Here is a 144,179-nt window from a genome sequence, read left to right as displayed (position 1 = left end):
GCAATCAGTCTCTCTCGGTGAACAAATCTGCAGCCGGGGAGCCCAACAGGGTGAGGTGCAAGCTTGAGAAGTCTTTCTAACCCTTGAAGAGTTTGCAATTCGGCTGGGAAAAGGAGACTCAGTTGTCTTTCAATATCTGTTTCCCCTTCTCCTATAATAATAGAACCTTCCTTTTGTCATTGATCACACAGCTCCCAGCCACCCTGACAGCTAGGACTAGCCATTCCCTGAGACCAGCCAACAGGATGCAAGCAGAAGTGATTGGGCAATTTCCAGGACGCATCTTCCGAAGGAAAGGATGTGCTCCACGCTTGCCCCCCGCCCGTTCCCCCTGTTTGGATGTGGGTATGGTGGGGGTGAGCCATGTGAGGCCACATGGGCAAGAGCAATGCTCTAGGGTCGGCAGCATGGCAAGGGGGAAGGAGGCTGGGTTGCCGACACTGTGGAGCAGCCATCGGGGCCCTGGGCTGCTCACACCTGGCCTATTAGGTGACTCTTGTTCAAGCCACTGCTTGAGATCCAAGTTTTCAATATAATAGAGAGAGGGAGAAAGAGAGAGAATATGTAGAGAGAAAAATTTAGCAAAATGAAATAATGTAATGAATCTGGAAAAGACAAAATAGTAGATTGCCACTTTACCTCTCTTCGTCCAGGTGCAGTCAGTCAATCAATACAGATCACAGTGGGGGTAGTTATTAGGGTGATGCGAATGTAATTCCTGTTTTTGCCATTGAAAATAATGGCGAAACCACAATTACATTTGCACCAACCTACTATTGACCCACTTATGCCCAGTGTTCCATTATTGGAATGCTAAGCATGTGGGAGTTATCTATATCCTACTGCTCAAGGTCATTACCAAGGTCTGATTGCAAAAATTCAAAAAATTGCAACCTCAGGCATAAATGGGTTAAGCTCTCACTCTAGCAGACTCCATGTTCCGTGCTTTAGAAGCACAATCTCATTTAATCTTTACTGTGTCAACATTTTACAGAGAAAAACTGTGGCTCCATGAGGTTAAATGACTTGCCCAATTCCCTTGGCTCATGAGAGGTGGTGCTGGGATTGGAACTCAGTCTCCCTGACCCCAGAGCCCATGATCTTGGCCACTGAGCCACACTGCCTCCCAAAGAACCCAGGTTTCAGGTTCTCGGGATGTGACATGTCCCAAGCTTACAGCTGGACACTTGGCCTCCTTACTTTGATGGCCTCCCGTGTCCCGGGGGCAGTGACTGCATATTTTTTATGAGGGGCTGTGGCTGTGCCCTAAGATGTAGGACACTCAGCAGGACAGCAGAGACAGGAAAACAAACTAGGTGATGAAGGTCAACATGCCACATCATCCGGCCTCTAGGGCTTTGGAAGAGTCGGGGACAGACTGGAGGGAAGACCCAAGAGGGCTCAGGGCTAATACAGCAGAAACCTCAAGTGCCTCTGCAACAGCCTAGGAAGAAGCAGCCTGATCCATCTCCCTGTAGTCCTCTGGGGCCGCCGGCTCTCTCACATTTCTGCTCCTTTGCAAGGGCAGGTCCCCCTCTTGGAATGTCCTCTTCTCCTTATCAACTTAGCCACTCCTACCGGTTCTTCAAGACTCAGCATTGGTATCAGCTCCTCAAGGAAGCCCTTCTCCACCCCGAGGCGTTCCTTGGCAGCTCACCAGGACTCCTTCCATGGCACTTGTCCTACTGGTGCAGAGCCACCCAGGGTTGGGTGCAGAGGAAGCCAGGGTCTCTCTGGGCCCAGCCTCCTCCTTGGGAAGAGATCCAGGAGCCCCATGGGAAACACAAATAAACACACAGGAATTTGGCTTTAGAGGCATGTGGGGCAGAGTCTTGAAGCTGAAATCCGGCAAGCATCAGGCTCCTGCCTCGCTGCTGTTCTGTTCGTGGTCAGCTATTAGTCCCATGGGTTCAGAGCACGTGTACACATAAGGATGGTCCAGGAGCCCCAAAGCCTAGGGAGCCTGCCACCAAAGCCGCCACTCCCTCGAAGGTCCCAGCATCTCACTTCTCTACCCCAGACCCCAGGTTGCGTGGGGTCTGTCATCCACTCCAAAGTGAGGTTTCTGTCATTCACTGGATTTTAAATTCCAATTTTTATTTAATTGGTATAGGGGAATTAAAAGCAGACAATTCAGTTTTGCAAAACAAATTCATAGAAATTGCTGGAGGGATTTTCCTTTGTTTTGGCAAAATCAAGCCAGGTCGCGCTACCCATGGTGATGGCAGCTTCCTGGGGTGCATTGGAGGCTCACTGCTGTGAAGTTGGGCTGGGCTATTTTTCTTGGCACCAAAATCCCCGTTGATTTTAGGGTTCTTCTGAGGAAGCCTCCAGCTCACAATGACTATTCCAGATTCAGGAGATGGCTTGAAGGTGTCAGAGGCAGTGGAAGGCGGTGGACACTCAGCGTGGGCAGCACAGGCCCCTCAAGCTCCCACACAGTGGAGCTCAGTGTTCCTGTGGGTATTAGCCAGCATTGTAATGAATCAGCTTTCTGGAAAGAGCTTTCAATGAGGAGCCAATACAAAAGTCCAGAAATGCTGTGGACCCTCTGGGTTTTGTGCACCTACCGTATTGGGAACACAGAACTTTGCTCGTGGGCTTTGAGTCTGTGACACAAACTCATTAGAAACAGTGTTTGGTGTTGATGGTCTGGCCACAGCTTTATGTAGAAGCCCATGGTGGGGGAAAAAGAAACATGATAATCACTTAACCCTTGCCCCCAAAATTTGTGACACCAGGAATACTTGGGAAAGTTCAGTGAGCGAGTGGCACAGAATCCAGTTCATGGGCAGGAAATGGCAGAATCCAAGCCTGGCAGGGAGCTCATGGCATAGAAGATTCATCGATCCTCTCATTAACCCTTTCCTGAGATTTATACTGTTACAAACAATCCACACTCCTGAGCGTGGAGTGCTGGTGCAGTGGCTCATGCCTGTAATCCCAGCACTTTGGGAGGCCGAGGCGGGCAGATCACGAGGTCAGGAGTTCGAGACCAGCCTGGCCAACATGGTGAAACCCCGTCTCTACTAAAAATACAAAAAATAGCTGGGCGTGGTGGCATGTGCCTGTAATCCCAGCTACTTGGGAGGCTGAGGCAGGAGAATCATTTGAACCTGAGAGGCAGAGGTTGCAGTGAGCCGAGATTGTGCCATTTCACTCCAGCCTGGGTGACAGGGCGAGACTCTGTCTCAAAAAAAAAAAGAGTATGCCTATTAAACAATATAAAGATGGGAATATAAAATTAACAAAACCTGCAAGGTGAATTTGAATGCTCTTATTTTGCATTGTAGCCAATGTATGTAAAATATTCTACTCAACCAAATATAGTCAAATATGGTAAATTGTGATCCTCAAGTATAAATCTTAACTATTTGTAGGGAAACTGGATATCTACATGCAAAAGAATGAAGTTGCACCCTTACTTAGTTCATTTGGACTCCCATGAATTGGGTGACTTAGAGACAAGAGAAATTTATTTCTTACAGCTCCGGAGGCTAGGAACGGCAGAGACAGGAAAACAAAAGACCTTCATCACCTAGCTTGTTTTCGTTTTTCTGCTGTCCCAGCCTCTGGAGATATAAGAAAAGAAGGTAAAAGTACTGGAAGATTTTGTTTCTAGTGAGGGCCAACTTTCTGGCTCATGGATGGCAACTTCTCACTGCGGTTTCACAGGCTGGAAGGACTAGCCAGCTGCCTGTGGTCTCCTTTATAAGGGCACTAATCTAATCACCTTCTAAGGGCTCGACCTCCTATCAACAATACCATCACTTTGAGGGTTAAGATTTCAACATATGAACTTTGGGGGGGACACAAACATTCAAACCACAGCACTTACCTTGCACCATATACAAAAATTATCTCAAAATGCATTAAAGACCTAAAACCATAAAACTCTTAGAAGAAAACACAGAGGGAAAGCTTCATGATATTATATTTAGTAATAATTTCCTGGCTAAAAATGACACCAAAAGCACAGGCAAAAAAAGTTAAAAATAGATAAATAGAACTTTATCCAAATTAAAAACTTTTGTGTGTCAAAGGACACAATCAACATAGTGAAAAGGTAAGTGATGGAATAGGAGAAAATATTCATAATTCACATATCTGATAAAGGGTTAATATTCAAAATATCTAAAGAACTCCTCCAACTCAAAAACAATAACAAAATAGCCTAATTAGAAAATAGGTAAAGGACTTGAATAGATATTTCTCCAAAGAAGATATGCAATTGCCAGCAAGCATATGAAAAGATGTTCAATATCACTAATCATTAGGGAAATGCAAATCTAAACCACAATCAGATATCACCTTATACCCATTAGTATACTGTCCAAAAAATAAAAACAGAAAATAGCAAGTGTTGATGAGGGTATCAAGAAGTCGGAACCCTTGTGCATTGTTGGTGGGGCTATAAAATGCTGCAGCCACTAAGGAAAACAATTTTTTTTCAAGACAGTGTTTCACTTTGTCACCCAGGCTGGAGTGCAGTGGCATGATCTCGGCTAACTGCAGTCTCAACTCCTGGGCTCAAGTGATCCTCCTGCCTTAGCCCCTTCCAAGTAGCTGGGACTGCAGGCACATGCTACCATGCCCGGCAAATTTTTATATATTTTTTTTTTTGTAGAGGGGGTTTCACCATGTTGCCCAGGCTAGTCTCAAACTCCTGAGCTTAAGCGATCTGCCCATCTTGGCCTCCCAAAGTCCTCAAAAAAATTAATGATAGAATTACCATATGATCCAGTAATTCCACTTGTGGATATATACCCAAAAGAACTGAAAGCAGGGACTCAAACTCAAACAGATATTTGTATACCCATGTGCATAACATTATTCATGATAACCAAAAAGTGGAAGCAACCCAAGTGTCCATTAATGGATGAAAGGATAAGCAAAACGTGGTCCATACCTACAATGGAATATTATTCAGCCTTGAAAAGAAATGAAATTCTGATACATGCTACAATATGGGTGACTCTTAACGATGTTCTGCTCAGTGAAATAAACCAGTCACAAAAGGAAAAATACTGTATGATTCCAATTATATTTTACATATATAAAGTCTGTTACATATTTTCTCCTATTCCATAGGTGGGTGTCTTTTCACTCTGTTGATTGTGTCCTTGGAGGCAAAAGTTTTTAATTTTGATAGAGTCCTAGTCATCTGTTTTTAACTTTTGTTGCCTGAGGTATCTAGAGGAGTCAAACTCATAGAAAGCAGAATGGTAGTCACCGGAAGTAGGGGGAGTGGGAAGTTGTTTAATGGGTATGAAAAACTTCTGGAGATTGTACAACAATGCAAATGTACTTAATACCACTAAACTGCACACTTAAACATTGTTAAAACGGTAAATTTTATATTATGTATATTTTACCGTAATTGAAACAAAAAGGTACTATATGCAGAGAGACAGTGGTTTCTTCTCCTCCTGCTTTCAGATCTATACCCAGTACTTACAGGCACTGGAACCACCTAACTCTCCACACAAAGGGTTTGCTTGCATGATATGTTAGAAATCTGCCTTTGAAGACACACACTAATTCCAGAATATGCCTTATTCCTAAATTTTAGTAAAATGCATTTATGCCACGCTTCACCTTACTTAATTAAAAATGAAAAGCCCATGTTCAATGTGTGTTATGTTGTATTGAGACCATCTTTCCTGGCCGGCTGCATCCTTTAAATAAACCCAAGCTGCTTCTTCAATCCAAGTTTTTGACTGAAAAAGAAAAAAGCTCTTTGCAAATCCTTTTTGACCAAGGGAAAGTGAACCCCTTTCAAAGTGTTTAATGGAGATGTTGGCTATAGTGCAAGGGAGGTTGTGCAGGCACAATTATCCTCATTCTATAGTTGAGAAAACGAGACCCGGAGAGGTAAAGCCACTTGCCACCAAGTATGTTCCATGGAGGAGGCGGAGCTGGGCTCCCTATGAGGGCTCCCTTCCTGCCCTCTGGCCCCTCTGCTGATCTGGATGCTGTGGGTGAAGGTGGAGGAAACCGCCCACAGGGCAGGGTGGTGGGATTCCTCCCCCTCTCCCAAGTCCCTGCTCCTCAGGCAGCCTGAGGGTCTCCTCTTTAGCTCAGTAGACAAAAGGAGGTATGAGCTCATTGCTGGGCTAAAGGGCACCAGTTTCCTGTGGCCTGACTTCCCCAATCCAAGGTAAAAGCCAAGCATTCCTGTGAGAATTCTCAGGCATCCCCTCCCCAGGCCTACCCCAGGCATTAGTCACGGCTCCAGTCATTATTGGATTTGGCATTTATTAATAGTGAAATTGACATAGATTAGCAATTTGGCCCTCTTCCCTGAGGGCCTGGTTGGAGCAGGGTGCGGCGTTCTGTCCCGATGGTCACAGTGACAACAGCTCCATCCACATGCTGAGAGCCTCCCATGCACCAGGTCAGCCGGGGCTGAGCCTTGCGGTTCATTTCCCCACTGGGTCCCTCTCTCTGGGGAGGATGTGACAGGTAGTGGCTGTGCATCCTCGCTCTGCAGGCACGCAATCTGCATCCTTGGGCGGGTCGCTTCACCTCTCTGAGCCTTCTGTCCCGGCGCCCGTGACTGCGATGGCTGCTTCCTCTGCCTCTGCTCTGACTCCTACTTTTAGCTCCATGCTCATTATGAGTGGGAGGGGGATTGGGTGTGGATTCACCTGGGGTCCATTCAGGGCATTTTGAGTCAGAGAAAGGAGGACCCCCCTCCCTCCTCCAGCGCCGCCTCCTGCCATGGCTTCCCCAACCTTTCAAACTATCCTCCCTCTTGGGCCCCAAGAGAGGATCAGTGGGTTTAGGGATACTGCCACCTGGTGGCCACAGGCCATCGGGACTCAGCGGGCAGCCACGTTAGCTTGCTAGGGCTGGAACCAGGTGTCACTGAGTGAGCACACATTTTGAGAAGGCCAGGCAGCTGGACTCCAGAGACACCCTACCTTTGAGGCCTGAAAGCTTCATGGTTAAGCCCAAGAGTCTCAGAGACTGTGTTCAAATCCTGGCTCCGAAACTTCCCAGAAGGATGACCCTGAGCAAATCAACTACCTGCTCTGAGCCCCAGCTTCCTCATTTGTGAGATGGAGAGCCTTCCTGGACGTCAAGGATACAGGTCCCAGCAATTACTTGGAGACTTCCTTTTACTTTATTATAATCTAAAATGGAATTTATAGGAAACTCATGCACATTAGGAATTCAACTCTAAAGCCATACTTATTTTAAGCAAAAACTGGAGCTGTCTGAAAACTTAGGTTTTGTGTATGCTGTTGTTAAGTCTCCTCTGACAGCCCGTGTCCCCAGGGTGCATTTTTGCTCTACCGTCAAGGGTTCTACTAAGAGCAGTTCTCACTTATCAATTCTCACCGCGTGCTTGGTACTTTCCACATATCTCATTGAGTCCTCACAACAACAGCAATTTGTCCCCACTTTACAGAGCAGAAAACTGAGGTGCAGAAAGGCTGCATAACTTGCTTGAGTTGTTACACGTCAGAGCCAAGCCTCAGACCTGAGTCCGTCTGGCTGCAGAAGCCTCACTGGTCTAATGTTGGAGAAAGCCCTGGAGGTGGGAGTTTCAGGGGATATCTGGGGAGGCAATTGTTCTGTCCCTGAGCCCTCCCTGAGCACATGATGGGGGACATTTGCTGACTGATGTAATATGCCCCAGGATCCCAACACCAGATGCCCAACACGCAACCAGAGGCTGTCTTAGCTAAGGGGGCCAGGCTGAGTGAAACCGGCAGTTCCCCAGCTCTCACCCTTCGGGGTCTCACTCTCCCTTCGTGAGACTTCCAGCTCCTATCTGCCTCCGGAAAGCCAACAACCAGCACTGTGTATGCATACTCCTTCCCACAAACCTGGGGCATTCCTCCTGGCTTCTGAAAGATGCAGACTGGGCAGGACTTCTCCTTGCCAGGGAATTCCCTGGTTGTTTCAGTTCTCTTTCTTGTTGGAAACTGCTGTGACCCAAGTTATTAAGGACACAGGCACCGTGAACACATGTCCTCTGCCCAGTCACCCTCCCACGCCAGGGCTGTGAGCATGGACATAGCCCTCCCCTCATGACTCAACGATTGCAACAGAAGGCAGTGGGAGGAAAACAGGCCCAGGGAAGAGATAGGACTTGCCTGAGGTCACATATCTAGAGACGACAAAGCTCCCTACCAGGCTTCTGCCCACTACCTTACTCTGCTGGTGGGCAGAAATAACTGGGGATCACTGAGGTGTTGCCCAGACTGGAGCCCCAAAGATGAGGCCCTTGCCCAGGGTTTAGGGACACTCAGCAGGCCAGGTGGTCTTTGGACCAGGGAGACTGATGAGAGGAAAGGCCCTGGAGCATGGCCAGCCACCTTCGCACATAGGCTGTAGGCTCAGCCCCATCTATGTGCGTTTGCAGCCCTTGAAATGCCTTGGAGTAGCCATTTGGGTTTTTGGTCATTCATCTGTCTATCACTGCACTGAGTAGCGGTGTGGTGCTGGCAAGAGGCCTGGGATCAAGTCTAGCTGCCTAGCCTACACGTGGCTTCTCTCCCACCTTGGAGCGGCCTTTCGGGTTTTTGGTCATTCTAGCTACCTTGCCTGCACTTGGCTTCTCTCCTGCACAGAGCAAGCAGCAGGTCTGGCATGCTCTTAGAACTACTTCTTTAGGTTACTACTGCCTTCCATAGGTTTCTAGAGAAGGAGTCATAGCAAGTCCCCAAAAATGGTCAGGAGAGGATTTTCTCAGTGATCTGAGCTTTGCTCCCCACCCTTCCCCAATACCAGGAAGAGCCAGGGTACAGGAGATGGGGGAAGGATACAAGAAAAGGCAATTGGAGAGATGCAAAGACCATGATGGGGACTTCACTGAGCTTCAGTCACCTGTCTTGCTTGGTCTGCTACCAAAGATCTTGTGGTTCTGGGGGCTAGCCCTGCCCCTCACTGCCCTCCCCCAAGATCCCCCACCTCCCTGCTTGACTTGCTATTGAGGGACCAGGAGCCACACTTGTTTCCAGACCCATATGACTGGCCCCAAGTATGACCCAGAGGGAGTATGTGGCACAGCTATCAAGCTATCTGGACCATGGAGGTGTACTGTGGCTAGGCCTGGGGACTGGGAGTCAGCTCACCTAAGTCCTCACCCAGCTTTGCTACAGATTTACTGTGTAACCTTGGCTGGTCACTTCCCTTCACTGAGCTTCCAGGTCAGTTATTTGAGCATCTGGCCCTGAGGATCTCAGGGTGGTCAGAAAAGGCCCAGGAGTAACCAGTGAGGCCTCCAGAGTAGCAGCCCATCCCCTGGAGAAGAGCAGACTCAGAGACCCTTAGAGGAAACAGCCTCCAAGGCCACCATGCTGAAGGGTCCCAAGTGCCTCAGCCTAGAGGAAGGCAGGAGGTAAGCTACTGGAATGGGTCAGTATCTGTCCAGGAAGAGCCAGTGCTGGAGCCCTTCTTGTCCCCTTCAATTTTACCCAACGCAGGTGCAGGCCTGGTCTGGGGCTGTCCTCATCCTCCCTACTTGGATGTCCTCCCTATTCCACTGTGCCTTTCCAAGGCTTCTCAGCCTTCATTGTCATTGATAATGTATTACTCCACTTCCCATCTATTAGCTTGTCACTAAAACATTATTATTCTTTTACTGATTATCCTAGAGATTATATCATGCACCTTTGACTTATTAATGTCTACCTTAAATTGTAGTTTTATTGTGTCCTGGACAATGCAAGGACCTTGGAAAACTATAATTACATTTTTACCCCTCCCACTTTTGATGTTATTGTTGTCATGTACTTTAATTGTACATATATTCTAAATACATTTTAAAATGTCATCATCCTATTAGCAAACTAACACTGGAACAGAAAACCAAATACTACATGTTCTCACTTATAAGTGGGAGCTAAATGATGAGAACTCACGAACACGAAGAAGGAAACGACAGACACTGGGGTCTTCTTGAGGGTGGAGGGTGGGAGGAAGGAGAGGAGCAGAAAAGATTACTATTGGGTACTAGGCTTAATACCTGGGTGATGAAATAATCTGTAAAACAAACCCCCATGACGTAAGTTTACATATGTAACAAACCTTCACATGTACCCCTGAAACTAAAATAAGTTTCAAAAATAAAATGCCATTATTATTGTTTTTCATAAGGTTAATATTCACTTTGATTGATAAGAATATATCCATTTCCATTGCTCTTCATTTTCTTCTGCATTTCTATGCTTTCATTTGGGAATACTTTTCTTCTGCCTGAAGAACACTAGAATTTACTTTAGAGTAGGTGTACTGTTGACAAATTCTTCAGTTTTTGTGTGAAAATGACTTTATGTCATCTTTATTTTTGAAGGATTCTTTATCTGGGCATGGAATTCTAGGTTGGCAGTTACTTTAGAGCAAAATGTCTTCAACAAACTAGGAATAAATGAAAACATCCTCAATTTGAAAAAGAACATTTGCAAAAATCCTGCAGTTAACATCATACTTACTGATAAGAAACCAGAAATTTTCCCACTAAGATCAGGAGCAAGACAAGGACGTTTCCTCTCACTATTCTTTTTCAACATCGTTTAACCAAAAAGTTTTAACCAATGAAATAAGATTAAAAAGGAAAAAAAGGTATACATATTGGGAAGGAAGAAAAAAACTGTCTTTATTTGCAGATGATGTAATTGTCCATGTAGAAAATCCAAAGGAATTGACAAAAAAGCTCCTGGAACTAGTAAGTGATTAAAGGACGATTGCAGGATACAAGATTAATACACAAAATCAATTACTTTCCTATATGCCAGCAATGAACAGGTGAAATTTGACATAAAAAACACAATGCCATTTCCATTAATATTCAAAAAAGAAATATTTCTGTATAAATCTAACAAAACATGTACAAGATCTATATGAGGAAACCCATGAAACTATGATGAAAGAAATCAAGGAACTGAATAAATAGAGAGATATCCCATGTTCATGAATAGGAAGATTCAATATTATCAGGATGTCAGTTCTTCCCTCCTTTATTGATAGATTTGATGCAGTCTCATCAAAATCCCAGCGAGTTATTTTGTGGCTATTAACAAACCGATTCTAACATTTATATGGAGAGACAACTCAAAAGAGCCAAGACAAAATTGAAAGAGAAGAACAGAATTGAAGGACTGGCAGTACCCAACTTCGACTTACTACAAAGCTGCAGCAATCAATACAGTAAGGTATTGGTGAAAAAATAGACAAATAGATCAATGATACAAAGTAGAGAGCCCAGAAATAAACCCACATGAGTACAGTCAACCAATCTTTGACAAAGGAGTAAAGAGAAAACACTGAAGGAAAAAAAAAAATGGTCATTTCAGAAAATGGTGCTGAGACAACTGAACATCTATAAGCAAAAAAAAAAAAAAAACTAGACACAAACCTTACACATGTCATAAAAATTAAAATGTACGTATAGAACTATAAAACTCCTAGGAGATAATGCAGGTAACTTGAACACACTGGTGGACTATGAAATGCTGGGCTATGTGAAGGGTTAGCACCTTCACATTTAGCCACTTCCAGGGCAGCCAGAGCCCGCAGTGCTGGACAAGCGACCATCTTCACCCCTTCCAAACTACATGCAAATAGGCAGAGCTCGGGCGATGGGGAGTGGGCATGAGAGACCACCTTCTCACTGTTCTGCAGGAGAGACCATGTTCTATGAGTGGCCATTTACTGCCCTCTCCATCCTCCCCATCCCCAGGCCCTGCCCTCTCCTGAGACCCTCAGGGAAGTGCCATGTTGCCTACAGTTTCCTTGGCCAACCTCTATCCAGCCAGAACGCTCTCCTCATTCTCCCACACTCAGGGGGCTCTCCTGTCCCGTAGCCCTCTGTCCCAAAAGGCTCTTTTTTTCTAACATGGCTGGACCGCTTTGACCCCATCCTACTGGCAGGTGGAGAGGAACTTTGCAGATACCCTGGGTGCAGGTCCTAAGGTCCCTGGGGGTGGGGTAGGAGAGGCTGGCAGAACTGAAACCCAGGAAGGCACGCCATCTATCTCAGAAGGGGCCCCACGCTGGAGTTTCTCAAACTCTCAGCAGCGGAATTGCACTTCTGCAATGAAAAATTGCACTTCTATTTTCTTTCCTAAAGGGAAAAAGGAAGAATGCAACAAAACTGAAGTGTGTTCTGTCATGTTCCTGAACCGCAGCCATAAGAGCCCTCCCCAGCCCTACCCAAACCAGCCTACTCCCTCTCAAGAGCTCACAGCTGCAGGACTAGAGCCAGATGTGCCCTGGAAATAAGGTAAGTAGAAGCCAGAGGGGCTTGAACCCATGGAGAGAAGGGAGGGCCTGGTGGGGCTGGGAGGAAGGCTCCCCCGAGACACACACTCTGGAGTGTCTTCCTCCTGCCCCATCCTACAGGCTGGATTTGTAGGGCTGGGTTTCTGTTTTCCCGGAACACCTGGGATCCAAAAGACACAGGACAGCCTGTCATAGACGGGCTCCTCTTTGGTGGGAGATTTCTGTTAGCTCTGGATGGAGCAGAGAGTAAGGCCACACAGCAACAGTGAATCTTTCTTCCTGAGGGATTCTTTCAGGGTCTCTGTGCCATGATATTAGTTTCTGGGAGTGAACTCTTGAGTTTCCAGCCAGGCCTGACAGCATGGGTTGCCCAGCCCACCTGTCCTGGGCTCAGCCTATAACCCATAACTCAAGAAAAGGCTTTCTGGCTGGGCGTGGTGGCTCATGCCTATAATCCCAGCACTTTGGAAGGCCGAGGCAGGCGGATCACCTGAGGTCAGGAGTTCGAGACCAGCCTGGCCAACGTGGTGAAACCCCGTCTCTACTGAAAATACAAAAATTAGCTGGGCATGGTGGTGGGCACCTGTAATCCCAGCTGCTGGGGAGGCTGAGGCAGGAGAATCCCTTGAACCTGGAAGACGGAGGCTACCATGAGCCAAGATCACGCCACTACACTCCGGCCTGGGTGACAGTACGAGACTCCATCTCAAAAAAAAAAGAAAAAGAAAAAAAAGAAAGGTTTTCTGCAGACTATGACCAGATGGGGTGTGCGCAGAGGCATACGTGTGTCTGTGCCTTAGGGGAAAGGGGGTGCCCTGAGGCCTCTGATAGTGAAAGGGTGCCCTCACTATGAGACTGAAAGGTCCCAGGCATTAACCTCCTGCGTCTAAAAGGCAGGAGGGGCAGCAGGTTCAAGACCTGGAGGGACATTGAGTTCAAGCCACCTGCAATAGGCTCGCGGTCCCACGGCCTTTGAGACATGATCCCATTTGTGGTCTCTCTGGGTGATTTCACCGTGTGTGTGTGGGCTTCTCATTTAGCCACTTGGCAAATGTGCCCCTGGATATTTATGGTGGCCAGGCCCTATTTGTATGGGGCAGTGGGACATGGGGCAGCAAGAACCACAGCCCAGACCATACCCAGCCCTTGGGAGGCCTCAGGGGCAGGAAGAGAGGAGCTCAGGGAAGACAGGACAAGGGCCCACAGGACTTGGGCATGAAATGCAAAGATGGAATGAATGGAGAGTAAGGTTGGCCAGGTGTCCTGGGGGATTCTCCCTGTTCTGGGAGTCAGAAGGCAGCGAAAGGTCACCTTCCCCAGGGAAGGGAGCTTCACAGGAGAGGTAACACTTGAACAGGGCCTTGAACCGTGGGCAGTATTTGGACACAGAGTTTGGGATGGAAGATGCATTCTTAGGAAAGAAATAATGTGAGCAAAAGCCTGGTACCCAGAGAATGTATAATTAGTTATTCAAATCCACTCAACCCTTGGTTCCTGAAGATGATGGCAGGTCCTGGGCCACAGGGCGCTGGTGGACATAGCAGAGTTTGTGTTCCTCAAACCCATGCAGGAATAAAGCCGGCCATTGTGAGTGGCCTTCCAGCAAGTGCCCATAGTAACCACTCGGAATATGCTAGCTGTTTACTCTTCACCAGGGTTTCTAGGCAGACTTTCTGGTGGCCAGGACTAGGCTAAGCATCCCCCTTCTGTGTCCTTCCACACATCCTGGTGCTAGAAACACCTCTCTCCTCCACCAGTGGGTGCTCCCAAGAGTCAGGGCTCGGTTCGTTGTTGAATCTGCTTCTCCCCAGCAGCTGGTTCCCTGCTCGGCTCAAAGGAGGACTCAGCAAGGGTTTGTTGTGTGACTGTCAGATACAAGGAAGATGTAGCCAGTCTGTCTACCCTTTCCTTTCCAAGAAGCAGGGCCAAATTGTCTCCAAATAACCAAAAGATTACCAAATCCCCACCCTGCAAGCCAGCATGCCTTATCCCTTGCATAGACAAGGACAGATATACCTATACTACAGAAATCCAAAAGTCAGAGAGAGTGGGTGGCATGTTCTATTCAGAGTATGCGAGAGACTAAGCTCATGACCTTCCACACCAATTCCAGCCTTGGCTCCATCCTGGCTTGGGCGGAGTGATTGTACGAACAGGCACAGGGCCCCTGAGGTGGGCAAGTGTGTCTGGGCTCAGGGAGCCACAGAGGTCTCTGACTGAAGCTGAGCCTGTGTGTCCGTGTTCCATCTTCCCAGGCCTTCTTCCATGGAGAAGCCCCTCACCGTCCTGCGAGTGAGCCTGTACCATCCCACTCTGGGCCCATCTGCCTTTGCCAATGTCCCACCACGGCTGCAGCATGATACCAGCCCTCTGCTGCTCGGACGGGGGCAGGACGCCCACCTCCAGATGCAGCTCCCTCGCCTCTCCCGCCATCACCTGTCCCTGGAGCCCTACCTGGAGAAAGGCAGTGCCCTGCTGGCCTTCTGCCTCAAGGCCCTGAGCCGCAAGGGCTGCGTGTGGGTCAATGGGCTGACGCTGAGGTACCTGGAGCAGGTCCCCCTGAGCACCGTCAACAGGGTCTCCTTCTCAGGCATCCAGATGCTGGTTCGTGTAGAAGAAGGCACATCCTTGGAGGCTTTTGTCTGCTATTTCCATGTCAGCCCTTCACCCCTGATTTACAGATCTGAGGCTGAGGAAACTGACGAATGGGAAGGCATCTCCCAGGAGCAGCCTCCCCCCGGTTCAGAGCAGCAGACTCCAGGTTGCCTGGGGTTTCTCCACGGCCCTTCCCAGACTTGGGACAGCCCTCTCCAGCCAAGACCTGGAGGAGGAACAGAAATACAGCTCCAGAGGGAACCCCCAGACAGTGCACTCTGCTAGCCCTGCCACTAGAGCAAGCCTTTGCTAAATGAAACAGGATTTGAAATATTTGAGCTGAATCATGCAAGGTTGACAAGCAAAACCCGCTGGCTGCCTTGCTCATAATGAACCAATTCTGCAAACACTGAACAAACAGCCCGGAGTGGAGAAGCACCCTCTGTGGCCAGAGCTATGCAAAGTAATGGGAACATCATATACTTTTAGAGGCCCTGAGGGGTTCTGGGGAGCCTCTTTCAGCATTTCCACACATTTCTCCCTCTTGTCTGACTAGGAGTTACTTTATGTGGTTCATTTTGTGTGCTGCTTAGGAGCAGGAGTTTGAGGTTGCACCAGGAATGCGTGGACACATGTAACAATTACATTTGTGGTAGCTTGGGGTTACCTTCAGCTTTCAAATACCCACAGGTACGCGGGGCTTAGGAAAGCCTGAGTTTAATAAACTGAAAGTATTTCATTAAGCTGGCACACCCAATAGGATTCCCTGATCCCCAGATGGGCCACATGCACGCCACGCTGTCATGCAGACGTGGGGGTGGGAAATATAGACGAGGTGTAAGAGGAAATTGGAAAGGTGGGACTCACATTTCTGGAAAGGATGCAGGCAGGACTCAGGGTTTCCTGAGGATGGGAGCTGGCAGCTGGGAGCTGGGCCTGTCTGGAAATTCATTGTCCCCATTATCATCCTCATCCTCACACTCCGCATTCTCTGTCACTTCTGGATCAAGGCCTTGGCTGACTTGAGGGCAAGGTCTTCAGGGAATGAGGGGATGGGGTGGGGGTTTGTGTGAGAACTCAGCCCAGCAGTTATTTCGCTCAGGGTGAGTCACACACCAATGGGGTTGGGGGTGTTCCTTCCAAATAAGGGACTCGTTAGGAGCCAGGTGCACCAAGGGTGGGAGGATTTTCTCGGTGAACAAGGGGAGCAGCCACTTGCCACACCACGCTGAGAAGGGGAGAGTGTGATTTAGAAACAACGTTCACTAGTGTGATGCAGGGAGGGATATACATGGTCACCATGATCCCAGACCCCACTCTCCAGGGAATCTGAGGCACCGAGGGCACGGCCCTGTTCCCCTGGCTGACTCGAATCCCTGGGTCTGTAGCTGTCAACAATTTCTGTTTTCTGCCCAAAAGGATGATCATTTTGCACCCAGGGCAAGCTACAAGGAAGTTCAACTTCACTCACAGGCCCTGAGCATCTTCTCCATGAGGAAAACAGAGGTGGGCAAGACCCAGGCTTGCCCTGGTGTGGGAAGCTTCCTCTCCAATAAGGAAGAAGCAAAAACACTCAGATCACAGCCACAAGGCAGGGAGAGCAGGGCTGCTAGGAAGGGGCTGTCTGATGCTGTGAACGACCCCTTGGGACCCCCAAAACAGTTCCTCATTCATTCAGCAAACCTTCACCAAGCACCCACCTTGTGCCAGATCTGTGTAAAGCCACGGAACTGAACCAGAAGTGAATAAGGCAAACTCCCTCAGGGAGTTTATGTTGCGCTCAGGAAAGTCAAGCATTCAGGAGTGCATTACTTATTTGATCACTACTGTGATTAGTGCTATAGTTATTGTATTTTTCTCTCTCCTCCAGCTGGGCTCACATTCTCTTCTTAAGTGGCCTTGCCTGTTGAGTGCCTACCATGTGCTTAGCACTCTGCTAGGTGCTGTGTGTATTAACTGCACTTTGCAGATGAGGAAACTGAGACTTGGAAAGGTTACATATCTTGCCCAACATCACAGCATCAGTAGCTATGTGATGTGGGCAAGTGACTTAGTCTGCTCTTGCCTCTATTCCTCCCTCTGGAAAATGGGTAAGATAATAGTACTACCTGCTAGAGTTATGACGGTCTTAGAAGGTGGCACCTATAAAGCACTCAGTCAGTGCCCGGCACACACTTAATAAGGGTTAGCTGCTATCATGAGACCTGAGAGAGGATGGCTCACCATCCACACGGAGCTAAGGAAGACTCACATCCCAGTAAGCTGGCTCCAGAACCCAAGGGCTTACCTGTGCTCTGTGGTTCCCTAACAAGGGATTTAGTTGTAGCCATGGACCTGGTAGGCAACAGGGAGGGGATTTTAATCTGTTCCTTGCATCAGAAGGTCCAATAGGCAGGGTTGGTATAATGGGAGATGCCCTGGTAGGGCTGGCAAGGAGAAGAAGCCACATGTATTTTGGTCTGATGAAAAGCAGCAGTGATCTGTCACCGACCAAAATGGTTCCCCAACTATGCATCACGGAGCAGCAACCCACATACAGAACTCAAGAAGCCACGACATGGAGACTGTACCTGGACACCAAAGACTGGAGAGAGGAGCTGGTGGGGAAACCCGAGTCCCCAGGGTGCCACTCCCCAGCTCCACCAGAGAACTTTGGGAATGAGCTGCTGCCCCTGAGTGCCCCTCTCCAGGGCCTCAGTCAGGATCTCTCCCCTCCAGGGAGGAACAAACCCTTGCCAGCTGGGGTCCTGTGAGAGGGGGCAGTTCAATTCCTCCACAGGGAACTCTGCAACTCCAATCTTTGGAGTGAAGCATCTGCGAGGCCCTCAGGGACTCAGGATGAACTGCATAGCAGCTGAAGGAAGACAGGCCAGACCAGGCGGGAGGGAGCCAGGAAACATCTGGTTTGTAGTTTCAGACTCTACCCGTTCACAGTTCACACAGTCTCCCCGGGAAACTCACACCTTGCCCTGTACCAAGTTTTTAAGGCAGTTAAGCTCTGCCCATCCGAGACTTCATTTTTCTTGAGAAGAAAATCACTGAAATCATCAGATCCATGGCACCCACCCTCACTTTCTCCTAACAGCTGGAACTGTCAGGCTGGCTTCAGGGCCTGGTCTTCGCACTTGATATCACTATCCCTCACCTGCTCAGACAGCCGGAGCAGGCAGGTGAGTTCCTCCCAACAACCTCCACTGCATTCTCTCAGCTCCCACCGCAGGGCAGCCCACGTGCCTGAGTGAACATGTGTGCATGTGCACACACACAAGTATGCACAGACGTACACTAAACACGAACATACAGTGCACATGAACACTGCTCCAAGCTAGGGCCCTCTGGTCAGACTGCTGCCTGGGTTAGAATTCTTGTCCCCCCACCCCCCGCCACTTAGTTCTGTGATCCTGGACAAGTGACTGAATCTCCCTGTGCCACAGTTTCTTCTTGTAGAAAATGGGAAAGATCACAGTACTTACCTCCTTAGAGTCATTGTGAAGGTCAGTTTGAGGCATCACACATTTAAGTCACCCAGACATGAGGGTCAACAGGGTTAGCTATCACTGTCCAGTTTGGTGGGAGGAACTGAATGCATGTAGGCACATGGACCCAGTCTACACTCAGGCACAAAAGGAGCTACATTGGTTACATTCAGGCATACCCCAGAGCACTACAATTCTCTGAGACATTGTCTGGAAATCTAGAAATCATCTCCTTGCCCTTTAAGGTATTTTAACCCTCACATTCCTCTGCTTTTCCAAGAATGTGAATCTTCCCAAGCTGTCCGTGAGAGACACGGGCTCCCCTCGAGGGAGACTTGCAAATGCTCCATAAACAGCCACAGTGTGGGGCTCTGCCATGAGGAAGTCACAGCAGACACGCTAGACAGCATAGTCCTGGCTGCAGCCTGGAGGAAGGGAGGCCAGTGGTGGAGCACTCACTCCGTGCCTGTCTGCCCGGTGAGACCTCAAGTTCCTTGCAGACAAAGGCCATGGGTTGTTGGCTCTTGTGTTCCCGGTGGCCTTCGCAGAGCTGAACAGAGGACAGATGCACAGACAGTGGGGGCTCTGGTGGTCAAGGCAGCAGTCCCCTTGGATGCTAAACTCTGAGCCAGGCCCCTCAGGCCCGGCACAGGCAGGGCGAGGCCCATAGTGGTGGGAAGCCAGCTGGCCAGCTGGGGTGAGAAGGCCACAAAGCCAAGGGCAGACAGGAAGTGGAGGTGAATGTCTCTGCCTCTATAGGCCTCAGCAGGGACAGCACAGACCCTCTGGCTGGGGCAGCGCAGACCCTCTGGCTGGGGCAGCACACACCCTCTAGCTGGGGCAGCGCAGACCCTCTAGCTGGGGCAGAACAAGGCTGGTGCTTCCTTCTAGTCCTTGAGCCTCTGTAGCTCAAACTCAAGCAGAACCCTGGGGTTTTGGGATTCTGTGTGGTGACTGCTGAGGAAGGTTTATGGATTTGACAGGGTGCATGTCACAGAGAGACAGTTCTCAGTCAGCACTTCCTGTCCCCTGCAGAGGCTCACAGGGGACAGCCCCCGCCAAGGAGACCCTGGAGGGGCTCTGAGGATAGCAATCAGAGGTTGGGCTGGCTGGACTGAGCCCGAGCCTGTTGCCCACCAAGTCTCCGTAGGCTCTAGTCTGACCCCTCTCTCCACCCCTGGGCTATGCAGGCCCCCAACGGGTCCACTAGCAACACTCGCCTCACTGTGCCAAAACTCCATCCACACAGGAAAGGACTGAGAAGGCGATGCTTAACCCAAAGGAGTGAGTTTCATAGGATGGGTGGCTTTAACAGTTTCACAGCAGGACACTGAGGGAATATTTCCCTATCCCTTCGAATGGACAGTCACTACAGAAACGTGTAGAGCAAGACTTTGTCAAGGGGCTGTTTCCAGGTCTCCCGGGGTCTAAATAGCAGAGCTGGGATGGGAACTGAGAACCGATTCTTTCCACAACCGCCCACTGAGCAGCAGGGCTGCAGCCAGCAAAGAGGTGTGCGGAGGCAAGCAAGCTCTATGTGGTGGGAACAGCACATCGCCACCTCCACCACCCCTGCAGTGGGCTGCCAGCTGGACCACCTGCCTTCCACTGTATCTACTGTGTGAACTTCTCCAGCTCTGCTCTGTTTTCTCTTCCTCAGCATGCACCCCGTGACACATAGTGGTGGCTGATGTCGCCACACTACCATGAGGTTAACAGGTCCTCCCTCCAGCTTCCCTCATGGTGGCAGCCTCACCTGCATTGCAGCCATTCGCCAGACACCACACCAGACCCTCAAAGCCCATCCAAGACTGTGGGAGGAGTAAACAACCCAGCCCAGTTAAGAGGAGATGCCAAATTTAATGAACCCTATTTGAATTGCAGGGCTGTGATTCCTCTTACCTTTAACGTGAACTCACAGGCGGATTAAAGTGAAATAGAACCTACCATTTGAGTTACATTCTCAGCTGATTGGAAACATGCATTGCCTCCCCATGACCGGGCCGTGAGAAGGGAAGTTATTATCTTTCTTTAGAGTTTGTAAACTCTTTATGGCTGAGGCAGCTTTAATCCTGCTGGGGAAAAAAAAAAGGATCTGGGAATCAATTGCTCCTATTTACCTTTGTTTTCCAATCACATGCTCCAGCGGGAATAAAACATCCTAAGTGAGGGGATGTGGGGAGCCAGGTGATCCCTGACAGAAGAGTTTGATTATTTTCTTCTCTAGGCATGTGAATTGAAGGAGCTTTAGAGTTCCATTTGGCAAGGGGGCTCGTTTCACAAAAATGTGCACCCCAGCAAGGATATCAACACTCCTGGGCCATTACTGGTTCCTCTGCCTTTTCTTTCCAGAGGAAATGCCCTCCATTCCCCAATCGTACCCACTTCTTTAAGGGGTGCTTGCAGCAAAGGGCCCAGCTCCAGGCATTTGGCCAGGAAGGAGTCCAAGTACAGGCAGATTTGAATCCAAATCAAATCAGTCCAGGAATGAGGAGAAAACCTGTGGAGACTGGGGCTGTGGAGGAGGCTCTAGGCTCTCTTTCCCCCTCTCCTGTTTCTCTGACCCTCCCTGTGTGTTACCTGACAACACAGTTCACATGCAGCAGGTCCCAAGCAAGGCCGGCAGGAGGGCCCAGGCTCCGAGCCAAGCACTCTAACTGCTGGAAGGGGGCCTGGCTGGGATGTCTGCCTTGCTTTCCTTTAAAGATGTGGAGGCAGGGGGTAGAGGTGGGAGTTTTCAGAATAAGGCAGAGGCATAGGCCTTCGGAGCGAGAGCACAGCCAGGCAGCCAGACACGAGGTTTCCATAATTGCTTCTCTGAGGGATCAGGGGCTGTCATGATGTCATTTGCTCAGAGGGCTTGCTACAGATGGGCTGGGAACATGGACCCTATTAAGTCACCTTGTTTAGGGGGAGGCCTATCATTCGGGATCCAGTCAGAAATACAAAAGCCAGTCTAAGTATGCAAAAAATGTAATTCAGGGAATTGGGTATGGAATCACTGAGAAGCCAAATAGGTAATGCAATTCAGAGATTAACAGAGATTGCTCCCACCGCTGGCTCCAGGCTGGAGGGCAACTGAGAGGGGGTGTTACTGGAGTCACAGTGGGGAATGTCCAGCCCAGGGCTAGAATACCATGGAGGCCCCCTATGGTAGCTGGGACCTAGAGGGAGACGAGCCACAGAGGAGAGGCAGCTGCTGCCAGCAGCTGATGAGGTGACTCCACTTGACAGGCTGACAGAGGAAGGAATATGTTGGCTTCTCCCCTTCTTCGGCCCCCCCAAACCCCATTGGCTGAAGCCAGCCAGAGGTGATCTGACTGGCAAGCCTGAGAAATGCAGCCTACAGGGGTCAACTTTCCCGCAGTACAGAGCAGGGGATGAAAGAGAGAGCCACGGACCTGAGGACAAACAGCCAAATGGCCAGCACAGAGACCGTGGCCATGTCAATGCCCCTCAGCCTCGCCTGGGGCCCTGGGGTGGCCACCAAGTCGGGACAGCAGGAAGGAGAGGCCACACTGCAGAGGACTCCACCATGCAGGGACCCCTGAGGGGCAAACAAAGATCCCCACCATCATTGTCACCCCAACCTATGTGACCTTCAGCATCTGCAAGGAGGGAGGAAGGAGGGCAAGTACCACAGAGTGAAGCACAGAGAAGACCCAGGCACAGCCTGGCTGGGCCCACACAAAACTCACCCAGATGCCCTGCTTTGAACACCAGCTCCCGAGACAGGCAGAGGGCAGGGCAGAGACACCTGTCCTCAGGAAACCAACAGGCCCAAATCCCACTGCCTTCCACTTACAGAATCTGGAAACTTCCTTCCTCCCCCAAGCCACTTTTTCCTCACCTGTACAATGGGGATACTATGAGTACCTACCTCACCTCTGTGAAGATGAAAAACACAACATGAGTGTGCCAGGTGCAGGGCTGGGCCCATTTCACATGCCAGTTGGCTGGAACCTCCCACTGGCAGGCGGAGCCCGGCATGTGGCAGAAGCCATCTTAGACGCGTCTGTGGATGAGCAGCCACCTACACACAGTGGGTCCTCAGTCAGGGCTCTCTTGATAGGAGAGAAAGTTGAGAGGAAGAATTTGGGTGGGATGAAAGCAGACCACTAGGGTCAAAGCTCCAAGAAGAACCTCAGTCAAACCACAATACAGCTCCTGACAAAAAGGGGAAAATATATTTTACATAAATAAGTGCTCTGAGTGAGAAGAGGAAGGGTCAGTGGTCTTGCTCAGTGAATGGAACCACGGTATCCAGGGGACCCTGAGCCCAGAAGCCCATGGCAAATTCCAGCAGGGCCATGCAGGGCCCCACACCCCATCCCTCTGCTACCTGCCAACAGGGTTTCCTGTTTCCAGATGGGCCTCGTCTCCTTGGTGCGACACGACCACCCAGCCCTTCACCACTCAGAAATACACGCACAAGGTCCAGAGCTCCCAAACTTGGAGAGCTGACCCGGGAGTATTAGAAGCAGGCAGGCTGAAAGCTTGATGTTAGAGGCTTCCAGATCCAGCACTGGGCCTCATTACTGGGGAACACATGGTCGTCCCCTGTGGACACTCTCGGAGGCCAAGGCAGGAAGCTAATCCTCAGGAGTCTCTGTCTTTCAGTTTTACGTTCCTCTTCCCCTGGGCCTACAGGGTCTGTGGTTGCAGTGCCGAATTCAAGTCAAAACATCAGAAAGCCTCATGCGGTCTGACTTCTCCTTCCCCTCTCCATTCCCCAACACACACACACACATGCACGCATACACACACACACACACACCCCTGCATACACATATCCATCCATCCATACACACATGTATACACACAAACACACACATGCATACACACACACCTGCATGCACATACACACGTATACGCACATGCATACATACACGCACACACACACACACACACACACACCCTACTCTGGGCTCTGTCAAGCACCCCGGGTAAAGTGTTGGTTAGAAAACCACGTGATAATTATGAGCTGTGAGTTTTGCTCCACAGTTAAAGAAAGGGAAAATACTTCCACTTGAGATTCTCAGCCCGCTTTACACACCAGAGTGAATATTTTGGCTCAGCTCAGGGGAAAACAGAAGCAGAGAAGCGACCGCACTAGAGGAATGGTAGGGGAGCATGCTGGGAAGGTCAGAGTGTTCTGGATAAAGGGATGCATGCCATAAGAGCTGGCCACAAGTTCCTGAGAAAGCTGGAACAGCTAAGTCTGACGAAGAAAGCACTGGATTGAAAGGAAGACATTCAGCATGGCCGAGCGATTCTGAGAAAGTCACCAGGAGCTCTGCACCCTTCATTTTGCCAATCTCTACAGTCAGAATTATGCTGGCAAATGTTTAGTAGCTCTCTGAGTGGCGGAGGAGCTCTGATTGTAGTGTTAGCTGATGTCCATGATGTAAATTGTCTTACCACGGTCAGTTTCAAGGTATCAAAATGACATCACCGAATGTGGAATTGGAAAGAGACGCACAGTAAGCCCACCATCATGTGGCATTCCCACCACACAGATACAATCAGTGTAAATAGCCCCAAGGCCATAGATATAGTAAGGTATAGTAAAATAATTAGGAAGCAGTGAGTTTTTATTTATTTATTCACTTTGTATTTAATATCATTTCACCATAAGTTCATATAATTGTTAATAACTTAGTTACATTAAAAATTCAACAGTTTAGTGAGTGATTAAATATAATTTAATCATTTAACAATCAGCTTTTATGAAACAGTGTGAGACAGCTCCAGCGCACCACTGCATGGAAAAAGTTCCAGACCCTCATGCTCAAGTGCTGGCTGGAAAAACAAGTTAATGCCTTGGAAATAAACATGGTACCTAAGCAGAAGCCCTGGAAAGGCCGGAGTTACCATTCTAAGAAACATGTATAATATTTTGCTATTTAAAAGTGAATTCATTTATATTTATCATACTGGATATTTAAAATAACCTTGAGGATGTTAAACCATTCCATGGTATAGATGAGGAAACAGGATCAGAGAGGGAAAGGGAGCCCAAGCCCACTCAGCTGGCATTTGATTTACTGTAAACCCCTCTCTTGTCTCCACCCCTCCCTTCGTGGCCTTGGTGAGGGGCAGCCCACACCAGCACACAAGCTCTGACTGCACACCACTGTCAAAGCTCACCTTACAGGCGTCACCAGACACGGTTCACAACTGGAGTGCCTGTGCCAGGCCTGGACTCGGCCCTCTGGCTTTAAGGGAATATTAAGTAAGAGGTCACACTCACTTCTTTCCTAGGACTTCTGTCACAGAGCTCAGAGGCAGTGACATTCAGAGGCTGCCTTCCTTCCAAGATTGGAGGAAAACACAGCTCTCTGAGCCCCACCCCTTTCTCTGCCCTCCGGGACGCAGGATGTTGGTGTCTCTGCTAAACTGATCAGAAGGCAGCAGAGGGGCTTTAAACTCAATTCTCTGAGCTGTAGCCAAACCCCAAGGCCTCCTGGACACCGAGAGCTGGACAGTGCCTGGCTGGCCACCCAGGCTGCGTGCGGCCCCAGCAGCCCCTTGGAGAGCCCCAGACAGGCCACCACCCCGCCCCCCAACATGGAGCAGCCAGCACTGGATTCCAGGACCTCTGCTTGGGGCTCAGATCCCAGACCCCCAAACTCACATGTGGCTGGAAACCAGCCCCCACAAAGTCCTCCCGTGCAAAGTGAGCCCTTCTCCCACCTCCTACCTTCCCCCAGCTTGGCTACTTCCCCTCTAGCTTCTGGGTAGGAGACACTCCATTGCCCAGGCCACACCCCCTCAATCCTTTGTCATTTCAAATTTTCTGGCATGTAGGTTTGGTATACTTGGCTCTTTTAAACATCACGCTTTATGGCCCTTTGCAGTGTAATTTTGTTCCTGTCCTGCCATTCAATTTGAATTAAATATCAAACAGATGTGAGTCATTTTTTTTGCTCTTTTTAAAGAAAAAGTTTAATATTAGAGAGCATGCCCTCCTATAAGATCAGGAAAGCCATTTGGAGAAATAAGCCCCTTCAAATTAAAAAAGAATCACATTGATTAACGTTAAGATGCTTTCAAGTGATACATTTCGAAGTGCTAAGGGAAGGTGTTTCCAGCAAGCTATAAAGCAGCCCGTAGAAAGAAGGGGAAGATATACGGCCCAAGGCTGATGGGGAAATTGGAGCTCTGAGAAGGGGCAACCCCACCTGGGAGGAAGCTCTGAGCTTGGAGATGAGGTTCACAGATGATGTTGGGGGAGGCCATCTTCCCTGAAGGCCTTAAGCGGGCCCCTGTGCTCTGCAGCCTGTGTGGTCAGGCCGGGAAGGGAAGCAGGAAGGAGCTCCGTTTTGCTCAGAGAGCTGGCCTGGCCTGAGTGCCCATTCCTCTTCCTCACATGTGTGTGCTAGCTTGGCCTGTCTCCCTCAGCCAGCTGTCCCCAGTGATTTTGTACGTCTGGACATGCTGATTGGCTTAATCCACTCATTCCTGCTGCAGTCTCTCGGGTAGTGCAGCCTTTGGCTTTTTGTGGGTCTTGGACGCCCCAGAAAATGATAGCTATGGCTTCTCTTTGCACATAAGAACACACGCAACTTGCATCCAACCTCAGGAGCCCATGGTTTCCTGGTGTAGATGCTCCCTCTTCCCCCAGCCCAAGAGAGCCAGAGCGTAGAGCATTCCATTACCAGGACACTCAGTGCACAGGGCCAAGGCCTTCCTCTCACAGAGAACGGGAACCTATGTTTACTGAGCACCACATGCCTAGCACTGTGTAGGGGCTTTTGCATGAGCCAGAGTTGCTGGTCGGTCTCCAAACTGCTCTCCCTTCTTGGCAACATGCATACCTGGAACTCAGTGTTATTGGACCTGCTGCCGTTCATGGCTACAAACCAGGGCTGCTCCAGTGCCACCTCAGGCTAAAGTATTTCCATGTGGTCCTTTGACTCACTGCACCTAAAGGCAGCTCTCCAACGACAGCCGGCTCACTACAAATGGCATTTCCACGTGGCAGGGCAAGGAGCCAGAAGGCATCTGATTCCAGCTGGTCTTGAACATCCTGGACCCTGGGACAAGGCTCTGCATACCCAAGGTTTGCCTCTGGGATGACGTGCAAGTGCCCAGAGACCATGGGGAGCATCAGACCCCACTGACGAGAAACAGAACCAACACTTCCTAGAATTCCTCAGACAAAAGAGAAGTTGAGTGGAGGGATTTAGAGCAAAGAAAAGCCTAGACTTTGGACTCAGACAGCCAAAGTCTGGATCCCAGCTCTACCACTTACTGGCTCTGTGACCTTAGGCAAGAGCTCAACCTCTCCCAGCCTCAGTTTCTTCTTTCTGTGAAACAGGAGTATCACAGGTCTTATAGGGTGTCTGGGAGGATAAAATGGGGTGCCTGTGAAGGACTCTGCACCATGCTTGACAGACATTAAGGCCTCAATGTTTGGAAATTATCTTTTTGCCCCCTTCCCTCCAAGGTGACAAGCCTCCTATCTGATGGCACTTGCTGGGGGACTGGGGTACTGGGAAGTGAGTCAGAGCATGCTCGGTCCGTTAAGGAACCATACCGATGGCCACAAGGGGAGCTGCAAATGCAAAAGGAGTGTGCGTTACTGTCTCATAATTCCTGTTTCAGGGGAGGGAAGAGGGGGGAGGGGAGAGGGGAAGAAAGCAGCAGAAATATCTGCAAGTGGTTTTAGAAGAGGAATTGAAATTCACAAGCCACTACTGCCATTCCAACAGTTATTTTCATCCACGGCAATTTGGTCAGAATGTACCGAGATTCATCCTGAGAGCCTTGGGTGTGGGGGCTGTGGTGGGTGCAGCACAGAAATGGTGAGGCCCGGCTTCTGCCCTCCAGGGACCCAGGACCACATCCAGATTCCAGAAGGACTCTGAGCTCAACCTGACAAAGCCTGGTCTGGCCAGAAGGGGTTTCTGAGTGGGGCAGGGATGAAGTCGTACCTTGAAGGATGGGCCATCTGCTGAGAGAGAAGGACAGCCCCTGGCTATGCCTTGCTGCCCACTGGGCAGGGGCCCAGGGACAAGGTAGCCTGCTCTCTTGAGTTCTCCATTTAGCCCCCTCCACCTCCCAGCTCACATAGCCCCACACGACAGGCATTTATTTGTGTTTCACTAAGAACAAGAGGTCCTTTCTAAAGGGGCTGCTCTCTGCCCAGCCTGGGAACTCGTAACAGCAATGAAAACACATTTCTCTTACTCTGCAGCTAACAGGGTCAGCAGAGTGTCACTCAGAGTCCTGAGGATGTGGGTGAGGCTCCACTCCCAGCCCCTTCTCAGGAGCCCAGGTCTCTCTCCAGGTGACAGGGGCAGGGGGAGACATAAGGCCCTAGGCTGTTAAAAGGGGCTGACTATGATGGTGGCTTAGCCCCATAGCCTCCAAGATCCCCAGGATGCCCAGTCTGAGTCCAGAACATCGTGTGGTGGCCACACGCATTCTGATGACTCTGTTTCCATGTTCCCTACGGGGCAAAAGCTCAGCCACAGGCTTTTCTCCAGCCTTTGGGACCACATACGTTCTGTCCTGGACTGATGACATGGCGTCTCCTCCTAGTAGGAACTTGATAACTTAGACACATTCATATCTGTCTCTGCTCTTATTTAATTTTCATGTTTTAATATGCATTTAACTATGTGAATAACTGAAATATATTTAAATAAACGTTTACTTACATGTCCCTCCAATCTTCCTCAGGGTACACACTTTCTCACAGTTGTAATCAGGCTACACAGCCTCATTTTCCTCAATTATTTCTTGGAATTTCATATGGCTCCATCCTTGTCATATTGAGCTTATTGGTTACACATTATTGTGTCACAATACACCTTAGTCTATAACTAACCAATGAGCATTTTAACTGGTTAAAATGTTTTTGCAATGGTTAATGTAATACTTCAAAGTATTCATAAAATACTTTTTCTTTGGAACAATTCTCTTGAGAATGTTCCCAGGGGCTGCATGCTCTGTGGATCCTCTATGTGCCTGATGTTTTGCAAACTATCTCATTAATCCATGTGCTGATCCAGCAGAGTTTGTTCCTATGATGCCAATTTTACAGATGGGAAAACCGAGGTGGGTAGGGTGGGAGTGGACATTTGCCCAGAGCCAGCCAGCATGTCTCCATGAGCCATTTCTTGGAATGCCCCTCCCTCCAGGTACACTCTAAGTGTAACGGGAGCCCCGAGTGCCTTTACCCAGGGCAGTGAATGACAATGGTGGGATGCTTCTGTGGCAGTGAAAAGCTGGTATGGGATGAAGAAAGCTGCTCCTTCAGCCTCTGAAACCACTGCTACAGATGGCCATCTTGAGCCAAGCCCGGGGCTGCCCTCCCCGACCCCTCCAGAGACCCTTTAAGTAAAGGAGGAGGTGGTTTTTGGATCTCTAAGCCCCTCTGAAGATGTGAAAATGGGGGCAGGTCAGCCACATGAAGCGCCAGCTACAATGTGTAAACACACCTCGGGGCGATGCTAATCTCCAGGTCAGGCCCTGGTGCCACCAGCCACCCACTGCAGACACAGAGGCTGGGGTGGCTCTGGCCAAGGGCGCTGTGTGATCTCGTGTCCATGGCAGAATGTCACTGGGTTCCCAGGGCCAGGCAGCGGACCACTGGTTGGCACCTCTGTCTGCCCTGCAAAGGTGTGAGTGCCCTGTCCAGCCTTCCCTAGATGCAAAGCTGCCACAGTTGCCAAGCCAGAGAGGGGCCCGGGGGCTCATGCAGGCATCTCAGCCCCTGGTTGTGCCCCTGGGTGAGGTGCACGGGGCTAATCAGAAACACCTGTGTACATGGAATTTCCTGCCCCAGTTCAGCCTTCATTTCCTCTGCCAGTAAAAACCCAAGACGTGCAAAGGTGAAAGAAACCAGCCAGTCAATCACCCAGACGACGGCCACCAGGGCCGCAGAGACAGGACTTTCTAAATTAAATTTTAATTCCCACCCGATGGCCCGGCTGAGACAGCCATGATTCAAACCATGCAACTGGCTGCCTTGGCCAGGCAGACCTTCACCCAGGTCCTTGCAGGAATTAACCCCAACCCCTGGCCAGCGGACGGTGCTGTCTGCCTTGGCCATCGGGTTGTAGAATGAGACCCCAAGAATGAAAGGGACCCCCTTTCCCTTCAACTTCATTGTGCAGCTGCAAGGGTTGCCCAGCTGATTAGCTGCTCACTACTTCAGACTGTTTGAATTATTAGGTGCTGGAGAGATCAGAGCCTGCCAGTGACTCGGGGACATTTAGCGAGACAACATCAAAGCCAGGGGCTGCCCAGGTCCAAAGTGTAGGATAACGGTCAGAGCCCGAGGGTCTGGGCTCTGTCCTGGCCCAGCAGGTTTAGGTGAGGAGAGAGTCATAAAAATGCCTCCGTTTTTCCAGAACATTTTTCCAGAGATTCCTGCAGTCTCAGGGAGGAGGGGCTTGGAGTGAGAAGAAGAGAAGTATTGAGCTGCCGACTTTATGGTCAAACAAACTGCAGCATCTTCTGGGAGAATGACTTACCTGACCACACAGCTGGCTGGGAGCAGCTTGCCAGGCTGAGCCCATCACCGGAGACTGAGTCATGACCCCCATCTCTCAACCTCAGCCAGACATGGGAGGGGCAGGGAGGTGGCCTTTAGAGGCAAATATCCAGGGCTAAGAACTTGGGCTTGGGGGTCATGGAGTCCTGGACGCAAAGCTCAGCTTGTGTCCTTCTGCAGGCTAACTTTCCCCAGTCTCACCCTCGTGGTCCACAAAATGGAAAATAACTGTAGCCCCCCCTAGCCCTAACCCTCATAGGGTTGCTGCAGGGAGAACAAGGGCAGGGGGTGCTTTACGCTGAGGAATGTGATGAGCCAGGGGCCAGATGGGGTGACCTTTGAGAGAGAGCTTCTGCTTCTCTGCCCGTAGCCTATCAGCGACAGTCACCACGGGAGCAGGAAGAGATGGCCCTCCCTTCAGGAGGATCTGAACCCCTGCTGGACACCACTTCCTGTCAGCTTTGTGTCCGGCACCACCATGGTGAGACACATATGTCCCCCTTTCCATCCTATCTGATTGGCCTCATTGTCAAGGGGCCCAAACACATATCACTAGCGATGGTGGGCAAGCTGGCAGGGTCAGGAGGACTGGCACAAATCCTCCTTAGTTTTGGAGAAGCAACTGCACAAAAGAATGTTTGGGATCTTCAGGGCAGCAGATGGGGCTGGAGGCCATGGGCCAACTTCCCAGCAGAAGGACTGTGTAGCGCTCCCCAGGAAGCAAAAAGTGTCCCGGGGTTTCAAATCTGTCTTCTTTTAAAAATAGCTTTATGATTTTTAAATGATCCATACTCGTGCTCTACTGCAACTACATACAGTAATAACATTGCTCAACAATGTTGAGCAAAGCGAGCCAGACACAAATGAGTTCACACTGTGTGATTCCATTTATATGAAGCTTAAAAATAGGCAAACAGAATCTCTGGTGTTTAAATCAGGAAATGGGTCAGCTCTGGGGGGTGGTGACTGGAAGTTGACACTGGAGGTAAGAGCGCCTGTGATGTTGTTCCCTGATCTTGGTGCTGGCTACATGGGTATGACCACATAGTGAAATCCCCTGAGCCACACACTTATGACTTGTGCACTTTTCTGTATGTCTGTTATATCCAATAATAAATTTCCTTAAAATAAATGGTAAGGCTCATAGCAACATTGTATGTACAAATAAATAAATATGAAACATTGGGCCAGGCACAGTGGCTCATGCCTGTAATCTCAGAGCTTTGGGAGGCTGACACAGGACGCTTGCTTGAGGCCAGAAGTTCAAGATCCGCCTGGTTTTAAAAATTGCAAAAAAAAAAAAAAAAAAGCATAAAATAAATAGAAAACATTGATCCTTATTGAAAAAATGTTTTTTACAATAGAAAATTGGAAACATGTCATTTATCCTACCATCCAGCTTAATTCTTGTAATGTTTTATTATATTTCCTTCCCACCTCTTTCCATGTACTGTGTATGTATATTTGGTACTTTTAGTATTATTCTTATATGTAAAATTATAGGTCTAACTTTTTTCTTTGTGTTATATTGTGAAGATTTTTGTACACATCTTTAATGACTTCTAAAAACTATCCTGATGAGTATACTATGCCACCACATGAACACATCATGCTTCAACTTGGTGGTTCTCAACCGGAGTGGATTTTGCCTCTCCCCAGAGGACATTTCACAATGTCTGGCTTGGGGAGAGGATACTACCAGCATCCAGCAGGTAGAGGCCAGGGAAGGGCTGTGTCTTGTTCACTTCCATTTCCCAAGGGGCTGGTCCAGACCTGGCACCTGGTCGGGGTTCAGTAAAAATCAGTGGGATGAAAGTGACCCTCCCTCTTTCCTCCATTGCTTGTGAAGATGACCTGTACTTACATTTGAGTTTCTAAGCCAGGTTCTTTTCTGTCTTTTTCCCTGGATGGGACATATTAGAATAGTTTTTGAAAATGTGTCTAAGGGACTCAGGGTGAAAGTGCAAACCAATCTCAAAGAATACCTGAGTTGCCAGGCAACAAGAAGACACCGGCACACATTCTCAAAGATGAGCCCAGAAGATATTTCGTAATTGCCCAAGACAGTCTCATTATTTCAGTCTAGTAATTATTACTAGACATTATTATAGTCTAGTAATTTGCTTACTTACATGCAAGGAAAGACTTATTCAAAGTATACAATATATTGTGCCGATTACTAGGAGTAGAATACTGGAAGAGAGATCATATACCACTGATGGAAGAAGTACAAACCTGACCCTGGCACTGGGAATATTAGGGAGAGAGACCCATCTGTCTCTCATCATTAAGGCACGACCATCTTCAACAAAAAGCCAGAACCCAGAGTCACCTCCTGCCTCTGGCCTTTGCTGGACCCAGCAGAGGAGGCTGGCTGGAGAAATGCAGGGCAGAGAAGGAACCAGGACAGGGCTCTAAGGCCGCCCTAGAGATGGGTAGATGGCACCGCAGGGCCCCAGATCTCAGGGCCACAGGGTTGATTTTAGAGTCACTGCTAGTCCTTTGACCCCAAGACTGTCATAATCAGACTCAGCCTGGATAAACTAATGTGCCCATCCAGACTCTCGCACTCACTGGGGCTCAGTGAGCCCCTGGACCCTGCATGGAGTGGCACACCTTCCTCCTCGCAATGTGGAAAGTGCTCTGCTTTCAGAACAAGCTCTGAAAAGTAGCATGAACTGTTTTGTTTTCTCGTTTTGTGCAAGAAAGCCAGTTGGCATACCCTATTTGTATTTCTAAAGTGGCCATGGATTACCTACATCAGAGGCACTTCGGATGCTTGTTAACAAGGTACATACTGGGGCCCCACACTGGACTTCCTGACTCAACCAATCTGGGAGCAAGTGCCAGGAATCAGAATCTCGATAAGCTCTTCAGGCAATTCTTTTTAAAAAAAATTGTGGAGATATATACACACACACACACACAATATACACATGTACATATATACATACACACATATATACATAAACATATATATAAAACATAAAACATGTCATTTTAACCATTTTAAATATTCAAGTCAGTGTAATTACAATTCACATTGTTGCACAAACATCTTCACTGTTTTCAACATTTTGTGTGTGTGTGTGTCTGTGTGACAAAGTTTCACTCTGTTGCTCAGGCTGGAGCGGAGTGGCGCGATCTAGGCTCACTGCCACCTCTGCCTCCCAGGTTCAAGTGATTCTCCTGCCTCAGCCTCCCGAGTAGCTAGGATTACAGGTGCCCACCACCATGCCTGGCTAATTTTTGTATTTTTAGTAGAGACAGAGTTTCACCATGTTGGCCAGGCTGGTCTCGAACTCCTTACCTCAGGTGATCTGCCTGCCTCAGCCTGCCAAAGTGTTGGGATTACAAGTATGAGCCACCACGCTGGGCCGGTTTCCAGCATTATCACCCCAAACAGAAACCCTATCCCCATTAAGTAATACCTTAATGTTTTCCCCTTCCCCCAGCCCTTGTAACCTCTAATCTACCTTCTGTCTCCGTGAATTTACTTAGCCTACATATTCATCTAAGTGGAATCATATCATATGTGTCCTTTTGTCTCTGGCTTAGTTCACTCAGCATAATGTTTTCAAAGTTCATCCATGTTGTATCATGTATCAGAACTTCATTCTTTTTTATGGCTGAATAATATTTCATTGTATATATGCACGCTACATTTTGTTTATCCATTTATCCATCTATGGACACTTGGGATGTTTCCACCCTTTGGTTATTATGGATAATGCTGCTATGAGCATTAGTGTTCAAATATCTACTTGAGTCCCTGCCTTCCTTTTTGTGTTTGTGTGTATACCTAGAAGTGAAATTGCGAGGTCATATAGTAACTGTATGTTTCACTTTTTGAGGAACTGCCATACTGTTTTCTACAGTAGCTGAACCATTTTCTATTTCTACCCACAATGCATGAGGGTTCCAGTTCTTCACATCCTCACCAATGCCCATTATTTTCCTTTTTTTTTTTTCTGCCTAATGTGCATAGCTTTGGGATGTGGGAGGAAACCCGAGTGCCCAGAGAAAACCCACACAGGTATGTGGATAATGTGCCAACTGCACACAGACAGTGGCCCCAGGCTGGAATTGATTGTTTTTTTTTTCTCATCAATCTTATAACGAAGCAACATTGGATGAATGGACATTATGGGAGGACCCACTGTATAGCCATCTCAGTAGGTGCGAAGTGGAATCTCACTGTGGTTTTCTTCAGATCATTCTCACACACGCTAAAGTTGGAGAACTCTGTCGTCAATAAAACAGAACACTCAGCAGAGAGACAGGGACCCAGGGTAAAGAGAAGGGGATTTTTGCCACTTTTCAAAGAGTTCATTTTTTTAAAAAACAAACGCTGGTTGCTAATGCTGAGTTCAGTGGCCCATCAAGAGCATTCCATAGTCCTGAAGTGAATTTGAAGAGTTTGGGGGCTGCAAAGACTGGATTTAGAGTTGCAAGGCTGCAGGCAGGCTTGTGTGAGCAGGGCAGCGGGCCAGCGCGGGTGACAATGGTGCTGTGGAAGCCCATGGGCAGGGCTGCACTCTCATTAAGCTTTCGCTGGTGAAAGGGATTGAGTCTGAGCATCTCTCCAGGGTCTAATAATTTTATGAGTCGGCTTTGTGGGATAACTTTGCTTTTTTGGAAGCACTGTAATAAGATTGCGCAATAGGAAAAGTGCCAACTGGCTTTTTAATAAAGTCATCTGAGGCAGGGGTGGAAGAACAACTTTGCTGCCTTCCCACCAACACAATTTGTGCAACAGGACTCAGAGGGGAAGATACCAGGCTTCGGGCCCATCTTGACAGACACTAAATAGAGGGATTTTCTTGTATTCCAGGACCCTGGTCCAGGCTGAGTAATAAATCTCTCTGGAAGCGGGGTATGCCTCCTCATAACCCTGTATCAGCTGCCCATTAGTCATGGGGGTTCTGAGGGTCTGGGAAGCGTTGCGTGATACCCAGAGCTGACCCCTGAGCCCCTGTAGAGGCTGCTCTCTTCCAAATCCCAAATCCTGCCAGAAGAAACACTCATTGCTTTAGGTGTAATTGTGCTTATTTGGCTACACTGGGACAATTAGCAAAGCAGAGTTCTGTGGGTAAGAGCACTCTCAATGGGACTTGTAAGAGCCACAGCCAAGAGATCAAATAACCCCCTTGCTCTCTGTGCAGCAGGCCTGGACTCCATCAGAAGGACACGCCCAGCCAGCCATGATGTAACTTTGCTGCGGACAGCCAGCGGGGCAGTGAAGCAAGCAATAAAGACACCTAATCTCTTAAGGCAACATGAATTGTTGGCGAGAACACAAGGGGAAAGCAACGTTAGCTGAGGATCATTTTCTTCTTGTTGTAGATGCCTGCTGACTGCTTGGAAAAACCAAAGTGGGAAAAAATCCTGCTAACTCTGGTGGGCAGCAAGATGCAATTTACAGGACTGGTTCTGTACCCAGTTAGTCTTCTTGTAATGATTAGTGACTTCCATTGACTGAGCGCTTCTTCTGCAACAGGTATTTTACATTTAATAGCTTGCCTAATCCTCATGATCCTGAAAAATTAGCAGTATTATCACCCTGTGTCGGTCAAGTTCAGTGTAAGAAACAGAAGCCACTCTAAGTATTTCAAGCAAAAGGGGATATTCTTAGAGGGAATCAAATGTTTATAAGATTGTGGTTAGGGCTGGAAGCACGTGCAGGGGGGTGACAATGAGCAGTTGGATATGTGGACACATCACACAGCTGAGCTATCAGGAACCTGCTGTAGCTGCCACCAAAGCTACTGTCACGACTACTTCTCCCACCCTTGAAGCTGGTGACCATCTTCCTTGGCTGCCTCCAAACTCACCACAACCAAGTTTACCAGCAACCTCAGAGGGAGGAAGAAGGTGTCCCTCAGTTCTGCCTTATAGACCTCTCACAAGAACCATGACTAGTGGAATTTATTTCCAGCCAGAGCCCTAGCTGCAAGGGAGTCTGGAAAGCTTTCCAGGCTGCCCAAGGAAGGAGAGTAGAAGTGAGAATTAGAAGGCCTTGCAGCCCCATTTTTCATTTGAGTCCAGAGAGATTAAGTCATTGCTCAGGATCATCCAGGTGGTAGTGGAGCCATTACTTGAGCCCAAGTTTGTAGGACTCTGAAGCCTGATCTTCCCATTACTTTCCAGAGAATTTAGGAGAAAGAGCATTCTACATGTTCTAAGCATTCCTTTTAATTATAATTATATTGGATGGTCATTATTTGATCTGATTAAATTCCCAGTGGATTACTCTGAATTTTAGAGATAATGACTTGACTAGGGCAATTGTGACAAATGAATTGTTCCAGTCTGAGGGGAGAGGGGGTAAAGAGGCTGAGAGAAAATAAATGGGTCTAGTCTGGATTTAGCTGCAGAGCAAACCTGTTTTCCCCTAGATCCCCATTCCAGGCTCCAGGTTCTGGAGCCCCAGCCATGGGCAGCCTGGGGAGCTTTACAGCGTCATTGTTGAAGGACAAGCATGGAAGAGCAACACTCACAGTTTAGTCTTACTGGCATTTAGGTGTCATGGATTAGGGCATTTCATCCACACAACAACTATGAAGGAGGCAACTATCTCCGTTGAATTTCATATATGAGGAGATTGCGCCTCAGAGAGGTAGAATGACTTGTCCACTGTCACACAGACCATCTGTGGTAAAGCCAGAGTTGGAACCTGAGTCTGTTTCAGTCCATATTCTGAAATTCTTAGCCCTTGGCTATGTCTATACCTCCCTGACCTTACAAGTTCTGGCAGCCTCTCAGAGCACACAAAAACCTGGACTAGTCCAAAAAGGCTGACCACCAGTTGGGTGGAAACTGTTTGTGGCAGAGCCATGGGCACTGACTCCCCTGACTCCAGTCTGGAGAACTCAATGGAGTGGGCTCCAGCAGGCCCGGGAACCACCTGAGGCTAGGCCATCTCTCTCTACCAGTGATTGCTTCCAGATCCATCATGCAGTTCCCCACTGCACCTCGTCCTGTGAGACCTGGGGCAAGTCCTGAAACCACATTGCTCCAGCTTGAGAAACCTTAATGGCTTGTTAGTCCAACCTTCCCATTGCACAGATGGAGAAGCAGAGACTCTAAGAAGGTACCCTGCCAAAGATAATTCCCATGGCGGGGATCGGGAAGGGCATAACCCAGACCTCTTCATCCTCTCTTCAACTTTGGTGCTAACATTTTTAAAAAGAGGCATTATAGCCCAAAATAATGGGGCAGCAACTGAGCACCCCTTGAATTCCTCTGATCACCGAGAACTCCTCCACCTGCGCTTCCTTGCTGGCAGCTTTGGAGACAGTGGTAATGTTCCATTTCTCGACCTGGATGAGAGTTACTTGGCTATACTGACCTGGTGAAAGTTCATTGGGCTGGACACTTATTTTTTTTTTGTATTTTTCTGTATTATTTCATGCTTCAATTTAAAAAAAATCTTACTTAAAAATAATGTTGGCTGTACCTTCCCCAGGACCAGAAAAATATTCCCGTATTTTAATTGAAAGGTATCTTCCTCTAATCTCAAGAGGCTGAAAAACTGTATCCAGTGCTGCTCTCAACTCCAGAATTAAGTAGACTTGGAGATGAAAAGGCCAAGAAGGTTCAAGGGCTCTGACAGAAGCTGAGACATTCCTTTTACTTTACTTCACGAGGCAGAAATGCACCCACACAAATGATACCTGTGGCAGAGACTTGATAGTTGTTTACAAACTACATCTTCCTCCTAGACAACCAGCTAGACTACAATTCCCAGCCTCCCCTTCAGGTAGGCACAGCCATAAGGCTGAATTCTGGCCAATAGAATGCCCAAAGTGGGCAGACGTGATGGATGCAAATTCCAAGTCTGGCCCATAAACACTCCCTTGTACAACCCCTGATTGCCTTTTTCAATCTACTGAGTAAATAGAAAATTCTCTGAAGCCTTAAGGAGAGTGGAGCCATTAGCTAGGAGGAGCTTGCGTCCCTGTGACATCACATGGGGGAGAGCAACATAGGAGAGTTACCTGACCAGGAAGACCTATGATGGTTCACTGCATGAGCAAGACATAAACTTTATTATGCAAAGCATCGAAATGCATAACTTATTTGTGGCAGCAGTTGGCCTACTCTGAATAATACGAGAGCCATTCTAAAATTAGGCAAATAATCTTCTCAACCTAAAGTCAGCCCCAAAGTATTTTTCAAAATCTGAGAAGCTACAGTGGCCTCTTGCCTGTTACCTATTGACTCATAAATCAGAAACAGTTTTAGCAAGGGCAATTCACCTGTTTCCCAGGTCATTAGGGCAGCAGATCAATGGAGAAAGATTCATTCTTATAAAATGTGAGATTTGGTGTCCTTTTTTTTTTTTTTTTTCTTTTTTTTTTTTTTTTTTAATTTATGAAGTATTTATTGATCATTCTTGGGTGTTTCTCGGAGAGGGGGATATGGGAGGGTCATAGGATAATAGTGGAGAGAAGGTCAGGAGATAAACACATGAATAAAGGTCTCTGGTTTTCCTAGGCAGAGGACCCTGCGGCCTTCTGCAGTGTTTCTGCCCCTGGGTACTTGAGATTAGGGAGTGGTGATGACTCTTAAAGAGCACGCTGCCTTCAAGCATCTGTTTAACAAAGCACATCTTGCACCGCCCTTAATCCATTTAACCCTGAGTTGACACAGCATATGTTTCAGAGAGCATGGGGCTGGGGGAAAGGCCATAGATCAACAGCATCCCAAGGCAGAAGAATTTCTCCTAGTCAGAACAAAATGGAGTCTCCTATGCCCACCTCTTTCTACACAGACACAGCAACAATCTGATCTCTCCTTCCTTTCCCCACACTTCCCCCCCTTCTCTTCAACAAAACCGCCATCGTCCTCATGGCCCGCTCCCGATGGTCGCTGTCTCTTCGGAGCTGTTGGGTACACCTCCCAGACAGGGCAGCCGGGCAGAGGCGCTCCTCACCTCCCAGACAGGGCGGCCGGGCAGAGGCGCTCCTCGCTTCCCAGACGGGGCCGCCCGGGCAGAGGCGCTCCTCACTTCCCAGACGGGGCCGCCCAGGCAGAGGCGCTCCTCACTTCCGCCCATACCGGGTGGCAGCCGGGCAGAGGCGCTCCTCACCTCCCAGACGGGGCGGCCGGGCAGAGGCGCTCCTCACTTCCCAGACGGGGCGGCCGGGCAGAGGCGCTCCTCACTTCCCAGACGGGGTGGCCGGGCAGAGACGCTCCTCACTTCCTCCCAGACGGGGTGGCGGCCAGGCAGAGGCGCTCCTCACCTCCCAGACAGGGCGGCCGGGCAGAGGCGCTCCTCACTTCCCAGACTGGGCGGCCGGGCAGAGGCGCTCCTCACTTCCCAGACTGGGCGGCCGGGCAGAGGCGCTCCTCACCTCCTAGACGGGGTGGCCAGGCAGAGGCGCTCCTCACTTCCCAGACGGTGTGGCGGCTGGGCAGAGGCACTCCTCCCTTCCCAGATGGGGCCGCCAGGCAGAGGCGCTCCTCACTTCCTCCCAGACGGGGTGGCGGCCAGGCAGAGGCGCTCCTCACTTCCCAGAGGGGGCGGCCGGGCAGAGGTGCTCCTCACTTCCTCCCAGATGGGGTGGCGGCCGGGCAGAGGCACTCCTCACCTCCCAGACGGGGCGGCCGGGCAGAGGTGCTCCTCATCTCCCAGACGGGGCAGCCGGGCAGAGGTGCTCCTCACTTCCTCTCAGACGGGGTGACGGCCGGGCAGAGGCACTCCTCACCTCCCAGACGGGGCGGCCGGGCAGAGGCGCTCCTCACCTCCCAGACGGAGTGGCCAGGCAGAGGCGCTCCTCACTTCCCATATGGGGTGGCGGCCGGGCAGAGGCGCTCCTCACTTCCCAGATGGGGCAGCCGGGCAGAGGCGCTCCTCACTTCCTCCCAGACGGGGTGGCGGCCAGGCAGAGGCGCTCCTCACCTCCCAGACGGGGCGGCCGGGCAGAGGTGCTCCTCATCTCCCAGACGGGGCGGCCGGGCAGAGGTGCTCCTCATCTCCCAGACGGGGCAGCCGGGCAGAGGTGCTCCTCACTTCCTCCCAGACGGGGTGACGGCCGGGCAGAGGCGCTCCTCACCTCCCAGACGGAGTGGTCAGGCAGAGGCGCTCCTCACTTCCCATATGGGGTGGCGGCCGGGCAGAGGCGCTCCTCACTTCCCAGATGGGGCAACCGGGCAGAGGCGCTCCTCACTTCCTCCCAGACGGGGTGGCGGCCAGGCAGAGGCACTCCTCACCTCCCAGACGGGGCGGCCGGGCAGAGGTGCTCCTCATCTCCCAGATGGGGCAGCCGGGCAGAGGTGCTCCTCACTTCCTCCCAGACGGGGTGGCGGCCGGGCAGAGGCGCTCCTCACTTCCCAGACGGGGCGGCCGGGCAGAGGCGCTCCTCACTTCCCATACGGGGTGGTGGCCGGGCAGAGGCGCTCCTCACTTCCTCCCAGACGGGGTGGTGGCCAGGCAGAGGCGCTCCTCACTTGCCAGACGGGGTGGCCAGGCAGAGGCGCTCCTCACTTCCCAGACGGGGTGGCCGGGCAGAGGCACTCCTCACCTCCCAGACGGGGCGGCCGGGCAGAGGCGCTCCTCACTTCCCAGATGGGGCAGCCGGGCAGAGGCGCTCCTCACTTCCTCCCAGACGGGGTGGCGGCCGGGCAGAGGCGCTCCTCACTTCCCAGACGGGGCGGCCGGGCAGAGGTGCTCCTCACTTCCTCCCAGACGGGGTGGCGGCCGGGCAGAGGCGCTCCTCACCTCCCAGACGGGGCGGCCGGGCAGAGGTGCTCCTCACTTCCTCCCAGACGGGGTGGCGGCCGGGCAGAGGCGCTCCTCACCTCCCAGACGGGGCGGCCGGGCAGAGGTGCTCCTCATCTCCCAGACGGGGCAGCCGGGCAGAGGCGCTCCTCATTTCCTCCCAGACGGGGTGGCAGCCGGGCAGAGGCGCTCCACACATCCCAGACGATGGGCGGCCAGGCAGAGGCGCTCCTCACTTCCCAGATAGGGCGGCCGGGCAGAGGGGCTCCTCACATCCCAGACGATGGGCGGCCAGGCAGAGATGCTCCTCACTTCCTAGACGGGGTGGCGGCGGGGCAGAGGCTGTAATCTTAGCACTTTAAGAGGCCAAGGCAGGAGGCTGGTAGGTGGAGGTTGCAGCGAGCCGAGATCACACCACTGCACTCCAGCCTGAGCACCATTGAGCATTGAGTTAGCGAGACTCCGTCTGCAATCCCAGCACCTCGGGAGGCCGAGGCAGGCAGATCACTCGAGGCCAGGAGCTGGAGACCAGCCCGGTCAACACGGCGAAACCCCGTCTCCACCAAAAATACAAAAACCATTCAGGCGTGGCGGCGCACGCCTGCAATCCCAGGCACTCGGCAGGCCGAGGCAGGAGAGTCACAGGAGCCCGAGGCAGGGAGGTTGCAGCGAGCCGAGATCATGGCAGTACAGTCCAGCTTCGATAACAGCGGGAGACCGAAAAAAGAAGGAGAGGGAGACCGAAGAAAGGGGAGGGGGAGGGAGAGGGAGAGGGAGAGGGAGAGGGAGAGGGAGAAGGAGAGGGAGAGGGAGACGGAGACGGAGACGGAGACGGAGACGGAGACGGAGTCCTTTTTTAAAAACTATTGTTCTGTCTCCTCCCTTGTTGACAAAGAGCATGTAATAGCAACGTTCTGGACCCCTTTAATACAGGGGCTAACAGTTCTGTACCACCAGAGGGCGATACTATGTAATAGCTGATGCACATAATACCTGAATCCTTATGACAGTGAGAAATGGAGTCAACATTTATAGAAAGGGGCCAGAGGCAGACACTAGAATTGTGGACAGGTTCCTGGACAATAGGATGGGAGACAGCACGGAAAGCTCCTTTCACACCTACCCCCCAGCTTCCACCTCCTTTGCAATTGTCCTCACAACTAACTATGCCCATATTTTTCGAACACATAAAAATTCTCCAGCTGAAAGACCTGCTTGCATAAGGCAAGGAAAAAATGTGCTCAAGCTACCTCCTACCAAAACATCCAAACACGTAGAGCTGTTAGAAAATGAAGACACTGAGAAAAAACAGAAAGAAGAAGACAGGCACACAAGGGGATAGGCCCCATTTTGTTCTCTGTTGGGTCTGGGGCCTGTAAGAGTCTACAAGAAAACAGCAGTTTCTCCAGCATTACCCTGTGGTTTCCTGTTAAAACCAAGGTTTGAGAGTTCTGCTTCCTAGAATGGGGAGCTAGCTTTTTTCCAGGCCAAGCCTTTAGCTGAAAATAACTAGAAAAGGACAAAAATATGTCATTTAATCTGTGTGATGGCATTGAAGAGCAATGACAGACCTGCACAAGCAAGATCTAGGGGAGAAGGAAGCCCAATTTTCTTTTCTTTCTTTCTTTCCTTCTTTTTTTTTTTTTAAGACAGAGTTTCACTCTTGTTGCCCAGGCTGGAGTGCAATGGCGTAATCTCAGCTCACTGCAACCTCCACCGCCCAGGTTCAAGCGACTCTCCTGCCTCAGCCTCCTGAGTAGTTGGGATTACAGGTGCCCACCACCATGCCCTGCTAATTTTTTTATTTTTAGTAGAGATGGGGTTTCACATGTTGGCCAGGCTGGTCTCAAACTCCTGGCCTCGGCCTCCCAAAGTACTGAGATTACAGGTGTGAGCCACCACGCCCAGCCAAGGAAGTCCAATTTTCAGCAGTCTTTCTCCTTGGGATATTTGCCAATTCAAACTTTTTGGTTGAAAAGCTGTTCAGAACGGTCCAGCTGAGAAGCTGAGAAGAACTTTTGGCCATCTCTCACCAGGGTGCAGGTACAAAAATTAGAGTTCAAGATTTGCCAATCAGGAGAGGCTATGATAAGCAGCTCAGGTTTTCAGCTGGGATCTCGAATATCTACAGCACAGGAATAAGAGAATCTTGGCCCAGGTTTCCTAGAATGCAGAGCCCAAAGAAAAAGCTTGCATGCTTCCTAGGAAATACAATTGCAGGGAAGCTGGAGTGTGGAAGAAAGGTGAGTGAAGCAGAGTAGGATGAACATATATAAGGAAGTGGATCACTGAGCTTTACAACAAGCACAGCTGACTGCTCCATTTCATGGGAAATGCTATGTGTCTCTGAACTGTCCTTCCAAGGGTATGTATGTTGAGAATTTTCCTGCCAGTGCCTTTCATCTCTTGTCCCCTAGAGTAAAAGTTCACTCCATAGAGGATTAACTCCTACATTTCCATATTATACGCCAATCCCTTTAGCAGTCCCAAGACAGACATATCCCACACCCTTTATATCTGGGTGTAAACGCTGCAGGGGAAGCCAGAGACACTTCACAGCAGACTCATGTGTTAGAATAATGCTGACTTGAATGCCTTTTACAGAGTCAGTAACCCTTGTGTTGGCCAGGGCTGAACAGGTGACCAATAGCCCTAAAGACAGGTGAAACTCATAGGATCTGAGAAAGAATGTAAGAGGCATTTGATACAACGAGTGGACCAGAACTAGACCAACTGTAGCCAAATCTAGCTTCCAATATTAAATCATTTCAATCTCTGATTGGATTATGGAGATCTGCCCCTGGAAAGGCAAGACTAAGATAAAGTCCAGTGAGGGACTCCCTCTGGGTGCAAAATGCAACGGGGCTCAAAAAAAACTTAATACTTGTCATAAATAATCTATAATTGCAATGTTTTAAAAATCAAAATTCTCTCCCCCTCCCCCTCCCCCTCCCCCTCTCCCTCTTCTTCGGTCTCCCTCTCCTTCTTTTTTCGGTCTCCCTCTGTTGCTGAAGCTTGACTGTACTGCCATGATCTCGGCTCACTGCAACCTCCCTGCCTCGGGCTCCTGTGATTCTCCTGCCTCCGCCTGCCGAGTGCCTGGGATTGCAGGCGCGCGCCGCCACGCCTGACTGGTTTTTGTGTTTTTGGTGAAGACGGGGTTTCGCCGTGTTGACCGGGCTGGTCTCCAGCTCCTGGCCTGGAGTGATCTGCCCACCTCGGCCTCCCGAGGTGCTGGGATTGCAGACGGAGTCTCGCTCACTCAATGCTCAATGTTGCTCAGGCTAGAGTGCAGTGGCGTGATCTCGGCTCGCTACAACCTCCACCTCCCAGCTGCCTGCCTTGGTCTCCTAAAGTGCTAAGATTACAGCCTCTGCCCCGCCGCCACCCCGTCTAGGAAGTGAGGAACGTCTCTGCCTGGCCACCCATCGTCTGGGATGTGAGGAGCCCCTCTGCCCGGCTGCCCTGTCTGGGAAGTGAGGAGCGCCTCTGCCCAGTCGCCCCGTCTGGGAAGTGAGGAGCGCCTCTGCCCGGCCGCCCCGTCTGGGAGATGAGGAGCGCCTCTGCCTGGCCGCCACCCCGTCTGGGAGGAAATGAGGAGCGCCTCTGCCCGGCCGCCCCAACTGGGAGGTAAGGACTGTCTCTGCCCGGCCGCCCCATCTGGGAAGTGAGGAGCGCCTCTGCCCGGCTGCCCCATCTGGCAAGTGAGGAGCGCCTCTGCCTGGCCGCCACCCTGTCTGGGAGGAAGTGAGGAGCGCCTCTGCCAGGCCGCCCCAACTGGGAAGTGAGGAGCGCCTCTGCCTGGCCGCCCATGATCTGGGAGGTGAGGAGCGCCTCTGCCCGGCCGCCGAGTCTGGGAAGTAAGGAGCGCCTCTGCCTGGCCACCCCGTCTGGGAAGTGAGGAGCGCCTCTGCCAGGCAGCCCTGTCTGGGAGGTGAGGAGCGCCTCTGCCTGGCTGCCACCCCGTCTGGGAGGAAGTGAGGAGCGCCTCTGCCCGGCTGCCCCGTCTGGGAGCCATGATTGTGAGGCCTCCCCAACCATGTGGAGCTGTGAGTTCATTAAATCTCTTTCCTTTGTAAGTTACCCAGTCTTGGGTATGTCTTTAGCGGCATGAGAAGAGACTAATCCAATGACCATTTGGAAGAAGATGGTGATCAGGAGGAAGGGGCTCTTGGATCTAAATAGCAGTGTACAGATCCTGCCTGTCCCCTGTTGTCCCTCTCTTCATTTGTCTGGGCCCTTGCAGGAGACTTTCCCCAAGATTCAGCTCCTGGCTCTCTGCTGTCTGTGTACATCCTCTCCCTCAGTGAGCTAATCCCCTCTCACATTCTCAGCTATTACTGTGTGAATGACTCTTGGGACCCACCTCTGACCTTGATCCTGAACCTCAACTTCTGAACCTGAATAGTCTATATATTAAATATTAAAAGCTTAATCAGTTAGAAATACTAACAATCACTAAAATTGTTATATGTCCTTTCAGTTTTTTCCTATGCATGTTTTATGGGGCTTTTTGAGTTTAAACTAAGTCATGAAAAGCAGAGATCTAGGAGCCAAAATAAAATTTGTCAAAATCCAAAACAAAGCAGATTGTCAAGTAATTTAAAATTTGAAGGATGACTCCATAGGATTATTACTGATGTTCTTAGGTCTACCAGTTCTCCCTCCCATGAACTGCCTCATTCTTTATGACACAAGAAATATCAAGTGGTGCAGGTGGTAAAGATTTGGTGAATTTGGCTGGGCACAGTGGCTCATGCCTATAATCCCAGCACTTTGGGAGGCTGAGGTGGACAGATCACCTGAGGTCAGGAGTTGGAGACCAGCCTGGCCAACATAGGCGAAACACCGTCTCTACTAAAAATATAAAAATTAGCCAGGCGTGGTGGTGCACGCCTGTAATCCCAGCTACTTGGGAAGCTGAGGCACAAGAATTACTTGAACCCAGGAGGTGGAGATTGCAGTGAGCCGAGATTGTGCCACTGCACTCTGGCCTGGGTGACAGAGCAAGACTCCATCTCAAAAACAAAACAAAACAAAAAACAGAAACAAAGATTTGGTGAATTTGTGAATTTCAGCATGTTTGTGCTAAGTAATGGCTAAGTGAGTTCTTTCCCTCTCTCTGTGCAGGAGTGTGCATGTGTGTGAAATTTGTTTTATGTTCATTTGGAGCCACCAGGACAATGGTATTTCTATCTACTATGATATAAATTGATATTATGGGTAATTGATCCTTAAATTCAGCACTTCAGTGAATGCATGGTAATAAAACTGAAATCGTTCCCCCCCAAAAAAAAATCAAAATTAATGCAAAATATTTATGACAAAGAAATATCAAAATGTTTGGAAAATAGTGTTTTGATTGGAAACTGCAAGATTAATGACAAAAGGAACTGTGCAGAAATAAGAAACTTTACTTAGTGAAGCTGTTCCTCACTGGGATATAGGTTAACAATTCTGAACCTGCTGCACATATATGATGGGACTGAACAAATGAGTAAATGAAACAGAGAGAGGTGGTGGAAGCCAGGTTCCCCACTGTTAGAGATAGAGGTTGCAGAGAAGCCAGTGGGGAAGGCTGGAATGAAGCATGTGGTTTTAGATTAGTGCAGACAGCAGTATGAACTCATGAGTAGCTTAAAATAGATACAGATGGAGAGAGACAGAAATAATTGCAGACATGTATGTATATAAATATATATGTGGGTTATTACATATGTACATATACTTCCTAGCTCTGTCTACTGAGAGGGCCTAGGAGCAATGATGTTCTAGCAACAGTGAGGATACCCAGTGCCCTAATCTTGGTTTCTGGTAAAAGCACGCAGGGATCTTTGGAGAAATGGCTGATTCTAAGGCTGGGCCTGAAGCTCATCTTGTAGTATCAGAAAATAAGGAAGTGCTCAAAAAAAACAAAACCATAGGGACATGACTCAAGAGCCAACCCACAAGAGCTCTCAAGAGCTAAATCTGGAACAATTTCAGCAACATGAAATTATAGTATTGGATTATAGCCCCAAGTGTAAAATACATATCCATGAAGCCATACTGATACAAATTATTGAATAAATAAATCAAGGAATTCCAAATAATTTCTGTAGCTACTCCCTGCTCCAGGAGGTGGACTTCACTCTCCTCTCCACTTTCAAATGTAAGGCGTGCTCATTGAGTTGCTTCCTAAAAGTAGAGTACAAAGAGGCGGAAAACACTCACTTTATGGAGGAGAAACCTCAGCAGCACTATCTCAGCCCAGGGATAATCAGTGATGAGTCATGTTAATGGCATGTACCCTTGATATGATGTGATAAGACTAGCACTTCACCTCTGGTCTTCTTCCCCCAACCATGAGAAAAACATCAGATAAACCCAAACTGAGGGCATTCTACAAAACACCAGTACTCCTCAAAGCTCCCAATGTCTGAGAATTTGGAGAAACAAAGAAAGTCTGAGATTGTCACAGACCAAAGAAGGCTAAGGAGACACAAAGGCTGAATATGATATGGCAGAAAAAGAGCATTAGGGAAAACTACTGAAATCCAAAGAAAGTATGGAGGTTAGTTAAGAGTTATGCACCAATGCTGTTTTCTTAGTTGTTACAAATGTACCATAATAATGTAAATTTTTAACCATGGGGGAAGTTGGGTCCAATATACATGGAACTCTCTGTACTATCTTTTCAACTTTTCTGTAAGTTTAAAACTATTTAAAATAAAACTTTGATTTAAAAATAAGATAAACAGGTAAGTCCAAATAAATTTTCACTGTTGAAAACATCAATAGTAATGTCTTGGGGGGATTATAAATATATGTTTGATATTATTTATAATTAAATCATATTATAACAAATAACATATTTATTATGATTTAATATTTAAATCATATGATTTAAATATTAAATCATATGATTTTATATATTAAATCATAATAAATATGTTATTTGTTATATGATTTATATATTAAATCATAATAAATATGTTGTTATATGATTTATATATTAAATCATAATAAATATGTTATTTGTTATAATATGATTTAATTATAAATTAATTACATTATTTACATATTAAATCTTAATAAATATAAGCATATACAATTATGCATATAATTCAAATATGCAACAATAATAGCACAAAAAGGGAATAAATGGTGCTAGGATGTTCTAAAATCCTTGCATTGTCTGGAAAATTATAAAAATATTCATTTATATTAGATTTTAATAAATCAAAAATGCATACTGTAATCTCTAGGTTCATCACCAGTAGAATGTAACTAATGACTAATAAAGAAGAAAGCTATAATAATATAATATAAAAATAATACAAAAAGGAGTAAGAAAGGAAATTGAGCTTAAAAGACATGAAACAAGTAGAAAATAAAGAGTAAGTTATAATGCTGAAACCCAAATACATTATAAAATTAAGCATAAATGAAGAAAGTGCTCAAAATAAAAGTGTAATTAGATTAGATACAATAGCACTGACAACCAAAACCTGCTTTAAATATACACTTAAATGTAAGTGTACAGAATTACTTAAAAATAACTGGGTAAAAAAAATTTAATTCAAACATTAATTTTTAAAAGGTTGAGGTAGCTAAGGGGACTTTAAAACAAAGCATTACTAGAGATAAAAAGGAGTAATGTATGCTTAAAGAATCAATCTACCACAAATATACAGCAATTCCCAACTTGTATGCACTTCACAGGTTCAAAATATAAAGAGCAAAATTCACAAAACTAAAAGGAAAAGACAAATCTACAAGTAAATGGGCGAAGATTTAAATACATTTCTCTCAGTAATTGATAAAACAAGCAGAAAATAATAAGCAAGGATTTAGAAGATTTGAACAATATGATTAAGAAATTGGTCTAATCAACATATATAGAGTATGACCTCCCAGCAGTGAAAGAATAAATGTACATTCTTTTTAACTGCACGTGAAAATTTGCCAATATTGAACATACATTAAGCCACAAAGCAAATTTCAACAGATTTCAAAAAACTGAAATCACACAGAAGATATTCTCTACCCACAGTGGCATTAAGCTAGAAATAAATAACAAAGTTACTAGAAAATCCTCAAATATTTGGAAATTAAGCAATATACTTCTAAGTAAATCATGGGTCAAAGAAGAAATCACAGTGGAAAGAAGAAACTAACTGAATAACAATAAAAAAAAATACTAAAACCTGTGGGATACAGTAAACCCAGACTTAGAGAGAAATGTATACCCTAGGATTCATATAAGGGAAAAGAGGAATGAGCATCTATCCCTATGAAGTTAAAATTATAACAGCAAATTAAACTTAAAGAGTTCCACTTTTTAAATTTCGAAGCAGATAGTGGAAAGCCAACACTCCTGTTAAAATGCCCTAGAAAAATCAGACAACTTATAAAAATTACGTATTCAAAAGTATCAGAATTACAGAGATGATGGATTAGAGGAAGTAAAATTCCACTGAAAGGAGAACCTTTCAGGGTCAAGCTGAAGATATCTATCCTTGGGGTATTCGCAGATCCTGGGCACAGGCCACAGATTGAGAATCTGGGGTGGGACCTGTCACAGGGGTCTCCTAGGTGCAGAGTTTTAGAAAGTCACATGAGACTAGAATCATACAGTTGGAGACTTGAGGGGCTTCAGACACATGGTGGGTTTCCTTTCCAAGACCTTAGCTGAAATCTCAGACTTTACAGGTCAGGAGGCTAAACAATTAATCCAAAATCTTGGAAAGCTGAGAATTTTCTACAGTCTTAATATGCTTGGTAGATAAAAATCTGCCTGGGGAGTGAGCAATGAGGAGCCCTAGGAATGATAATAATTGACACTGACTATCTCCCACTCCCTTTCCTAGCAACTGGGCATACCTGGAGGCCAAGAATCCAGTCTTGGCACCTGGCAGAAGGCTGCTGCCGTAGAACTGAGAAACCAGCCTGAGGTAGTTGGAGAGCCTCAACTACATTGTTTTCCTTTTCAGAATGACTGCAAAATTCTGAAAGTGCTCAAGGTAGGAGGCTAAAAATTTAAGCCAAAAACCTCTGAAAAGCAGAGTGAAAAGTTCCCATAGTCTTTAGGGATGAGAAAAAAAAAATGACACATCCATGTCTCAATTCTGGAGAGCCACAACCTTGAACAGGGACAAACCAGAAGTAAAGTGTCCCTTGAACAGGGACAAACCAGAACTTAATTTGTGCCATAAGTATAACTGAGTGGTATAATGGGTAAATTGTAGTAAATGTTATTAGTGACCTGATCAGATTCCTTTGGGCCATATCATTGTAGTACACAGTGACCTGACTTACAGCAGTTTGATAGCTTTGTTCTGGATGCTGAAGCCCACTCTACACATGCACACAGAAGAGCCAGAGAATCAATGTCTCCTGGGAGCAGCCTTCAATCAGTGACTAATGAGAGTTAATTAGTAAATATCTCCACACCTTCATCTGTCAGATGGGAAAACTCTTAGCATGTATTCTACATGGATGCTCAGCATTCCCAAGGAAGAGAAAACTCCAGTTACTTACAGTGAGAACTTGCTTGATAATGAATCCTTAGTTGACTGTATTTGCTCTCCCGTCTCACTTCTCCATTCCATTACCAGTGTTTTCTGGGATCATATTTTACATGAACAATTTGTTCTCAAATTCAAAATCAGGGTCCACTTCTAAAGGAACCCAAAGTAAGAAAGCAGAATACAGGATCAATAAACTTGAAGACAGATTAATAGAAAATATCCAAGCTGAATCACAGACAGAAAAAGAATGGGGATGGGGGAGATGGGGGAACCAGGACCAAGTGTAAGCAACCTAAAGAATACAGCCCAAAAGCTTAACTTGTGTAACTGAAATCAACAAAAGAGGAGAGAAAGAATGAGGCAGAAGCACTAACAGAAAAAAATTATGGCTAATTATTTTACAAGCCTTAGGAAAGGCATCAAACCACAGACTCAAGAAACCTAGCAAAACTCAAACAAGATAAATGCAAAGAAAACCACACCTAAGCACATTACCATAAAACCACTGAAAATGAAGACTAAGAGAAATCATGAAAGTAGATATAGAAAATGGACACACCATCTTAAAAAATCTCAGTAAGATGGAGAGAGAAATTGTTACCAGAAATGAAAACCCAAAACCAATGAAATAATGCTTATTTGAAGTGCTAAAAGAAGCCAGGCATGTTGGCATGTACCTGTAGTTTCAGCTACTTGGGAGGCTGAGGCAGAAGTATGGCTTGAGCCCAGGAGTTCAAGGCTAGCTTGGTCAACATAGCAAGACCCCATCTCAAAAAAAAAAATGAAGTTTTAAAATAAAATAATTGTCAACCAAGAATACTGCATTCAGTGAAAATATTCTTGAAAAATAAATATGAGGAGTTCTGGCTTCTGGTCAGACTAACCCTTTTGCAGATAACAACCTTTTAAACTCAGACAGATTTTAAAACATAATTATTTGAGGGTATTGAAAATTGAATAAACCAGACAGAAATTAGATGTAATCCCACCCTTGAAAAATGAACTGTAACAGATGAATAGTAAATTTAGAAGACTCAAAGAAAAAAAGCAACAGCTGGAATCTTGAAATAAGTAAACAGAGATTCCAGTTGCTGTCCAGCATAAAAGAGAAACAGTTTGAAAAGTTAACTTAAAGGACTCAGAGTTAACTGTTTCCTAGAATAAAAATTATTCAGAGAAACATAACAGAATTCAGAATCTACAAAACACTACTCATGTTGTTCACTATTCTATCAAAAATAGACAGAACTGTGAAGAAACATACAACTATGACCTACACTGAAGAAGAATATCAGTTTATGGAAACTCAGATGTTGCAAATAATAAAGTCTTTAAATAATGATCATAAATAAATGTAAGTATTTAAAGAAGATGATGAACACATTAATGGAGAATCTCAATAGAGAAAAAAATTGTTTTAAGCCAAATGAATATTTTGGATCTGGATAGTACAACAACTAAAATGAAAAAATTCACCGGAAGAGCTTGGCAGCAGATTGGAAATGACAGAAATGAGAGTCATTGAAATTCAAGACACAGCAAGAGAGGTTATCCAATCTAAAGAAAAGAGAGATGAAAGAATGAAGAAAATGAACAGAAATTCAGAGACATTGTGGCCAAATATCAAGTGGTATGCTGATTTAACACACATATGACATGCAATTGGATTCCCAGAAGGAGAGGACACTTTTATTGCTTGTATTAAAAAAAGGAAAAAGAACTTAAAATAAGAGATCTAAGTCTTTACCTTAGAAAACTCAGAAAAAAGACAAAGCAAATAAAACCCAAAGTATGTAGAAACGAGACAATAAAGATAAGAACAAAAGATCAGTGGAATTGAAAACAATGGGTAGAGAAAATTAACAAAGCCAAAAGTGGTATCTTTGAAAAAAAAATCTACAAAATTGATAAATCTTTAGCAAGACAAATGAAGAAAAAAGAGGAGAAAGCACAATTACCAATACCAGGAATGAAAGAGGTAATATTACTATAGTTCTTACTCAAAGGGGAAAAAAAGAGAATGTTATTCTCTATTTTTTTTAAATAATAATGTTATTCTTATTCGAAGGCAAAAAAAGAATATTATGAATAACTTTATGCAAACAAATTTGATAAGTTAGATGAAATTAAGATATATTTTTAAAAACACCCTGTACTCAAACTTCCATAGAGACAAAAAATAGAACGGTAGTTGTCAAGGGCTTGGGGGGAGAAGCGAGTGGGGAGTTATTGTTTAATGGGTTCAAAGTTTCAATTTGGGAAAATTAAAAAGTTCTGGCAATAAGATGGTGGTGATGGTTGCACAACAATGTAAACGTCTTAGGCCACTAAAATTTTCACTTAAAATTATTAAAATAGTAAATTTAATGTTGTGCTTATTTTTCTACAGCTTAAAAAATGACTTAAGAAACTGACACAAGACAAAATTTAAAATCTTACTACTCTAAATCTGTCAAAGAAATTGAATTTCTTATCAAACCCCTCTATAAACACACACATCTCTCTAGAATGAGATGATTTCACTGGTGAATTCTATCAAACATTTAAGGAAGACTTAATGCAAATCCCACATAAACCCTTTCAGAAAATAGAGAAAAAAGAAACACTTTCCAACTCATAAGACCAGAATAATTTTGATAACAAAACCAAACCAAAATATTATCAAAAAATAAAATACTATTATAAATCAACATCTCTCATAATAATTGATATGGAAAAAAACCCTCAACATGATATTGGTAAATCAAATCCAGCAACATATAAAATGGGTAGTATATCATGGCAAAGTAAGATTTCTTCCAGGAATATAAGGTTGATTTCACATTTAACAATCAGTTAATAAATTCCACCATACTAACAGAATAAAGGAGTAAAATCATATGATGATAGCAATGCAGAAAAAGCATATGACAAATTTCATTGCCATTATAACAATTCTCAGAAAATTTGAAAGAGAAGGGAATTTCCTCCATTTGCTAAAGAACATCTACATAAAACCTACAGCTAACATAATACTAAACATTTTCTGTCTATTATGAAAAGGCAAAACTGGCTTCTATCACCAGTTTTATTCAATGTTATGTTAGAGGACCTAGTCTGTGAATTAAGACAAGCAAAAGAAATAAATTGTATTCACACTAGAAAGAAAGAAGTAAAACTGCTTCTATTCTCAGACAATATTTTTTAACCTAGAAAAATCTAAGAAATGAACACCAACAATAAAATCCCTAAATATGATAAATACATTTAGCAAAGTTTTAGTATAAAAGGTTAACATATAATATTCAATAGTATTTCTACATATTAGAAACAAATAATTACAAAAATGAAAATCAATTGCATTAAAATAGCACCAAAAACTTAAAATGCATAGAAATACACTTAACAAGAGCTGTGCAAAATCTTTACTCTGAAAACTGCAAAACACTGCACCAAGAAATAAAAGACCTAAATAATATGGTAGATGGATATTCCATGTTCTTAGATTGGCCAATTCAATTTTGTTAAGTTACTAAGTCTCCTTAAATTAGTCTATAGATTCAACACAATCTTAGTCATAATAGTGGGCTATTTAAAAAAATAAAAATTAATGGCTGACTTTTAAATGTATATGAAATGCAAAGGACCTAAAATAACCAAAATAATCCAGAAAAGATGAACAAAACTGAAGGACTTGTATTATTTAACTTCAAGATTTAGTAAAAAGTTATAGCAATCAAGAAAGTTTAGTGTTAGTACAAGGATAGACAAAAAGAGCAATAGAACTGAATAGAGAGCCTAGAAGTAGAATGGCATTTATATAGTTAATTTGTTTTCAATAAAGGTGTCACATCAAGCCAATGGGAAAAGAGAAGTCATTCGATCAAATGGCACTGAAGCAACTGTATATCCATCTGAAATAAAATGAAGCTTGACTTCCTAACCTCACACTTTATACACGATTTAATTTAAGATGGATCATAGACCAAAATGTAAAAGCTAAAAGTGTAAATACATATAAAAATCTATCACCTGGGGCTAGGCAAAGATTTCTTGGATAAAACCAGAGAGATATAATCAGAAAGAAATTTATTGATGAAAATCGAATTTATCAAAACTAAAATCTTATGTTTATTAAAAGATACCGGCTATATCATTCAGGACATAGAAATGGGCAAGGACTTCATGACTAAAACACCAAAAGCAATGGCAACAGAAGCCAAAATAGACAAATGGGATCTAGCAATGGCAACAGAAGCCAAAATAGACAAATGGGATCTAATTAAACTAAAGAGCTTCTGCACAGCAAAAGAAACTGCCATCAGAGTGAACAGGCAACATACAGAATGGGAGAAAATTTTTGCAATCTACCCATCTGCCAAAGGGCTAATATCCAGAATCGACAAAGAACTCAAACAAATTTACAAGAAAAAAATCAAACAATCCCATCAAAAAGTAGGCAAAGGATATGAACAGACACTTCTCAAAAGAAGACATTTATGCAGCCAACAGACACATGAAAAAATGCTCATCGTCGCTGGTCATCAGAGAGATGCAAATCAAAACCACAATGAGATATCATCTCACACCAGTTAGAATGGCGATCATTAAAAAGTCAGGAAACAACAGGTGCTGGAGAGGATGTGGAGAAATAGGAATGCTTTTACACTGTTGGTGAGAGTGTAAACTAGTTCAACCATTGTGGAAGACAGTGTGGCAATTCCTCAAGGATCTAGAACTATAAATACCATTTGACCCAGCGATCCCATTACTGGGTATATACGCAAAGGATTATAAATCATGCTACTATAAAGACACATGCACACATATGTTTATTGTGGCACTATTCACAGTAGCAAAGACTTGGAACCAACCCAAATGTCCATCAATGATAGACTGGATTAAGAAAATGTGGCACATATACACCATGGAATACTATGCAGCCATAAAAAAGGATGAGTTCATGTCCTTTGTAGGGACATGGATGAAGCTGGAAACCATCATTCTGAGCAAACTATCACCAGGACAGAAAACCAAACACCGGATGTTCTCACTCATAGGTGGGAATTGAGCAATGAGAACACTTGGACACAGGGTGCGGAACATCACACACCAGGGCCTGTTTTGGGGTGGGGGGGATGGGAGAGGGATAGCATTAGGAGAAATACCTAATGTAAATGATGAGTTACATTGTTACATATGTATACATGGCACATGTATACATATGTAACAAACCTGCATATTGTGCATGTGTACCCTAGAACTTAAAGCATAATAAAAAAAAAAAAGAAAAGAAATAGGCAAACCACAGACTGGAAGAAATTATTTGCAAGATACATAACAGAGAAAGCACTTGTATACAGAATGCATAAAAACTCCCACAACTATATAATATAAATGACAAAAAAGTCACAAAAATGAGCAAAAAACCTGACAGATACTTCACAAAAGACAGTATTCAAATAGCTGATAAGCCCATGAAAAAGTGTGCAATATTATAGAGCATCAGGAAAGTGGCAAGGATGTGGAGTGACCCAAACTCTTATGTTGTTAGTAGGAACATTAAATAGTACAACCATTTTGAGAAAACTCTTTGGCAATTTTTCTTTTTTAAATTAATTTTTAATTTTAATTTCTTAACTTAAATAACCTTAAAGGTACAAATGGTTTTTGTATAAACAAAATGGATGTATAAACAAAATATACAAATGGACGAATTGTATAGTGGTGAAGTCTGGGATTTTAGTGCACCTTTCACCTGAGTAGTGTACATTGTACCTAACAAGCAATTTTTCATCTCTCACCCCCACTCCCAACCTCCCTGCTTCTGAGTCTTCAATGTTCATTATTCCATCTGTATGCCTTTAGTAATTTCTTATTAAGTTAAATATGCATTTATACTTGACCCAGCAATTCCAATTCAGCCATTTATACAAGAGATGTAACAACATATGTCCGCAAACCAACTGGTACAAGAACGTTCATCTCATCTTTATTCACAATAATAAAAAATTTGAAAAAAAAAACCAAAAAACCCATATTCGTCAACAGGAGAATGGATAAACAAATCATGGTATATTTATACAATGTAATACTACTCAAGAATAAAAAGAAATGAATTATTAATATACACAGCAACATGGATTGACCTCCTAAACATTATGCTGGACAAAACCAACTGAGCGCAAAAGAAACATACTGTATAATTCCATATATTTGAAGTTCTAAAACAGGCAAAACCAATCTGAGGTGAAAAACATTAAAACAGTAATTGCCTCTGGGCATGGGGATTAACTGACAAGGTACTCAAGGGAACTTTTTGAGGTAACAAAAATGTTCTGTATCACGACACAGGAGGCATTAAGTGGTGCATCCATTTGTCAAAAGTATACAGCTGAAATGTCTGCACTTTCATGTATGTACATTCTACCTTAAAATAAAAGAACTGCTAAAAGTCATCATCATCAACATCATCAAGTGGAGGAGCTGTTGGAGTATAGAGATGCAAGAATTGCATAATTTGAGAATTGTTGTAGCTAGGAGATGAATACATGTGAGTTAGTTATGTTCTCCTCATTTTGTATAAGCTTAAATTTTTCCATAATAAATTTCTTGTTAACAAAAGTGAAATAAAGAAGTTTCAGACAAACAAAAACTAGGAGAATTATTTGCCTGCAAGCCTTTATTTAAGGAAACACTAATGGTAAATTTTCCAGGAAAAAGAAAAATGATTCACATAAAGGCATGCATACACAAGGGGGAATAAAGAGCACTAAAAGGTATAAATATGTGGATAAACATAAATTTATACAATTGTACAATATAGTCCTAAGTAATGTCTTATGGAATTTAAAATATATGTAGATTTAGGATTCATGAAAACAATGCAAAAGTTGGGAGAATAATGAAGTTAAAATATTTCTGAATACTTATTGTAAATATTCTGAAGTGTTGAAATTACTATTTTTTTGGTAACTGTTAAGGATGCAACTTGTAATATCTAAGGCAACTCCTATAAGAATAGTAACATATTGTAAAACAACAAATTAATCAAAAGAACTGGAATATTAAAAACATTTTATTAATCCAAAAGAAAACAAGAAATGAGAAAAAGGAATATAAAACAGGTGGGTTGGCTGGGTTTGGTGGCTCACGCCTGTAATCCCAGCACTTTGGGAGGCCGAGGCAAGCAGATCACCTAAGGTCAGGAGTTTGAGACCAGCCTGCCCAACGTGGTGAAACCCTGTCTCTACTAAAAATGCAAAATTAGCCGGGTGTGGTGGCACATGCCTGTAATCCCAGCTACTCAGGAGGCTGAGGCAGGAGAATCACTTGAACATGGAAGGTGAAAGTTGCAGTGAGCCGAGATCGTGCCATTGCACTCCAGTCTGGGCAACAAGAGCGAAACTCTGTCTCTAAATAAATAAATAATAAATAAATAAATAACAAATAAAATAAAACAGCTGGGCCAATTAAAAATCCAATGGTAAGATGGCGATATTAATCCAACTGCAAGAGACAAACTTTAAATATGAGGAAACAAAAAGTTTTAAAACAAATGATTGGAAAAATAGACCATACAAACCCTAAAAGAAAGCTGATATAACAATACCGACATCAGACCAAATCAATTTCAAGAAACATTATCAAAACTAAAAAAGGAAAATTTCATAATGATAAGAAGATCAATTCACTAGGAATATGCCACACACATATATTACATATAGCAGTATATAATTAATAATATGATTTCAGTATATATAAAACCAAAACTGACAGAACCCAGTATATAATTAATAATATGATTTCAGTATATATAAAATCAAAACTGACAGAACCCAGTGTAAAATATGGTTTCAATATATATTAAAGCAAAACTGACAGAACCCAAAGAGAAATAGACAAGCCTACAGTCATAATGGAAGACTTTAACACACTATTCTCAAAACCTGATAGAATAACTAGACAAAAAAAGTCAGTAAGGGCATTCAAAGTTTGAAAAACACAATTTAAAAAAGCTAGAGCTAACTGACATATATAAATCATTGCAGCCAACAATGATAGAATTTACATTATTTTCAAGTGCACATAAAATTTGTGACAAAATAGGTCCATGAGTTGAAGCAAAAAGAGGCTCAACAATATTCCAGTGTTTACAAGCATCCATAGTATAATCTCTGAGTACAACTGAATTAAGCTAGACGTAAATAGCAAAATCCACAGGTCTAAAAATCAAACATATACTTCAAAAATAATATAGAGTTTAAAGAAGAAATTACAGCTGAACGAGAAAATATTATGAACTTAATAATAATGAAGATGCTATGTATCAAAACTTACAGAATACAACAAAATCAGATAAAAATTTATAATTCTAACTACATATATTAGAAAGTGAAAAAGATGAATTACCTAAGCTTGTATCTTAATAAGATGTAAAAAGAATAGTGTGTTAAATCCGATGAAAGTAGAAAGAAGGAAAGAGAAGCTGAAATTTAATTAAGTAGAAAAACTTTAATAGAGAAATTAAATAAAGCCAAAAGTAGATTCTTTGAAAAACTGATAAACCCTTAGAAATATCAATTGAGACAAAAGAGAGAAATCCCAGGTTATCAGTACCAGTAACGACAAGGAAGACAGCACTACAAATGCTGTATTAAAAGGATAAGGGAGTATGTGAACAATTTTACTTCAAGCCAGAGAGCCCCCAACAGAAATGGAATAAGCCAACATCTTGATCTTGCATTTCCCAGTCTCCAGAAGTGTGAGAAATAAATTTCTGTTGTTTAAGCCACCTAGTTTATGTTTTGTTATGATGGTCCAGGCAAGCTAAGACAAGTAGAGAGTCTAGAAACAAATCCACTGTCACTTGATCGATGACACTACGGTGCAGTGGGGAAAGTATAATTATTCATTAACTGGTGCTGGAAAAATTAGAAAAAATGATATCTTGTATCATATTTTTGTATTCCAGATGGATTGCAAAGTGTGAAAGATACGTTTTTCTGCTTTCTTCTTAAAATGTTTTTTTAATTGAGCTATAACTTATATACAGTAAAGTACACAAGTCTTAAAAAATTGATGACAGTTTTCGTATACCCAAAAAGATCCTTCATGATCCCTTTCAGTTACCCCCCACAAAAATCACTATTATGACTGTCAAAATAAGTAAGTTTTGCCTGTTTTTTTCATTGAGATCTAGAGGGTCTCTGTGTCTTACCCTTGAAAGACTGTGGGAAATTCATTTCAGCTCTTTGAAAATGTTGAGTTTAATTTTGTATCCTCATGCTCCATACAACTGCAAAATCTGACAAATGTAGTGAAGTCTTTTTAGACTGGGTGGGTTTTTGAGACAGGATCTCTTCCGCTAGCAGGACTTTGTCTCTTGAGCACCAAACTACAGGAAATTGTATTTTGCCTGTTAGAAACACTCTGCCGGACTTCTCAGCCTCCTACACACAAGCCTCAGAACTTACCAAGTGTTCTATGGGAAATGCAAACATGTTTGGGGGCTCTGCAAGCCTCCAATCTGTCATAGGAATCCTGTGCAGCCACCAAAAGCGTTGCTGGGTTCTATTCCTCAATACAGTCTCTCCGCGTGAGTTAGATCCAAACTTCAGTCTGAGCCTATTATCGGAAAAGGCCCCTAGGGAAGGAAGCTGCTAGTAATCATCAGTTCACCCCCTTTGCAATTTAAATTCATATTGTACTTGTTGCTTCCAGAGCCCTTTGATGCCTTTTTTTTAAAGTACACAACTTTTTACACAGTAAAAATGTCACAGTAAAATGTTGTCACAGTAAAAATGTTGGGTTGCCATGACCTACTTATCTTACTCAAAGGTTGATGACTGATAGAGGGTAGGCAAAGATTTCTTAAACAGCACACAAAATGTGTTAATCATAAAAAAACTAATAAATTGGATGGACTACATTAAATCTAGAAATTTCTATTTATCAAAAAACAATTAACTGATAAAAGAACCAAAGAATACCTAAATAAATGGGGAGATATACTGTGTCCATGGATCAGAAGACCCAACATAGTAAAGATGTCCATTTCTCCAAAACTGATCTATAGGTTTAATGAAATTTCTATCAAAATCCCAAGGGTTTTTTGTAGATATAGACAAGCTTATTTTAAAAGTTATATAGAAACTCATAGGTTCTAAAATAGCTAAGACAATCTTGACAAAAAAAGAACAAAGCAGAAGTAACCATTCTCCTGGTATTAAGGCCTAATATATAGCTCCAGTAATGAACACATGGACTGATATTGGCAGAGGGACAGACACATGGGCCAATGGAACAGAACAGAGAACTCAGAAATAGACCCACAGCAATATGCCTAACTCATTTTTGACAAAGGTGCAAAACTGATGCAATGGAGGAAGAATAGCTTTTCGGCAAATGGTACTCAAGCAAATAGACATACACAGGAGAAAATAAAATACAAAAGAAAAAATCTTGCTCTAAGCCTCACACTTTATACAGAAAGTAATTTCAAATGGATTCTGAACTTAAATGTAAAACATATGGCCGAGTGCAGTGGCTTATGCCTGTAATCCAAGCACTTTAGGATGCCGAGGCAGGTGTATCACTTGAGGCCAGGAGTTTGAAACCCACCTGGCCAACATGGAGAAACCCCTGTCTCTACAAAAAATACAAAAAAAATTAGCTGGGTGTGGTGACACGCACCTGTAGTCCCAACTACATAGGAGGTTGAGGCACAAGAATCACTTGAACCCGGGAGGCAGAGGTTGCAGTGAGTGGAGATCATGCCACTGCACTCCAGCCTGGGCTACAGATGAAGACCCTGTCTCAAAATAAATAAATAAATAAATAAATAAATAAATAAATAAATAAAAAAGAAAAAGAAAACGGAGAAAAATCTCTGGCTAAGCAAATAATTCTTACTATGACTGAAAGAATAATCCATAAAAGGAAAAACTGATAAATTGGACCTCATCAAAAATAGAGACACTAGAACAATAAAACATTATTTAACAACAAAAAAAGAGTGAATTACTGCTACATAGAACAACATGAATGAAACTCAAAGATAACAGGTTAAGCAAAAGAAGCCAGACACACATATTGCATGACTGCATTTATGGAAAGTTCAAAACAGGCAAAACGAATGTGTGGTGTTAAACGTCAGGATAATGTCTATTTTAGGGGCTGGAAACTGAAAGAGGGTACAGAGGAGGAGATCCTAGGATGCTGATAATATTCTGTCTCTTGATCTAGGTGCTATTTACACAGGTATATTCACCTTGTGAAAAACTCATGGAGCTACACACGCTTAGAATTTGTGCACTTTTCTGCATGTGTATTATACTTCAATAAAAAGTTTAAAAAATTAACCCCTCCAAAGTAGAAAGAAATAGGTAATAAATAAAATAATAGAATTGATGAATTAAGAAACAAGCACAATAAAGATGATCAACAAAGTTGGTTCTTTGAACAGACTCACAAAGTGGATAAACCATGGCAAAACCGATCAAGAAAAAAATAGAAAAGACACAAAAAATGTATTAGAAATTAAAAAAAGAAAGACCTATAACAACAGACCAATGAACGTGAAAAAAGAATTATGTAATATTATTAGTAATTTAATGTCATTAAATTTGAAAATTCAGTTGAAATGAACGAATTCCTAGAAAAACACAATTAACCAAAATTTACACAAGAATAGATCATTTGAATAGTAGATGTGCTTATTGCTACAGGGATGTCTTTCATTCTTGGCCCTTTCAGCAGACAGAGCTAGGAAATGCATGCATGTATATACACATATACATACACATACACATACATATGTATGTATATACATGTGCACATATACACATATATGTTTATATATACTGATTTTAAAAATCATGAGTTCACAGCATTACTTCTGATTCCAGTACATCCCTATGTGGTACTTTCTTGCCTTCCTCCGTTCCGTGGTTGTATGTCTCTTCTTCCACAGGGAGAAATCTGGCTCTCGATAACATCAGCACATTTACTCATTTGCTAAAGCCTATAATACATCCAAAATTATTTTAGAATGGATTTCCCCATGCCACTACAAAAAACAAACTCAAAAAAAAAAAAATACCTCAGGATGTGTTTGTAATTCCTCCCTGTCCCTCTTCCCTACCATGGACTGAGAGTATCAAATACTGTGGTCATAAATTTCTTGGATTATTTCTTTTTCTCCCTTTTAGTGGGATTATGATATTCATTTGAAACACAATTAGATTCATTGTTTTTTTTTTTTTTTGAGACGGAGTCTTGCTCTGTCGCCCAGGCTGGAGTGCAGTGGCGCAATCTCGGCTCACTGCAACCTCCGCCTCCCGGGTTCATGCCATTCTCCTGCCTCAGCCTCCCTAGCAGCTGGGACTACAGGCACCCACCACCACGCCCAGCTAATTTTTTGTATTTTTAGTAGACACGGGGTTTCACTGTGTTAGCCAGGATGGTCTCGATCTCCTGACCTCATGATCCACCCACCTCGGCCTCCCAAAGTCCTGGGATTACAGGCGTGAGCCACCACGCCCAGCCAATTCATTGGTTTTAATTTGCTTTATGTTTTAGGAATTTTCTCCCTGCTCCTTTTTATAGGTGTCATTTTAGTTTTTTAATATGTAGAACATTAACACATTTCTAAAAGTCAAAAGTATACAAAAAAGTATACTCAGATAAGTGTCACTTTCTTCCTTATTCTTTCTGCCCCTCACTCCTTATAGGTAACTATTGTCATTGTTTTGTAGTTTATCCTTCCTGTGTTTCTAGTTGTATTTGTAAGCAGATATAGGTATGTTTTCTTAATTTCCCTTTTTTCTTACACAAAATGTAGCATACCTCATTTGCACTTTGCTTTTTTCACTTAACAATATCTTTTGGAATTTACTTCATATCAGTTTACAGAGATCTTCGCCGTTCTTTTTTACAGCATATAGTATTCATTTTATGTATTATATCATAGTTTATTCAACTAATTTCCTATGCTTGTACATTTAAGTAGCTGCCAATATTTTGTAATTACCAATAATGAGGCAATGAATAAACTTGTACATATGTATTTTTGTATCATTGGTGATGTATCTTCAGGATAAGTTCTAAAAGCATAATTACTTGGTTAAGGGTAAATGCAGAGATAACTTTTATTAAATATTGTCAAATTTCCCTCCATAGAGTTGAAGCAGTTCGTATTCCTACCAGTCATGTATTAGAGAGAGAGCCTGTTTCCTACAGCTTTGCCAATATAGTTTCAAGCTTTTGAACTTTTGCCAATCTGCTAAGTAAGAAATGGTTTCTATGTGTGGTTCTGTTTGTACTCCTTTTATGAATTAAGTTGAATATCTTTCCATATTTTAAGTACCATTTTTATATCTCTTCCTATTAGTTGTTCATATCTTCTGGATATCTTTCAATAAGATATTAATTAATTTTCAGAAGTTTTTTTGTTTTTGTTTTTGTTTTTTGAGACAGGGCCTGGCTCTGTTGCCCAGACTGGAGTGCAGTGGCATGATCTCAGCTCACTGCAGCCTCAGCCTCCCTGGCTCAAGCATCCTCCCATCCCAGCCTTCCAAGTAGCTGGGACTACAGGCACATGCCACCACACCCAGTTAATTTTTGTATTTTTTGTAGAGATGGGGTTTCACCATGTTGCCCAGGCTGATCTTGAAATCCTGGGCTCAAGCTATCTGTCCATGCTATCTGCCCTCCCAAAGTGCTGAGATTACAGGCATAAGCCACTCTGTCTGGCCAGAAGATATTAGGGAGTGCTATGAACTAAATTCTGTCTCCCCCAGATTCATATGTTCAAGCTCTAACCTGCAATGTGATGGTAATTGGAGATGGAGCCTTTAGGAGGTAACTAAGTTTAAATGAGATCATAAGGATGGAGCCCTAATCCAACACAATTAGTGTCTTTATAAGAAGTGACATCAAAGAGTGCTCTCTTTCTAGCCCCCCAATAAACCCCCACACACCCATGGAAAAAAACGCTATGTGAGGACAAAGCAGTTGTCCACAAGTCAGGAAGAAAGGAAGAAAGCCCTTTCCAGAAACCAAACACTGGTGGAACATTGATCTTGGACTTTCAAGCCTCCATAACTGTGAGAAAATTAATTCCTATTGTTTAAGCCACTCAATCTATGGTATTTTGTTATGGCAGCCCAAGAAGACTAAGGCAAGGACAATAGTTCTTATCTGTGCTATATTTTGCCAATGTTTTCTTCCAGTTTGTCATTTGACTTTTTAATGGTGTTTTTCTTTCCATCAAAAGTTTTGCTTTTTTTTTTGCTTTTTTTTTGTTTTTGAGACAGTCTCGCTCTGTCGCCTAGGCTGGAGAGCAGTGGCGCGATCTCGGCTCACTGCAAGCTCCACCTCCTGGGTTCACGCCATTCTCCCGCCTCAGCCTCCCAAGTATCTGGGACTACAGGCGCCCGCCACCACGCCCGGCTAATTTTTTGTATTTTTTAGTAGAGATGGGGTTTCACCATGTTAGCCAGGATGGTCTCGATCTCCTGACCTCATGATCTGCCCACCTCGGCCTCCCAAAGTGCTGGGATTACAGGTGTGAGCCACCGCACCCGGACATTTTGCTTTTTTTTTAAGGAAGGAATATTACGGTACTCTTTCCAGATAATTGTGAATATTGTTCTCTGATTCTATACCAAAACTCAACAAGTGGTCAGCTCTTAAAGGTTAGTAGTTATGTAGAATTTGAAAACATCACTAACTTTTCGTACTCTGTGACATTAAATCCATCGGTTTGTCTTGCACTTTGAATGGATATTTTTACCTATGCATAATTTTGTGACATCTTACATGGGTCATTTGAAAAATATTGGCTAACTAACTTATGCAGATCTTCCAAATGTTGACTGATTTTAAAATACAACATCAAAAAGTCATATTAGTTAATACTATCACCAGTCTCATCAGAAAAGTATTGGGAAGCTGTCAAGTTCATGGTAGCAGATACAAGCTTTTACATTTTAAAAAATTTGTTTCATTAAGGACATTCTTAATTCTTAAGTGGAACTAACACTCTCTTTCTGTGGGGGGGTGTGTGCGTGTGTGTGTGTGTGTGTGTGTGTGTGTGTGATGAGGTGAAAATTCTATGACTGCTAGTACAGTTTGGGTCCACTGCCTTGACTCATGCTAAGGCTCCAGCAGTTTACCCACCAATGCTTTTGTGTCATCAGTGCAAATGTCAACACAGTGAAAAAGGCAAGTAAGGCTTTCATATTATTATGAAAATAGTTTTGGTCACAGATCACTTGAAAGGGTCTCAGGGACCCCATAGTGGTCTGCAGAGCACACTTCCACTGCTCTACAGGTATCCTAAATCCTTCAACCTGTATTTTCAATTCAGTTCTAACCTCAGGGGAAAAAATATTTAAATTCAGAGATGCCTCCAGGCATGAAAAGAGGTAATACAGCCCTCTTCCTTCCTACAAACACTCTAGGATGGTTTCCCATGGCCCCTTTGTTGTTCCTCATTAAGGGAACTATTCACCAGTACTTATCTTAAAGAAGGGCATTAACTGCCTCAGCTTCCAGAGTAGGTGCAGTTACAGGCCCGCATACCACGCCCAGCTAATTTTTGTATTTTTAGTAGAGATGGGGGTTCACCCTGTTAGCCAGGCTGGTCTCAAACTCCTGACCTCAAGGGATTTGCCCACCTTGGCCTGACACAGTGCTGGGGTAATAGGCGTGGGCCACTGCACCTGGCCAATCTTTTAAAATATTCATAATGTCTTTATAATAGAGTTGGAAACAGCCTGAAAGAAGAAAAAATAAGGAGTTGGTTAAATTAACGATGGCCAAGCTTGTGGATGTTGTGAAGCAGTGGTTCTCAAAATGTAGTCTGCAGACCCCCGAAGGTCATTGAGATCCTTCCTGGAGGTACAAAAAGTCACAACTATTTTCATGTTAACATTAAGACATTATTTGACTTTTCCCTGTGTTGATCTTTGCACAAATGGTGCAAGAACAATAGTGGATAAAACTGCTGGTGACTTACCACAAATCAGCAATGGCATCATCCCGTACTCATCATCATTTTATTATTTATTATCAAGCACTCACAGCCAAAAAAATAGAGAGCCAGTTTAACTTAAGTATGTCCTGATGAAACAGTAAAAAGCATTAATTTTATTAAATCTGACTCTTTGGAACACATTTTAAAATATTCCACGTGACAAAATGGGAAGTATGCATACAGCATTTCTACTAGGATGGTCACCTTGAGGAGAAGCACATGTGCAATTGAGCTGTGAGTTAAACTAGCTGCTTTTCTCATGGAACACTAGTTTTTCTTGAAACAAGGACTGACAGCAGGGCTGCGTTACACTTTCATTGCCCTAGGCACTTTTACCTTCATGAGTCCCTTCTTCTATAAAACAATAGAAAAAAAATATTTTACAACTGTGTTTATGGAAAGACAAATATATTAACATTATACATTAAAATATTTTCTTCAACATAAAAGAACTAACTTCCATTTTCTTCTGATTTTAAAAGAAATTAAGACATTGTCGTGGGCCCATAAAGTCCTGGGGGCCTGAGTACTGTTTCTAATGGAGAAGCTACACCTGACAGACAAACTATGGGTATTCAGAATTGTGTGTATGTAGGGCTGAATACTCCACGAGGCACAGTTTTAATATACAATATTAATGTATTTGTCTTTATACCAGTGCAGTTGTCTTTTTAGTGGAGGAAGGGGCCCATGGAGGCAAAAATGCCTATGGCCCATGAAAGTCATAATGTGGTCCTTTGTTTGTGGTAGACATTTTCTTGAAAATGAACGAAATGAACCTGTCACTTCTAGGAAAATCACTGTGACATTATGTTGTCAGTGATAAACTTGAGCTTTCAAGCAGAAATTACAATTTTGGGAAACTCGTATCTGCCACCATGAGCTTGACAACTTCCCAATACTCGAAAACCTTCAGATGAGATCAGTGGTGCTATTAATAGATGTGATTTTCTAATATTGTACAGTGAAATGTGTTTACATTTGCAAGATCCGTATAAATCAGTGAACTGATATTTCCCAAATGACCAATGTATGATTTTTACCAAATCATGCATAGCTAAAGGACCCAGTCAAGATATAAAATAGGCCAATGGATTTTAATGTATTAACTGAGTTCAAAAGTTTATTGATTTTTTTTTCAGGTTCTACATTGCACTTAACCTTTAAGAAATGACTCCTTCTTGCATTTTGGTGTGGTATGATAAAAGAATATCTGTAATTGTCTGAAAAGGCGATTAAAATCCTCTATTCTTTCCCATATACATATCTACGTAAGGCTGAATTTTCTTCACATACTTCAAACAAAACAACATATAGTGACCAACTGAATGCAGGAGGAGGCATGAAACCAGCTATCTTGTATTACACCAGACGTTCAAGAGCCATACAAAACTGTAAAACAATGCCACTCTTCCCACTAATTATTTTTGTTTGGAAAATATAATTATTTTCCTAAAATACATTATGTATGTAATATAATTTCTTTCCATGTTAACATTTTTAAAATAAATTAATAAATATTTACTTTTTCTCAGTTTTTATTTCTAATAAAGCAAATATTGATAGATGTAACCTATAAAACAAAAGCTCTTCAGGGTTCTCCATAATTTTTAAGAGGGTCAAGGGAAACCCAAACAGTTCCAGTAATGTTATTGTAGAACAACTATCCAGTAAAATGCTCATAAAGAACCATTAAGTTTAAAATGCGGGTGACAATCACTAAATACAGTAGAAACTCTGTATGTTTAATATTAAGTGGATTTAGATAAAAAGGCTGGAATGGGAGCAGCCCGTTCTCTCCTAGCAATGAATGTAGAGTGAGTTTTATTTTTTGAGCATTTTTATTGTTCATGTTTTCAGAATGAGCATAGCTTTATTTTGTCATTGGAAAAAAATAAAAAACCTTTAACAGAAGAAGAAGCAATAGCAGCAGCAGCAGCTGCTGCTACACCTCTCTGAGCCAGATTGGGGAGGAGACAGGTCACTGAAGTGGAAGAACAGGACACACAAAGCGCAGGAGGAGAGAGGGGAGAGAAGGTGGAGGCTTCTGGAGAAAGATGAGGTCAGAGCTGCTGCATTGAACAGCTCCAGAGGACAAAGGTCCTAGTGTGTTCTATGAGAATGGCACGCTGTGGAGGGGCATGGAGAGGGGGCCGCCCCAAGATCAGCTCTTGGAGGAGTGTAGACTTTAATTTCACCTGGTGGTCCCCACAGAACGGAGAGTCCTTGCCCAAAGACACAGAGAAGGATGGAACAACAAGGTGGTGTGTGGGGGAGGGTCTCTGCACCTTTCCTTACATCTTTTCTTTGGGAAATCCTCATACATCCGTAATGCTTTGTTTTGGGACCAGAAGCATCATAAGCATCATCATTTTTCCAGCTTCATCTCCTGTTACTTTCCACTTCACCCATTCTACTCCAAACTCACACTCGCTCTGTGTTGACTATTTTGGACACACTCCTACCCCTAGCCTTTGCACTTGCTATTCCTCATGCTCGGCGCAGTTCTTCCCCAGACATCCACACGGCTTTTTCCCTCAATTTCTTCAGGCTTTAAATGTTACTTTCTCATAGAGGCCTTCTCTTGTATTTGAGCCTCATTCTTATCTCACACTTCCTATTCACCTTCTCCGCCTTATTTTTCTCCACCGCATGGAGACCCTCTGACACATTCTCCCGTTTGTCTTTCTTTCCCCCACGAGACTGCAAACTCCAGGAGGGCAGAGATTTCTGCCTGTTCTCTTGGCTGTTTCATATCCAGCACCCAAATCGATGCATGACACAAAATACGTTCTCAGTACTTAATCGAATTAACGAATGCATGAATGGCAGGTATTGGACATTGTTTTGCAAACTCTTAAAGTAAGGTGTAAAGCATCCCGGTGAGGTGGAGGTTACTGCCGCTGCGATTCCCGCGCAGCCTGAGGACTGGGGGTGGGGGTGGGGGTCTCTAATTACCTCCATAATCCCCAGTAGCGGCACTTTAAACTTCACATCAACCCTGAGGGATGTGTATTATTATCCAAATTTAGTTCACAGCTGGATGGAGAAGTGGCTTCTGGCTCCACACTTTGGAGGGAGGGGAGTAGAGGGCAGGCCCCCATTTAAGTAGCCGGGATGGGGCACCAATGCCTTCAGGTGGTAAACCAATTTAGGAAGACGTGGCGGGCTTTGTGGCGGCCCCTCCTCTTTCGGCCTGTCCGCAGTTTTTAAAAAACGTGTGTGATGATAAGGAATCACTGTCTACATTAGTAATTCCCAACTTGGTTCCGAAAGTGAACTTTTGCTGAAGCGAAGTAGCTAACCGCTTCCATGTGTAAGGCAGGTTCCAGACTTCGGGGTGAGGAGGATTAACTGAAGGACCCCAGGGGAACCGGGTGCGCAGTAATTGATCTTGGGGCAGAGCAGGGCTCTGGGGTGGCCTGTATCTAAAGACAGCGGGGTCTCTGAGGCGGGGCGGGGGGGAGTTGGCATTGACTGGGGAGGGAAGAGCGATCGCTGGTAACAGCCATTGTGCCTTCCCACTGGGTTAGTGGGAAGGTTCCTAAGGATGCCGTGGCGGCGACAGTCCCGTGCTCAGAGCCAGGCACACAGTAGGCGTTCACTCGAGACGCAGAGTCTGGGACGCGCCCTGAAGAAGCTCCTCTCCCGGGGCCTGGTTCTTCCCAAGGACTGGGCACTGGGCGTCCCCGGGGTCATGGGTCAGACCTCGCGTCCGGGGTGCGGGCTGGTGCCTGGGCGCAGAGCGGCCGGCGTCAGCGGGTAGGGCGCGGGCCCGGGGTCAAGGCCGGGGCGCCGGGCGGCGCGGGCGCGGAGGCCGGACGCTCGGGGCCGCGAAGGGATGTGACGAGCGGCGCGCTGTGCATTGTGGGAAGCCGGCCGCGAGGACTAGTTCCAGTTCACTCGGCAGCGGCGCCGGGCGGAGGGGGAGAGCGCGGGCCGCGCGGGCGGGAAGCGAAGAGGCGGGCGGGCCAGCGAGGAGCGCGGAGAGAAAAGGCGGGAGCGGCCAGGAGGGCTCAGGCCGAGACACCTTGCAGCTGCCGCCGCCGCCACCGAGCCGCCGCGTAAGTGCCGCGCGGGCCCCCTTGCCGCACTCCCTGTCCCCGCCGCTCGGGTCCGGCCGCGGGTGCCCGGGAGCGGCCCGGCCTGGGGCGCACCGGTGCGGTGCTTAGCTGGGCTCGGGCAGCCGGGTTCGGTGTGGACCACGCCGGGTCCTCGCGCGTGCACTACGTCCTCCCAGGCCTTGTCGGGCCGCGCGGGATTCCCTTTGGTTTTGTTCAAAAAAGAAACCCGGAAACCAACTTCTCTTCGAAACGCATCCCCCTGCCCGCGCCTGGGCGCTTTTGTGGGAAAAAGGCGGTGCTGGCGCCTACCCTGGCGACCCTTCCTGGGGCGGGCTCACGGGCCAGGCCCGAGGCCGCAGGAGGCCCCGCGGCGCTGGCTGAGCAGCATGGGCCTGGGCACCCGGGAGCTGCAGTGAGCAGAGTTGTACTTTGGTGAGGCGCCCGCCGGCCCGCGAGTTGCCGGCCCCGGCACAATAAGTCGGGCCCGAGCCCCGGGGGGCCGAGGTGTAGGCGTCTGGCTCGCTATCTGCAGGGAGGGGAAGGCGGGGGCTACTCGCGGAACTGAAGCCGGGCTGGAGCGGGGGACCGGGTCGGGGAGTGGTTCAAGGATGGGCTGGAGAGGGGCCACGGGAACCCCCGCTGCTCCCGATTGTCGCGGTATCAGCCTTTTGTTTGCTTTGTGGTAGGAAGGGTTTGCTTTTTTTTAAAGGTAACTCCGGAAGGCTGTAGGCTTCCCCGGGTGGAGAAGGCCAGCAGGAAAGAGCCTCGCTGGGGGTGGGGTGGAGTGGGGAGGTGAGTGCGCAGGATGCTGCCGGCAGTGTCACCTGACAACAGGTGTGCGACATGGCGCTCCCTACCCCCACTCCTGCAGGGGCCACAGATCACTCAAGGAGCTGGTCAGTACATTGCTTGAAAGGTTCTTTTAGACAAGATGTTAGGGGAAATGTTTCTGAGTTTCAAAGTGAGAGACTTCTGTACAAACAACTGGGACAAACCTTGAATTCAACAATTACAATGACTATAAAGGCCTTGTAAGATTTTAATGACCCAGTAAACGGCACAGGCACATAAGAATAGACAATTAGAGGGGGCACTCCTGCTAGCTTCCCTCTTTTCTTCCACCTTTGTGGTTTGAGGTTTTACCGTTAAAGTAGGGGGTGAGGGGAGTGTTTTGTTCCAAAGCTCCCTGCTCCAGGGAGTCGGGCATTTTTTAACGGTCTTAGGTTTGAATGGGAGACTCGAGGTGTAAATTAGGTGGAATTCACCTACTGCAGGCCACCTTTAGGCTACAAGCCTGTTGTCAGAGGTGTTAACTCTGAAATGGACACCTCTTGCCTGCAACTGGAATTAATACCCATTGTACACATTTAACTAGAGTTGGGCAGCAGCATCTCAGTCTTGCACAAGAGACTGATGAGGATGAGTATGTTTTTAAACTTATTTTTTCTTAAACACAACAACAAAACTCTTGAAAGACTTCAAATTCTTCCCCCTTCTAGTTTTACAAGGAGAGAGAAATCTTTCCAGTCTGTTCTTTGGTTTTGATCTGTTACCATTGTTAATGCTGATCCCTAAATAAGGCATTAAGAGGGTTGTGTAAATGAAAATTGTTTGAGGCAGGCCTTTAGAAGGAGGCATAATTTAACTCACATTTTATTAAACTTTAAGAATTGTCTGGAACTTCACATGTGACATTCTAATATACAACCACGCCACTGGTTTAGTTTTTACCAAATGGGCCAGTGTCAGGGAGTGGCACATCTCCATCTGATGTTTCTTCTGGTCCCTGAGAGAGGCGAACTTGAGGAGCACCTCGCATTCCTTCCCCATTGAGAGGCTCAGAGTGCATGTGTTCTGGGACCTGCCTTCAGAGCTAATGTGGCCCCAAGTCACCTAAAGGAGATTTATTTAAATAAAAGCATAAACTGAAAACCTCAAGCCAGAGAACCCAACAAGACTCTACATGTGCTGTTCATCAGAATTGCAACAGCCTCTGATTCTTATTTGCGTGTCCCCAAGGATTTGTGACAGGCTTTTCAGAGCCCCATTCCTAGAACATGGGCTGGGAAGGGGCAGGAGTGAGTGGGGCCCAGATCTCTGTGGGTCCTTCCCATATTCTGTAGGTTTAGAGGTCTTTTGGGCCTTGCCTCAGCGCTTACAAGTGAGCCTGAGTGAGTCAACTCTTCATTCCAAAGAGTTGTATAGCTTGTTTGCTTGGACCAAACCTGTCAGGTCAATGTCTCAGAGTCTCTCCATAAAGATTTCCTGAGAATCAGCTCCTGTTCAGGCACTGGGGACACAGCCGTGATTAAGAAATGCCTAGCCCCTACCCTGGGGGAGCTGACTTTGGGAGAAGGCAGGCAAGTAGCTGTTGTAAAATCAGTGCAGAAGGCCCCACGTAGCCCCCCAGCAGGGACAGTAACCTAGCCAGGAGTGAGCCCTTATCTGGCTTGGAAAGGTCAAGTAGGAGATGGCTGGGCAAAGGAGGGCAGATGGGGACAAGTGTTTGAGGCCTGGGGAACCCCATGTGTGCATCTTAGAAGAAAAGAACAGAGGTCATGTGGGGAACTGCCAGAGGCTCCGGATTGCTGAGTCCTGGTACGGAGTCAGGTGAGGCTTCAGGGAGGGACAAACAGGACAAATCACAAAGGATTCTGGTCAGACCCACACTTTATCCTAGAGCAACTGAAGATTTCTGAGCAGGAGAGAGACAGAATCAGGTGTTCTTTTTATTCTTATTGGGAACACGTCTACTCAGCAAATAATGAGTGGATTCTACATGCTAAGCCTCATCAAGAGTCCTGTACTCTGAAGCCCACACTTTAACTTTTCTCTAAATAGCCTTCTGTTAGACTGGTTATCTTAAGAGTTTGGCACAACCTTTAAAAGAGAGAGGAGTATGTAGGAAAGTTTTTTTGTAAAGCAGGCGGGCAGTAACTTGCTGTTAAAATGTAGCAAGCTGCACAGTTCCTTCAGTGCATCTCGGGAAGCACATCACCTAATAGGTTTGCAGAGGTGAAATTTCAGTCCCAGACTAGCTTCCCCAAAACTGTTTCTTGCTTGTGGTGAATGACATTTGTGTTTGTGTTTTGTTTCTTCCTGCCACTGAAAACATAACAGGAGTAAGACACATCTGCTGGAACAAAATGCATGGTTTATGATTTATTTACTATCTCAGTTGGTCTGTCTCTTCTGTTTGCAATCCCCTAGTTCACTGAGAGTGGACTGTAGGTTCTTTAATCATCTGGCTCACTTTTTGATATGGTGTTTTATGAATGGAGCGAGATATTTTTCCTGATTGGCTAGAATACTAGAACAGGTCTCTGATCCAAGCCAATCAGAGTGCAGCTTGTGAACCCCAGCTCTGTGAGCAATGGTTGTCTAGTATATCCACATGCCTCAGGGGACATGACAGCAGGTGACACCGTTAATCATTTGGTGTGATAGGAGTAAACGGAAGAGGGAAGAGAATGCCGTAAACAGGATTAGTGTCCCGTCCTTCAGAATTAAGTGTCTCAGGTTGGCCTTTGTGATTGGAGTTGATGGGAAGGTGACAAATGCATGTGGATATGCAGGCATTTATCCAGCTGCCAGAATGGATGGGGTGGTTCTTCCTCATCAGCAGTTATTTGAGCACTGATAGCTCAGACTCCTCTATCCTCAGGGGCTGGAGATAGGGCTCTTTGACTAGCAACTCCCTAGCAGTTCTAATCAATATTGCACGGGATCAATAGGCATGTATTCATTGCTTAGATAATAAAATACTTCATGATTGACTATTCCAGTGGTTTCATGAGTGCCCTGATTGTTTAAGGGGTTTCTGTGCTGTAGCTTTAACAGGAGTCAATCTCTTACAGATGTGAGGAAGGTTAAGTATTTTCCTGCAGTCTATGGTACTGAGCCAGAGGCAGGAGGAGAGGTCACTGGAACCATAGAACTGTCACAGAGTCATAAGGCCTCTGTGTGGCTTATGCCCAGCTATCAGGGCAATTGGAGTGTTCCTTTCCTGAGAATCCCCAAGGTAGCTCTACAAGCTCCCTGAATTTTGAGTGTCGGGGCTCCTATAGGGATTTTGCCAGGTGTATGTACATGAATGTCCAAGAGAAGGTCTTTGATTGGTGTCCCACTAGCCATAGCTCCCAGTCCCTGTGGGCTTTGGAAATGCTGCCCTCTCCTTTCTCCCTATCCACTGTCAGTGCCAACTAATCAGCTACCTTGTAGCTGGCATTTGCGTGTCTACCGGGTGCCAGGCAGGGTGGTGGGTGCTTGGAGATACGGTGGTGAGTAGAGCAAATTGGTTTGTTTCATCAAGACAGACAGGTAAATAGGCAATGATGATACCATGCACTGAGTGCTAAGAATGGGATAGCTGGTTTCAGAATTTATATGTAAATGGGATCTAGAGTGACTGGCAATCATGATGGAAGGAAGGGCTGGAAACTGTATTTGCAGAGTACTGTATACAAGACTAAGAAAAATAATTGAGTATGTTAAAGAATAGGGGCAGGCTGAGGGAGATTGTGAGGCACGTTTAGCTGGGCCCTGGGTCTGCAGCTGACACATCCATTGAGGGAACTGGGAGGGAGAGATTCATCCTGGTGGATCTCTGGTTGTTGCAAATAGAGAGATGTGTTGGAGGTCAACAGGGCCTGTGTACAAGGTTGGAGTCTGGACATGCAGCTGCCCCAAACTAGACTGTGACTGACAGAAGGCATGGCCATGGCAGGAATGCAGAAGAGGGAGCACATTGATGGATCATTGCCAGAGAAGGTATTGGGACCAGTAGGCAGGATTACTCCAGACAAAGGGCTAGAGAGATGTCCAGACTGAGCGTGCTGGGTGTGCTGAAGGTGCCAGTGGGAATGAAGGTTGTTTGCAGTGCAGGGAGCAGCCTGTTAGGATGCCTGCTGGGAAGGGATAGGAGGGTGTGGCAGGGCCTCCATGGCACTTTGGTTCCTTGCCCCTACTGCCCCTCCTAGTAGTACACAGCTTGTTGTTCTCATGTCCACCTTATTCATGGGGTCTACATAGCCAGCCTTCTGATTAGTCCTGTGCTAAAAGAACAGACTGCGTTGCTCCAGTCGCATCTTGATTGCTGAGGAGCCTGTGGTCAGACTCTCTTGCTTCTCACTGTAGCCTGACTCATCTCTCCGTCCAGCTCCTCTACAAAAGTTTGTCTTTGGGTAAGCTTTGAGGTTTTATAAACAAGGTTAATGTTTATTGTGATTGATTTATAATTGGAGGAGTTGCAGAAATAAAGACCACTGAGATCCCTTCAAGATCAATCACAGAACCTTCATTTTCTAGGCTGATAACAGCCAAAAGGGCAGTCAAGCTAATGTGCAATGATGAACAGACACAGTCGCCTGAGGACCTATCATTGTTTTCAAAGCATGCGGAGCCATGAGTGAAGCCTCCTGGTTTACTGAAGGAAGGAAGAACACATCTTTGTCAGTTTGACCAGACCGTATAGCTGTTCTCTCGTGACCAGCTTCACTGCCCTGCAGAGATGATGAGTGCTTAGGAAGCTGCTTTGTCTATGATGTAGGGCTGTCTGTTTCTCAAACAATGCTGGATGCAGAACATGGGTCAAACAGGGCCCAACGGGTTTTGGCTGGTAACTCATCCTGGGGTTAGGGTCAGTGTTCAGATTGGTTTGTCATGTGACAGAGACTGGCTGTTTCCTCCTTTCTTCTGAGTAAATAGCCAGAGTACATTTCCCAACCTCTCTTGCAATTAGTTGTGGGCACGTGACTAAGTTCTAGTTGATGGATCATGGTCAGAAGTGATGTGCCCCATTCGCAGGCCTGGCCCCTTAAAACCCTCATAGGTTATTATCCATGGTCTTTTTCTTTCCATGGCAACCCTGGGAATCAGGCATTGAAGATATGAGGGTCACAAGATGGGAGGCATCTGGATCCATGAATCACTATGTGAAGAAGAAACACCAGCCAGTCACGGAAACCCATTTTGGATTTTTCGGGAGTGAGAAATAAGTTGTAGAGACTTATCTGTTACAGCAGCTAGCAGTATCTTCAGTGCAAATGTCCAAGATCTGTTCTGCAAGAGAATGGCCTTTTTTCATCTTATACACATTGTTGTTTTTGTTAACTACTGAGATATTGCCTAGTGAGTGAGTATCAGGCCCTTACATGGATGCTTTGATTCACTTCTGCCACCAACCCTTTGAGGCCCTTACTAGCATCATCTCCACTTGAAAGATAAGAAAATAGGTTCAGAGGGGTTAAATCACTTCCTCAAAAATGCACAGCCAGTAAGTGGCAGAGCCATGGTTATAACCAAGTCAGTCTGGCTTTGGACTTCTAGTTTTTAATCATAATGCTCAATTGCCATTGGCCTCACAGTCACTCTCCCCCTTGTCATGGGTGCCTGACTGGAGCCACCCACACCTGCATAAACCTCTGAAGAGCAGGATGGACCTGGCACATTCATGGGTTTATCTGGAGACTGCACAACTATGAGCTGGTTTTCAAAAGGGTGTTTTGAAAACCACCACACATTGCTGGATGTCATAAGGCTTCATGGCTTAGTCAGAATTCTTTCATAGCTGTGGCTGCAGCTTGGGGAACTATAGTTAGAAATGCAGGAAGAACATGGGGAGGGGTAAAGTACAGAATCTCTGCAAGACAACCCCATTGGTGGGCAGACAGACTTGAGGCCGCTTTATTGGACAGGAGCCTGACTCAGAATGAGAAGTGAAGATGTTCTTCTGCCGGCAGGGTGGCACTGGAGGAGCTGTGATATTTCAGACCTTTCTTGGGATGAGTTGACTACAGTGCCTCACATCGAATGGCTTGCAGTTCAGTCAAGTCGGAGAGGCATGTGCTGGGATATATATACTATGGGAACATGGAGCAGTGGGCAATTCCAGGCTGTGGTCATGTCCACAAAGCCTCCATGGCAGAGGGAGGCTGTGAGTGTCAGTTCAGCAAGTTGACAAGAGGACAAAGGGCATTCCAGGCAGGAGAACTGTGTGTTCAGAGACATCCTTAACACAGTGTGACAGGCTCAAGAAGTCAGGGGTGGCCTGAGGCATGTGAGCCAGGGCTGGGGTGACAGGAAGCAGTGCCACCAAAAGTAGCTGAAGGATGCTGTTTGTGGCTAGCTCAGAAGCTCAGGCTGACGGGGAATCATCAGAGTAGGCAGAGCTGCTTCTGGTGTCCATGGATGAAGACTGGTGCAGTTGAGAATAGGTCAGAAGTAAAGAGGCTGAACCAACGCAGGGAGGGTGATGAGAAGAGGCCTGAGAGGTTCTGCAGGCGGTTCAGCAGAGCTTGGCTAATGCTTGGGTGCTGTGGGGTGGACAGAGAAGTCTGGGCCAGGTTCACTGCTGTTTGGCTAGTTTGGTGCATGACATTGCCACTGATGAGGCTGAGAGACCCGGAGGAGTTCAAGGCACCCATGGGACTTGTAAGTGGGCCCTTGCCATCAGCCGTCAGAACAGAGCTCTGAGGCTCAGCAGCCAGGTGTTGCACTGGCATAGAGACCTGGGAGTCACTGGCATGTTGATGTGAAGACTCAGCTAGAGTCAGAGGAGGGAAAGACAAGGAGCACCACTTTTAAGGAGTCAGTGTGTCTAGGACCTGCCAGGTCTCTGAGTGCTAATGGCTGCTTTCTGGAGGAGAGCACTGTCCAGTTCCCACATAGGCAGCCCCAGACATGCCCAGCAGGTCAGCTAGGAAACAAAGCTGAAGTCTGTGCTCTAGTAGGAAAGGGCTGAGCTGCTGTTAATCATCACTGACCACAGGTCTCCCCTGCTGAAAGGGGGAGACATTCCGATTTAAAAGCTCTTAGTCCAAAGGTATCAGGTTGTTGGTCTGTGAAACACATTTGTAGTAAAGCAAAAGACTGCTAGGAAACCCAATGACAGCCTTGCCTGAAAACACAGGCACACATACATATATACATATCATTTCCTGCTCAGAGTGAGCACAGACACCTTTTTGCAGGGAATGTTTTAAAATGGAGTTCATCGCAGCAAGGAAGGGATCCAACTAATTGTTTTGGAAAAACCCAGACCCTTCTGGGTCTCTCTAGCCCTCAGTGAGCAGTTAAGACTGGGTGCTCCTTGATAGGGCGCTCATGACAGAGGCCTTTTCTCTTCTAACATCACTCCATAGCCAGGGCCTCTGCCATCTTACCTCTGTTGGGCCTGTCTACACAGTAGCCCCAGAGTGTCCAGAATTCTGTCTTCTGTCCTCACAGCCATCTCTGTCAGGCAGATGATTTGAGATGCACCTGGGATTAGAGAGGTGTTAAGTGTGGACTGTGGCATGTCCTGACAATGTCCCTAGTATAGGTTGAGCATCAGAGTAACAGGGACTCCTATCCCTGTGGCCTCCAGTGGTCACAGCATTGACTGCTGGTGCTGGAAGGCCCCAAACACCATGGAGCCTGACGTCAGTTTTATCAGTACATGGGAGACCTGCCCAATTGGTTCAGTGAGCAAACATGTTCATAGGGAAGACTTTAGGGGGCCCCAGAACAGGCCAAGGCCCCTCATATCCCCTCTCCCAGCACCCTGCACTGGCCCTTTGAAGCATGCATTACATTTATCTTTTAAATGACTAGGGGGTTATTTATTGTCTTTTTCCCCACCAGTTCCACAGGGACCACATCTGCCCAACATAGTACCTGAAGTAAATGCATAAATGAACAGGATGCTCCAAGTAAACATTCGAGACCTTGGATGGTGCTACAGTAGGAATACAGTTAGGGGCACCCCTCCACCCACCTGCAGTCTGATGGGAGAATGGGCACATGTGCATCAATGCTGTGGTGTGCAGCACATGGGGCCCTGAGGATGAAACAGCCAGATCCCAACATTTGGGAGGGCTGGCAGAAGGCAGAGGCAAGTGTGAGAGATAATGGAGGTCCCAGTCAAAGGGAACAGCCACTGCCCAGGCAGGGAGAAAAGAAGTGGAAGGGTATTTGGGGGGAACTTTGTGTGGCTCCCTGTGTACTAGTTTAGACCACAGGTGGCCCAAGGCAAAGCTGGACAGGTGTGCCAGGCCTAGATTTCTAGGGCATTATATGGCAGGCCAAGAGTCATGGTTCTATCATGAGAATTGCGGCAGCCACAGAAAGCTTTCAGGCCAGGGCCGGGGCATGTTCAGATGTGTGTGTACCCACATTGCCCCACCCGTGGAGTAGAGGGTGGATTAGAGGAGAGGGGGCTCTGGTAGGGAGATCTTTTCAGGAGACATTTGTGACCACTTGATTAAAATAGTGATAACCAGGATCCTATCACTGGAGGTGGAGAGAAAGAGCCCCACAAGAGGTGCAGAGGAGGGTTTTCCTCTGGACTGGGTGACTGGATGGGGATTGGGAGCAAGGAAGGAAAAACACCTCTCTCTCTCTTAAGATTGGCCCATCCGGTGGACTAGAAGTGCTCAGAGGGCCCCTTACTGCAACCTGACTATACACTGTACTGACTCCTGTAAGCTGTTCTTGCCTCTCAGAGATAAAGAATCTAAGATAGAGACACTGCTTTCATCAGAGAATCTAGGTATCTGCCTTTACATCATCTTTTTAGGGGAAGGTGTCATAGCTTTTTTTCTTTTATGAAGCCTTCGGTAAGTTTATCAGCCTCAGTCTCAAGGGTATGAAAATGCAATTATTAAACAAGTGTATAGAATGTGGCCAAGAAATCCCATTTCCTTTTTCATCATGGGGCATAATGGCAAGACACTTAAGAGCAGTCATTGTCAGTGTAACATTTAAATGGAAGTGGCCAATAAAATCGATGTCATGGTATAAATTGTGCAAAGCCAAGCCTTTCTTTTCAGGGATCAAACTGCTCCAGCGTAGTGCATCACCTGGACCCGGAGGGCCCCGCAGCTACAGACAGTGGCATCTGCAGGCAGGCCCGGCGCCTTCCAGGGGACTAGAGTGTACCTGGAAAGGGGACATGTGCTGTCCCCAGCCACGCTGACCGGTGTGCCTCTTGCCTTCACAGTGTGCTCACTGATCCGCCGCCAGGGCCACCGCCATGTCGAGCCGCGGCGGGAAGAAGAAGTCCACCAAGACTTCCCGGTCTGCCAAAGCAGGAGTCATCTTTCCTGTGGGGCGGATGCTGCGGTACATCAAGAAAGGCCACCCCAAGTACAGGATTGGAGTGGGGGCACCAGTGTACATGGCCGCTGTCCTGGAATACCTGACAGGTGAGTGTACCTCAGTCAACCCAGACACCACTGGCTTAGCTGCAGAAGTTCTTATAGTTCTCCAAAGACCACTTTTGTTTCTTTTATTTTGAAACAGCTCAAACCTACAGAAAAGTTACAAGAAGAGTACAAGGAACATTTTCACCTAGATTCTCTAGTTGTTAATGTCTTGCCTCATCTGCCTTATCTCCCCTCATTGTGTGTGTGCATGCAGGCATATATGTAGATATTTCTGTATTTATTTTTGGCTGTTACATAGTCCATTTTGAAATTTCCTCAGCTGTCCCAATAATGTACTTTATAATTTTGTTTGGTTTTCTTTCCTGATCCAGGATCCATTTCAGGATCATATATTGCATTTGACTGCCAGTTTGTTAGTCCTATTTAATTTTGAACAGTTTGCCAGCTTTTAAAAAATCTTCCATGACATTGATACTTTTGAAGAGTCCAGGCTAGTTGTTTGGCAGAATGTCCTCCAATCTGGGTTGGTTTCAGGATTAGATTCAGGGTGAGCATTTTCTTAGGAGAATGGCATCAGAGATGCTGCATCCTTCTCTGTGCATCACGTCAAGAGGCACCTGATGTGGTTTGTCCCGTCACTGGAGATGTTCTGCTTGCTCATTCAGTTAAGGTTGTATCTGTTGGATTTTTGCACATCCTGTACCGTGGTATTTCACCCAGTGGCTTCAGCAACCCTTGATGATCTTACCTGAATTTGTTATTACAGTGGTGGTTATACAATAGTGGGTTATTTTTTCATTTCTTGGTGGTTATAAAATAGTGATTTTAAAAATTTCTTTTATTTCTGCATCTCTTAGTTGGCATTCTTTTGTAATAAAACCTTTCCCTGTGCCCTTCCTCTTTTTTTTTTTTTTTTTTTTCAGTATTTATTGATCATTCTTGGGTGTTTCTCGGAGAGGGGATATGGGAGGGTCATAGGATAATAGTGGAGAGAAGGTCAGGAGATAAACACATGAACAAAGGTCTCTGGTTTTCCTAGGCAGAGGTCCCTGCGGCCTTCTGCAGTGTTTGTGTCCCTGGGTACTTGAGATTAGGGAGTAGTGATGACTCTTAAAGAGCATGCTGCCTTCAAGCATCTGTTTAACAAAGCACATCTTGCACCGCCCTTAATCCATTTAACCCCGAGTTGACACAGCGCATGTTTCAGAGAGCACGGGGCTGGGGGCAAGGCCATAGATCAACAGCATCCCAAGGCAGAAGAATTTCTCCTAGTCAGAACAAAATGGAGTCTGCTATGCCCACCCCTTTCTACACAGACACAGCAACAATCTGATCTCTCCTTCCTTTCCCCACACTTTCCCCCCTTCTTTTCAACAAAACCGCCGTCGTCCTCATGGCCCGCTCCCGATGGTCGCTGTCTCTTCGGAGCTGTTGGGTACACCTCCCAGACAGGGCGGCCGGGCAGAGGCGCTCCTCACTTCCCAGAGGGGGCGGCCGGGCAGAGGCGCTCCTCACTTCCCAGAGGGGGCGGCCGGGCAGAGGCGCTCCTCACTTCCCAGACGGGGTGGCGGCCAGGCAGAGCCGCTCCTCACCTCCCAGACAGGGCGGCCGGGCAGAGGTGCTCCTCACTTCCCACACTGGGCGGCCGGGCAGAGGCGCTCCTCACCTCCCAGACGGGGTGGCCAGGCAGAGGCGCTCCTCACTTCCCAGATGGTGTGGCGGCTGGGCAGAGGCGCTCCTCACTTCCCAGATGGGGCAGCCAGGCAGAGGCGCTCCTCACTTCCTCCCAGACGGGGTGGCGGCCAGGCAGAGGCGCTCCTCACCTCCCAGACGGGGCGGCCGGGCAGAGGTGCTCCTCACTTCCTCCCAGACGGGGTGGCAGCCGGGCAGAGGCACTCCTCACCTCCCAGACGGGGCGGCCAGGCAGAGGCGCTCCTCACTTCCCAGACGGGGTGGCCGGGCAGAGGCGCTCCTCACTTCCCAGATGGGGCAGCCGGGCAGAGGCGCTCCTCACTTCCTCCCAGACGGGGTGGCGGCCAGGCAGAGGCGCTCCTCACCTCCCAGACGGGGCGGCCGGGCAGAGGTGCTCCTCATCTCCCAGACGGGGCGGCCGGGCAGAGGCGCTCCTCACTTCCCAGACAGGGCGGCCGGGCAGAGGCGCTCCTCACTTCCCAGACGGGGCGGCCGGGCAGAGGTGCTCCTCACTTCCCAGATGGGGCGGCCGGGCAGAGGTGCTCCTCATCTCCCAGACGGGGCAGCCGGGCAGAGGTGCTCCTCACTTCCTCCCAGACGGGGTGGCGGCCGGGCAGAGGCACTCCTCACCTCCCAGACGGGGCGGCCGGGCAGAGGCGCTCCTCACTTCCCAGACGATGGGCGGCCGGGCAGAGACGTTCCTCACTTCCTATACGGGATGGCGGCCGGGCAGAGGAGCTCCTCACTTCCCAGATGGGGCGGCTGGGCAGAGGGGCTCCTCACATCCCAGACGATGGGCGGCCAGGCAGAGACGCTCCTCACTTCCTAGACGGGGTGGCGGCAGGGCAGAGGCTGTAATCTTAGCAGTTTAAGAGGCCAAGGCAGGAGGCTGGTAGGTGGAGGTTGTAGCGAGCCGAGATCACGCCACTGCACTCCAGGCTGAGCACCATTGAGCATTGAGTGAGCGAAACTCCGTCTGCAATCCCAGCACCTCGGGAGGCCGAGGCAGGCAGATCACTCGAGGCCAGGAGCTGGAGACCAGCCCGGTCAACACGGCGAAACCTTGTCTCCACCAAAAACACAAAAACCATTCAGGCGTGGCGGCGCGCGCCTGCAATCCCAGGCACCCGGCAGGCCAAGGCAAGAGAGTTACAGGAGCCCGAGGCAGGGAGGTTGTAGCGAGCCGAGATCACGGCAGCACAGTCCAGCTTCGGCAACAGAGGGAGACCGAAGAAAGGGGAGAGGGAGAGGGAGAGGAGGGAGAGGAGGGAGAGGAGGGAGAGGGAGAGAAGGGAGAGGGAGAGGGAGGGGGAGAGGAGAGGGAGAGGGAGAGGAGAGGGAGAGGGAGAGGAGGGAGAGGGAGAGGAGGGAGAGGGAGAGGAGGGAGAGGGAGAGGAGGGAGAGGGAGAGGAGGGAGAGGGAGAGGAGGGAGAGGAGGGAGAGGGAGAGGAGGGAGAGGGAGAGGGAGAGGAGGGAGAGGGAGAGGAGGGAGAGGGAGAGGGAGAGGAGGGAGAGGGAGAGGAGGGAGAGGAGGGAGAGGAGGGAGAGGGAGAGGGAAAGGAGGGAGAGGGAGAGGAGGGAGAGGGAGAGGAGGGAGAGGGAGAGGGAAAGGAGGGAGAGGGAGAGGAGGGAGAGGGAGAGGGAAAGGAGGGAGAGGGAGAGGGAAAGGAGGGAGAGGGAGAGGGAAAGGAGGGAGAGGGAGAGGAGGGGGAGGGAGAGGGAGAGGGAGAGGAGGGAGAGGGAGAGGAGGGAGAGGGAGAGGAGGGAGAGGGAGAGGGAGAGGAGCTATATCTCTTTTTTTTTTTTTAAGTATCAATGTTGGTTTACAGATTTTTTAAAATTTAGTAAGTTATATTCATTTCATTACTCACTTTAATGGTCACATCACCTCAAATTTGATTTTCAACCTGGTTCTGATATCCTTTTGCCATGTCTCCATCAATTTCTGTACATTTCCTTGCCTTCTAACACAATAAGATATTCCAACCTTACCCTGGACTTCCGTTTCCCCAGTCTGGGACTCAGCCTTCTCTCCAAGGGGTCCTTGGTCCTGTTCACAGATACAATCTTATTTGTGGTTTCACAGCAATTGTGCAAGGCCAGCTGGGAAAGGAGGGAGACTAACCCCATTTTTAGTGATGAGAAAGCCAGGCCTCAAAGCATAAAGGACTTGTCTGGGGTTGTATACAGCCTGCAAGGGGTTGAGAAGGGACCCAAATCCTGCTGTCCTGTCGTAATGCTTTTACTGTATATTGCCTGAGACATGATCAGGTGGGTCTGATCACGAAAGAGTACTCTGATTCTTGCAGCCACCTCTGCTACAGCCAGAAAGGGGCAACTCAGTAAGACAGGGTACCTCTCCCAAAGCAATACAACCAGGCAGCAGAAGAGCTGGGTTGCTTCCTGCACTCCCTGCTCTCTCAGTAAGGCAAGGCCAACGGTTTCCCCATAGCAAACACAGTCATCAGGAAGGTAAAGTTTTCGTGTTCTGTTGAAAGCATGTCGGCATGAAAAGTAATAGTGTTAGATTTAAGTATTTGTACATATTTTGGGACTTCTGACTTTCTGCTTAGCAAAGACTCTTACAGGTGGCAGGCCTGGTAATGTGAACTAAGCATGATTCTTCTGTGTTGATGAGGAAACAAGCCCAGAACTTAGGTGACACACCCAGGAAAGCTATGTATGGCATTGGCAGTCAGCCAGGGAGACTGGGAGAAGTTGCTAGATAGGAAACAGAAGACATTTTAGTTCTTGCCTAGTTAGTGTACATGCTGTGTGACCTAGAGGGAGCCACCTAACTTCCCTGGACCCCAATTTCCTTACAACTCAAATGGAGTCAACTGTCCCTACTCCAACTCCAGGCTGTTGTGAAGGCCAAAGGGGCTGTGCGCATAATGGGAAAGCTAATGTGCTACACAAACCCAGGTAGCCCCTGGCTCCCGAGTGCCATGATGCCCATTCCTGGGGTGTTCACAGACACCATCATTAGGTCAAGTACAACTTCAGTGTCATTTCTTCCATCTAGCTTTCTCTTCTTTTTTGAAGGGCATGAACAGGGAATACCATTGCTTTGTCATATCTCAGGCAACTACTACCGGTGCTGCACAGAAATCTGTGTTTTCCTGGTCTGGGCATAGCTGGTTCTGAATCTGAGCCCAGTGCTCCTGAGGTGGATGTCAGCAGTCCATTCCCATGGGGGCTAGAGACCTTGACTCAGTGGCTCACACATCCATCATCCCTATCCCCAGCTATTGTGGGTGTGTAGGAGAGGTCACAGCGGGGCATAGGACTGGCCAGGACAGCCCATCACTATCACTGGAAAAGTAGCTCAGAGCAGATCCTTACTCTGGAATCAGCCACATCAGCTCTTGTATATTAAATAATAATATGTATTTTTAAATTTTATGAAGACCTTCCAGCAGGGCTATAGTTGGCTGAATCTGAAGCATTTCCTCTGCCTGCATGCGGCACTGAGTCATTGGCATGACCATGCCTGCCCCTAACATGGAACCAGGCCCAACTGACCTTAGGAGGATGTCCTGAGCAGTTAGTGCATGCCCAGTCACTGCTGTGGTTACTTATGTCCTGTTTTGTGATGGGAGAGGAGCCAGACTCTGGGGCCATGTCTAGTAAGAATGCTGCTCTGTTCCACTCCTTAGAACGGTGCCACACAACCACACTGACTATCCTCAGAAGGTGACCAACCCTTAGCCGATTGGGCGGGGATGTGGAAGCATGTGGATGTTAGACATTCTGGGTATCCACCCACTTAGAACTTTGTTTTTTGGCCCTTGAGTGAGAAGGAAGTGTGTCCAGGCCCTCTTTCTGTTCTCCTCTTCACTTTTGTTTCCCTAAAGGCCTTTTCTCATTCACTCCACATGCTGTCTGCCAGGCACCGTGCTAGGCTCTGTGTGAGAGTGCAGGAGTGATCAGGGCAGAGTGGCCTCTGCTTCCTAGAGCTCACACTCTTGTCTGGAAAAGACAGCCAGCCAACCTAGATAGTTTAGAGACTGAAAGTGTTGCAAGGAGTGAAAGCAGGCCAAACGAGGGTCCAGGCTGCTTGGGGGCTTGGAGATGAGCTGGCCAGGAAAGGCTTCTCTGAGGAGGAGAAATCAGCTGAGCCCTGGAGAGGTGCCAGCCAGCCCCACAAGAACTGGGAGAGGGGCTCTGCCAACCACTTATCTGTCTTGATGCACCTGCTGGGTGCCAGGCCAGCCCCTTCCCAGAACATGGGGAAGCTACAGAGAGAGGGAGAAACTGGAGTACCAGCCTTCAAGCAGCTTAGGGTGTGGTCAAGGATGTGACCCCGACATTGTGTTCCAACACTAGGCAGACATCTGAGGGAAGTCCCACCCACTCAAGCTCTCCTTGCTGAGAGCTGTGAGGTCCCTTGCACAGCTACACACCAACCCATCCCCACCCCCAAAGGGCTTCCTGTCCAGAAACAGGTATAGGCAAGAGAAAGGCTGTGGTGATGCAGGACCACCCGTGCTGCAAGGGGGGAAACAGGACCACAAGTGGGTGTCAGGAAATGCTTTCTGGAGAATGCTTGTTAACCAGTTGCCAGAGCTGGCCCTGCTTGTTTAGGTGTCACTGAAGTTCCTAAGAAGGGATTGTTTTCTTCTTTGCATGGCCCAGACTCTTACGAGTGGCATGTAGTCAAGCCCAACACCTGGCATGACAATTGCAGGCATGGTGATGGGATGTGCCACATGGAGGCCCATTTGAAGTAGCTGGGCCAGGCCCTCTGCCTTCCAAAGGCCCCTGTGGGAGAGATGGGAGGGGTCTGGATGCCCAGGGATTGCTAAGAGGACTGCTGAGCTGCAGTGCCAACCTAGGACTAGGTGCTTCTGAAGCAGGGAACTGGCATCTCCTTGGTGACCAACTCTGGGGACCACTTGGGGTCCACTGTGTTCTAGAGCTGGGTGGTTTAGAGTCTAGGCATTGGTGCCAGAGTTGCCACTTCTTACTTGTGGCTTAGGCAAGTCACTCACATCTCCATGCTATGGTTTTATACTCTGTGAAATGAGGATCACAGTAACTGTCTCATCAGGTTCTTATGAGGCTGATGTGAGAGCATGCATGTGAAGTCCTCATTCCATGCCTGGACATTGTAAGTGCCTAGATGTTAACTATTAACATTAGGGTTAAAGTATGAGAGAGGAAGGGAGTCTCCAGTAATCTTATTCCTTTTCCTGTCTCTTGTCAATGACCAGAGCCTTCACACTCCTCCAACAGGCACCCAGCATCCTCTGATAGCAGATGCCCCAATTTGAAGCTGCCTGTGGGTACTTGGCCAATCCTTGTGCAGTTTATGGAGCCAGCTCCTGACCTGGGGAAGAAGCAGGGTCCCATGAGTGATCTTTATCCACTTTACAGATTGGATGAGGCCCAGCCGTTGGGCTTGACTATATCCTGAAATAAAACCCCAAGGAAAAGGGATGGTTGTTAGAAATACATCTTGCCATCTGGTTTTGGCTAACAAAGTGATTGTCCTCATCCCAAGTTTCAGCTTGTTTGACTTCCAGTCTCTAACTCAGGTCAGATGTTGCATATCCCTTTGGTGGTAGTCATAGGGCCACAACCCATCCCTGCCTCCATCTCCTAGAAGTGGGTAGAGAGAGCCTGTTCCTGTCAGCAGCACATCCTGTTACACTGATACTCATTTCAGCCAGCATCCGTCTCACTTGGCATTTCTGATGTGGGAAGGAATCCTACAAGCTTGGAAGATTGAGGTAGGCAGAGCCTGCAGTTGGTTCTGTCACTTACCTTGAAAATAAGTCTCAAATCTCTTTACCACCTTCCTGTCCGGGACACTCAAATGTGTCCTGGACTCAGACAGCTAAAAATAGAGCAGGAAGAAGAGGACAGTCAGGCTTGGCTCTTTGATGCTCCAAGGCTCTAGGAGCTCCCACATCCTTGCTTGTTTGCATGAGTGCACCTCCCTTAGACTAACTGACGCTTCAGGCCAGAATGCAGCTAATGCTTGCTAATACCTTCTTGAACACTCATGCTGCACTGGGGCTTATGCCACAGCATTTGCTGTGTTCTGCAAAGCCCTTCCCTCACCCTGTTTTCCTAAAATTAAAACACACACACACACACCACACCACATCACACAGGAAAGGGATGATTAAGAATTTTAAGGAGCCAGGGGGTTACAGCTAGAGAAAAAACACTGAAGTTGAAACTCCAGTGGGTACTCACAGTGTGCAGACTATATTTAAGTGCATGTTCCCTTTTCTGGTTATGTGAGTAATTTGTTTGAAAATTAAGAAACTAAAACTCATTCATAATCCCACTACCCAGATTTAGCAGCTGACACTTAATGCCTTTTGTGTATGTGTAAAAGACAGACCTTAGTCTAAATATTTGTTGTTATTAACATACGCTATTGATGACCTTCATTGACGGCCAGTCACAGAAACATCACAGTGCATACTCTTACAAAGCAAATTGTGAAGTACTTTAGGAGGTGCTCCCCACATAATCTAAGTTGCCAATCTTCCTTCAGTCTCCCTGGGGAATAGATGATTCCATGGTGGATAAACATTCACTGAGCATTTGTAAAAGAATCAGTTCAACACTATGTGCCTTTGACATTTCCCTGATGATGTGGTATTATATGGCCAGCAAGTTAACAGACCCAAGTGGGTCAGGCCTCAGGGTTTGAGACTAGAGCCTGGAAGCCACCAGGAGCTGGAATTCCACCAGTACTTCTCTATCTTACCCAAGACGTGAAGGTGCAGCATAGCTTGATAACATGCTTCTCCCAGGGCATGTGAATCCAGCTGTAGAGCTCAAAAACAGTTTTTATCTGGTTCTTCATGGTCCTTCTAAAGAGTCCATGAAATTGTTCAGGAGAGTGTAAACATGATCTGGGCCTATTTTGTGAAGCAATGGGCCCATTTTCCTCTGCTCTCCCAAGGCCAGCGGTCAGACTATAATACTTGGATCTGAGAGGGGAAAGACCTCATTGCTTCTTCATGCAAATATTTTCTTCCACTCTATGGCTTGTCTTCTCATTCCCCTAACAATGTCCTTTACAGGGTAGAAATGCTTGATTTTCATAAAGACCAGCTTAGTAATTATTTATGGTATAGATTGTACCCTTGGTGTTGTGTCCAGGAAGTTACTGCCAAACCCGAAGTCATCTAGATTTTCTCCTATGTTATCTTCTAGGATTTTTATAGGTTTGCATTCTACATTTAGGTCTATGATCCATTTTGAGTTAATTTTTGTAAAGCTTGTAAAGCCTGTGTCTAGACTTGGCTTTTTTGCATGTGGATGTCTAGTTGTTCTAGCACCATTTGTTGAAAATCTCATTGCTATCTTGAAGATAAGCCATGGTGCCTGGAAATCTTCAAAAGTCAAAGGAGTCTCACTGCTGTCTCATGATATCACTTTGAAGGGCAAAATGCAACTGTTATTTCTACCATCAGGGTCTGCAGATGGGTAGACAAGTTCCATGTGAAGGGTTCTGCTTTTGCTTGGGCCAACGGACAAGCACACACCACCACAAAACCTGTTTCTGGTAGACAAGTTCCATATGAAGAGTTCTGCTTTTGCTTAGGCCAACGGACAAGCACACAGCACCACAAAACCTGTTTCTGGAATCAGGCAAGGAAAAAGGTGTGACCAAAACTAAGTGTGCCTTCTTTTCATCTAGACCTTCCATTTGGGATCTATTTACTTCTTATTGAAGTACATCCTTTAGAATTTTATTTAGTGAGGGTCTTTTGGTGATAAGTGTCCTCCACTTCTGTTTTTGAACATGTCTGTCACATCTATAAAGTTTTCAGCCATCATTTCTTCAAACAGTTTATACTAGTCACTTCTTATGGAACACAAATTAAACATACGTTAGTATTTTACTCTCTTTTCTGTATCTGTTAATCTCAATCATGTTTTTAATTCATGTCTTTCTGGACTACTTTCTGGATAATTACTTTTCATCTGTCTTCTAGAACTATCTCCATGTTTACTCTTTCTCCAGCTGTATCTAATCTGCTGTATTAAACAGATTCAGTCACTGAATTTTAAATTTCAGTCATATTTTCATTTATAGAAGTTCTATTTCATTCTTTTTTGAATCTGCTTGGCCTTTTTGTTTTGTTTTGTTTTTGAAATAGGATCTCACTCTGTTGCCCAGGCTGGAGTGCACTGGCATGATCATGGCTCACTGCAGCCTCCATCTTCTGGGCTCAAGTGAGCCTCCCACCTCAGCCTCCTGAGTAGCTGAGACTATAGGTGCATGCCACTGTGCCTGGCTAATGCTTGGCCATTCTTTATCATCTTTTTTTCTCTTCATTTTAAGTTTTATTTAAATATATTTCACATGATTATTTTATATTCATAATTTAAATAATTCTAATATGTGGAGTCTTTGCATCTATTTCTGCTGGAAGCCTACCTGCTTCCAAAACTATAAAGACTTTTCTTCATGCTTTTGCTCAATATTTTTATATTTTTTCACATTTATACTTTGACCTATTTGGAATTTACCATGTTATATGGTAGGAGACAGAGATCAAGTTAATTTTATTTCACATGGTTATCCAGTTATCCAAACACAATTGAATATTTCATCTTTTTCCTGGTGATCTGAGATGCCACCTTTATCAGACATGAAATTTCTAGATACAATTAGGGCTATTTCTGGACTTTTATTTTCTGCTTTATCTGTTTGTCTTGTTGTATACTTATTTCCCATATCCAGTAGGTCTTTGTCGTTTTACTTTTGTTGAACCTCTTTTCTCTAATAAGTAATAACACCAATGGTAAAATTCACATGCTGTCAAAGGATATACAGTGAGACATGCATTGCCCTTCCGGCTCTTTTGCATTTCCAGTTCTCTTCCCAGGAGATAATCCATGTTACTAGTTCTTATATATGTTATATATCTTTTAAAAGATAATCTTTTCCCTTTTTATTTAAAAATAAATCTAGAAAATAAAATGCAAAAATACAGGAAACCAAAGGATAATGGGCACATCTAGTATGCACAGGCTGTCTTATTTATATTTGGGCCAAGATCTTGGGAGAATATGAGGATCTTTGATCTCCTTTAATCCCTCAACACCCCTAGACCCCTCAGCTAACCTCAAGGCTGACATGGGACTGTGAGTTGAGGCCTGTCTGGATCCTGGGCCCAGCCTGGGGCTGCGTTCCCTGGGATGATAGCTTTATAGTTCATGCTGCCTGCTACGGAACCCAAGTGTGTGTTCTAAAACATGAAACTAGGCCTGAGCCTTGGAGAACCTTCCTTCACTGCCATCCTTAATCACCACTGACCACTGCAGTGCTTGGTTCACTTGTTTAGTAATTCATTTGGAATGATTGATTTGTGAAAGAGTTAGGTGCAAAGTCCCAAGCGGGGTGCTGGGGTCAAAAGAATCATGGTTGATTTCCACAGATTTGTAGGGTACCTATGACGTGCCTCACATCAGAGCCACATTAGTGATCCCAGGCCTTCCCCACCCCTCCCTCACCTTTGTATACAGCTCCCAGCACAAAGCCAGATATTCCGCAGCTACATGGTAAATAGTTTTTTATTGAAGGCTAAGAAGACCAGTTAGAGGAATGATGAGTTTCAGGGGAAGGGAGTATTGGTAATGTCAGATGCTACCAGGAAATTGATGAGGATGAAAATTAAACTAGACCCCTGGATTTTTAAATGAAGCATGATTAGGATTAACACGGGGGCAGAGTGGGCCACACCTGTATGAGGGGAGGTACGCAGCAGGGCAGCTGTTGCTGGCAAACAGGAGGATGTTAGAAATGTAGCAAGGGCTGATCCTCATGTCTGCCAAAAAAAGCCACGGAGGAGGTCTCGGCAATATCTTGAAAAGCAGAGGAAGTCAGGAGCTGCCCAGCTGATTAGAGATAGCAATGTCCCAGGAGTGGGACCCAGCATCCCAGGTGTCCTCCGTGGATGACCATCAGGACGGGCTTCTAAAAGAGCTATTAACACTTTGTCACTGAAAGGAGAAGGAAGTAGGTAAGAATTCCACAAATGTCTTCTCTCCCACTGTCTTCCTGTTAAAATATCAGCAACCAATAGAACATATTTACAGTGTTTTTGCTTGCTTTCTCCTGCCTGACGGCTTCTATGTCTAGTCAAGTCAACCCAGAGTAAAATCTCCTGAAAGCAAAGAGCCACTCCTCAGAGCTATAAATAAACTCTAGCAAGAAGACAAACCCAAAGGGTATTAATCATAGTCAGCCTCCCTCTGTCTCTTCCCACCACCCTCTTCCAGTTCTGGTTGCCAAGAAGATGACATAAAACCTCTTTGGGTTTGCCAGGCTGCTCCACTCAGCCTAACGCTCTGACCCTGGATCCCTCCCTTTCTTCCTCCTCTTCCCACCCCACCTGCTTCCTTTTTAGGCAAGTGCATCTTCCATTTAGTGGCTAGAACGTGTGGGTTCCCTGGCACCCAGTGCTGGGCTCTTTAGAGGCCAATAGTAGCGCCTGGTGCTGAGATATCCTCTCACGGGGTTGACATCACCCCATTTGCCTCCAGGGGACACTCTGGGATTTTATAGAAGGCACGTTCCCTGCAGAGCTGTGGGAGCCATGTGAAAACAAACCCAAGGCCTCTGGAAATGGCTAATGTGTTGGTTTCCCTTGCCATCGATATTCTGATTGATGCTCCTTGTGGTAACTGGTAGCTGAGGTAGTCTTTGGTTCACATTTATGTTGCCTCTATAAATCTGAGTATTGACTGCTAAAAGTCAATATCTGCTGTTCATTCAGAAAATGAGGGTACTTAACTTGAGTAGCATTGTTTTTCTTGCCCTTTCACTCCCACCCCAGGCCCTGGCAGTCTCTAATTCATATTCTAACTGTGGCTTGTAATACTAGTTTTAGGGACTTGGAGGGAAGTGCTCTGAATTCGAGGTAAAGGTGGAACAGTTAAGTTCCAAAACATCTGCCGTATGTTGAACAGTTACTGTGTGCTAGGCACTGATTAAATGCTTTACATTTGGTAACTCATTGAATCCTCAAACCACCTAGCTTTCTTAAGGAACAAATTGAGGCTCAGAGTTTAAGTAACTTCGCCAAAGTCACACAGCACAGAAACCTTAGCAGTCAGAGGAATTGGACCCCAGAGCACTTCATCCACTTGGCATTTCCTTTGTCTTGAAGCAGCCACCGGACACCTCAGGAAGACTGGTAAATGTCTGGTCCCCAGGGCTGGCTCGATGAAGACACAGCCTGAGGGGACAGACTCTGCAACAGTCATGGGTGATTGCCAGAGACATTCCTGTGGCCTGGTATGGGCAGGGAGGACAGGGGTCCTGCAAGATAGGCCTTGAAGGATAGGCAGCCCTGGACAGGGATGAGGAAAGTCTAGAGCACACAGGCAGGAGGTGGGTGTGAGCACAGGAGGGGCGAAGTTCCCTGGAGTGACATGTGCTGGCCCGCAGGGAAGGGGCGGTCTGGTGCATGTTAGAGCTGCTGCTGTAGCAGTGGCAGAGCAAGCGAGGTACTGGGCAGAGAGCTGCCCTGAGGAGCCACAGCAGGCCTCGGAGAGGGCAGTACCCGGTCAGGTATGGGGAGCTTGTGTCACTCAGTGGCACTGAGGAGGGCTGGAGAGTGGGAAGCTTTTTGGCCAATGTCCTTTCATTGTCCCCTTAGCGAAGAGGAGGTGGAATCCTAGGTGTTGGAGCTTAGGCAAATCCTTAGACAAGCGGCCCTCAGCGTCGGGAATCCACACGGGCAGACAGCACAGAGGCCAGGCTGGTAAAGACCCCAGGAGCTACAGTCCCCTCTCAGGGGCCTCCCTTTCTATGACACACTCACACTGCTCTAAAAACAGCCATGAAAAAAGAACCTAGAAAGTCTTCACATGCTCAGAACTGTTTTTTGGGAGAAGCAGGATTAAGCAGGCTGGGACAGAGTGTATGAGGGTAAGGGGGCTTGTGATCTGTGGTACCAAAGGCCAGCTGGGGCAGCCGATAGCAGAAGTGCCTGCAGCTTCTCATCTATCCAGTGTTATAATTATTTTCATTTTGAAAGGAAAATATGCAAAAGATAAATTCAAACAGCACAAAAGGGAGTAGAGCAAAACGTCTCCCTCTGACCAAGTCCCTGATTCTGCTCCCAATGGGCAAAGCTGCTCCCCTGTCTTGATGAACATGTGTAGCCTGATCGCAGACGTCGCCTCCTCCCCCAACACAGTGCAGCCCACGAAACTCACTGTTCTACTCCTCGCTCTTTCCCTTTGAGTCCATCTGGGAAATGGTACCATGACAGGGCTCCTTAAATGAGTTTCCTCTTTACATTATACTCTTCAAATCATTTCATTTCAGCAGACATCGCTGATTGTTCACCCCTTCCTGAGATGAATTAATAACAAATGGCTGTGGTTTTCCCTATCAAAACAAACATACATATTAACCATTTCCTTGTAACTTAATTGAGAGTCCTTGACAGCAAGTGATTGGTGGGTCAGAGGTCCTGCCCAGCTGCCAGCCAGGCCTTGGAGTAGAACGGGTTTCTCAGGGCCTCCCCAGGAATCTTCTCCTTCCCAGGGCCTTGACTTCTACTGCCTGAGCCGCTGGCTCTGCACGCTCTGCTGGGGTCAGACAAAAGCCCCAGACCTCATTCCAAGGTAGAGATGCTTGTTGGGGCGCCCTGGGTGCTGTGTTCCATCAAGGCAGGTCTGGCAGCACCGAGGTTAATCAAGTTCAAGTGCATTTTTCAAACATATGTTAACTGTTAAGCATAACAGCAAAGAGTAAACTATTGGCAGAGGAAACACCAGGTTTTCTGTTGCTTTTTTCCTCCTTTTGGCACAAATTCACCCATCGAAATCATCCAGTTATAGATAGAGGAAATCGAGGCAAAGGAAGTTCAGTTTTCTCCTGGTAATCAAGGTTGTCACACTTTTTTAACAGTGCAGTTCTAGCCTCAACAATAGTAGCTTGAATTTACTGAGTATACTAAGCATTTTACTTGGTAACTCATTAATCTCATAAGCCTAGAGGTAACCTCAGGTATCACTCCCCCGTATAGAATAGGAAACTGAGGCTTAGATGCACTTGGCCACATCTTACAGATAATTGCAGGAGCTGGGATCCAAACCCCAACGGTCTGTCAGCAGACCCCAGGCTCTCACCACAGTGCCATTTGCGGTTGCTGCCCTCCCCTGCAGACAGAGCGGGTAGCTGAAACAGCACCAGAGGTGAGGAAGGCAGAGGAAAACTTCCTGACAAGGAAGATATTCGGGCACTGAGTTGGGTTGGTGGGTTAGATTAAGGTAATGTTTGCTAAGAATTATAGCTCCCTTGTGTTATTATGTATAATGTAAACTTATTTATTTTTTACTTTGAAATAGGGCTGAAAGTTCCAGTCAGTGGAACTTAGTTTACAGATTCCCAAATTAAGCTGCATTTCCATCTTATTGGGAGACTTTGTGGGAAGGCAGAAGACTGGACCAAATGCTGTCTCTGAGATCCCTGGCTCCTCCTGGATTTTTCGGAGGAGTCTGCAGTGGGCTTAGCAACAGTAGATGAGTTTGTGTCAGACTCGGAACCATGTTTGGAATACTACTTTCAATCACTGCTGTAGGTTTTATTTTCTCTGTGGAATTCTGGTTCCTTTGAGGCCCCTGGGACAAGCAGATAGAGAGCTTTGCTGTGGCCCAGAGCTCCGAGCTGATGGCTCGGCAGGCTTCAGACCCTGCCACTCACCTCCTGAAAAGGTGGGATGGGGGCAGTGGATTCTGGGATGCGGCTGCAAACACTCAGAGCCACCAAGGGAATTGGAGGAGGTTATGGTGTAGTCAGAATGCAGGAAGCTCTTAGCAATCACCTTCCGATTGGGGTTGATTGGGTTAAGGCCTTCTGGAATGGTGTAAAACAGTTCTGAACTCAAAGGACTGCTGATGGAAGGATGATGAATCGAAAGAAATACAATAAACAGATTCCTTGTCATGTTGTTGGCTTTGTAGCAAACATGTTTTCTCCTTGGGATTACGTGAACATTTGCTTTTCTTTGATTTCTGGTTGTTATTTTCAGTATTTCTTTTGTTAAATGAGCTCTGTTTTACAGAGCTTCAAACAGCTCTATTAAAGCCCCTGACTCTTTCCTATTGCAAGGGCTGTGTTTAGAGTTTGGCTCAGCCTCAGCACATCACCTGTTAGCTGTTAGGAGTCTAATTCTGCAAACCATGACTTCATCTTGCTGAAGGAAGATAGACAAAATGCTTCAATACAACAGATACCTTTTAGTTCAAGACATTTGGAAAAAAGAAAAAGGACCCTAAGCCTTTCGTCTCTGGGTAAACTTGGAAAGTAGACCTGTCAAAGGTATTCATGTTCAGATCGCTGGTCTGTAGTCAAAAAGGCTGCCAAACCATGCTGTTATCCAAGGATGTGGGAGTTTTGACAAGCGGCCTTAAAACAGTCATGTTCAATGAAGCTGGGGAACGTTTGGCCCAGGGTGTCCCTGCAAGACTTGCAGCTCTGAGGATAGGGAATATGGTTGCATCATCTAGGCCACTACAGATGATGGTGCCAGCCACTCACTAGTTGCCAGAGACTGGCCCTGGCCAGGAGTGAGAACCAGAGGCTTATGTGTTTTGAAAAACAAAAATCTTAGAAGAGCTAATGAGCTGGCCAGTTTGCTCACCATTCAACTTGTTCCCTTTGCACCATTTATAATTGGGAACTTTACCACACTTACAGTCCTCTTCAGAGCAGACCCTAAGCACCTTGGGCCCCAAATCAGTCTAGTATTGGTCATTGGTAACAAAACTTAGAGTGTCACCAACTGAGAAGACTTGGCTTGATGGGGTGGAGAACCTGGTAAGGGGTTCTATTTCTTCTCCTAATTGTTCTTTTCCCAGTTTCTTCCTGTGGTTTCTTATGGACTTCATTTATTTTGGTTACAGCCTCCAGGCTGTGGCTCCTGAAAATTCCCTTCAAGGGAGAATCCAAGGGCTGAGCTCTGGAAACTCTGGAGAAAAGGATTTTTGTGTCCATAGATCTGGTGTTTTCCTGGTTATCTTTCTCAGAATCGCTTTTCTTTTAGACCAGCCACAGACAAAACATTTAGACACTCACAAAACCTTCTAAAACATGAAATAAATTGAGTGCAAGAACCCACCCTCCCCCTTGTAGGAAGGCATCGGCTCCATTCAGGTTGAGGCAGAGGCTGAAGTTGGCTCTGTTCTAGCCTAGGAGAAAGCCCTCCTTGCTGGTGGGAATGTGAGGGCCATCCCAGTGTGCATGGGGGGCAGGCAGGCATTGCTGTACAGCCCTGAGCCTGGGGCCTCCATGACTTTGCCCTCCATATTATTGCAAAGCAGAGGATCACTTACAGGGAAGAAAACTACATCAGGACATCTCCTTTGGTGACGTGTGCCCTGTCCCAATTCCTCAGCAGTCAGTCACCCTCTTCCCCCACCCTCCCACCCCCTCGAATAGGAACATGCCCTGGAGAGCAGATGGGAACCGTTCCATCTTGTTAAGTTGCTGGCATTTTGCACCTCTACTCTCTCTGCAGCAGACAACTCTTTCTTAGCCAGGAAAGCCCTTTACGATGGCTTTTTCTAAACCTGGACTAAGGATGAGAGGGTGGGTATTACTGATGGTTGACAGGGGATGAGTGTGTACTCTGAGTTACTGCTTTTGTTAAGTCGGGCACCCTCCGTCTTCCCTGGCCATGGTGAAATGCCCCGGCCCTCTGTTGCTGCAGCACAGGAGAGGGGTGGGACACTGAACATACTTCTCATAAAAAGTGTGATTCTGAGGTGCTCTGTCTTGTGTATCCCTTAACAATGGGGTTACTATGGTAACTCTCCATCTGAAAAAAATGCAAGAGTAAACAGAAGATAAAGCTCTTGCTTAACTAGCTGGAAGGTGAATCTGTGCCCCTCTTTGTTATCCCTACTTGACACAGATCCCTCCTCCCTACCCACAGGGCTGAGGGCCCACCCTATGGCGGTAGGAGTATGGAGAGGCAGTAATTTTGGCTTGCGCAGATCAAAAATGAGCTGGGGTTTTGCAAAAAGGAAGAGTCTTGGATTCTGGGGCTCCTTGGTAAAGGAGCAACAGAATGACATCCCTGCCCAGCTCTTTCCAAGGAGCTGAGATGCTCCTCCTTCTGCCCCTCCTTATCCACCTTGCTACTCACTGTCACTTACAGGTTGGTCCAGTGTGGCATCCCTGATTCCCAGTTGAATAGCAAAACATGAGCACGGTCCTTCAAGTTTCTCTAATGGAGAAACTGAGGCTACTGAACTTTTCAGTCACAAAGTAAGAGCATAAAGGAGTAAAGCTTGCAAAGCCAGGGATAATGTCCTCTAGCTCCTGGAGAATCCATTTTCAGGTTTCTCAACCCTATGTGCTTACTTCTGGGCTACTCTATTGCTTTCTTTTCTTCTTTACATACTACCTGCCCTCACCCAAGTCAGGGGCCCAACCACACTCTTCAGGTCTTTTTATCCATCATTCTCATTTTTCCTGCACACAAAAAAAGTGAAGGCAGCACTGCAGAAAATAAAGACCACATCCCTCCCCTCCTCCCCGACCACCAACGGCCACTGAGCCTTCTCTCAGGGAGGGCCTTCCTCCAACGTTTTGGGCAGGAAGAGGAAACAGACCACCTCCACTTTCCTGAGAAACTGTACCTTCAAACGATTTTCTTGCCAAAGGGTTGGGCTTAGGACTTAGCAAAACAGGTCACCACTGTGGGCATTCTCCTTCTCCCTCCCTTCCTCTCTGTTAATGAGGGGTCAGATAAAGCATTCTTGGCACATTATGGTCAGAAGATGTAATCCATCTGCCTCCTCCTGTATATTCTGGCTCTGCAGATACCGATGGCCCAAAACTTCGCTGTGGCCTCCAAAAGGGGAAGGTTGAGGAAGGGAGGGGAAGGTTGAGGAAGGGAGGGGAAGCCAGCAAAGTGGGCTACAGCTCAGTGGTGCTTGATAAGCCTCTCAGGCCTTCCTGCCGTGAGGATTCTGCCCAGGGCCCATCGTGGCTGACTCTCCTTCCTGTTCCATTGCTCCCAGGCTCTGTGTTCTTGTTGGGCTTAGACTCTTGGTTTGGCATCCTCTTGGGCCATGGGCAGGACAGTGGCATTACGGATGTGCTCTCCCATCCATGAACACAGGAGAATGAAGGCAAAGCTGGGCTGGCCAGGCAGGCGCTTCTGCATTCACAGTACCCAGGGCCCAAGGTCACATAGGCATCACAGGCACCTTTTTGGCTTGGCCAAGGTGGACCCATCACTGCTGGGCATTGGGACACTACCACGATCAATGATAGGGAAGCTTCAGTGAAAATGCTGGGTGGCCATCTCCCTCCTCCACTGGTAAACTAAACTGTGCTGACACTGGTACAGGGAAGGGAATAGCTTTGTGGAGACTGATGGGTGAAAGTGGGAAATGTGAGCCCCTCCACCAGATCCCATGTAAGCACTGGCTATCTTGCCTTCCACCCTGCCTTAGTTTTGTGGCTCTCACATGTATAAGGCCCAGGTAAGGGACCCTGTGGCATTCTTTATCACTCTCTGTATCACTGGCATGTGTAGCCCTGCAGGCCTGGGAACACTGAGAAGACAGGGGCCTCCTGGTGCCTTGGGTCCCTCCTGCCAAGCACAGAGTTGTGTGTCATCAGTATGGTGATTACCGAGCAAAGGAATTCCTGCCTTGGATTTAGGGGGAAACCTGCTATTTCAAGTGTGTCTGATCTCCTCCCGCCCCTGCCCCCAAAGCTAATATGAGAGTTTCCTTGAGTAGCCAAGCAATTTTTCAGCTTTACACACATATAGCAGGTTTTTTGCATTGGGTGGAGCTGTTAGTACCTCTTAAAAATGTATGCCCTGTGTCATACCGTAAATTTTTAACACATGATTTTTATGCAGCTAGAATTTTGTTCCTAGTTATTTCATAATGATTCTGAGTGCTGATGTTGCTGGAGAAATCTAGTGTTTACAACATAACTAAATATTAGAAATTCTTTAGTACCAGGAGGAGGTCAGACTTGAGTTGGGCCCAGAAGAGTAGCCTAGAATGACATCCCAGTATGGGCAGAATTGCAGAAGTGGAGAATATAAGATCCATTCTGGGTCTATCCGTATGCCTCACTAAGAAAACAAGGAGACAGTGATGAGGTTGACAGGTTACCAAGAGAACAGTAATGCCAAGGAGAAAACCAGGTTTTGCCAAAGGGTACTTCCTAATTCCCGCCATCTTTGGTGCTGTGGAAAACCTGTCTTGTCTTATGAGACTGTGCCCAGATGGCAGGTAAATCAACTCTAACTTAGTACTAACTATGGGTTATGTTCATAGCCCTTTTAGTTTTTATTTTCTCGCATCCATTTTATTTTGAAAAACTTCAAACATACAGAATGTCAAGAATACACTTATTTCATCACCTTACATACTTATTTCCTTGTGTTAAGAACTTTTAAAATCTATTATTTTAGCAATTTTTAAATATACATGATTGTTAACTATAGTTACTATTCTGCACAATAGATCATTAAAGCTACTTCTGCCTAACTGACACTTTATGTCCTTTGACCAACATTCACCCCGACCCCACCCCCAGTCCCTGATTCCACATAGAAATGAGTTCATGCTATATTTGTCCTTCTGTGCCTGGCTTATTTCACTTAGCATAATGTCCTCCATGTTTATCCATGTTGTTGCAAATGACAGAATTTCCTTGAAAGAGGAATGTTCTTATAATCATGTACCTAGATTTAACAACTGTTAACATTTTGCCATATTTGCTTTATTCCTTAGAGCTTTTTCAGAATGGAGGGCAAGTTGTAGGCATCAAGATGCTTCACCCCTAAATACATCAGCATGTATCTCCTAAGAACAAGGATGCTCCCTACAGAATGGCAATACCATTATTACACTTAAGAAAATTAATAATCCCCTGTGTCTGATACCCAGTCCACATTCAGAGCTCTTCAGTTGTCTCCAAAATGACTTTCCTAGCTTTTATTAAAAGAATCAGAATTTCATCAAGGAGTGACACATTATATTTGGCTGTTACATCTTTTTCGCCTTTTTGAATCTACAACAACCCCCCCTACACACACACACTTTAAAAAATGTATTTATGACATTGACTTTGTAAAGAATTCAGTCACATCCTTCCAGTTTTGCATCCAGATGTGCAGGCATTCAGCATTGATGTAATCAACAAAGATTTAACAGGCCTTCTCAATAGCAAGCCATCCTGTCCTTGAAACCCTATAAGCAGGCATGGTATACTCTCAGGGACCACACTGAGGACTTTGGGTTTGGCCCTGGTGACATCTGCAGTGCTAACTGCAAGCACCCTTTCTGGGAAATGGGAGCTGGAACTGGATTCAGATCTCAGCCCTCCCACTCACTCACCGAGTGACCTTCAGCTGGTCCCTTCTCCCTCAGCTTCAGTTCCTTCATCTCCCAAAAAAGGGCATTGGACCTGGGGCTTCCTAGGTCCCACTCAGCTTTGCCATTCAGCACCTCTGTGACTCTGCCCACAGCTTTTCACCTCAGGGTAGCTGCTTCCTGAAGCAGCTGCCTCTGCCCATTCCTGGCACTGTGAATGTGGGGATCGGGGCGGGGACACATGGTCGTCTAACATGACCATACACTCATCTCTGCTCCCCACAGCGGAGATTCTGGAGCTGGCTGGCAATGCAGCGAGAGACAACAAGAAGGGACGGGTCACACCCCGGCACATCCTGCTGGCTGTGGCCAATGATGAAGAGCTGAATCAGGTATGGGCCTCTCCCATCTCCCACTGATGTTTGAGCAGGTGGTCATACTGCCCAAGAAACATAGCTGAGAGGCTTTGGTGTTGGCTGGTTATGAAAGGTGTGGACTGCCTTTTGGATTAATTAGCAGCTTCCCTGCCTCCCATGGCAGTTTTTCCCCAAGGCCTTATTGGGAGTGTTGGGGGAAGCAGGATAAAACAAGGTATTTGGCTCTCCCGAAAGGAGAGAGATGACCTAAATTCCATTTGAGTGAGGGACTCTAGGGACTGGATCCCTGAGCAGTGAGCCTGAGTCCTGGCAGCATCCTCATGGAGGATGCCATGGAGGAAGGAGCTGCACCAACCCAAAGCAAGACTGTCCTGGGCAGGGCTGGCTTCTTGAAGGTTAGAAGCAGGGTATCTGGCTCACCATCTGCTATTCTGGTTTTCCTGAAAGCTGCTAAAAGGAGTCACCATAGCCAGTGGGGGTGTGTTACCCAACATCCACCCCGAGTTGCTAGCGAAGAAGCGGGGATCCAAAGGAAAGTTGGAAGCCATCATCACACCACCCCCAGCCAAAAAGGCCAAGTCTCCATCCCAGAAGAAGCCTGTGTCTAAAAAAGCAGGAGGCAAGAAAGGGGCCCGGAAATCCAAGGTATGTGATTTGGCCAGAATGTATGAAGTGGGTTAGGATGGGGTACAGATAAACAGGGTTACCAGGGCGCCCCCCTCATTCCCCCTGTGGGCTCATCCCACTGATGGGAGAATAAAGGAGGAACATGTAGGAGCTGATTACACTCCAGAGGGGCTAGTCCAACACAAGTAGCCAGAGTCAGGAGACCCTCCCAGAGTCTGGACCCAGTTGAAGGACAGAACCCCTGTGGGCAAGGGGGATGGATGGTGGGCTTTCAGGGATAGCGTCAAGCTGGAAGTACTCCCAAGCTGGCCCTTCCAGGGAGATGCACACACCTGTGGGAAGGGGGCTTCCCTGTGCTAGGGGACAGCCACTGTTTAGTCCTGTGGCCAGCTACCTGCATGCCCTGATGCTCAGTTGCAGAACTCTCGTGTTGCCATGGCTGCATGTCTTCCATCAGGGTGCTCTAGACAGTTCACTCTAGAATGGTTGCCTCAGTCAAGGAGGAAAATGGATGTATTACTCAGGTGCTTCTTCCTGGGCCTAACTTGGATTGGCTGGGTCCTAGGTGCTGGAAACCCTCTCATTAGTGTTATCTAATGTCATCTTGGGTGGAAAGGCCAGCAGACTCCAGGTCATGATCCTCAGTGTGGAGGAGCACCCTCCGGAGGTCCAGGCCTGTGATTGCTGTGCTTACCTGTCTGAGCATGAGCTGGAGACTACAAGGCAACTGGGATACATTTTCTTTGTTCCTTCTTTGCCCAGTCCTACTTGTCAGCAGTTGTCACAGCCTCCAGAGCCAACAAACAATGGACAGTGCCACCAAAGCTTGGTCTCTAAGAAAATGGAATCTTGAGGCTGCCCTGCTCTGAGGTACCCCTTAAGGAGTCCTCCTGGCCTCCAGCCAGATCAGGAGGAAATTACCCATGGCAGAAGGTGACCTCTGTATTTTGCAAGACCCTCAATAAGAAGTCCCTGGAAATGCCCTGTGGAATCTAATGATGCAGTGTCAGGAAGTTCTTCCTACGTGAGCCCAAATCCTCTCACCTGAGTGAGACAGTGAGGACACCTTCCCAGGACAGGCTCAAGGAGCTGTGACCAGGTGAACAGAGCTCCTCCTGTCCTGTCAGCATGTCCTCTCCTTTGAGCCTGCCTGTGCCTCAGGCAGACTGGCTTTGACCCGCATGCAGGGACATCTTCTGTGACCCCCAACCTTCTTGCATCCACACTGTTTGTGGAGCTTTCTTTAGTTGAGGTGGAAGAGGCTGTATTTCTTTGCATGCACAAAATCTAAATTCCTGTTGCCAACATGCCACCCACCCTTAGGCCCAGAATCACTCCCAGCTCTTTGAGAGATAAACCCAATATTGAGCAGTGTCCTGTAAGTTATTTCCAGACAATTGCATTCCACCTAGCTCACAAGTCCTGGAAGAGGCTTGAGGCCAGGCAGGGATTTCACAGAATGCTCCACTGCTCATTCCTGCTAACTATAGAATTAGCAGATTGGAAAGTTTCTTTTTCCCTTTCAACATATGCAGTTGGGAGGAGGGTGGGGAAGGGAAGGCAGGAAGAAAGTGCTTGTGCAACCCTTTTTAAATGTTAAAAAGGCAACGAAGATATTGAATCTATCATCTTTTGATTATGAGCCCCAGAGACCTGGCTGCCCACAGAGCAGGGCCCTTGGTGCTGAGGACCAGCAGGGGCAGGACCACGTCCTCAGCTTAGCCTTTGCGCTGGCTGTGTCCTGAGCCATCACCCTCCTTCATGCGTTCACTGTTGATACTTGAGTGGGTCTCTCAGATGCCAGTGTCTGCTGGCAAACCTGGGCTGAATCTTGTTCCCGTTACTCTAGTCTTCCCCTAGTTTTTGTTCTATGACTTTCTGAACTTTCCAATTTAGTAAACACTAGGAATTCATCTTACTTTTTGGACTTGAAGTATTTGGAGTGGGGGTGTCTTTAGCTCCTAGTAGCTATATTTGGAACTTAGTGTTTCTAATAACCATATGCCAATAATCACTTGACCACTCAGCTTTTCCCTTGATTACAAAAGCAGGAAGCCTGTTATGGTGGTCTGTTTTTCTTCCACACAATAAAACACATTGTCTGCTTACTGTACCAGTATTTGGCTAACATTAAACCCTGGGGGAAGCTGAAATTGGAACCATGAACAGCTAATTTTCAAAACATTTGTTTAATGTAAATTGTGGTGTCAGCTCCCAGAAACAGCAGAAAACCCTGCATCTCTAGGTTTAAGTGGAACGTTCTGAAAATAACCTTTCCAGGGACATGCAGAGAAAGCCTTAGTAACATGCTAAAGCACTTGTAGTGAGAGTTGGTATTTCTCAGGTGTCAACACTTGAATTCCAAATCATAATTTTTCCCACAATTCTACATAATTTGGAGGTTTTGAAAATCTCCAATTGTGACAGCTGAGTCAGCTGTAGTGGAAATGGTTGGAGAAGGCAACAAACTGCACCAGGGGCTGGGTGTCCAGAGCCTGGCTGTACACGAGGGCTCCTCTCTACTTGGGTGGCTTCAGGCAAGTCTGTTCCCTCTCTATGCCTCAATTTACCTCCACCTATAAAATGATCAGGTCCATTCCAGCCTTACAATTCAGTAACCATATGCATATTACATAATGTTTTTGATTAGGGCATATGTATGAGTTTGGACAAAAGAGTATGCAGTAAAAAAAAATTTGCTCCCACTGTAGTCCCTCACCCTACTTCTCCCCAGGACACACTCAGTGAGTTTTTATGTCTCCTTTCAGAAAGTCTATGCATATAAAAGCATATAGAGATGTAAGTCCCTCCCCATCCTACTTGCTCTTTTTTTTTTTTTTTTTTTTTTTAAATATCGTATGAGCCCCCTATTTTAGCAGTGTGGCATAGTGATTAAGGGTGCAGGCTCTGGGGTTAGCCATTTCCTAGCTGCATGATCTTGGCAGGTTGCAGAACATCTCTGGTGTTCAGTTTCCTCGTCTTTAAAAAGGAGATGTAACACAAGGTGGTTGTGAGGCTTAACAGAATTCATGGAAGTGCATAGAACCATGTCTGGCACCTGTGTTCACTGCCCCTGTCATATTCTGGGCAGTCCTTCCATGTCTCTGCATGTAGAGCTGCTTTAGTGTTGCATGGGATGACTGGTCACTTATGTGATATATAAAAACAGTGTAGCCAGCTGAATTAGTCCATTCTTATGCTGCTGTGAAGAAAGGCCCAAGACTGAGCAATTTATAAAGAAAAGCCGTTTAATTGAGTCACAGTTCCACATGGCTGGGAAAGCCTCAGGAAACTTAGAATCGTGGCAAAAGACACCTCTTCACAGGACAGCAGGAAAGACAGGAGCAAGCAGTGGAAATGCCAGACACTCATAAAACCATCCAATTTCATGAGAACTCATTCACTGTCGTGGGAACAGCACGGGGGAAGCCACCCACCATGATCCAGTTACCTCCACCTGGTCTCACCCTTGACACATGGGGATTATGGGGATTACAATTGGAGGTGAGATTTGGGTGGGGGGCACAGAGCCAAACCATATCATCACCCTTCTACAAGTGGACTTTCAGATTGTTCTAGCGTTCATTCTGACAAACAGTAACTGTCATTGTTTGTGGATCTCTGTCCTCATATGCAAGTAAATGTATAGGATAAAGTCCTCAAAGTGAACTTACTGAGGTAGAGTGAGTATATTTTTAGCTTTGGCTATTAGTCACTTTTAGGGCATTTTAACTACATTAATCTCAAAAACCACCTCATCTTTTTAACATTTAATACTGAGTTTTAAAAAAATGAATATTCATTAGACCAATTTGTATCTAGTCTGTATGCACTAGTTACTATTCTCAGTAGTGAAGATGTGGCAGAGAACAAAGTCCCTGCCTTCCCTCAGTGTTCAGGGAGGAGGTGCAGATTCATTACAGAAGGCAGGAGTGAGAAGCTGCTATGACAAAAATAAAGTGGCGTGATGGCAGAGCCAGTATTATTTTACATAGGCAGTGAGGTGAGGTTACTCTCATGATACTGGAGCAGAGCCCCAGCAGAGTAAGGTATTTGGCCATTCAAGTGACTGGGGGCAGAGAGCTCCTGGCAGAGGAATGGCAAGTAGGCCTGAGGTGGGAGCATGCCTGGCCCCTCTTAAGAGAACGTGATAGGACTTGCCTGTGGACTCCCTAACATTTTTGTAACATGGATACTTTTGGCAGTGAGGAAAGCCTGGGGACCCTTACTCGAGATAAAGATTCCAAATGCATAAAATAAATACCTAAAATTCAAAGGAAACTATGCCTAATTTCGTCCCTCAGGTTAAGATCCATCAGATGTACACTAAGAATCATAGGATAACTTTCAGGGGATCTCTAAGAAGCCAGTTTTTGCCAAACTTTTGGATAAATAATGATCTCACCAGGGATTTTTTCAAACACAAACCATCAACAAACCTCACCCTATCCCCATGTGAAAACTACCCTCCTAGATCATAAATATAGGCTTGCTCCTTACCACCTGGCAAAAGCCCAAGGTGATTTTAGTAGAGTGCCTCTTTCTCTTGTTGAGGAATAAATATTTAAACTGCAAATTGAGTGATTAATGTTCTGGTAAGGGAAGCCAGAGAAAGGAGTTGGTTCGTTTGAGAAGCTACTATTAGAAAAATTTGCTGGCCTTCTATTGAAATTTTAGGCTGTTCAAACATTAGAATAAGAGACTAAACATAGGTAAACGTGGGGTGATGATTTTACATAAGTCTTTCTGGATGCTCAGTTCTACAGGTTCTTAAATGTCTCCCAGCTGACTCTGACTTAACAGGTTTTCTGCTGCTCAGAGCAAAGCTGAGCGAGTGTCCAATACATGGAAATTTATGGGTTTGTAGGACAATATAAAATTATAACAGTCTTTTTGGAGCTGACAGAATTGCTTGCTAACTTTTATTTCCCCCAAACTGAGATATGAAAATAATCTACCACTTAGTAGATTCCATTTCATAGAAGAAAGGGCATTTTTTTTAAATTATACTTTAAGTTCTAGGGTACATGTGCACAATGTGCAGGTGTGTTACATAGGTATACATGTGCCATGTTGGTTTGCTGCACCCATTAACTCATCATTTACATTAGATATTTCTCCTAATGCTATCCCTCCCCCAGCCCCACACCCCCCGACAGGCCCTGGTATGTGATGTTCCCCGCCCTGTGTCCAAGTGTCCTCATTATTCAATTCACACCTATGAGTGAGAACATGCGGTGTTTGGTTTTCTGTCCTTGTGATAGTTTGCTGAGAATGATGGTTTTCAGCTTCATCCATGTCCCTACAAAGGCCATCTGACAAAGGGCTAATATCCAGAATCTGCAAAGAACTTAAATTTACAAGAAAAAATCAACCCCATCAAAAAGCGGGCAAAGGATATGAACAGACACTTCTCAAATGAACACATTTATGCAGCCAACAGACACATGAAAAAATGCTCATCATCACTGGTCATCAGAGAAATGCAAATCAAAACCACAATGAGACACCATCTCACACCAGTTAGAATGGCGATCATTAAAAAGTCAGGAAACAACAGGTGCTGGAGAGGATGTGGAAAAATAGGAATGCTTTTATACTGTTGATGAGAGTGTAAACTAGTTCAACCATTGTGGAAGACAGTGTGGCAATTCCTCAAGGATCTAGAACTAGAAATACCAGTTGACCCAGCGATCCCATTACTGGGTATATATGCAAAGGATTATAAATCATGCTACTATAAAGACACATGCACACATATGTTTATTGCAGCACTATTCACAATAGCAGACTTGGAACCAACCCAAATGTCCATCAGTGATAGACTGGATTAAGAAAATATGGCACATATACACCATGGAATACTATGCAGCCATAAGAAAGGGCATTTTAATACCAAAACATTAGGAAGAGACATGATTTCAGACAATAGGCTTTATGAAAAACTTGGGCACAGTTGCTATGATTTGAATGCGTTAACATCTCACAAGCAACTGTGCCGACCTTAAGCACCTGCCCTGTTGTCCTGTTGGGTGGGAACCTTGAAGGGAAAAGGCAGAAGTTCTTTGCCAAGTGGGTGGGCTATATAGGACCAGGAAGTGATGGCTTGTCTCTGGAGTGCTATACTACTATCTAAGGCCAGTTGTTTAATCAGGAACTCTCCAGTCTTAGTCTCATTTTCTTTCTTTCTTTCTTTTTTTTTTTTTTTTTTTTTTTTTGTATTTTTGGTAGCAGTGGGGTTTTGCTGTGTTGCCCAGGCTGGCATCCTCCTGCCTTGGCCCCCCAAAGTGTTGGGATTACAGGCATGAGCCACCACTCCCAGACCCAGTCTTATTTTCCAAATAAGGAATCTAAGGCTTAGGGAAAGGGAGCAGTTTTCCCAAGGTCATGCTGTTAGGGGAGCCAGGACCCAAATACAGAACTTCAGAGTTCAAACTTCAGAGTACTATCACTTTTATATCCTGTGACCATTTTTAACAGTTGGAAAATTTACATTATTTTTTCCTTATTTCTCTTTTGCATGCCCCACAAACTTTCATCTTAATGTCACACATTTCTATTCTATTTTTTAGTTCTGCAACAAAAATAATGTATATAAATTTCAATTTTGAAAAAGTCTTTTTTGACTTTTATAAAAGCGTTAAATAGTAGATTCTACAAGCTTGGATAGTTAGCACATTTATTAATAGTATACAATTGATCAAACTGACAAATGCATTACAAATTCTAATAACTGTTAAGGAAAAGGTAAAATTTTATTGGAAAAGCATCTTTTAATGGGCTGGGTGGATTTTTTTTTCCCCCTAACTAGTTCAAGTATCCTCAGATGAATATTACTTATTGTTGAAATGAAACAGGGCTCAGCATCCTATTTTTATGTATTTCTAGGTATGAATGTCTGGAAAATCTTGTTCACTAAAAAAAATTGAAATGGAAAGGGTTTTGTGATAGCAACATCATTCAGTCCTCTGAACTCTTTGATATATGCCAGCAATACATAGTGTAATCTCATCAATTTGTTTTAATAAACGTTTTATTTTAGAATAGTGTTAGATTTACATAGCGTTACAAAGATAGTACAGAGAGTTCTTGAATATTCCTCACCCAGTTTCCGCACTGTTAACATCTCACATAACCGTGGTACACATGGTCACAACGAGGAAATCAACACTGGTCCATTACTGTTAACTTCACCAGTCTATTTTCTGAAGATCTATCAGCTATTAACTCAAGTAGGTATTGCTTCAGTTTTGTTGAAAGCACAGGATTAAGAAAGTCTGTTACGCAGCCTTTCCTGTTCTTGGCTGCTGAAAAGTATATCAAAAATGGCTTCACTAAGATTTACCATATAATTGTTGATTATACCTGTTTCTCTTTCACTCATCAAATGTTAAACACTCAATAGGAAAATCAAAATAGTGATAATTTGTAATGTATATTTGCCAGTACTATATTTCTTGATAAAATGCTTTTTCTCTTTATTTATAGCATAACCTTGGAACTTCAGATTTAGCTCACTAAATTTAGGAAAAATGTTTGCCATATAACCTAATTGCTAAAGCAGCCCTTATTGTTAAAAGCCATTAGCAAAATTAGACCTTACTTTTCATTGTAAGTAAAAAATGTTAATATGCTCATGTTAATGTATTTGAATCCTAAATAGGCAAATGGATAGGACACAGGCCTTGCCCAGAGTTCATTCAGATTTATCCTTCAGGAAGGCATGGCCATCTGTAATATTTCTCACCCCTTCTTTCTGGATTTCCTCCCACTAGACCCTCCCTCAGGAGTGAAGTACTTTTTATTAATAATTTGGGGAAGGGAAAGGTGAGGTGTCTAAATGAAAACCAATGTTGTTCTCACTATCCTTACTCTACAATTTATTTGAATGCAGAAAATCTCCAAATTAGCCAAAGTATCCATTTCTAATACAGGCTTTGTCCTTAATAGAAATATGCCAAAAACATGCATCCCTACTCCCACAGTGGTGTGCCATATTAATATTTACTCTGGGAAGTGGGAGGAAGGTAGTTATGAAAGGAACTCTGGCGTGGAACCTTGACCACAGGTGTAGATCCTTCTTAGGGCAGATCAGTTGTAGGAAAATGTTAGGAAGTAGAGGATCCGAAAGTTGGTTTCTTAAACTCTCCATGTCATGTACCTCTCTCAGAAGATCCTTGGGAACTCCAGGGCATACATATTTCAGTCTTAATAATGCTGAGGAAGAAGCTGAAGACCAAGCCAAGAACCATGGGTCAAGGGGTCCCCAGGGAGACAGATGGTTCACCACAGCCACCACATGCTTCCTTCTCTAACACTGGCTTTAATGAAGGAGGGTGGAAGCGAGTCTGACCTTCTGGAGTCAGGAAGGTTAGAGGGTTATAGTCCTTAGTCTGCTTTTTGAGAATTAGTGACCTAGAACAGTTTTTCTTCTTAAGCTTGAATAGTATTACAGACATCTAGAAAGGAAAGACACTTAAAGATCCTTAATTAAGAGACATTTACTTGGTCTGAATTTATGAAAATGGTTCTATTCTAAATGATCACTGTAAAGTGAAGTTTTACCTTTAAGTGACTGGTTTTTTTTAAGATCATAAAGTGATTAAAATATAACTTAACACACGCCATAGAACTCTTGTACCTCAAAATGAGTCTGAGCTCCCCCTTGGAGAAATGCTGAGAACTGGTTGTGGTTTAGTTTCCTGTTTCCCCTTGGGTGTTATGGGTGAGGCTTGGGAGCTGCTTCTCTGTTAGGATGCCTGTGTCCATGTGGCCCACATTCTGACCCTTCCGTCTGTGCAAGAAGAAGCAGGGTGAAGTCAGTAAGGCAGCCAGCGCCGACAGCACGACCGAGGGCACACCTGCCGACGGCTTCACAGTCCTCTCCACCAAGAGCCTCTTCCTTGGCCAGAAGGTAGGCAGATGCGCGGCCTCAGTCTACTCGAGGGCCCCAAGGGACAGATGGGCACAGGCCACCTCCACTGGAAGGCTGGGGGGGTCCCGGGGGCCACTCCCAGCCTCGTGGGTAGACAGAGTGGGCTGTGAGCTTTGGGAGTGGCCTCAGGGAGGGCTAAGTGCTGGGGAGGCCACAATGCTGAGGGAGGACCCTGGCAGCTGGGGAAGGGAGACAGTAGTAAAAAAGAAGAGGGCAGGAGGCTCCTGTGGGAGATGGGGACCCTTGGTTAGTCTGGAGGAGGAGCTGCTTCTGTGGGATAAACTGGTCATCAGATAGCACCAGCCAGGGAACTAGGCAGAAGTCAAGCCTTGGTGGTGGAAGGTGAACAACCTAGCCGGCAGCCTGCTTGTCCTGGGGGGCACTAACGGTAGAGCCTCAGGTCTGATTCAGGGCTCTACAGGGGATTGTTTTCAGACTGTACTGATGGGTGCACTGGGTTTCTTCACTGAACCACCAGATGACTCTTCCAGCTAATCGTTTGTTTGTTTTAACCATGGGCAATATATTTTCAGCCGCCCCAGTGATGCAACTTTGCCAGGACGCCATGGTTTTGTAAAAGACAATTCACTTTTATTGAAAATAAAAATGATGCAAAGGCTTTTAAGACCTGAGAATGAGAGTTAACTAATATTTCTTTATTGACACCAAAAAAGGGGTGGGAAGAAAGAATTAAACCCTTCTTAATTTTTTAATCCTATACTTAAAAAATTAAAGGAATGAATTTGACCTTCCAAGTTAATCTGTGTTTAGTTTGAATGTGGTAACAAACTTGGATCTGAAGCTGCATCATTTTTAAACCCTCACTGTCAATTTCTTTTGCATCACAGTGACACGGTTCCCTCGCTCACGTCATTGCAAGTTCTCCTCCTACCCCTTTCCCTCGTTCTGTCACTAATTGCACTCTCTCTCATGATGCAATTCCTGTGGTGGACTCTGTTCCAGAAAATAACCATTACTGTTTACATTTTTAACCATTCTTTGTATTTTGTATGCATTTTTCAAAAGAAAAAGTAGCACTAGTTGTCATCTTAAGGTCTGGGGATTTGAAAGTTTTTGTTTAAAATACTTTTTGTTCCTTTAAAAATTTCGACTCAGCAGTGAAGACAACTGCCTGGGTCTACTTTCACCCCTGTAACTTATTCCTTGGGTAATGTATTGAAAGTTAACGTGACCCATCCACATTACTTCCGTTTGAAATACAGGGCAGTTCAGCCCCTGGGGTCACCTTCTCCCTCTTTTCCCCACTCTGCCTTTAGGCACTCCCACCCTGGCCTCTCCCCTCCCTGTGTTCTTGCTACCTCCTGCCAGCCACTCCAAAGGCAGCCTCAGATCAGAATTCCTCATACCTCCCTTGCTGGATGAACTAAAATATTTCCAAAGTAGCAGCAAATATGGCTGTAAAAATGTCCATGCAAAATGCAGATGCCCTTCTTGTTGCTGTGATCTTCTGAAAGAAATGGGATCACAGCCTCCTCTGGGCTCTGTTTGTGAGCCCTGGAGGGGAGGGGGCAAAGGCCACAGACATCTTGCTAGCTTCTCCCAAGAGCCAGGAACATGTCAGCTCTCAGCAACTCAACTCTTCCTTTTCAGATACACCTGCTCTCAGGGCCAGGCATCACACGAATAAAAATAAAGTACAGCAGAGTAAAATTTTGGCTAATAATGACTGTTCCCTACTCAGAGTTGGTAGGGTGAGGATATAAAAAGCCATAGAAAAGTATCGATAGTCTATAATAAATTACAAACATATCATTTAATGTTATTTTAAAAAATGGAGAATGAAAGCAGTGAGCTTAGCTTAACAGTGAAATTAATGTGCTTATCTTAACTTTTGGAAGGAAAATTTGAAAGGAATGGTTAAGCTGCAACCCAGTATAAAATGGTCAGCCATAAGAGGGGCTGAATGTAGACCCAGACAGACCACCTAGCCTTCTTTCCCATATCACCGCCTTTTCAGTGGTGAAAACAAAACACCAGGCTACCAAGAAACTGCCCGTCCTGTTTAATGTGCTTGCGACTTTATGACCCAAGATTCACATATCCAGGAAGAGGTGCCCAAAAATCTAGTGCTGCAGACACTGTTTAGCAGAATAAACTCCATGTTTCCAAAATAAAGCAGCATCTTAAGTCAGCCTAAGCACCAGTGTTAGAAACTAGGGTTCCAACTGCCCTTTCTGGAATCCTACACCCCTGCAGCATGAGATGGAGTGAGCGTTGATACATTAGAGCATTATTTTGAAGCATTACTTTCTGGCTTTTTATTGGCTATTACTGTCAGATGAAAATCATGGCATATAGTGTAAAAAAGGCAAATCATGAAACTAACACAGTTTTTACAAAAGCACATTTAAAATGTTATAGACATTAATTTTGACTTGGATTTTAGGAAATGTTTCAAAAGGGGTACTTTAGAATGGTGACTATATGGTACCCTGTGTCCTATGAATCTCATTTTTCTATCTGTGACATTGAAACCAGTGCTTGAAGATTGCAAGCAAGCTGGGGTGGAGAAAGGTGATATTGTGCATGCTACAGCCCTGTAAGGCATGGTTGCTCAGCTACTCAGGAAGCATGGCCCAGGCTTAGGAGCCTGACCATTGATGTTAATGATGTATTTCACATACTGAAGTCTCAGGAGTCATCATAGCCATTACTCCCTGATTTTGCCCAGTATTCACACATATTGTTGAATTGTTTTAAAAAAGAAATCAGTGCTGTGAATCTGAGTCAACTAAATGCTTTTGCTTTGTGTTCAGCCAAGATTTGCAGCCTTTTTTCAGAGGTTTTAAAATTTTCAGAAAAAACATTTCTAATGTGTCTAATGTGTCAGTGGTAGTAAATGATTTAAGTTTTCTTGGTAGAGTCAGTATTATTTGAAGGAGTTGGGAAGGCATTCTGAGGCTGTGATGAGTCTCCTTACCTCCCAAATGATCAAGATGGCAACCCCAGCTCGCAGTCCATTCAAGGCAGGCATAACGTACCATGGGTTTTCTCCCTTTGATCCACATACCCTTCTCCTGGGGGCTGGAAGAACTGTGAGGAGAAAGGGAGCTCTTGAAGTTGAAGCATCAGTGAGGGAGAAAAACCATTCACCCCTTTCCCCCACTATGGCTGAGGACTGGCTTCTGACACAGTTTAGGAAACTGACAAAGCCATGAAGGAATGGCTCAGCTATCGGCCATCTGGACATCCAGCCGTATCTATCCATGTCCTTATCTTTGTGGGGCTCTTCCTAGCTGGACACACTAGATTCTGCTGCCAGGCCCAAGGCCTCTGGAGAAATCCAGGTTGGGCATGCATGCATGCATGCAGGGAGAGCCAGACAGCACAGCTGTGAAGGCAGGAGCCAGCCCTGGAGTGTGCCCCAGGGAAGACACAGCTCTCAGGAGGAGACTGGAAAGGGTCCTATGGAAGACATTGCCCTTCCCATTAAACTCGTTGAAGTGAACTTTGGGGACAGGAAAATAACTGCATTTTAGGTGGTCAGCCAGGCTTCCTTCCTTGTCTGTTATGAGAAAATGAGAGACACCAGAATCTGACAGTTACAGGCTAGATTTAACATACTACTCAGGCACTATTTTAACAGTCACTTTCATTAACTAAAATTGGGTTTCTAATCATATTTTTTTAAAAGAACCAAGAAGGAATGTACTATTTCCTGTAGCCAAGTAGGTCAGGTCAGGCAGTCTGCATGTCCATCCAGACACTCCTTCCCTGTCGTCATCGACAGACTGCCTCCTACCCTGCCCTAAATGGTGGGGGCCAGCCTCCCATCCAGGCGAGGACAGCTTGGCTCTGAGCTGCCTCAGATACAAGCCAGGCCCAGGGCTCAATTTCTGAGCTCTGACATTTCCATTAACCATGCCTTAAAGGAAAGCAGGCAGGGGCAGTCATTTTATCTGAGTTATATCTGAGGATGTTTGATGTTCAGTTGTAACTCTACATGCCCAGGGGAACCCCAGCACTGGCTTAGGCACTGTGCAGCACTCAGGGTTAGGGGGCCACACCCACTCTTGCCTTCAAAGAGATTATACTCTGATGAGCATATACCATGAGTAAAGAACAAGGGTTTCCACGGACATCCTCACCACAGGGAAGACTCGGGTACTGCTTGTATCAGAAGCTGGCCCAGCAGAGCCAGTGAGGTTAGGATCATCAGATCCCAGTGCTGGAAGGGATCTTGAAGGTCCCTTGGCTACGACCCTGTCTGCCAACTGCGCAGCCACGCAGGACCCCCTCCTGCTCTATAACTGGCAGTGCCCTATGGTTACTTTCCTCAGTGGCTAACCGTCTTCATAGCTGCTTTAAATTCCTCATGCTGTGGTTTAAAACTTAGTTTTCCATCTTTCCTGACGATGGTACAAAGAAGCAGTCACCTTATTCAAATTCTGAAACTATTAATGATCCTTATTCCTCCCAGAAAATAAGACTAATTTTGGGAATTTTTACAGTTCCCAGAAATCTGATTTCCTAACCCACAAGGACCACTTCTCTGCCATGTACTTCAGATGGACACACACCCCTCTGGCTGATAAACCCCACTGGATCTGACCCTGGCTGGTGGGAGGGGACCCTGGGGCCTCCTAGGACTGGACCTCTGTCTTGGCTCTATCTCGCTTATTCATTTGTGACTGGACAGTGGGAGCCTGTCAAGACACATGTGTACCTGGTCCATCTGCACGCTATGCTCATGGGCTTTCTTCTGTATAGTGGAGCTACTGTCTTCGTTCATGATCATCTCACTGTTGGCTTCTGCCCACTGGCCCACCTGCCAAGCTGATTACCCATTTGTCCTTCCAAAGTACTTGAATTAATTTGTCTTCTCCCCTTCCCATTCTCTTCCCCTGATGCACACATCCCAAGCACACACTTTCTAGTCAAGATTGTTTAAAAATACATATTTGTACACATTTTATAGCAACAAAACTTTTGTGGCTCAGCCGCATACCCTGAGGACTTCTGCTGAGCCCCAGTGCATAGCAGAGCATAGTTGGAAAATCACAACTCTAGCCTCATCCACAGATGTGAAGAGTGAAACAGCACTTGGTTGGCAGGAAATCCTCAATGCTGAGTAGTAGTGGCTCCCTGAGGTACTGTAGTCTGCACTTCCAAGAGTGGGGATGCCTGTGGTCAGAAGGGAAGGTAGTGAGTCCAAAGGAAGCTGGGAATTCTCCATGAGCTTGAGTTCTGTTCACAACTGCTCCCTTCCTTCAGCAAATCCAAGTTTCCCCCAGAGAATCCCATTCCCCTAGACAGAGCAGGTGGTTCTCCCCAGAAGAGAGTCAGATACAGGCCACTGAGGGGGTCTTCCTGGCTAGCTGAAGCAGAGCCCGCCAAAATAGCTACTTTTCCAATGAAGCTTTTCTGAATATAACACCAGAAGCATCTATACAATTGGAAAAAATTGTGTGAATTTTAAGGATTGAACATGTATTGTTTTAAACATAGGAATTTATAGATGCCTTAAAAGCATACACATCCACATTACACTGAGTAGATCGAGTCTTTTTCTCCTTTGCCTGCCTTCCTCACCAACCTCCTGCCTCTTCACACTGTGTGGCGTGTGTTTTGGTGGTGTGTGGTGGGGAGTATTGGCTTGAGTTTTTATAAATAGCATTTGCTTGGAGCCAAATGCAGAACTAAATAATAGAGTAAAATCCTTTGCCTTGTTCTAAATCCTGAGAGTTCACTTGCCTTACCCTAAGGCCCCCCACTCTGTGCCCGCCCACACCCCTCCTCCCCGGTGGCAGCAGTCAGGCCGCAGCCCCCAGGCTGTCTCTTTTCTGTGCCTCTGTCCTGGTGCCAGGGCTCTGAGCTGCTGAGAGCTTCGCTTTGTGAGATCACCCCCATGGCTTCCTTCAGCTTCAAGGGTGTGGGTGGCCTCTAAATCACTCTATAGTGCGAGGAGCAATAACCCAGAAAGTCCATATGACTAATACTTGGTCCTCTTCTCTGAGTCTTTAACCAAAAATGAAGTCCACTGCCCTGGCCAGAATTCTTCCTTGGCTGTTTGACAAAACTTAATTCCACAACTGTTTCCTCCCAGAGGATGACTCTTAGTGTAAGCACATCCCTCTTTGAGAATCTGACTGTTTCTGGGACTCAAAAATGGGGGTTTATATTTCCGATGCTTCTGGAGTGCCAGGTTGTTTGGTTTTGTTTTCAACAAAATGTTTGGCCCTAGAAATGCAGCAACTTGCCCTGTTGCCAGGAGCTTCCTTGCCAAGTGTCTTGTGCACAGCCCTCTCCTGGGTGAGCTCCTGGACAAAGCTCCATGCCCTGGTAAACCCTGCAGACTGCAGCCACTATTCTGGCCTAGGTCATAGTCTTGAGCACCAGCTCTGCTAGGGCTACTCAGGCATTGCACTTGTCTGCAGGTGTTAGGAATTTATGTTACGGAAGAGTGAGCAATGTCGTTGTGAGAGCATGTGCAAGAGCAAGCTTTCCTGCAGGTGCTCGTACCTAAAGAAAAGCAAGGGGAATAGCAGGACCCGGGACAGCAGTCCTAGGCCCATTAATTCCCCTTGCCCCTCTGACAGAATTTCGAACTCAGGATTCTTCGAATACTCAGATGCCAGGGTTGCCATTGTAACAGAGTAACAGTGGCTGGGGGACACCCATTCAGTGGCTCTTCAGAAAGAACAAATTCACTGGGTGGATATAACACTTAAGGAAAATGCTCAATAAGCCACCCATTGAGTCTCAGAGCAACCTGACCAACAAGGTGAAAACCATTTAAAAGACACATTGTCTTGCTGGAGAACCTTCCTCCCCTGGGTTTCACCAGGGAACTTCAGCATTACATGACTAATGGGCACGTAAATTAGATGTTACTAAGCAACAGACTATTCTCACTTCTTGCCACCCTGAGCAGGGCAGGGAGGCCAGCCAGCAGTCACAGTGATGGGGACAGCCTTAAAGGCCCATAGTCACTTGGAAGACAATGGCAGAGCCCTTAGAGGTTTGCCCAAGCCAGGTAGGATGTTAGCACCAGCCTAGCACTCAAGGATGAGGACAGTCACATCCACCAGCCCCCAACCCTCAGCAATGAGTACTCATTCTAGGTCCTGATAGCTGCCTTACTTTGGCCCCCAGATCACAAGTCCCTTTAAAGGAAAGCTGATCTCCTCGTCCACTGTAGCTTGTGCTTTCTTTTGTCCAAGGTGCCACCCACAGGCTCTGAACATTCATCCTAGTTTGCTTGCTCCCGCATCCCGAGCAGCATTTGAGTCTTATGTTTGAAATGGGTTCATTTGAGCCAGCAACTCCCTGCTTCCCTTTTGTGCCTCGTGCACTTGGAGTGTCCACTGTCCTTTACCTGTATCCCAAGGCTCCTTCTCTGAGACTTCCCAGCTCTCCTGTTATTTCCCACCTCATGCTTTTCTTTGCAGCTGAACCTTATTCACAGTGAAATCAGTAATTTAGCCGGCTTTGAGGTGGAGGCCATAATCAATCCTACCAATGCTGACATTGACCTTAAAGATGACCTAGGTAATTGGGGACGGGGTTCGGCACCACCAGCTGTCAGATGAAAAGTTATGGAACCCAGAATTTAGGCATTTCATCTTCCCAGACTTTACAGTGGTCAAGCCAAATTTCCAAATCCAAGATTGATATTTGAGTGTAGACACTGAATATCAACTTACTCCAGGCCATTCCAAGTATAAACGGTCTGTTTCATTAAGTGTGATTGGCTACTCTCTCCTCAATTGCAAATATATTGCCATCTGAATTCTCTTCCATAATGATCAAACTGACTGCTGGTTACTTGGGGGGGGATTTTTAAACGTGTTGGTTTTTGTTTGTTTTTTTTTGTTTTTACTTTAGAACTGAAAAATCTCAGGTAACTACAAAATGATAGTTTCTCCATTTAAACCGTAATTAGAAATGACAAAGCTTGAAAGAGAAGACAAGCCACATCAGTATGCTATTAAGCTGTCTTTAGTCCACAATTTACTACCATCACTTCAACTTTTTTTTAGAACTGAAAACAGTATATGACTGAATGCCACCTTCATGACTTATTTGGCTAGAGGATGGTATTAAACAGAAGGGCAATATCTCCAAGTGAGTTCTTATGGAGGAAAACTGCCCCAGAGCCATGGTGTCTCCCTGTTCAAGATGGCAGATGGTTCAGGGCAGGCTGAGAGGTGCCCCTCAAGTGTCCTGCCTCTATGGCTTTATCTTTGCATATGTGGCACTGTCAGCTCAATGGCACGACAGGGCTGCTCTGCTGCTCTTCGATGTAGAGGCTTGCCAGGGGAAATAGGCACACAGATGCAGCCTCCTTCCTAACCCTCAACTGCAATCTATTTTGTATCCCTTGAGCCCTCAGCTTTTGCTGTTTTTGTCAGATAGCAGACTTCCTTACTGGGAGATACACTCATTCCATGAGCCCAGGCCTGACCCACACAAACTGGGTGCAACAGTGGGCTGAAAACATGAGGACTGGACTCAAGAGTGTCCAGCTTGAACTTGTTTTCCAACTGCCTTACACAGATACTTAAAAAAAAAAAAGGCCACAAGCTAGAAAAAGCAAGGATTCTATCCAAAGCACATTTTATACTAAAATACAAAGGCCAGGTGCAGTGGCTCACACCTGTAACTCCAGCGTTTTGGGAGGCTGAGGCAGGAGGATTGAGTGAGGCCAGGAGTTGGAGACCAACCTGGGCAAGATAGTGAGACCTCATCTCTACAAAAAATAAAAAACTTAGCTGGGCTTGGTGACACGTGCCTGTAGTCTCAGCTACTCAGGAGGCTGAGGCAGGAGGATTGCTTGAGCCCAGGAGTTCGAAGCTGCAGTGAGCTATGATTGTGCCACCGCACTCCAGCCTAGGCAACAGCAAGATCCTGTTTAAAAAAAAAAAAAAAAAAAAAAAAAATTAAACCATAAAAATAAGATAGGCTAGAGTAAGAGATGGGCCTGGAAAAATATTGATAGAGATCGGCCCATATGTTGAGGGGAAAAAATAAAGGCAATCCTCTACATATATCAATACTGTTTTCTGGGTTTTCAAGAGAAATCCCTTGAAGTTAGACAAAATGGTAAATGTCACAAGAATAAAAATCAAAGCCTGCGAGTTGACTGCTGCAGACAGAATGGAGAAACTTGTTGTTTTGGTTGGCCTGATGGTCCACTTTTTTTTTTTTTTTAAACAGATGCCATGTTTTAGTAGCCTTCTCAGTGGGATGCCAGCTTTATAGGCTTTTGCGAAGTGAAACGGGGCATTCATTTTATTTCTTTTAACCTTTGGAAATGATCTCATGTGTGTGTTTCTCTTTTTTTGGACTTGTCATTCAAATGTTTAATTTAAACATGTCACATTTGATATTCCTCCTCCTCCTGTCCTCACCCCCATCCACATGTGCGCACACTGCGTGGACTGATTGCCCCTTGGGCTCATATGTTGGAATCGACCAGGTAGGCCAGCCCTGCCATTGGGGCGTTAGTAAATGTGCCTGTGCGTGGGTCTCGGTCCAACACAGTTGATATACATTTGTTTACCTGTTATAGTTGCAAGTTGTACAGGCTGACATTGCCTCGATCGACAGTGATGCTGTCGTTCACCCGACAAACACTGACTTCTACATCGGTGGTGAAGTAGGTAATGCCTAGCCGGGTGCTGCCGAGTGTGTGTGTGCATGGTCAGTCGGCCGCTGCAGACAGCTTGATCCTTTGACAGCTATGCAGGGCTGCATTCATTTCACACTTCCAGCTGTCCTGACCCTGTCTCCTGTCCCTGGGTTGTGAACCTGAGTAATAAAGCTAGCCGTCAGCCAGGATGTCATGCATCCTGGCTGATGCAGCTCACGAATGGACATTTCTGGTTTGAAAACTGGTTCAGCAGAATCATTTCTTCACCTGCCCCACAAGGCACAGCTTTGTTGGAGACTGGGTTCACAGATGATTTCAGCTGCAGGAACAATACAGTCACATGGACCTAGTGACATCCAAGACCACCTCCGTGCACTCTGAAGAGCAGACAGACACATATGCCTGTGCACAGGTCACCACCCCCACCCCCCTGACCCCCGCCAATCTGTCTCCATGTCAGAAGCACACTTGTTCCTGAAAATGGCCTTAAAGCCTCAGGTGCACAAGGAGGACCCTTTCCAAATGCTTGCCCACACTTAGGGTTCTCAGACTTCAGGTGCGTGAAAATCACCTCAATCTGACATGGTATCCTTAGACCACTCATGAGAAACATCATCCTAGACCCAGAAAGCACCTTCCTTTCCCCTGGGAGCTGATAAGGCATTGTTGGTTGATTCCTGGTGTGCTAAATAGCTGAGGGTGGCCAAGACAGAGGGCACTTGAGATGCCATATCCTGAGGCTGCAGATTCCTGGCAGGAGTATCAAATAGTGTCCTGCTTTAAGAACACACTGAGGGGCCTGAGGAGGAGGCACCCATGTGTGATAGAAAAAAGCACAGCTTTGGAGCTAGGTGGAAGGAACTGGAATCCTACTGTCACCATTTACTGATCATGGGGCCTGGTCAAGTCACTTAACTCCTCAGTGCTTCAGGTTCCCTATCTATTAAGGAATGGTAATGATGGGAATTACATTAAATGTAAGCAAAGCACCTTGTTTTGTAAAGCCTGGCTCATGATTGGTGCCTGCTGTAAGGTATCACTCATGTGTAAATATAATTTTTATAGTAAATGTGCTGGTCCTGAGAGCAGCCCTGTGAGTGTGGATTCAAATACCAGCTTCCAAAGAGAATGGTTACATTTCCAGTCAGCAGACAGTGAAGTCATCTGGAAGGATGAGGAGATCAGGATTTTCACAAGGGTCCTGGATGCTAGATGTGCAGTAGCTCACAATCTCTGGCTGCCTGGCTCTGCTTGGCATCACTAACAAAGACTGCTGTTCAGTCTTCCCCAGCCACTGCAATTTGGACTAATCACTCTCCTGGGCATTTTGGATTTTGGACATGGATGGAAAGACAAACTGGTTGGAAAGTCAGAATTTGCTAAGTCTGCCAGGCCAAAATGAAATCGGGCTGTAAGCAGTTAAACTCCCCTTTCACAAGACTTTGGAGGAGTTAAAGAGCTCCAAAGTCAGGCAGCTTAAGGGAAAGATGCTTCCTTTTTAAACCAAATGAAAATTTGATAGAAGGGAAGTACTTATTTAGAGAAAAATAAATGAACAGCTAAGGGCTTGTCTTTGTCATAGCTGGGAGTAACTAAGGCCTGGGTTCATCCTGCCATTCAGGACATTTGGTGAATGGGAATTATGAAACTTTCTAGGCAAAAGTATCTTACGCAGGTCCAGGGAGAGGAGAAAGTTGGCCTGCCTGCTGCAGCCTGAGGAAGGCCGTGCCCAGCAGGATTAGCCATGCCAGGAGGCAGAGTTGCAGCTTTGAGATAGGGCTGAAGCCTTGGGGAAGTAACAGGCAGACCCAGCTGTGCCACCCAGAAGAGCCCAGTCCTTCCTGAATTGTGACTGGAATGGGTCGCTTTGGAATAAGGATGGTGCTAATGCTTTTCCTCGGACATGTTCGCCTACAACCCATTGATAGGCACAGGGTGGGGAATTATTAGCTTCCAAGCCACAGGAGCAATCTGGGCCCAGGACCCTGGCACACATCACTCACCGACACTGTCACACCTGCAGAAATCCTCAGCAGGTTCAGACACCCCAACTGGCCAAGGCAGAAAGACTGCCAGGTCAGAACCCAGTCTTCCAAAGCCCCTCAGGGCTTTTCTGCCCAGCGGACCAGTCCAAACCAGTACTGACCCCAGATATCTTTTACAATCCCAATGATAAACCAGATTCCTACATGGCCTCAATTGGTTCCAGCTCCCACTTTGATGTGTGAGAGGAGAAAAGAGGAAGCTAGTAATCACTCCATTTCTCATATTTGGTGTGAAGTCCTGAGACTGCTGGAAGAAGGAATCCGAGTGCAGGAATGCTTAGCCCCAGTGATTAACTTTTACCCATCAAAAGTTCTTTCTAACAGTGAAATAGACCACAGGCCTAGCCTGACATTTGTCCAAGCCTAAATTTTCGCTTAGGCTGTTTTGAACACTGATACTTATGCCTGCTTTCTAAGCATGAAATAATGTCCTTGTTCTCATGGGAGTAACACATGTTTATGCTTGGGGGCAAATAAGCCAATTGCTTTATGATTAACCCTGAAGTTAAGCCTAAAAAGCAAGAGTCTTACAATAAGAGTGTTGACAATATGGTTGAAAATGGGCCTGTTTCTTGTTAAAAAGTACACGTGTGTCTACATGAACATGTGCATACATATGTGTGTGTAGGAGTCAAGTCCTGACTGGGTTGATTGCCTGCAATCTAGGGTTCAGTTTTTAAGTTTGGGAAATGCATTTAAGTGTATTTTAACTTGGAAATTTCACTTTTAATTAAAGCAATATTTATAAGTAAAAATTTTAAACACTCTTCCTAAGATAAAACACCTTTAATTATAAATCAGCCCATTTTCTTAAATATTTTAGAAAGGAGTTGGTAATCATGATAAAGTAAAAACGTTATTTTACCTTTCAGATTTCTCAGTTCTCACCAAAGAGTTAATTTGATAAAGACTGAGAACGCAAACTAGTCCAGCCTCCAGCATTTTTGTTGCCCTGCCTCAAGCTGGAGAATGGGTTTAAGAGTGAAGGCTAGACTGGGCCCCAGGGGCAGCAGTGTGTGGAATCCAGCTGGTTCCGGCTCCAGATTCCTTTTTCTCAGCTGCAGGGATAGTTTAGGTGAACCTGTACTGGGGTCTCACTCGCCTGGGTTGCATCCACTTTGTGGTGGTGGAGTTGGGCTCTAAGCCCCCGGCCTGCTTCCTCCAGTGCATGGCCCGTTCAGCTCCCACCTCTGATGCTGACTTTACTAGAAACATGCAGCAGCAACAGGTGTGACATTCTCACTCTGCCATTTAAAGCCTGTGCTGCTTTCCAGGACAGGTAAAGGCAGGAGGGCAGTCTGAGATCATGAAGAGTAACACAAAATCCCACCTCAAGGATGCTAAGTTTGTACCACCCTCTCTCGGACACAGCTGAGAGCTCCCCTGGGCTATGGCTGCTGGTCATGTTCATCTGCACACCCCAGGTTTCCTACAGCGGGTAGGTACAGGCCCAGTCCTAGCCATTAGCCCTGGTTCTTATTTGGGACAAACCCCAAGCTGTTTACTCTTCTTTCCAGACACCTCCTGGGGTTAGTTCACCCCTGCAGAACAAACATTCAAAGGAGGCAAGTTTCACTAAGATAATTAACCCTAGTCATCGCAGGGTGACTCCAAAGAGAATTTGGGCTGGTGCATTCCGATGCACCTTGACCGTCCCATACCAGAATTGTGCCAGGTGCACCTGGAATTTTCCAAGACAAATGTGAATCTTAAGGGGAGTATTTTGTCCTCTTGTGAGGAAAAGTACTTTAAAATGTGCAAAACTGAGGAATCAGAGCTTAAGGAAGACTCAGACCCCATTTTGGCCAAACTTGAAAGGCTGATCTTGTTGCTAACTTTGATTGCGACTTGCTATCCCACATGAGCCTCAACCAAGAGTTCTCATAGGTGTTGGTGATCTTGTTTGGGAACTTGGTTTTCACAGCAGGAATTGATTACTTAGCAGGTGCCCTAATTGAAGAAAACACATTGCTCCCAATCTCCATTGGCTTTTATAAAATATCTGGTCCTGAGCAGTTAGACATCCTCCTTTCCAAGCTTTTTATAGAATACAGATTAATCTTTAAGCTCTGCTTCTGATGTTGCCCTTCTTTACTGAAAACAATTCTGAATCATTAGTGTAATTAAGACAATACCGTCTGAGGCCATTTTTATTTTGTATTTGCATATGACACCAAAGCTGCAAAACAGGAACTAAGCATGGTAATAATGCTGGTCCAAAGGTGGCCAAGTATGAACACTTCCTTCTAGGCCTGCTGCCAGGAGGAGAGCTGGCTTATTGATGGGAGCATTGTATGCTGCTGAAACCTCCTTACTTGGGGGTTCTCCCCAGAGACAGAGAAGAAAACCTAAGGCAGGCATTAGTCTTGGAAACCAGTACCAGCTGGTATCTCATGCCAATGAAAAGCATCCAGGACAAGCATGTTTGCAAAAAACAAGCATGTCCTGTCTCTTTCACATCTTTGGCACATCCATGATCACCCTGAGTCAGACCCAAATAAGGGGCAGCAGAGACAGCCAGGTGAAGCAGCAATGTGAGGGTAGTAACTGGTGATGACAAAGCCCTTCTCAATTTCACTTTACTAACTTAGCCAAGGCTTAGTTCCTGTTTTGCAGCCTGATGGAAATCTGATAGATCATTTGAAGTATGTAATCACCTGACATGCTAAGTGTCTGTGTGTGCCAGAGACACAGAATGGCAACCTGACCCCACCCTGTCCTTGTCTAGGAAACACGCTGGAGAAGAAAGGTGGCAAGGAGTTTGTGGAAGCTGTCCTGGAACTCCGGAAAAAGAACGGGCCCTTGGAAGTAGCTGGAGGTGAGGTGGGAAAGCCACCGTGCTTATCTGGTTGTGGCACATGCAGTATTAGGAAAGCCATTTTGTGAGAGGGCTTAGAATTCAAAGGTGCGTGGCAGTTCAGCCGCATCTTCAAGACGGAGGCCAAGGACAGCCTGTAGCTTTACATCTTAGAGTTTCATCACATGCAGGTTGTCTGGGAAAATCACCTTTGCATTTTTTTTATTACTTAAAATAGCTCCTATATGTTTGATGTCTAGATCACAAATTTTAAGAAATTATAGGAGCTGAGTTTGGTACATCTAAGAGCTGAGAGTGAGTGATACTGAGCCATCTGCAAAACTGCTGGTGAGAGATGCAAATTAGAAATCTTCAGCCATCTGTGTTTGTAAGTGGAAACATATAAATACACATTTCTCATTTGCCAATTACACCTTCCCTGGTGTAAGGGGAAGAAAACAACTTGGCATCTGATGTGGGGAGAATTATTGCTAAGACCCGGAGGCAGGGTACTTCTTACTGCTTCAGGCCTGAATTTAGGTGGTCATTTGGGGTGTGCAGGACAGAGCACCTCCTAAGGACCTGAGAGTCCAGTCAGTCAGTGGGGAGGCCCAGCTCCCCCACCAACTGTATGAGGACAGATCACCCACTTCCTCACTTGGGGCTCTGGTTTTCTCTTCTTACTACCCGATTCCAGTGCCTATCCTGTCTTTCAAATCCTCTGTTTAAAAAATGAATCTTAAGCTCTCTCGGAGGGTCCACCAGGCCTTGCCCCTCTATTCCCAGAGACAAATGACACCCCTTCCAGGCTAGTCTCAGGATCCAGTAGGATTCCCTTTGCTGATCTGTGCCTTTGACCTCTGCTCTGCCACTTCTGTTTTACCTGCAAGGGGCATGACATACAGGGCACTAAATTATAAAGTTCTCCCAGGCAGTTCCACCAAAGTCCCACATTTATACAAGGGAAGGCATACACAGTTTTAACTGCCTAGCCTGGGGCAGCTGGCCTTTCCCCAGGCCCTTTAAAACACCTGTTTGACCAGCCTGTGGGTTCTTTCCCATCGGGGTTCCAGCTTGAGTCCTGCTGGTAGCCCTTGGCACAAGGCCTGGTAGGCAGCTTGGTGCTGCCATGTACCAAACTCTGCTGGGGAAACCTCAGCCACAGCAGGTGCAAACCCATTAGGTATAGCATGGTTCAAGATATTTTTGCTTGTTTCAATAACATTTTTGTTCTTGATTTTAAGGGCTACTTTAGAAACTGTTTTAAAATATTTTTGAAAGTATAAAGAGGTGAATAAAACATACTCTTGTTCCACTGTGCAAAGATAGTCACTGTTAATGTTTCTTTCCAGTCGTTTTCTATGCATAGTTTAGCCGTGACTTCTCATGGGGACAAACCCACTGGTTTAATTCAACCCCCCAATGTCAGGTTTTTATAGGTCAGCCCAGAGTTCTCAAGCCCAGTCATAAAGCAGAGTTAGGACTCAAATTCACACCCTGTGACTGAGCTGTTTCTACTGTACCATGAGACACTACCCACAAATCACTCCTTCTCCAGTATCTACGACGTGACCATAACAAACCATACCCCTTGGACAGATATTCCTAAAAAAAAAAAAAAAAAAGTTTCAGAAATACCCGACCAAATACAAAAAGTTTGGATGTTTTCCTTTAGCAGTGGTGTGGAGACTCTAGTGTGCTCTTGTATAGAAGCGTAGCATGCAGCTAAACCCAGTGCCCTGGAAACCTTCTTTGCAGAGCATCTGTGGACAGGGATTCTGGAACATGCTCTGGGAGACATGGTACTTTGCAGTTTGTGGCAGACCCCAGGCCTGTGTCCTTAGATCTGGCAAGGGAAAGGCAAGTCTTTGGTGGAGATGTATAGCTAGAAAGGGACCCGTCTTCTAGGAAAAGAAAAACACAGTTCCTTAAAAACTAATCTAATTCTGCCACAAATAAACAGGATCCGTTATTCACACAGTGAGGCCATCCTCAGCAGGGAGAAGACAATGGCAGAGTGGAGATGCTGGTCAGGTTGCTTAGCAGATCATTTAAAGCAGTTGCTTTCCTAGTAGCTTTGTCCTGAATTGGGTCTGGGAGATTTAGAGAATACATCATAGTAGAGACAAATACATCATATTGGTGTGCAAGTTGATAATTAGCACACCAATCGACTTGAAGAAGAAGGGTTGGAAACCCAAAACAATTATTTTGAGGCTGCAAATGTTCTGACACGTTGAGTTGAGTTTGCGTTCAGTTGAGTTTGATGGGTAAGGCTCTGCCTCTGGGAGAACCGTGTATGCTTTCTGAGAGTGGAGAGAGGCTTACTACAAACTTGGTCAAAATTCCTGGTGGTGACACATCATAATGCCAACTTTCCAAGGGTGTGGCTTGGCTCCAGCTCACGTTGGAATCACAACACAGCAGACAGCTGTGGAACTCCTCAGACTCAGGCCATTGGAGGGCCCAGGAAGATACACCGTGGCAGGGGAGTGGGTCTGTGTTTGGCATCTTGTGCTTTGCAGTGAACCAGAGCTCACTGTTTCTGTTTCATCCTCGCACCACTAGCTGCTGTCAGCGCAGGCCACGGCCTGCCTGCCAAGTTTGTGATCCACTGTAATAGTCCAGTCTGGGGTGCAGACAAGTGTGAAGAACTTCTGGAAAAGACAGTGAAAAACTGCTTGGCCCTGGCTGATGATAAGAAGCTGAAATCCATTGCATTTCCATCCATCGGCAGTGGCAGGTAGGGGCACATGCTTGTTACATATCAGTCATGGGTGTGTCTCTCTGCGCACACATGGCCCATAATTGTGGTGCTCTCACTCTGTGCAAGGCCCGTGGAGGCTGCCTTAACCAAGGAGACCAGAAGCACAACATAGGGAAGAATGCAGACATTAAATGATGGTGAGGGACAATTAGAGAGACTCAAATCCCAAGGATGATATAAAACTTCAGTTTTGATAGCAAATGTCATCACAGAAGGGGACCCCAGTGTGTACTGGGACCACAGAAATGGCACCTCAGAGAGTAAGTTTTGAAGGGCACGGTAACTTGGGTGGAGAAGATCTGGAGGTGTGAATACAGGGATACAAATGAACAGCTTGGCTGTCTCAGAATAAGTCTATAGCTGTGTTATGGTCTGTCCCCCAAACCATAGTATTCTTTGGATAAAGCCCTCTGCCCCTTTCCTTTCTACTCACAAGCATATTTCACCTCCTGAGAACCTGCATCTCTACCTGACTCACTGTCTTACTGCCCTAGGGTAACCCTGCTGGCCTGCTAATGAGGTAATGGGACCTGGTGGAATGGAATGGGGAATTACGTGAGATTTAAACAGGGCTGGGCCCTACTCCACTTCCTGTCCCGGAAAATCCCCAAGGTCTTCACGAGCAACACAGTTACCCCTAAGACATACACATACCCAGAGGACCACCACAGGAGAAGTCTAGTTTTTCGACAGCTGATGATGCAGTTAGGGCTCAGGGCAACCCCCACAATACCTACCTGGTTATACACCCCACACATGTCAGCAAATAACCTATCAGGTTCCTGCCTGTTGGAGCAGCACTGCACTCTGGCTTAGGGGTCAGGCCTGGAGTTGCGTCCTGGCTTGGCCACTAACCCGGTGAGTGATGACATGTAAATTAACCCCCATTCTGAGAAGTTGGCATAATAATCCCCCCATGCAGTATCTCAGCGTTGCTCTAGAAATTAAAGGAGCTCTTAGAAGGCAGAGTTCTTTCAGAAGTATGTCCCATGATGCAGACATGAGGACCTGTCAGGGCAGAGCCACCTCTGAGATTGTGTCCCACTGCCCGTTGCTAGGGTCCTCCCTACCAAGGGTCTAAGTCCAAGGCCTCTGGAAGGCTCGAGGTCTGCATTGGGCACTGAAGCAAAGAGAAACTGGCCTTTAGAGGCTGCAGCTATTAACAACTTGTGCCCAAGTGGAGCCATAACCTGGGGTTCTGTATTGGCAGGTGGCTTGCTTTGGACAGAGTACCTGCCACTGCTCCTGGGGCTTCCCATCCCAGCTTGTGAGACTTCTGGGGTCTCTGCCCATCAGCCCCTCCCAGCACCCAAGGAAGGCAGGGCTGTGCAGCACCAACTGCCTATGACCCTGCAGGCTGTCTCTTCCTTCTGGGCAAGCCTGAGCAACAGTCCTCAGAACCATGTCCTGAACTGATAGATAGCTGCTCTCTCCAAAGCACTTTCCTTCCAAACTTTCGAGAGGGTAGAGAGTAGATTTTGCCATTTTCCGCTTAGGCAGGCCTCGTGATTTTGCCTCCTGCATGCTGCCATCACTGAGGTCCCACACCTCAAGTACCGGTGGCAGAACTAGTACAGAGTGGGCTTCCTGTCACTTGACATTCTGCCTAGCAAAAGGCCTTGTCCGCAGACAGATGGGCACTGCCACCATTCCCCAGGGCTTTCTATGGCCAAGGCCATGTGTGACTGGCAGGACCCACCAGTACCAGGCTCTGGGGAAAGATCTCCGGTTGCGCCTGAACCTTCTCTGGAGCCTGTATCACTGCCCGCCACCCGCCGCCACCCCCACTTCTCCCAGTCAAGGGCAAAACAGCAGAATGAGCATTTCCCCAGCAACCCCTCACCAGTTGTTGAGCTATGGGCAGGCTTGCCTCCCCCTTCCCTGGCCTCGCATCTCTGGGCTGTCTGGTCCTGGGGTTCTGTGAGTGAGGCCCCTCAGCTCTCCTGTCCTGTGTGACCTTTGGTTAAATGAATCAGCCTCTGTGCCCTGCCTTATCAGCAAGTGAGGCTATAGGGACTGCCTGTCCTCACAAATGGTTCTGAGGCTCAGTTAATTAGTGCTTTGGATGCACTTTGATCTGCTCTGATGAAAGGTGCTTCCGAAGAGGGAGGCAATAGGAAACTTTATTGGAGGTAATAATTTCACACCCTTTCATATGGGTATTGGGAAATTTTTAATTGAAGCATAAAAGTAATTCTCATAAAAGAGCGTCTGTTATTACAAACTTATTTACATTTTTCATGGAGTAAAAAGTAGGAATAAAAATAATCAATTGAAAGCTTGAAGGGGGGGCAATGCTGAAGGCAGCACATGTGTACAGCTACCCAGGCCACATCTGCCAGGCAGACCTCACCCCATAGAGCTGTGTAAACAGCTGCCCTCTCTTTCATGAGTAAAAAAAAAATGGGATTACACCAGAGCCGGCCAGTAAATCACAGTGGGTTTTAGGAGGGGAAATAAAACAGCTTGTTTGTTGCATCCAGTGTCTCTGGCATGAAAGTAATGTTGGAATTAAAACAGTATAAAGGTAAGCATGTTGGGAAAGAGTCATTGGTAAAGGATCACTCTCTTAGCTGAGGCCCAGTGGCACAGCCTACATGGAAGATGACCATAACCACACCTGTGTGATGGCTCCCTCCAGCCTGTGAGGCCCTGGCATGTGGACATCCTGTCCTCAGCCATTCTGGTCACGATATTTATGGATACCCCCACTCCCTCAGCTCTGTTTCATATTAGGGGTGACCCCTCTCCAGAGGGGTAGTACATAGAGAATACTAGTTTGGGGCTTTGATTAAACTTTCCTTAGATTTATGAGCTTAAAAGGAAAAGCTGGTTTATTTTTTTCAAGCTACTATTTATGGGTATGTGTTGAGCCCCAGGTGCGGTGCTAAACCCTTTATCTGCATTATCTCACAGCAACCCTACAAGGTGAGCAGCATTATTCCTTTCAAGGGCAGAGAAACTGAAGCATAGAGGGGTTAAGTAACTCATCTGAGGTCACTCAACTTGTACTTGGTAGAGTGAGAATTTGATCAGAAGCCCTTCTCTTCAGAGCTGTTAGGCTCATGGAACCCCTGCCTCCCATCTCCATTGGTCCATTGGTCAGCCAGACCCCAGGTCCCACCTCCTTATCCCACCATAGGACTGCCCCCCTGCCTGCCTACTCTCTGTGCAGAAAACACTACCTGGGAACTCCCTGACCTGCCCAAGTATAGCCATCAGCCTCTTTCCCCTCCTAAGCATTGGCCTCAGAGGCAAGATAAAAGGACAGAAACTCAAGAGACCTTTGAATGGGGGAGAATTTTTCATTTACCCAAAGCCTGGGGGCCTGGAGTGAGAGGCCACTTTGGGGCTGCCCCATCCCCACTCTAGCTGCAGGGGGCACAGCTCAGGGGAGTGGTGGCCCCATCACCATCGCTTCTGAATGCTCTCCCTCCTGTATACCATTGCTCTCGGCTCAGGATCCTGATGACTTGGATCAAAGTGGCCTGTGGCTGGGGCAACTTCAAACCTGGCAATTACTGAAAAATGGTAAAGGCCTAAGAGCAGCCCACAACACAGTGCGAGGGGGACCTAATCTTAGCAGAAGAATGTCTATATCCTAAGTGACAGACAAAGAATACCAGAATCCACCTCTACTCCTCCCCAGCCATCAAGGGCAAGCTCGCAATCTGTCTGCTCCAGAAAAATCTCCCTGGACTCCCAGGATACAGCCTCTCCTGCTGTGACTCTCTGAGGTCCCTAATGAGCTCCTAGCCTGGATTTGCTGCATACCTGCCTGGCCCCAGCCCTGGAAGGTGAGCTCACTGAGAGCAGGGGTGCTTGGTGAAGTCCTACTCAAGGAGAGGGCTGAGAAGAGCTGGGATGTGGTCCTTGGTGGACCTAGAGTCCCTGCGTGTCCAGACAGGACCATGGGACAAGCATCTAATGTGTACACCCCCCAGCCATTACTGAGGAGGCTGACCCAAGAGGGCATCTTGCACTGGCCCTGGGAAACTGAGGTCCAGGACTCTTGGGAAAGGCAAAGGGCATTACAGACACAACTGGAGTGAATTTAGGGAAAGCTCAGATGTCTCTTTAGTCTGCTTAAGGTCCTAGCCCTATGGTGTAGGAAACACTTGACTCCAGAGGAACTTAAGGAACATGCCATAAACACAACCCACAGGCCAGGTCAGGGGCTGAAGAAAGAGAGTGGAAACAACAAACAGTGCACTCATCTCCCATGTGGGGCTGATGGTGGCCGCAGTACTGGCAGCCTCATCATCACCACCATTGTCATCACTGCATAGACCCCTGAAACACCTAATTTCTAGTGGAGGAAATTAATGCTTAGAGAGGTTAACACCCTGGCCCAAAGCAGCTGGGATTCAAACCCAATTCTGACTCTAGAGTGGAAGCCCTGAGTCCCTCTTGCTCTGCAGCATCTGATCTGAAAGGTAGGCAGCACAGCTGTAGGACGGAGTGGCTGGCACAGAGGCCAGGCCAGGCAGGAATGGCTATTCAGAGGGGCCGTGGTTATGCAAGTAGCAAGTGAACCCAGCTGAGAAGCCAAAGATGCAACACCAGTGGGCATGACTGCTCCTGAAAGCAGTCAGTACTGCACTGGGGAGCCTCTGTGTAGCCCCTGCTGCTACATGCCCACGGTCACGGCCAGCAGATCTCTGGGGTCTGAGTACAACATAGTTATCACTGTGTAACTGCAAGGACAACAGCAGTCACCCAGTCACAGCTATCCCAGGGACGAGAGTGGAGGGGGCGGTTTTCTACTGCATGAACCTTTTAAAAGACCCTTCAAAGCCACCTACTTTATAGACAGCTCCTCTTAACTGAAGACTCTCTGCCATGCCCTGGTGCTTTGCATTTTCTTGTCCCAGACTCTGACTCCATTTCACAGGATGGGGAAACAAGGCACCGAAGTGGGACCACAACTCAAATCCTGTGTGACTCCGGGAAATCCTGAGCTCTTAACCACTCTGCTTCTCTACCCTGGAGGGAGTAGGGCTGTCAGGCCACCCATGCCTCAGAGGCAGACCTGGGTCTGACCTGCCCCAGCTGCTGCATGTGCCACCACTGCCTCTGTCTGGAGGCTGCAGGGCTGTGTGTGGAGTACTCTTGCAGGGCATCCACCCACACATTCCATTTTGCTACAAGCATTCTAACTGGCAGCAAGACATTTTGAGGCCCACCAGAAAACGTTAGGGAAGCCGTTACCTCCACCATTCCTTCCTGGCAGCCTGTGCAGTCCAGAGCAGCCACAGTCCCATAGCAGGGTTTCTTCCTTGGGCTGTAGCTTCCTAGGACAGAGAGATGGATTTGTCAACAAAGGGTTGTCCCGGAAACAAATCCAGATTCATGTTCACCCACCAACAACCTTGAAATGCTTGCAAGGCCAGGGACATTCCGGTGGAACGGTCTGCTATTAACGGGACAGTAGGCAGGTGTGGGCACTGCAAGTCTAAAACATTTGATACTGACTTCTCTCCCCCACTTGCATATCCTCAACATCTGGGTCCACCCTCCCAGCTTGGATTATAAAGTCCATGCTGGCTATTTGTAGAACAGCAGTTCTCAAAAGCTGCTAGACCTGCCGAATCAAACTGTTGTGTTTTGACAAGCTCTCCAGAATTCTGACGCAGGCTAAAGCTTGAGAACTATTGATGTAAGAGGAATAGAAAAGAATATTTCCTCATTGAAAGTCACATACCCTTTTGTAAGGGTCCAAGGCAGAGGCAAGGAAAGCCCCAGGAGGGGTCTGTGTCAGAAAGCACTGGTCATAGGCAGGAGTGACTGGCACACTTTTGGTGTGTTCCAGGGAGACCCCTTGGGACCTCCCAGTCAGCATGGCATGGCATGGTATGGGCCAGGCTACACTGTGTCTGCATCATACCACATCTCACCCAGCTTGTGTGGGATGTAGCTAACCGTTGGAGACAGCTGCCTGGGCATGCAGCCCGGCTGCAGCTACAGAAGCTCTGCCCCAGGGCTAGATCAGCTAGGCAGACCATCAGGCCACCTGACAACTGCTGTTTCCAGTAGCTCCACAGGCCCTCAGCCCAGCCCAGCTCCCTGTGCACGTGTGAGGCTGAGACAGGCAGGAGGGCACCTCACTGTAGGGACCTTGGAGCTGGCAGAGCATGGTCTTGGGCTTCACATGCAAAATGCAACTTCTCACAGCTCCTCTCAGCACCCTGCAGCCCCTGTTGATCCAGGTCACATCCACAGACTGGGCTCTGCCTGCTCCAGAAGCCCTTGGCCCAAGTACAGGCTGCAACAGGACCAAGGAGCCCAGCCCACAATTGGAAGCAGCCTGAGCTGCTGGAAAGATGCCCCCCAAAAATGGAAGATTGAGTTTATCTCCTCAAGCAATTCCCAACGTGGCTCATTCCAGATAACCTGTCCTCTGTGCTCCTTGACTCCTGTGAATATAGTCAAGGCAGCTCTGCCTGGTGTGGGCCAAGATTTCAGATCTGCAAACAGCACTGGTGCCAGAGGAATGACCTGCCCGCTCTCAGCAGAGCCCTTTTCTTTCACTATACATGCCACCCTCCATCCTGGCCCACCTATTAGTCTAGAATCACCAGGGTCTCCGAGGAGGAAGCTGCGCAGGTCTAACACCACTCTCGTGGCCAGAGCGGCTCTGGAGCTCTGACCCCTCTCGTGGGAAGAGTTGTATGCACTGGCTGCTCTGTGGGTGTGCTCTGTGGCTGAGGAGCTGCCGCCTGTGTGTGAAGGAACCCTGGGTTGCCCCCCACTATTTGCCCACAGGCTCCTTCACATAGGCTGGGGGCACTCTTGCCCTCTAAGAGTGAACTCCACTCCTGAGGCATCCAGAAGCTCCTAAGTCTCCACAAGCCGGGTGAAGCCATGTGTGGTCAAAAGCAAGTCACAAGAGGGTTTCCCCTGTTGCTGTGAAATGCACTGTGCACTGTCAACAGTGGACCGCTGAGATGTTCCAGGGCCAAGCCAGGAGGTTCAGAGTGCACAGGCATGCAGTGAGTGAAGTTAGCAGTACTACAGTAGATACCCACCTTACACCTCTGGAAACTCCTCCACCTGGCAGCAGGTGCCTCATGTGAGGGAGAGCTCCAGCTGAAATAGGCGGGCTGGCCCAGCGCTTTGGACACCAACACGCCCACAGGTTCAGGCGGATCTGTGACTGTAGATCTGCCAATGAACAAAGAGCTACCCATGAGAGCTGGCCCCAGACTCATCCTCAGTATCCTTACCTGTAAAATGGGACCAGTAAGGGATGTGAATCCAGGGCCACTGGCTCCAAACCCAGGTTTTCACTAGACCAGGCAAGCTGCCCATCTCCTGGGTCCCCTGGGCTACCCACATGCCATGCTGACCAGGAGCAGCCTCAGGCACACCACAGCAGTGAGGGCCAGTCTTGCCAGTCCTGATTTCACATTTTTAAGTCCAGAGCACCTACCTCCAAAAATTGCCACATGACATTTATTTGAAGTGGAAATGTGTGTGGATTCAAACAGATTTGGCTTGGAAACTTGGATGATAGCCCTGAGTTGAAGAGCCCACAGCTCCCTGCGTTCTGGCCTCTGGGGTGGTACCGCTGGTGTGTGTTAGAGGGTGGATTCCGGATTCCTGGGCAGTGGCCCCTGGTGTGAAGGGGTAACTCTTCTGTGTGGGTGGATGGAGGTCAGTGCCTTCCCAGAGAACCTGCAGCCATCCCCTGAGGCTGACATCAAGAGCCTGGGCTATGGCTCAGGCACTGTGCTAGTCAAAGGGATGATGGAAAAAGAAAGTCAGGAGCTCACACTGTACTTCGGGGGCTTAATGCACACCACAAAACACTATTCTGTTTGCTGGCTGCTGCCTTCTCTAAAAGCACATAAGCACATCCTTCTGCAGGTGCCAGCTTTCTGCCCAGTTGTCTGTCCCCCATCCCATCTTCTGGGCACTGGGCTTTCCCACACTGGTATACAAGCAGACACGGGGCTCAACAGGCACCGACCCAACACAAGGCAAGCTGCAGCACAGAGGGAGGTGGCATGTAAGGTGGGGCAGGTCCTGCAGCCCCTGTGGCATCCCAGTTGCTGAGTGCTTGTCTTCTCTTCTCCAGGAACGGTTTTCCAAAGCAGACAGCAGCTCAGCTGATTCTGAAGGCCATCTCCAGTTACTTCGTGTCCACAATGTCCTCTTCCATCAAAACGGTGTACTTCGTGCTTTTTGACAGCGAGAGTATAGGCATCTATGTGCAGGAAATGGCCAAGCTGGACGCCAACTAGGCTGAGCAACGACAGAACCAACTGCACCATGTACCCCACCTCCAGTTTAAAAGAAAAAAAAAATCCCCTTCACTCCTACTGGGAGGTGGGACCCCTTTCATTTTCAGTTTTGCTCATCTAGGGAAAATAAGGCTTTGGTTTCCAGTTTAATTGTTTTTGACCTTCTAAAATGTTTTTATGTTAGCACTGATAGTTGGCATTACTGTTGTTAAGCACTGTGTTCCAGACCGTGTCTGACTTAGTGTAATCTAGGAGATTTTATAGTTTTATTTTAATGAAACCCTGATTGACGCACAGCAGTGGAGAGAACAGCGTCTTTTACCTGTCACTGAAGCCAGGAAGCCCCGTTTGTAACCGTGTGTTGTGGTGCTTTATCGTACACCCAGTGGCGTTCTTTTTACTCTAATGTTCTTTTTGTTTCCACCCTCAGAAGAATCATGAATTTGCAACAGACCTAATTTTTGGTTACTTTTTGTCTTATTGATGGATTTGAAAATGAAAGATTTAATAAGGCAAAGCAGAATCTGTTGTCCTTAATTATATTTGCAATTTGGAATTTGTGTGAGTTGATTTAGTAAAATGTTAAACTGTTGTTGTGACTGGTGTATTTCAGTTACTGTGCCCGTGAGTCACAGGTCTTAAGTCGGCTTCTGCAGTCACAGGATGTGGGGGCAGGGCAGTCCATCCCCCTCAACCCCCACCCTGTTCCCACAACTCCTCGGATGCTCCACAGTGTTCACTGCAACCTGGGTGGGTGTGGGCCATCTGCTGGCCCCAGTGGTTTGTAGAGAGAATTTTTATAAAGTCTCACCTTTTGGTTCTGTGTGACCCTTGGGCCAGGGTGTTATCCCCATTCCCCATTCCACAGATGAAGGAGGGAGTGTATCCAAAGCTGTGCAGGTGGCATGTGGCAGCCTCCAGACCCTGAGCCCAGCTCTCTCCTACCGTTGTCCCCTTCTGTCTGTGGCTTAGGGCTGGGCCTGGCCACTTGCTGATGGAGCTGCTGGAGCCTCATTCCCTCTGCCGAGGCTGCTGGGTCTGTCATCCCTGCAGGATGGGATCCCTGGCAGAAGGGTGCCTGGAGCTTTCCAAGGACAAGCCGCCACAGCCAAGGCTCTTGGGATGTGCTGGCAGCTTTCACGTGCCTTCTCACTGCCAAGGCTGTTGAGTGATGTTGATTATCTAGGAAGACCTCAGCCAAGCCAGAGCAGCTAAAATACATGTTAGCAAAACATGGACACTTTTTGCTTCAAAGGGCACTTACACCTTAACCTAAATTTGCCTAAAATACACAGAAGACTCTTTCCATCTCTTGAAGGAAAGAAAGAGGAAAAAAGAAAAGAGAAAGAAAGAAAAGAAAGAAAGAAGCCTGTGTGTAAAGCAGACTTTAACCAGGAAGAAATATGCAGTACATATCATGGATGAATGTAAAGGATCATTTTTCCTTCCCAAACTGTGCCTAATACAAACTCCTCAAAACGGAAGGTCCTAGACCATCACACAACCAATCTTTTCCATGAAAGGCAAAGATTTCCAACTTAAACCTGAAAGATGATTTTTCAAAATTTTATCTGAACATAAGGAGTTATGTTACATTTGTTTTCCAAGATCTTTGCTGGGTCTAGATTATGTATTCCTATTTCTTGATTTGAAATGAGAGAGAACGGTGGGGGCAGGGGGGACTGCATTATCTTTTTAAGAAGCTGATCTTAAAATGATACCACTTCATAGTTAATACCAGCAAACTGCTTAGTCAAACCATACTATGCAGCTCTCCACCCAAGCGCATTGTTTGTGCAGGTAGGATCTGCAGTGTGGATGGAGGGTAATGGAAAATTGTGGCCACTGTTAGCTGGTCAGACTGATATTTACTGTATGTCAAGTACTGTGCTGAGTCCTTCATGGGTATCATTTCGTTTGGTCCTTGCAATAACCCTATAGGGCAGGTCCTATTATTAGATACATTTTATAGCCGGAGGTGATCACACTGCTGAAAAGTGACAACTAGATTCAAATGCAGAGTTTCTGACTACTGTGATATAGGGTCCCGGATGGCACGTGCTTATATCAGCAGTCAAAGAGAGTCCATTTGGCCTTGGAATTTCTAACTCGGAGACTGAAACACAGAGGGACTTGTAGATGGAACCAAGGTTTAAATGACTTAATTGGATGGGCTTAACTTTGGAGGAACACCATAGAAGCAAATGTGTTTTTCAAAGATCGTCCACTAGATGTCGCCAAAAGGATTGAGAACTAGAGAAAAGGGCTGCGATTTCTGCTCTCCTTGTAAGATTGCACAAAAGAATAAATTGCATTTATCGCTGTTTGCATGAATGATTTACCATAATCATCTAAATGTTTCTAAACTTTGAATAATCCAAAGTGCATCATGCCCTGTGATGTGGGCACACTGTAGAAATTCTTTTCAATGAAACTGAGGGAAATTGAGCCAACAAGTTGTCTGGGGTTCCCACCATTGCTAAGCCACTCAGTTCGTTTCTAAAACTGGGATCAAAAACTGTTCTCTGATGTCAGCCTCATGCTTGAAGGGGGGCAAAAGCTCATTACTTTTAAAAAATTGGTGCAACTGCAAGGAACGTCTTGAAATGCACACATGCCTCTATTCAAAAGACAAGTTTGCACTTAGTAAAACTTAACAGAAATGAAAGTATTTTGTGAGGGGGTAAAATCCTGCAGGTTCTAGAGAGGTTAAGCGTTGCATCCCAGCCCTTCTCTTCACTGTAAGCCTTCAGAGGCAGGCTTGCAGTGGGTGCCACTGACAGAATTGCCCTATCCACTGTCACTGTGCTGAGTCCCCCCAGCCTCCCCGAACTCAGAGCCATGCAACCCTGTGATCCAACAGCAGCGTTAGGCAGACAACACCCACTCCCATTCGTTTCTCAAGAACAATTCTTGCCCTCAACAGCTGGGCCCTGCCCTGAATAATCCAGACGATTTTCTCAGTGCTCCTCCATGGGCCCCTTTAAATGACATCTGAGATCTAATGCAATGCTGTGGCTCCAACTGGCACTGAACTGACAATAACAGCCACTGTATGTGTGTGTCCTCTACATACATCATTGACTTCTCATGGCAAACCTATGAGGTAGGTAGTACTCTCTCTGTTTTACAGACGAGGAAACTATGACACAGAGAGGTGAAGTGTATCCCCTAAGGTCACACAGCCATGAATGGTGGAGGTGGGATTTGAACCAGCTCCCTGGAGCTGAATTCTCCTTTGCTATCCATCCAATATTTTCTTCTTCAGGTTATGCAGGGCTTCTTGCCTGCTCACTGAGAGGTCCTGTGTGGCTGGCCCTGGGAACATAAACAGAACTTGTTGGATGACAGATGAATAGGAATGTGCATTTAAAGCAATCCAGTGGTCAACAAGGACTTACTAAATGCTCTCTATGAAAGAGGCCTCAGATTAAGGGTTTCTTACAAGGGCAGGTAAGCAAGCATTGTCCAGCAAGCACTAACTCCGAGAAGTACCTGCTAAAAAGGCAGGGGCTCAGGGCAGGGAGTTTTGCTCACTGGCTGAGCAGGCTCAGGGAGGGCTTCTTGGAGCAGAAAACCTAGTGCTGGATTTGATAGGAAAGGTTGGAATCTCCCAGGTCAGGAGAGCAAAGCAATGGGTAACAGATGGCAAGCTGGCATACAGGCTGCTCTATCAGCCCCAGCTGGGGAGCTCCTGCACCCTCTCTGTGGAGAATCTCAGTCTTCACCCTCTTCCCACCTAGGACAGCCATTTCAGCCCTGGTCTCTGCTCGCTACATGCCATCCCCAGCATTTGGAGTTGTCTACCCATGGATTTGTCTGTGGCAGAATTCCCCCTCCCATTCAGGGTCAGGTGACTGTATTTGGTCACAACTACAGTCAGCCCTGCCAGAGGAACTGGCTTACACTAAGGCAAAAAAAGAAGAGGTGGGTGTCCCTTTCTCACCCACCATCCTGCCCCTCCCAGTCCCGGGGGTGGTCAGCCTTTCTCAGGAGGTGGGAGCCCTCACTGGGCCTGTCCACTCTGGGCCTGTCTACTTTGGGTCAGGCAAGCCTCTCAGTTCCTTATTTGTCACTCAGGCTGCCTCGTCCATCACCCCGAATGGTCCTGGAACAAGGGCTTGCTCAGTTTACTCATTAGCAACTACGATGTTTAATTTTTGCTGCCGGGCACTGCTGGCCGATGTTATCTTGGGAGCTGGCCTTGGTGCCGCCTTCCAGTGATCCACCTGAAGGCGATGGGGCGAGGAGGGAGTTCTGGGACCCACTCCTGGCTGAGAAGAAAGGGGAATGCTCAATGGCAGGGGCGAGGCCACCTTTTCTTCGCCTTTTCTTCCATTTATAACCTTGCCTGTTGTGTTTGCTTCTGGGGGCCCCCCATATCAAAACAATATCACATGAGCCTCCTGACAGGCAATAACACTGCTCATTAATCCCCGGCCCCCACCCTGCCCTCCATGCTCCTCCACAAAGGTGTGTAAATAGAGTGGCCTTTCCCTGACCCTGGAAACCAACCCAGCCTGGGCTGCCTTGTCAAACTCACAGAAGAGTGTCTTAGAAACACTCTCTCCATAGGAAGCACTTCCTCCTCACTCCCCTTCTCCCCACTAAGCGACCCCCACCCCCCCACACTCACCCATTCCCGTGGGTGCACACGCACACACAGATACATTCACGTGCACATAGCGAGGCCCCAGAGCCCTCTGTGTTAGCAGAGTATAGAAATGAAGAACATGCAGACAAACACCCTTTGAACTTGGGCAGAGAGCAGCCAGGATTCTGTCTCCCACAAAACACAGCTGACATTTCTCCTCAAGAGGCCCTCCTTGGCCTATTTTGCTCGTGAAGTTACCGGAACTGTCTGCAGATCTTCTGCTAATAACTCCCTTGGCTAACTTAGAACAGGGTGCCGGGACTCCCCAGCATCCACAGCAGAGGACAGCAGCCACTCACCACCACAGCCTGCACACACTCGGTGTCTGCATGAATGTGCCCTAGAGCACTCCTAGAAGGTCATGTACTCCGCGACAAAGAAGCCCTCTGATGGCCCTGCTGGGCCAGAGGAGGAAAACGGTCCCAATGTCACAGGTTAAAGGTCACTGCCTTGGCTTCAGGTTTGTAACTGCTCCTTGAGGAAAGTAAAAAGCTCAAAATCCCAGAAAGACACCCTCCAAATCTTATGTTCAAAGCCCTGAAGCCAGAGCAATGATCACTGAGTGATGATCACCAGCATGGCCCTAGAACACATGCAGGCAGGAGGTCAGATCTGCCTTGCTGGGGAGTCTCTTCCTGTCCTGAGCCCTGGGACAGGCACCCTGGATCCCCACATCAGGAGCCACACTGTCCCCCATTCCCATATACACCCTTCCCGTCCACCTGCCTGGCCTGCTAGGCCAGAGCCCAGCTTCTTCTGACACAGGGTGATGGCACGTCCCCTGCTGACCACCACTGCTCACCCAGGTCGGGCCCCAGGCACGACCCTCTCAGCTCATCTCCCTGTGCACTCTGGCCAGACTGGCTGGGAAACCTGATATTTCTGTACCTTGAAACGACAAGGCTTCCTAAGCTTAAGAGAATAAATTAGAGTTGAGTTCAAGTAGGCTCAGCTGCGGCGGATGGGCAAATTGATTTGCTTCCCATCTGGGAGATTAAATTCCACTGCCCAGAAATGGCAGTGGGGTAATGAGCTGTCAGTCAAACGGTGCAGAGCCAGGGCTGCGCACGTAATTGAAAGCCAGCAGCTCCTCATTAGGTCCCATGGAGGTCCTGGCTGCAGATTCCCACCTCAAGGAGGCCGCTGGACCCGAGAGAGAATGCACTTGGCCCTGAGGCCACATCCTCCAGAGGGAAACGCCACCTTGGGCCAGTGCTGGGCTAACTTTAAGGAACTTTCACTGAGCTGCAGGTGCTTATGATATATTTCTCCGCAGTCACCAACAGCCCCTCCAGGATTTAATTATGGGCAAACCCACTGGAGATTCCACCCAAGGGGCATCTTTTTCCAGGGGGCCCTCTCCTGTCCTCCTATGTGTCCCTAGTCATCCCAGGTCGTCTCAAAGGGCAGCACCCCCAAAACCATCGCCACACCCCACTCAGCCCTTTACGCTACAAAACACCCACACTCACCCTGCCCATGTAATCCTACAACACCTGCAGATAGTGATGGCAGTGTCCCCATTTGATAGCTGAGGAATCTGAGGTGCATGGAAGTTTAGAAGCTGCCTTCTAACACCTTGGCAGGCCTGGGAATGGAGAAAGGAGGGTCCTCTTCAGCCTCCTCTCACACCATCCCCTCACATGCTCTCTACTTTACTTCCTCCCTAGGGCCACTCGTATCTCACCTTCAGGCCTTTGCATACACCAGTTCCCCACCAGAACACACTACAGCCTCCACTTATTTGTAATCCTACTCAACCCTGCAGGGCTCTGCTCTTAAACATCCCTTATGCTTCCTCCAGGAAGCCCTCCCTGACCATTCTGTCGGGGGGAGGTGCCCTCTCTCTCAGTGTACCCTGCACTCCTGCCAGCCACAGTGCTGTGCCTTCTGAACAGCTGTTATGTGGTTACGTGGCCATCTACCCCATCAGACGCTGAGCACCACTCATGCACACATTCCGTGAGCCCACTGGGCCAAGCTCTGTAATAGTCTCTGGGGACAAGCAAAGGAGACCCTGCCCTCCATGAAGGCAGAAGCCAGGGGCCGCACACCTGCTGCGCCCTCACTGCCTCACCCCAAGGGCACAGGGCAGGGCAGGGAAGGGCAGGGATTCTCTCTTGATGGCCCTATGAATCAACAACAGGACTCAAAGGCCAAGCAGCAGGCAGAGGGCCTGACTCAGAGAGAGGAGCATGGGAATAACATGCCCATGTGAAAGTCAGCCTGGGTGACAGCAGGGGGTAACCCATCATGCTGGACCTCTCACTTCAAGCAGGTGCGTAGTGGCTTCAGAGTGGAGTCTGATGTTGGCACCAGGCCACAGCTCAGCCCCATCTTGCCACTGCTGGGGTCTCATGGCATCTAGTGCTTCTGCTCTTGCAGGCTCCTGACTTGAAAAGGGAGTGGACATGGGATCTTCCTGGATAGATGCCAAATCCAGTGTCAATCAACAGGGAAAACAGTGGGCAATGTCTGCAGGAGACGCCTGTGAATTACAGCAGCAGAGATCCCTGCCTGTGTGCCAGTTAGCGTGGGTGGGCAATAGGCTGAGGAGTCTGCGTGCATCATTTCATCAAATCCTCCTAAAAGCCCTGCCGAGGGAACATCACAGCCCTGCTTTCTAGGTAAAGGGAGCTTAGATCAGAGAGGTGAAGTGACTTGCCCAGGCCACACAGCAGGAACCTGGCAGAACCAGGACTCACAGCCAGGGACCAGCGACTCTGCGGTCAACTCTCTTTCATCCTGGTGTGCTGCCTCCCAAGGGCCTCAAAAAGGAGGAGAGGTTCGG

The 144,179-nt window shown here is 46.5% G+C and overlaps 3 protein-coding genes across 6 annotated transcripts; all 3 read left to right on the top strand.

The window, feature by feature from the left end:
* Nucleotides 1-14,502: 14,502 nt before the first annotated feature.
* Nucleotides 14,503-15,117, top strand: TIFAB (TIFA inhibitor). Its single transcript, XM_009241070.2, has one exon. It carries the CDS (start codon nt 14,503-14,505, stop codon nt 15,115-15,117), a length of 615 nt encoding a protein of 204 aa, XP_009239345.1.
* Nucleotides 15,118-17,341: 2,224 nt separating this feature from the next.
* Nucleotides 17,342-18,074, top strand: DCANP1 (dendritic cell associated nuclear protein 1). The gene is given in 2 exon segments (XM_003780695.3): nt 17,342-17,439; nt 17,441-18,074. Coding segments are annotated over 2 exon segments (732 nt in total).
* A 49,115-nt stretch (nt 18,075-67,189) lies between these two features.
* Nucleotides 67,190-137,326, top strand: LOC100439088 (core histone macro-H2A.1). 4 transcript variants are annotated; one of them, XM_024246877.3, is made up of 9 exons: nt 67,190-70,140; nt 80,120-80,324; nt 101,610-101,716; nt 102,149-102,346; nt 111,135-111,242; nt 120,799-120,889; nt 125,653-125,742; nt 128,290-128,464; nt 136,569-137,326. In XM_024246877.3, the coding sequence occupies exons 2-9, from the start codon at nt 80,153-80,155 to the stop codon at nt 136,732-136,734; spliced, it is 1,107 nt and encodes a 368-aa protein (XP_024102645.1). In that variant the 5' UTR covers nt 67,190-70,140; nt 80,120-80,152; the 3' UTR covers nt 136,735-137,326. The 4 variants fall into 4 exon arrangements, with proteins under 4 accessions (XP_024102645.1, XP_024102644.1, XP_024102643.1 ...); XM_024246876.3 differs by having other exon boundaries at nt 111,132-111,242; XM_024246875.3 differs by lacking the exon at nt 120,799-120,889 and adding an exon at nt 118,676-118,775 and having other exon boundaries at nt 69,942-70,140.
* Nucleotides 137,327-144,179: the final 6,853 nt, after the last annotated feature.

Source organism: Pongo abelii, chromosome 4 (assembly GCF_028885655.2).
Source record: "Pongo abelii isolate AG06213 chromosome 4, NHGRI_mPonAbe1-v2.0_pri, whole genome shotgun sequence".
NCBI lineage: Eukaryota > Metazoa > Chordata > Mammalia > Primates > Hominidae > Pongo > Pongo abelii.
This window is presented reverse-complemented; position numbering and strand designations above follow the sequence as displayed.

Bases quoted from the DNA above. Each gene is read 5' to 3' on its own strand.
- TIFAB (XM_009241070.2), top strand. From the start codon at position 14,503: ATGGAGAAGCCCCTCACCGTCCTGCGAGTGAGCCTGTACCATCCCACT.
- LOC100439088 (XM_024246874.3), top strand. From the start codon at position 80,153: ATGTCGAGCCGCGGCGGGAAGAAGAAGTCCACCAAGACTTCCCGGTCT. The intron at 125,743-128,289 runs GTGAGGTGGGAA...TCGCACCACTAG, and splicing joins GCCCTTGGAAGTAGCTGGAG to CTGCTGTCAGCGCAGGCCAC. The intron at 128,465-136,568 runs GTAGGGGCACAT...TCTCTTCTCCAG, and splicing joins CCATCCATCGGCAGTGGCAG to GAACGGTTTTCCAAAGCAGA.